This window comes from Corythoichthys intestinalis, chromosome 14, assembly GCF_030265065.1.
Source record: "Corythoichthys intestinalis isolate RoL2023-P3 chromosome 14, ASM3026506v1, whole genome shotgun sequence".
In the NCBI taxonomy this organism is placed as follows: Eukaryota; Metazoa; Chordata; class Actinopteri; order Syngnathiformes; family Syngnathidae; genus Corythoichthys; species Corythoichthys intestinalis.
Window position 1 is genome coordinate 25,665,545 of NC_080408.1, and position 144,179 is coordinate 25,809,723.

General features: G+C 39.4%; 6 protein-coding genes across 7 annotated transcripts; 3 read left to right on the forward strand and 3 right to left on the reverse strand.

The window, feature by feature from the left end:
* Nucleotides 1-39,237: 39,237 nt before the first annotated feature.
* Nucleotides 39,238-46,334, reverse strand: LOC130929755 (serotransferrin-like). 2 transcript variants are annotated; one of them, XM_057857219.1, is made up of 18 exons: nucleotides 46,266-46,334; nucleotides 45,685-45,774; nucleotides 45,207-45,358; nucleotides 44,937-45,039; nucleotides 44,388-44,579; nucleotides 44,190-44,319; nucleotides 44,064-44,119; nucleotides 43,836-43,999; nucleotides 43,604-43,757; nucleotides 43,379-43,539; nucleotides 41,495-41,591; nucleotides 41,400-41,420; nucleotides 41,054-41,218; nucleotides 40,348-40,498; nucleotides 40,096-40,163; nucleotides 39,849-40,033; nucleotides 39,517-39,706; nucleotides 39,238-39,439 (listed from the first exon to the last, which is right to left on the reverse strand). In XM_057857219.1, exons 2-18 carry the CDS (start codon nucleotides 45,719-45,721, stop codon nucleotides 39,402-39,404), a joined length of 2,064 nt encoding a protein of 687 aa, XP_057713202.1. In that variant the 5' UTR covers nucleotides 45,722-45,774; nucleotides 46,266-46,334; the 3' UTR covers nucleotides 39,238-39,401. The 2 variants fall into 2 exon arrangements, with proteins under 2 accessions (XP_057713202.1, XP_057713201.1); XM_057857218.1 differs by having other exon boundaries at nucleotides 46,254-46,316.
* A 2,541-nt stretch (nucleotides 46,335-48,875) lies between these two features.
* tmem53 (transmembrane protein 53) lies at nucleotides 48,876-51,481 on the reverse strand. The gene is made up of 3 exons (XM_057857714.1): nucleotides 51,276-51,481; nucleotides 50,970-51,073; nucleotides 48,876-50,887 (listed from the first exon to the last, which is right to left on the reverse strand). Exons 1-3 carry the CDS (start codon nucleotides 51,328-51,330, stop codon nucleotides 50,186-50,188), a joined length of 861 nt encoding a protein of 286 aa, XP_057713697.1. The 5' UTR covers nucleotides 51,331-51,481; the 3' UTR covers nucleotides 48,876-50,185.
* Nucleotides 51,482-51,743: 262 nt separating this feature from the next.
* On the reverse strand, nucleotides 51,744-58,184 carry toe1 (target of EGR1, exonuclease). The gene is made up of 8 exons (XM_057857631.1): nucleotides 57,811-58,184; nucleotides 57,659-57,699; nucleotides 57,493-57,589; nucleotides 57,174-57,332; nucleotides 56,633-56,746; nucleotides 56,297-56,445; nucleotides 56,029-56,191; nucleotides 51,744-54,527 (listed from the first exon to the last, which is right to left on the reverse strand). The coding sequence occupies exons 1-8, from the start codon at nucleotides 57,922-57,924 to the stop codon at nucleotides 53,886-53,888; spliced, it is 1,479 nt and encodes a 492-aa protein (XP_057713614.1). The 5' UTR covers nucleotides 57,925-58,184; the 3' UTR covers nucleotides 51,744-53,885.
* Nucleotides 58,185-58,913: 729 nt separating this feature from the next.
* si:ch73-382f3.1 (uncharacterized protein LOC100151273 homolog) lies at nucleotides 58,914-67,274 on the forward strand. Its single transcript, XM_057857774.1, has 4 exons — nucleotides 58,914-59,336; nucleotides 59,452-59,611; nucleotides 64,140-64,315; nucleotides 65,761-67,274. The coding sequence occupies exons 1-4, from the start codon at nucleotides 59,187-59,189 to the stop codon at nucleotides 66,139-66,141; spliced, it is 867 nt and encodes a 288-aa protein (XP_057713757.1). The 5' UTR covers nucleotides 58,914-59,186; the 3' UTR covers nucleotides 66,142-67,274.
* Nucleotides 67,275-70,003: 2,729 nt separating this feature from the next.
* Nucleotides 70,004-75,607, forward strand: selenop2 (selenoprotein P2). Its single transcript, XM_057857879.1, has 5 exons — nucleotides 70,004-70,083; nucleotides 70,292-70,548; nucleotides 72,115-72,327; nucleotides 72,747-72,855; nucleotides 74,315-75,607. Exons 2-5 carry the CDS (start codon nucleotides 70,322-70,324, stop codon nucleotides 74,579-74,581), a joined length of 816 nt encoding a protein of 271 aa, XP_057713862.1. The 5' UTR covers nucleotides 70,004-70,083; nucleotides 70,292-70,321; the 3' UTR covers nucleotides 74,582-75,607.
* A 1,864-nt stretch (nucleotides 75,608-77,471) lies between these two features.
* On the forward strand, nucleotides 77,472-93,107 carry elovl8a (ELOVL fatty acid elongase 8a). The gene is made up of 8 exons (XM_057858480.1): nucleotides 77,472-77,826; nucleotides 80,462-80,528; nucleotides 80,618-80,805; nucleotides 85,147-85,227; nucleotides 85,356-85,412; nucleotides 85,519-85,633; nucleotides 85,709-85,836; nucleotides 91,836-93,107. The coding sequence occupies exons 1-8, from the start codon at nucleotides 77,821-77,823 to the stop codon at nucleotides 92,022-92,024; spliced, it is 831 nt and encodes a 276-aa protein (XP_057714463.1). The 5' UTR covers nucleotides 77,472-77,820; the 3' UTR covers nucleotides 92,025-93,107.
* The last annotated feature ends 51,072 nt before the right edge of the window (nucleotides 93,108-144,179 follow it).

A 144,179-nucleotide genomic window follows, 5' to 3' on the forward strand; every position in this document is an offset into this window, starting at 1 on the left:
CTCAATGAGGTTGGATGGAGAGTGTTTGTGAACAGCAGTCTTCAGCTCTTTCCACAGATTCTTAATTGATTCAGGTCTGGACTTTGACTTGGCCACTCTAACACCTGGATACGTTTATTTTTTAACCATTCCATTGTAGATTTGGCTTTATGTTTTGGATCATTGTCCTGTTGGAAGATAAATCTCCGTCCCAGTCTCAGGTCTTGTGCAGATACCAACAGGTTTTCTTCCAGAATGTTCCTGTATTTGGCTGCATCCACCTTCCCGTCAATTTTAAACATCTTCCCTGTCCCTGCTGAAGAAAAGCAGGCCCAAACCATGATGCTGCCACCACCATGTTTGACAGTGGGGATGGTGTGTTCAGGGTGATGAGCTGTGTTGCTTTTACGCCAAACATATCGTTTTGCATTGTGGCCAAAAAGTTCAATTTTGGTTTCATCTGACCAGAGCACCTTCTTCCACATGTTTGGTGTGTCTCCCAGGTGGCTTGTGGCAAACTTTAAACGAGACTTTTTATGGATATCTTTGAGAAATGGCTTTCTTCTTGCCACTCTTCCATAAAGGCCAGATTTGTGCAGTGTACGACTGATTGTTGTCCTATGGACAGACTCTCCCACCTCAGCTGTAGATCTCTGCAGTTCATCCAGAGTAATCATGGGCCTCTTGGCTGCATCTCTGATCAGTTTTCTCCTTGTTTGAGAAGAAAGTTTGGAAGGACGGCCGGGTCTTTGTAGATTTGCAGTGGACTGATGCTCCTTCCATTTCAATATGATGGCTTGCACAGTGCTCCTTGAGATGTTTAAAGCTTGGGAAATCTTTTTGTATCCATATCCGGCTTTAAACTTCTCCACAACAGTATCTCGGACCTGCCTGGTGTGTTCCTTGGTTTTCATAATGCTCTCTGCACTTTAAACAGAACCCTGAGACTATCACAGAGCAAGTCAATTTATACGGAGACTTGATTACACACAGGTGGATTCTATTTATCATCATCGGTCATTTAGGACAACATTGGATCATTCAGAGATCCTCACTGAACTTCTGGAGTGAGTTTGCTGCACTGAAAGTAAAGGGGCTGAATAATATTGCACGCCCCACTTTTCAGTTTTTTATTTGTTAAAAAAGTTTAAATTATCCAATAAATGTTGTTCCACTTCACGATTGTGTCCCACTTGTTGTTGATTCTTGACAAAAAAATTAAATTTCATATCTTTATGTTTGAAGCCTGAAATGTGGCGAAAGGTTGCAAGATTCAAGGGGGCCGAATACTTTTGCAAGGCACTGTACCTTTTGTGAAATTATTCATCGTAGTAGTGATGCACGATAATACATTTTTCAACCGATATCGATAACCGATAATTTCCTGCCCCTTCCACCCGATAACCGATAATGTCACGCCGATAATTCTATTCAAATATGTATGTAAAATTTTAAAGTATACAAAGATCAAATGTTACTGTGCAAAAATGTAATTTAGTGCTATTTTTTTCCCACATCAAATGTGAACAAGTAGTAAATACCAACATCTAAACAATGGCAATGACATTGTGTAATGGTAAGCTTTTGGCAACAATTACTTAGAGAGTAAACACCCAAGTTGCACAAAAATGCCTTTAAAAGTAAGCCATTCCTGACATATATCATATTACTACACTGCAAAACCACCTCCTTAAAACTAGCAGAATTGGGCAAAACTGTTGATTGCGCACATTTGGAGGCTAAATCAAGTATAAACTGTAATTATCAGATTGCATTATCGGTTGAATTTCGTTTTATCTGGATTATCTGTGTAACGTCATAATTGCCATTATCGGCCGATAATTATCGGTGACCGATATTATCGTGCATCTCTACATCGTAGTATAGACATAACCTGAGGAAGAAAGCTCATTTTGGCCAACTGCATCCGGGACCTTGTCCTTTCGGTCATGACACAGATCTCTTGGCCATATACAGTGGGGCAAATAAGTATTTAGTCAACCACTAAAAGCATGATGTTTCCACCCCCATGCTTCACAGTGGGTATGGTGTTCTTCGGATGCAATTCAGGATTCTTTCTCCTCCAAACATAAGAACCTGTGTTTCTACCAAAAAGTTCTATTTTGGTTTCATCTGACCATAACACATTCTCCCAGTCCTCTTCTGGATCATCCTAATGTTCTCTAGCAAACCACAGACGGGCCTGGACGTGTACTGGCTTCAGCAGGGGGATACGTCTGGCAATGCAGGATTTGAGTCCCTGGCGGCGCATTGTGTTACTGATAGTAGCCTTTGTTACTGCGGTCCCAGCTCTCTGTAGGTCATTCACTAGGTCCCCCCGTGTGGTTCTGGGATTTTTGCTCACCGTTCTCGTTATCATTTTGACGCCACGGGGTGAGATCTTGCATGGAGCCCCAGATCGAGGGAGATTATCAGTGGTCTTGTATGTCTTCCATTTTCTAATTGCTCCAACACCAAGCGTTTTAACTATTGCAGATTCAGTCTTCCCAGCCTGGTGTACGTCTACAGTTTTGTCTCTGGTGTCCTTCGACAGCTCTTTGGTTTTGGCCATAGCGGAGTTTGGAGTGTGACTGACTGAGGTTGTGGACAGGTGTCTTTTATAAGGGAGTTTTATGAGTTAAAACAGGTGCCATTGTTACAGGTAACGAGTGGAGCCTTGTTAGACCTCGTTAGAAGAAGTTAGACCTCTTTAACAGCCAGAAATCTTGCTTGTTTGTAGGTGACCAAATACTTATTTTCCACTCTAATTTGGAAATATATTCTTTAAAAATCAAACAATGTGATTTTCTGTTTTTGTTTTCCACATTCTGTCTCTCATGGTTGAGGTTTACCCATGTTGACAATTACAGGCCTCTCTAATCTTTTCAAGTAGGAGAACTTGCACAATTGGTGGTAGACTAAATAGTTATTTGCCCCACTGTAGGTAAGTAAAAAAAGAGCTTTACTTTTGTACTCAGCTCTTTCTTCACCACAATATATGCCGCATCACTGCAGATGCTCAAGTGATGTGTTTGTGGATCTCAGGCTCCCTTTGTCCAAGCACGACAAAGGGGTTCAACATCCTACTCAAGGACACTTCGACATTGACACAGAGCTGGGGGGTCGAAACCGCAACCTCTGAGTTGGGGAACAGGGTGATCTTGGAATAGGGATCCCCTAACTGTGGCGCTTCCCAAAGTTTCCTATGTTCCCCGGTTGGTGGTTTGGGATTTTTCCTCGCTCGTTGGAGGGTTCAGATCAATGGATGTTGTAATTGTTGTTCAACTGTGGGCCTGTTAATCTCTTTGAGACATTTGTTGTTATTAAGGGCGAGATAAATAAAATGTGACTTGACCCAAATCGGATCTCTGGCAGCACCTAGAAATTCTGTCCAGGAAGTTCATAAATACCTTGTATATATATGTATAAATACCTGTCGTCCAGTATGGAGCCATGCCTGGAGGTTGTTGCTTGCCTGCGAGGACCTGGTGGCCAAGTTCAGCCCAAAGGGACAATGTAGGCTCGCCCTCCTGGGAACACAGGGGTCCTGTGCTGAGAAGACTGGGAAGGAGTCAAAGGCAGGTTGAATCTGGAATGCAAAACATGGAATTTCAGCTCGCTAGGAGGGGGAGGAGCCTGAGCTGGTGCGAAAGGATGAGTGGTACTGGCCAGATAGTCGGGCTCACCTCCACTAACAACCAACCTCTTCAAATGAGGCTATTTTGGCGGGTGGATTGGGGTTTGGGAAAGCTAGGCTGCCATGTGTTGTAGTCCACCCAAGCAAACGAGAGGGTCGTGTCCCTATGATTTTGGTTATGGGAGAAGTCACTCACTGTTGTGGCGGCCTAGGAGCTTAACAGCAGTGCAGAGAAGGTCGTCGTCTTAGGATGCAAATGAGGGTTACTAAATAGTGGTCTGAGTGTAGAAGTCTTTGTTCTACTCCCTGCAGGACCAGTAAGTTGGATCAGATCCCAGTGCATCTTGGCCTTCGCTACGGCTTTCCTTTGTCACCAACACAAACAAGGAACAAAAACGACAAAAGTATGAGTCTGAATAGTGTACAGTGGCATGAAAAAGTATCTGAACCTTTTGGAATTTTTCACATTTCTGCATAAAATCACCATCAAATGTAATCTGATCTTTATCAAAATCACACAGATGAAAATACAGTGTCTGCTTTAACTAAAACCACCCAAACATTTATAGGTTTTCATATTTTAATGAGGATAGCATGCAACGAAGGAAGGGGGGAAAATAAGTAAGTGAACCCTCTGCCTAAGGAGACTTAAAGAGCAAATGAAACCAAGTTTTACCAAACAATTTAAGTCAGGTGTGTGGCCAATAACTGATGACTGGTTTAAAGCTACTTTGCCCACTATAAAACACACACCTGGTAAAAAATGTTGTGATGAGAAGCATTGTCTGATGTGCATCATGGCTTGGTGAAAGGAGCTGTCTGAAGACCTGTGATCAAGGATCGTTGATTTGAATATATAGCTAGGAAATGATACAAAACCATCTCTAAAAGTCTGGATGTTCATCAATCGAAAGTCAGAGAAGTTGTCTACAAATGGAGAGAGTTTGGCACTGTTGCTTCTCTCCCAAGGAGTGGCCATCCACCAAACATGATGCCAAGAGTTCAGCGCAGAATACTCAAAGTGGTTAAAAAAAAAAAAAAAAAAAAAAACTCTAGACTGTCTGCTAAAGACTTATAGGAATCATTGGCACAGTTCAATATAAGTGCACACATCAACTGCATGTAAAAATATGACCAAGAATGATGTTCATGGGAGGACTCTACGGAGGAAGCCACTGCTGTTTAAAAAAAAAAACATTGCTGCTCATTTAATGTTTGCAAAGAGGCACGTGGACACTCCACAGAGGCGTTGGCAAAATATTTTGTGGACTGATGAAACCAAAGTTGGTTTGGGAGTAGCACACAACGTTATGTATGGTGGAAAAATGGAACAGCTCACCAACATCAACACCTCATCCCCACCTTGAAGCAAGGTGGAGGGAGCATCATGATTTGAAGCTGTTTTGCTACATCAGGGCCTGGACAACTTGCAATCATTACTGGAAGAATGAATTCAAAAGTTTATCAGGATATTTTGCAGTAAAACCTGAGGCTGTCTGTCAGACAGCTGAAGCTAAAAACAGGATGGATGCTGCAACAAGACAGTGATCCAAAACACAGTGTTAGGTTTTGTGTTTGTTTTCTCCGAGTGTGACTTGTCCCTGTGATTGCCCATTGCTCTCACCTGTGTATGTTCTCCCAGTGTATCCTGCAATCTGCATCCACCTGTGTTACCCAGCTGTTTCTCGTCTCGTTACCCCTTGTCTGCGTGTGTGTATATAATGACCCAGTTTCTTGTCACTCCTTGTTGCGTCATTGTCAAAGTCTGTCTACGTCCATGTCCATGCTCTGGTCAACATTCTTGCGTCTCTCCAAGCCCTCGTGTTCCCCTCAGTAAGTTTTTGATACCCAGCCTTTGTTAGTAACCTGAGTTTTGTTTTCCGCTGTGTTTTTTGGAACCTCGTCATTATTTGTTGGTACTTTGTTTTTCGCTTGCCATAATTAAATCATTTTGCACTGTCAATCTGCCTCGTCTCCCTTCCCTGCATTTGGGTCCACACACAACCTGCCTGCCCGCGTTCCTGACAGAATGACACAACCAATTGTGGACCCAGCGGGAAAAATTCATTTTCGGCAGGCACGCCGACGGCCATCAACCAAAACCCGACCACAGCACATTTTGTTGGACTCTGATTTTTCTGATTTTGAGGAAGACCATAATTTATATGACCTCCTCTATTCTGATTCTGACTCCGACCCCGATTTTGATTCCATGCCCTTTTCTTCACCCTCTCAGTTTTTGTCACACCTCAGTCATTCCACGTCCCCTTCCCAGCCTTTTTCCCTGGACCCTTACCTGGGTTCCCGTTTGGCCATCTACCCGGGACCTCTGCGTGGTGGCCAGCGGGGGCGCCCAGGTAAGGGCCGTAGTTCCTACACCCCTCCTTTGATCCCACCAGGTAATGTGCCACCCAGTCTGCCATTAAACACCGTCCGGAAACCACGGCGTGCTCGTCCACGCCGACGGCATGTGCCCGCGCCGGCTCCCCGTATCCAAGTGCCTCCCACGCCAACTCCCCGCATTCAAGTGGCTCCCGCGCCGACTCCCCGCATTCAAGTGGCTCCCGCGCCGACTCCCCGCATTCAAGTGGCTCCCGCGCCGGCTCCCCGCAGTCAAGTGGCTCCCGCGCCGGCTCCCCGCAGTAGAGTGGCTCCCGCGCCGGCTCCCCGCAGTCGAGTGGCTCCCGCGCCAGCTCCCCGCAGTCAAGTTCCTCCCGCGCCGACTCCCCGCAGTCAAGTTCCTCCCACGCCGACTCCCCGCAGTCCTGTGCCCGCGCAGACTCCCCGCAGTCCTGTGCCCGCGCAGACTCCCCGCAGTCCTGTGCCCGCGCCAACTCCCCCGCAGTCCTGTGCCCGCGCCGACTCCCCGCAGTCAAGTGCTCCCGCCAGGAGACCCCTGCGACTCCGCTGCTGTCCCGCCAGCAGACGACTCCGCTGCTGTCCCGCCAGCAGACTCCTGCGACTCCGCTGCTGTTCCGCCAGCAGACTCCTGCGACTCCGCTGCTGTTCCGCCAGCAGACTCCTGCGACTCCGCTGCTGTTCCGCCAGCAGACTCCTGCGACTCCGCTGCTGTTCCGCCAGCAGACTCCTGCGACTCCGCTGCTGTTCCGCCAGCAGACTCCTGCGACTCCGCTGCTGTCCCGCCAGCAGACGGCTCCGCTGCTGTCCCGCCAGCAGACGACTCCGCTGCTGTCCCGCCAGCAGACTCCTGCGACTCCGCTGCTGTCCCGCCTGCAGACTCCTGCGACTCCGCTGCTGTCCCGCCTGCAGACTCCTGCGACTCCGCTGCTGTTCCGCCTGCAGACTCCTGCGACTCCGCTGCTGTTCCGCCTGCAGACTCCTGCGACTCCGCTGCTGTTCCGCCTGCAGACGACTCCGCTGCTGTCCCGCCAGCAGACGACACCGCTGCTTTCCCGCCAGCAGACGACATCGCTGCTGTCCCGCCAGCAGACGACACCGCTGCTGTCCCTCGCCCCGACGTTGCTGCTCCCCGCTTCTTGCCACGGCTTGGCGGCATGAAAGACCGAGCACTGCCTCGTCTGGGACGCTCGCCTGAACGGCCCGTGCGGTCGCCCAACGTCTGGCGCCCTGGACGCCCTCCAGATCGACCCTTGCGGTCAGCCCATGTCTGGCGTCCTGGACGCCTGCCTGACTGGCCCTGACGGGCTGGTGTTGCTCCCTCCCCTGAGAAACCTTCTGACTTTTTGTTTCTTCGGGACGTCTGGAATCCGTCCCTTGAGGGGGGGGTACTGTTAGGTTTTGTGTTTGTTTTCTCCTAGTGTGACTTGTCCCTGTGATTGCCCATTGCTCTCACCTGTGTGTGTTCTCCCAGTGTATCCTGCAATCTGCATCCACCTGTGTTACCCAGCTGTTCCTCGTCTCGTTACCCCTTGTCTGCGTGTGTGTATATAATGACCCAGTTTCTTGTCACTCCTTGTTGCGTCATTGTCAAAGTCTGTCTACGTCCATGTCCATGCTCTGGTCAACATTCTTGCGTCTCTCCAAGCCCTCGTGTTCCCCTCAGTAAGTTTTTGATACCCAGCCTTTGTTAGTAACCTGAGTTTTGTTTTCCGCTGTTTTTTGGAACCTCGTCATTATTTGTTGGTACTTTGTTTTTCGCTTGCCATAATTAAATCATTTTGCACTGTCAATCTGCCTCGTGTCCCTTCCCTGCATTTGGGTCCACACACAACCTGCCTGCCCGCGTTCCTGACACACAGAAGTAAATCAACTTCAGAATGGTTTCAAGAACAAAATACACGTTCTGGAGTGGTCAAGTCAAAGTCCAGACTTGAACCCCATTGAGATGCTGTGGCATTATCTAAAGACAGCGATTCATGCCAGACATCCCAGGAATCTGACTGAATTACAGCAGTTTTGTAGAGAAGAATGGGCCAAGATTAGTCCTGATCGATGTGCCAGACTGATCTGCAGCTACGGGAAGCGTCTGGTTGAAGTTATTGCTGCCAAAGAGGGGGCCACAAAAGTTTAAATGTGATGGGTCACGTAGTTATTTTCCCCTTTCTGTCACTGTAAAATATGAAAACCTATAAATGCTTGGGTGGTTTTAGTTAAAGCAGACACTGTTTTTCACCTGTGTGATTTTGACAAAGATCAACTCATATCTAATGCTGATTTTATCCAGAAATGTGAGAAATTCCAAAAGGTTCAGATAATTTTTCATACCACTGTAGCAGAATCAGACATCAAATGACAATTGATTTAGAATTTGACCAATCTTTTTGAGAGAAATTGTGTAAATCAGAACACAATGACCTGGATCCTGGAATGTAGGGAGTTTTTATATATTTAAACTGTAAAAGAAAATTTACATACTCCTAACTCAGTTTTTTGTTTTGGTTGTAAAGATGGGCTGAAACAAATTGCTCCACATTGCTTTGATCAGTCTCTTTTTGGCCAAACATTGACTTTCTGCAGTACAGTGCTGGTCTGTGCACTTTTCTTGTTTCACACCACCACTTACACACACAAACTTACATCTCCCTTCTCTATAATCAATACCCTTATTAATCATCCAAAATATAGGTGTGACAAACCAATTATTAATCAGCACCATCACTTCCAATATAGTGATAATGAATGTAGTGGCAATGCTGTGGACTCTGTCAATTCATTAACTGCTGATGACTGCCGTAATGACTGCTCAATGTCACAAAGATATCTTAGTGGTATTAATGATGTATCAGTGGTGTGCACATCATAGCCAGGATGTTAGGTATGAATTTCTCTCCCCATCCTCCGCCCCCCCCCCAACCCCCCTCCCCCGATCATATTGATATCTTTGCTCCTCACTCCAATAAGCATCTAATCAACAGCACAGGAGATCTGATCCAAGCAGGATGATGGATCAAGGAATCATTTACTGGAATCTGGTCTGCTTTGCTAAAGCATACTGTTGGTGCGATGGATGAAGTGTTGCAAAATGATGAGCGCTCTATTTCACGCCTTGAGTCCACAGCTTGCACAAGATAAGAGCCAGATCAACTTTAAGATTGGAATACATCACCGCTTTTGGCACTCAAATTAAAGGATTATTTAACACTAACTAATCAGATGATAGTTACATTATGCAACAACGCGATCAGCCTGACACCTAAGAATTGTTTACATTCCTGCGAGTAGACAGCAGGAATTTAGAGTGGCTGTGAAATTGCTTGAGAAGATTAAAGCTAAACTAAAGCTTAGTATAAGTAAACTATCAATGGCTAGCATATGGCAAAAACAACACCTTATTTAATTATTAGTTGTTGTTTTTTCTTTATTATGACGAGTTTACAGTAAAAGTCGATCTGGCAATGATTTGGGGTGTCGAGCAGGTGACATCACACCTGACATCGGACAGGCTCGCCCGGGCTAGTGAATTTGTTGGTACTAGTCCTTCTCAAAAAATTTGCATATTGTAATAAAGTTCATTTTCTGTAATGTACTGATAAACATTAGAGTTTCATGTATTTTAGATTTATTACACACAACTGAAGTAGTTCAAGCCTTTAATTGTTTTAATATTGATGATTTTGACAAAAAAGTCAAGAAAAAATAAAAATCCCTATCTAAAAAAATTAGCATACCATGAAAAGGTACTCTAAAGAAGCTACTAACCTAATCATTTGAATCAACAAATTAACTCAAAACCCCTGCGAAAGATTCCCGAGGCTTTTAAAAACTCCCAGCCTGGTTCATTACTCAAAACCGCAATGATGGGCAAGACTGCTGACCTGACTGCTGTCCAGAAGGCCATCATTGACACATTCAAGCAAGAGGCTTACACACAGAAAGAAATTTCTGAGCGAATAGGCTGTTCTCAGTGTGCTGTATCAAGGCACATCAGTGGGAAGTCTGTGGGAAGGACAAAGTGTGGCAGGAAACGCTGCACAACCAGAAGAGGTGAGCGCACCCTTAGAAAGATTGTGGAGAAGGGCCGATTCCAGACCTTGGGGGACCTGCAGAAACAGTGGACTGAGTCTGGCGTAGAAACATCCAGAGCCACCGTGCACAGGCGCATGCTGGAAATGGGCTACTGTTGCTGCATTCCCCAGGTCAAGCCACTTTTGAACCTGAAACAGCGGCAGAAGCGACTGACCTGGGCTACAGAGAAGCTGCACTGGACTGTTGCTCAAATTTTGCATGTCATTCGGAAATCAAGGTGCCAGAGTTTGGAGGAAGACTGGGGAGAAGGAAATGCCAAAATGCCTGAAGTCCAGTGTCAAGTACCCACAGTTAGTGATGGTCTGGGGTGCCATGTCAGCTGCTGGTGTTGGTCTACTGTTTTTTATCAAGGGCAGGGTCAATGCAGCTAGCTACCAGGAGATTTTGGAGCACTTAATGCTTCAATCTGCTGAAAAGCTTTATGGAGATGAAGATTTCATTTTTCAGCACGACCTGCCACCTGCTCACAGTGCCAAAACCACTGGTAAATGGTTTACTGACCATGACATTACTGTGCTCAATTAGCCTGCCAACTCTCCTCACCTGAACCCCATAGAGAATCTGTGGGATATTGTGAAGAGGAAGTTGATAGACACCAGACCCAAAACTGTGGATGAGCTTAAGGCCGCTATCGAAGCATCCTGGGCCTCCATAACACCCCAGCAGTGCCACACGCTGATTGCCTCCATGCCACGCCGCATTGAAGCAGTCATTTCTGCAAAAGGATTCCCGACCAAGTATTGAGTGCATAGCTGATATAATTAATTGAAGGTTGACTTTTTTTGTATTAAACACTTTCAGATGAAATATGCTAATTTTTGGACATTCTAATTTTTTGAGATAGTGATTTTTAGTTTTTCTTGACTTTTTTTGCAAAAAATAAATGCAATATTTAAACAATAAAAGGCTTGAACTACTTCAGTTGTGTGTAATGAATCTAAAATGTATGAACGTCTAATGTTTATCAGTACATTACAAAAAATAATGAACTTTATCACAATATGCTAATTTTTTGAGAAGGAGTACTTCCCAACAGTATTGATTCTCTTGCAAATGCCATATTCTTTTATCTAATTTAAAAACTGAAAAGACTCTTGTGCTGTTTTAACTCACGTTGTAAAGTACCGTCTTATCTGATAATGCATGTCCAAGAAATAGTCCACATAGGTCAACATTTCATGAGTATTTTTGTCCTCTGTGTTGTCTGATGCCAATTTCACTCTACTTACTCAACAGTATCCTCATTTGCATACAAATGAACATCTAAACGAGCTCAATGACATAATTGACTCGGAATTAGAAATGTTCTTGCGCTGGTCACTTTACACTGGACGGACCGAGCACATGAAACGCACACACACTCACAAGCAAAGAAAAATAGCGGCTATTTTGCATATTAATGGGAGTCATTAGCTGTCACTTGGCAATCGCTGACAAGGGGACTTATTTATGCCCTGGCCCTTGATGGTCCACTGAGAGAAAATGTCCACTTCAGCAGCCTGCGCTAATTGTTTCTGAGCATGTTGTCCGTTTGGTCATTATCATCATCATCATGGGAAATTAAGTCTGCCTTTAAAAAAAAAAGTTGGCTGATGGTTGGCACGGCCTATTATGATAACTGTGTTAGCTTTTAACTTCAGGTGTTCTACAAGCGCAATTAAATTGAAGCCATCAAGGGCCTTGAATATGTCTTAGTCTTGGAAATGTTTACTTCAAGTTTGTACTTAATGATTGGTTAATGGGGGGTTTCCCCTCATGTAAGACATCTCCTGTCTGTATACTGATCATTATGTTGTCATTTGTTTAGTCTTTTTTCATTAGCCTGACCTGCCTCTCATGTTTCACTGCCAATAGCCTTTTGTCATGCCTTGTGTTGTACTCCGCTGTGTTTTGACACTAATTTATGTATTTGTGTGTTCGTTTTCTATTCAGTGCTTGTTGGTTCCAGATTAATGATGTGCCTCTTCATGTTCTCCTATGTTACTACTATAATATTGGTGTTCTGAGTTGTTCTGTTTATTTATTTACAGTTTTTTTGTTGGTTTGTTTGTTTTAATGATTAAGACCTTTCAAATTTTGCTCGAAATTGGTCATCTTGCACCTAACAGGCCAACCCCAATCATGAGTGTATTGACTAACACATACAGTATGGACGCTGAAGAAAGCACCTGTCTTCAACCAAGCTTCTTTTTTTTTCCAGTTCAGCAACAATTTTCCACCGTACATTATCGTCTCAAAGGGAAGTAGCCTAGCAGTCAGGGTAAAAATACAAAAAATACAATGTAATAAAAGTCTGAAAATGTAAGACAATGTACACTATTATAAAATAGCCATCAGAGTGGTCATTAGACATTGATGAGTTTGCCTGCCACCTTCACAAGGTAAGCTATGAGCATTTTTTTCCTCACTCCGCTTAAGGCATTCCTTTGATACAACCCTCTTATGTTTTTGAGACATCTCTGAATTTCGTCACTATCCTTTTGACCCAAGTGATAAGTGTCTCAGTACACAAGCTCCTCCTTTCTGCCTTGAGTGAGTTCAACATACCTAAGATTACATTTATCCTTTGCTGCTGCTCTGGCAGAGCACAGAAAGTAACATAACTTTGGATGGGGATTCATCCAGCTTTACAAACTAAAATACAAACCTCCCAAATTATTTTATGAATGAATGTATATAAACATAATGCAGAATGAAGAATTTCATGAATATTTTTGTCAGAAATTTTGGAAAATGAATCTTTTGTTTTATATAGATTCAAATGAAACTTGATACAGTTTCATTATACATTAAAATATTTCAAGCTTTTACCAATTTTAGTGATGAGGCTGATGGATGATAAAAACCTAAACTTATCTTGGAAAATTAAAATGTCTGAATAGACCAAGTGAAGAAAGGATGTGTTAAGGGCAAATGTTATGAAAAGTATCTTCATTTCTTTGTACTACATGGGGCCTCATTTTGCATGAATTACTGCACCAGTGCTCTGTGGCATGTAGGTGTAATAGAAAACCCAGGTTGCTTTGATAGCTGCCTTCAACTAATCTAAATGGTTGGGTCTATCATCCTCATCTTGACTAAAATTTAGATTTTTAGGCTTTAGGCGAGGAGAGTTTGCTGGCGGACAATTCAGCACAGTAACACCATCGTCATTAGGCCAGCTTTTGGTACCTTTGGCAATGTGCACAAGTGAAGTCCTGCTGGAAAATCTTGTAAGCATCTCCTTGTCAGCAGAGGAAAGTGTGGCGGTGTCTTGTAGAATTTCCTGATAAATGCTTGCATTAAATGAGCACATCACGTGTGCGTGTCTAAATCAAGTGCAGTACAAGTCTGCACCAAGCTGAGGGATGTTTTATAGCTGGTTATGGTAATTTTGTTGACGGGTGCATGTATGTGCTTTGGAAAGATATGCTATATAAGAGAGTAATCACAGCTGACTGCTGTACACCAAAAAGCAAGTTTCTTTACCGTCCCTTTAAGAGCAGCAAGCTTTTAAACGCAGCTCATCTTCTACCTGATCAAAAGAGAAATTTGTTTTGATCGTCCAATATGCCTCTTTCAAAGCAGATGGGTCCACCAAATTCCCAAACATATATGGTGTTAGGCGCCACTGCCTCCTGATGTACCAACTCCAGGCTCTGTCCACACCTTGGGAAGCTTGATAGTCTTCTAAAAGATGGAATTATCCCCTTTGTTAGTGTACCACACCTTTGTTTATCTGGGGTCCACGGTGACCGATAATGGGGATCTTAAATCAGAGATTCTCCACAGAAGAGCACTGGCAGCCTCTGCCCTGCAGTCTCTCTAGAAACTGGCTCAGAAACATGGCCCTTAAATAAGACACTGGCCGCAAGAATAGACGGCTTTGACTGCAGAGCTCTCAGAACAATCGAGAAGATCAGGTGGCCCCAGCAAATCTCCAACAAAACCCTGCAAACCCGGACAAATCGCCCAGAGCCTCCTGCCTGGCTGCACAGCGCCGCATCCGCTGGCTCGGCCATGTTCTTTGTCTTCCTTCTGACCACCCGACAAGGGCCATCCTGAAGTTTGACCCAAAGGCTGCAGGTTGGAGACGACCACGAGGAAAGCCTGGCTTGACCCCACCGTGGGCGACCTCCAACAGCACAGAGTTACCTTGAAGGATGCAAATCTGCTGGTCAAAGGCCCCCAGTAATGGAGGGGCCTAGCTCACCTGGTCAGTTCTATGCAACGGGACGGGAAACCAGCCCCAACGCAAGATGATGATGAAGGTGTGACCCCATGACCTCTAATATTCTGCTTTTTCCCCAATATACATATTATTTGAGAAATTGAACTTTAGGTTTTCATTGTCAGTTACCTATAATTATCCAAATTGCAAGAAAGAAAGGCTTGAAACATTTTTTTTAATGTGTATTTATTCTATAATTTACAGCATGTGTTTCCCTTTTTGAAATGACTGAGAGAAAAATGTAGTTTTCTCCCCACAATATTCAAAATGTTTTAGATGCACCTGCACACTTCATGGGTCTGTCTTACAGATAGTTAAACAACAAGTACACTTCTCACCCCATTGATCCTCTGTCTCTCTGCTGGATGGCCTGGTTAGCCACACGATGCAACCTGAAGATGATATGTGTGACAACAAAGTGTTGGAGCACAGGCGGTATTAGTGTATGAGCACACACACCCAGTGGCACACAGCAGTATGCGGTAGTTATGTTCTCGACAGGTTTAGCACCTCCATATTGTAAACAGGGGGGTAGTGACCGCCTCCCTGTGCTTGTTACCATCATCTCCTTCATTCAGCAGACACGGCACTGTCAGCACCACACTGCGAGGTGGCACAATCAACATTAAGCATATCTTACACACATACATAAAACACACACACAATTGCAGATACTCTAACAATGTAACATAGGTAGAAAACCTAAGATTACAAGAGTATTTATTTTCCATTGCAGTGACATAGAGTTACCATTAATAAGCATTGTTAAATAAATAACTACCGTAATTTCCCGAATATAAGGCGCACCCGGGTATAACGCGCACCCCAAACTTAATTGTAAAATCTAGGGACAATTATTGTACCCGTTTATAACGCGCACCCTAATTTTAGCACCAATAAATAGAAGAATACAACAAAATGCAGCTCGTGTTCAGATACAGAAATGCCATTTTACTGACTGGTGAAACACAGCACAAACATAGCACATTGGTAGTTCAAAACATTACCGTAAATTGACAATATGTACGATAATAATATGATCTGATAACTTCTTCAACTTGCCAGAATCCAAGAGAAAACAAAACAGATGTGACTTTTCTTTTAAAGGCTGCTGTATAACTTGCTCGTTTCAATCATGATGAATAAATGTTTCCTCAATGGAATGATACGGTAAAATGAAAGTGAGAACGTAACGTAATTTCCCGAACATAAGGCGCACCCGTGTATAATGTGCACCCAAAATTTCCTTGTAAAATCTAGGGGAAATTATTGTACCCGTTTATAACGCGCACCCTAATTTTAGCACCAATAAATAGAAGAATACAAGAAAACAGAGCTCGTGTACAGATACAGAAATTTCATTTTACTGAATGGTGAAACACAGCACAAGCATAGCATATTGGTAGTTCAAAACTACCATAAACTGACAATATTTACGGTAATAATATGATTTGACAACTTCTCCAACTTACCAGAATCTAGGAGAAAACAAAACAGATGTGACTTTTCTTTTAAAGGCTGCTGTATAACTTGCTCGTTTCATCATGATGAATAAATGTTTCTTCCATGGATTGATACGGTAAAATGAAAGTGAGAACGTAAGTCGGAAATCCGTGACAGCTCATTGCTGTCAACATGACAGTATAGGAACTATTGTTATTTAGGTTTGAGTTTCCCGAGGGACAGATATAGTTGACGGACACATGAAGTCTGTGTGCTTACGTTTTTATGGTCCGAGTTGCGGAGTTGCAATAAACGTTGACTCGAATGAGTTCAAGAAACTAAATTCTGTGCTTTATGAAGAGTGAAAAAAGCAGAATTAAACACAGACGAAATCATTCGACCGATCAGAGTGAAGTATTACCGATACAAAATGGTGACGTCACGTACAGTAATGGTCGGCAACGGATCGCCGCATACGCTTCTTCAACACAACATGGCCGTGTCAATAAAAAAAAAAAAAAAAAAATCGGTTTATACATATATATATATATATATGTATATATATGTATATATATATATACATATATATATTAGGGCTGTCAAAATTACCGCGTTAACGCACGGTAATTAATTTTTTAAATTAATCACGTTAAAATATTTGACGCAATTAACGCACATGTCCCACTCAGACAGTGTTCTGCCTTTTGGTAAGTTTTACAGCAAGGCTTTTTGTACTGTCTAACAGCGAACTCTTGTGGTCGCTTTGCGACATGGTTTATTGCTTTCTTGCCAGTTCAATATGGCTGCACGACGTCTCGGGCTGACGCCTACGTTGTAATGTTGTGCTTATATGATCCTTGGACAAGATTTGTCCGTAAGTATGGTTGTTGTAAAGAATGTACATATTATGTTAGTAAGCGAAATGTTATATTTTTTGTATGAGACGCTTTTTGTTTATGTTTAGTGAACCTGTATAGCGTGCTAAGCTAATGTTGTTGCTAATGCAATGCTTGTGTACTTTTTCTTTTGTAGTTTTACGACGGTCTAAAGAGGACAATGGTTTGAGGCCATTTTATTAATAAATCAGATGAAAAAGGAAGAAGTCTGATTATTAAGGCGTCATTCACTAGCTGTCTAGCTTTGGAAAAAGTAGACGCTTCGGAGTTAGGACAGCATAGACAGATTTAAATGACAGTAGAGTGAAATGCCCACTATAGTCCTTATGTACCGTATGTTGAATGTATATATCCATCTTGTGTCTTATCTTTCCATTCCAACAATTTATTTTACAGAATATATATTTATATATAATTTACAGAAAAATATGGCATATTTTATAGATGGTTTGAATTGCGATTAATTGCGATTAATTAATTTTTAAGCTGTAATTAACTCGATTAAAAAATTTAATCGTTTGACAGCCCTTTTATATATATATATATATATATTTCTGTCTCCATCCCTGTACCCGTGTATAATGCGCACCATGATTTTACAAGTTGATTTTGGGGGGGAAAAAGTGTGCGTTATATTCGGGAAATTACGGTATTTGAAAGTACCATTTAATCCTGCTTTTTCTTTTCTAAAGTGTCAGATTGTGTAATCAGTAGTGACATGTATGTTTACCTAAATTTACCACAGGACAAGATCTGAGTTGGTAAACCGAATGTTTTTTATAATTATTTGTGAAGTTGGTTGGTCTGAATTTATAACTCCTCAGACAACCTTAATTTTTTGGTGGAGGGAGAGAGAGAGAGTCTATGGGTTTTCTGTAGCTGAACATAACATTCATTTTCTTATCCGCTTAACCGCACGTGGGTCGCAAGGTGCTGGAGCCTTTCCTCATTAATTGGGCAGGAGGCAGGTCACACGCTGAATTTGTTGCCAGCCAATCACAGGTCCACAAGAAGACAAAAGAACCAATCACGCAGACAGTCATACCAAGGGACAATTTGAAGTGGTCAATCGTGCAGGTTTGTGGGAGAAATCCAGGGTACCCGGAGAAAACTCATGCAGGTATGGGGAGAGCATGCAAACTCCACACATGGAGTCCGGGATTGAACCCATGATCTCAGAACTATGTGGCGGATGAGCTTGATGGCTTGTCTGTAACTAAAGAACAGTGCTTTAAAAATAATCATTCGCAACAGCCACCTTCTGCCAGATAAAAAATTTGAAATACAGGGATGAGATGTCCTGAAAGTGCTAGCAGGTGCAGCTGCAGCCACACCAACCAATATTTGTGTGTCAGCGTGTGTGGTCAGTGGGCCATAAAAAGGGAGCACGCCACCCATGTCAGATATGTTGCCCTTTCTGCTAACGGCTCCAGAGGCCACAGAGGCTAACTGCCGTCAGTACCTCCACCGCTGCCACACACTTGTACAGTACATACACATACCCGGCATGCACAAGGTACTGCACACATCTGTGCCTCTCCAGCCGGCTAGCGGCGACATTCCCACCCCAACTGCTAGTGCGTTTGACCTTTCCTGTCCAGGCCTAATCTGATTTTGCCCCTCTTTATGAAATCAGATGCTAAAGGTCAGATGGCTGTTTAACATGGGGTGGAGGCCCAGAGCTAAGGAATTTGCCACGGTAGTAAATTACCTTTATTATGTTTGGGCCGTGTGATTCTATACCTTGCTGGAGGCCACACTGCAGCCCTCACAAGTACAAATGAAAAAGAATGATGTTATACAATCACCTAACTTGCAACCTTCCTATCACCTCTTCATGACCTCCTGTCATTCCATTGTATAAAAAATGTTCCTCCTCAAGCATTTGTCTTGGTTTGACTTGCAAATCTTAATGAGAAAACCAGTAAGAATTGATTTGTACTCATGAATCTCTTGCAGCAAATCTAAAAAGTACAGTGTAGTTTATAGGGCAAAATAAGAACTTCAACCAGCGTTTGAATCATCATAGGAAATGTGATCATCAGCAACTGATTACTTTCAAAAATCTACAGGTGTATTGTTCGACCAAAGAAAAAGCACATTTTTGCAAAATTGCATTTATATTTTTTTATTATTTTATAAACCATCGTCTCATGGTTCATGTGCTGCTCTGGACAAATTTTTAAAATGTTGAGTTGTAGGGGGGTGCTGTATGCAAACAAAGGTTGATATGTCCTTGAAAAATTTCTCCATTCCCTGTGTGTTTATTGTCAGTGTACTTAAATGCAGTGATCCCCAACCACCGGGCCAGAGACCGGTAACAGTCCGTGGTACATTTGCTGCCAGGCCGCAGAAAAATAATAAATAATTTGTTAACGACCGCAATCTGGCCTGTGCCTGTTGACACATCAATATGCCTGTCTACTCTATTGACTAATCCAGGTAGGTTTGTGTACGTCGCCCTCTCGTCGTTGGTCGCCATTACTGGGGTGTTTGCACACCTATAGCAGCCCAGTCAATGTAAACAGTAATGTTAGCTGCTGTTGCCTGTGTGCTGCAGGCGACGATGTCTATAGACAGGTTTTTTTACGGGGAAAAGGCTACCTGCTGGGCCAGAAGAAGATCCTACAATGCTAAAAGCTTTCAAACGAGGCAACAAAGCGAATGCACTGAGAGCATCATGCCTCATGGCGAACCGTATTGCAAAAGCCAAGAAACCTTTCACAATTAGAGAACAACTCATTATACCTGCGACCAAGGATATTTGACGTCAAGTTTTAGGAGCGGCCACTGTTAAAGAAGGTTGATTCAGCATATGAGTTACATTTTCCGTGCACTTAATGCTCGTTTTTAGCCCCATCATGTTATTTTATAATTACTGTACACACATAAGAGGTTTCTTTGGTTAAAGTAAATTTTAAGTTAGAATTTTGGGGGGGGGGGGGGTCATGGTTGTTGTATATATACGTATATCGTATAGAGTGAGCTGGAAAAATGATAGGTGTCATGTCTTAATTTTATTTATTTATATATATATAAAGACTGCAGCTGTAACTAGTTTATTATTCAGATTATTCAGAATGTTAGAGGTTTAAAAAAAATGTACTAGCAACTAAAGCAAAAATGTGTTATTAGCTTGGTAGTCAGCACACCTGACTGTGACAATGACAGTGTGGCTTCAAACGCCAGTTGGAGAAGGGGGTGAACAAGAGCACTGTGACTTTACCCCTATTAGACCAGTTACACACACACTTTTTACTGTCATTTTCATACAAACCAGCAGTTATATCGTATATGTAAATACATAAAATAATACATCGTTCTTGTAAAAGTGGTCTGTTTTTTGTTCATTTGAAAATGAATATTTTATAGGGGGTTTAAGAGTATAATTCTGGCAACCACATGTGACAGTATTTTACCATAAATTAAAGTTTTTGGGTTTTTTTGTTTTTTTTTCCTGTGCACCCGTTGCGATAACCTAACTCAGGGTGAAAGTGATGAAGATGAAGACACAAACAGACAGGATGTCTTAAGATGAAGCAAACACATCATCCTAGATACTGGACGCTGTCTATTTTGAGGACAGATCTCTTTGGCCGCTGTCCTTTTGAAGAATGTTTCTGTCATGCAGGAAGACCCTCGCCTGGTTGCTATGTAACCTTTTGATCCATCACGAAAGCTACTTCCTGATCCCTCACCCCTTCATAGCAAGTGATCATCGCTCACATGAAATGCTACCGGCATCAGAGTGGCTGTGTGTGTTTGCGTGTGCGTGTATGTTGTGAATGTGATGCTGAATGATTGCCTGTGTCACAAAAGGACAGAAAAGCAGTTGTGTACATATTAACATCCATCAACCTCCTTGAAATGGATGCCAATCAAAATGATAGTCGGACAAGAAGGAAACCTCCTCAAGGACTTAATCACGTCACAAATCGTACATTTCCAAGCAAGAGAATAAATCCCTCCAAAATGAGTACACTCACTCACACAAAAACTATTTATTGTTTTAATTAAATTAAATCAGAGTTTTGTATCACTGAAATTAAATGAAGCTGTTTGAGAACATAATTAATTAATCAAAGTATATATCATTGGGCCAATGGTTATCACTGTTGAGGCTAATTTTGTCAGCCAACAAACCTCTGTGCAGCTTTGAACTTTAGTGTTTCAGTGTCCAGCCACCGGTTGTATGGTTCCCCATACTGTACATCCAACTACCCAGTAAAGGGTGGAAAAGGTTAGCAAGGGGGAGGCATTATGAAAATTAGTTCAGCAGTTGCTTAACAATGGGGTGGAAGTGCATATTGGTTTATGCCACACCTTTTTCTGAATTTGACGGATGTGTAATTTCACACCTCATTTGTGACAAGGCAAGGTGGAGAGAAAATTACTGTATTTGTATACAAGCAATTAAAAACATTAATTTTCCATGAAGGAATTTTTCCACCACTTACCTTACTTACTTGAAAGGTCCATCCATTCATCCATCCATCCTTCAGCACATAGCAAGCTGGAACTGGCTCCAGCACCTTCACAACATTTGTGAGGACAAGCTGTATGGAAGATGTATGAATAAATAAACAAAAAAAAAAGAGTGCTATATTTATTTATTTTTATAATTTTAATACAGTATATGTTTTATCTCAGGTTGATATCAAGTCATGATTATCAGTGCTCATGAGTAATATTGTCTGTATTCTGCACAACAACTAAATGAAATCTCGGTTACCTGGGGGGACATTAGTTATTTGTGGTTGAAAAATAAAAGTGTTAGGTTTTGTGTTTGGTTTCTCCTTGTGTGACTTGTCCCTGTGATTACCCATTGCTCTCACCTGTGTGTGTTTTCCCAGTGTATCCTGCAATCTGCATCCACCTGTGTTACCCAGCTGTTCCTCGTCTCGTTACCCCTTGTCTGCGTATATAATGACCCAGTTTCTTGTCACTCCTTGTTGCGTCATTGTCTATGTCAATGTCTGTCTATGCGAACGTCAATTTCAAGTCCGGTCAACGCCCTCGTGTACCAGTCCCTCTGTTTAAGTAAGTTTTGGTTTGAACCTTGCCCTTTGATCCATAGTCTTTTTGTTTGTACTTTGTGATTTTTGTTAGTTATTATTAAAACGTTTTTTGAGTTCACTGCCACCTGCCTCGCTGCCTTTTTCGTTTTCCCTGCATTTGGGTCCACACAACCTGCCTGCCTGCCCGCGTCCCTGACAGAATGACGCAACCACTAGTGGACCCAGCGGGAAAGATTCATTTTCAGCCGGCACGTCGACACCCTCAACCCACCCACAGACCACAACACATTTTTTTGGACTCTGATTTTTCAGATTTTGAGGAGGATCACAATTTATATGACCTCCTCTATTCTGATTCTGACTCCAACCCAGATTTTTTTCCCATGCCCTTTTCTTCACCCTCTCGGTTTTTTTCAGGCCTCCCTCATTCCATACCACCCAGTCTGTCCAAGAACCCTGTCCAAAAGCCTCGGCGATCTCGTCCACGCCGACGTCGTGGGCACGTCTTGACGGCTCGGCTTCCCGAGGCTCCCCGCAGTCAAGTTCCTCCCGCGCCGGCTCCCCGCAGTCAAGTGCCACCCGCGCCTGCTCCCCGCAGTCAAGTGCCACCCGCGCCGGCTCCCCGCAGTCAAGTGCCACCCGCGCCGGCTCCCCGCAGTCAAGTGCCACCCGCGCCGGCTCCCCGCAGTCAAGTTCCTCCAGCGCCGGCTCCCCGCAGTCAAGTTCCTCCAGCGCCGGCTCCCCGCAGTCAAGTTCCTCCAGCGCCGGCTCCCCGCAGTCAAGTTCCTCCAGCGCCGGCTCCCCGCAGTCAAGTGGCTCCCGCGCCGACTCCCCGCAGTCAAGTGGCTCCCGCGCCGACTCCCCGCAGTCAAGTGGCTCCCGCGCCGACTCCCCGCAGTCAAGTGCCACCCGCGCCGACTCCCCGCAGTCTTGTTCTCCCGCCAGCAGTCTCCTGCGACTCCGCTGCTGTTCCGCCAGCAGTCTCCTGCGACCCCGCTGCTGTTCCGCCAGCAGTCTCCTGCGACCCCGCTGCTGTTCCGCCAGCAGTCTCCTGCGACCCCGCTGCTGTTCCGCCAGCAGTCTCCTGCGACCCCGCTGCTGTTCCGCCAGCAGACTCCTGCGACCCCGCTGCTGTCCCGCCAGCAGTCTCCTGCGACCCCGCTGCTGTCCCGCCAGCAGACTCCGGCGACTCCGCTGCTGTCCCGCCAGCAGACTCCGGCGACTCCGCTGCTGTCCCGCCAGCAGACTCCGGCGACTCCGCTGCTGTCCCGCCAGCAGACTCCGGCGACTCCGCTGCTGTCCCGCCAGCAGACTCCGGCGACCCCGCTGCTGTCCCGCCAGCAGACTCCGGCGACCCCGCTGCTGTCCCGCCAGCAGACTCCGGCGACCCCGCTGCTGTCCCGCCAGCAGACTCCGGCGACCCCGCTGCTGTCCCGCCAGCAGACTCCGGCGACCCCGCTGCTGTCCCGCCAGCAGACTCCGGCGACCCCGCTGCTGTCCCGCCAGCAGACTCCGGCGACCCCGCTGCTGTCCCGCCAGCAGACTCCGGCGACCCCGCTGCTGTCCCGCCAGCAGACTCCGGCGACCCCGCTGCTGTCCCGCCAGCAGACTCCGGCGACCCCGCTGCTGTCCCGCCAGCAGACTCCGGCGACCCCGCTGCTGTCCCGCCAGCAGACTCCGGCGACCCCGCTGCTGTCCCGCCAGCAGACTCCGGCGACCCCGCTGCTGTCCCGCCAGCAGACGACGGCGACCCCGCTGCTGTCCCGCCAGCAGACGACGGCGACCCCGCTGCTGTCCCGCCAGCAGACGACGGCGACCCCGCTGCTGTCCCGCCAGCAGACGACGGCGACTCCGCTGCTGTCCCGCCAGCAGACGACGGCGACTCCGCTGCTGTCACGCCAGCAGACGACGGCGACTCCGCTGCTGTCACGCCAGCAGACGACGGCGACTCCGCTGCTGTCACGCCAGCAGACGACGGCGACTCCGCTGCTGTCACGCCAGCAGACGACGGCGACTCCGCTGCTGTCACGCCAGCAGACGACGGCGACGACTCCGCTGCTGTCACGCCAGCAGACGACGGCGACGACTCCGCTGCTGTCACGCCAGCAGACGACGACGACTCCGACTCTGTTCCTGGTCCGCACGACGACGACTCCGACTCTGTTCCTGGTCCGCACGACGACTCCGACTCCGACTCTGTTCCTGGTCCGCACGACGACTCCGACTCCGTTCCTGGTCCGCACGACGACTCCGACTCCGTTCCTGGTCCGCACGACGACTCCGACTCCGTTCCTGGTCCGCACGACGACTCCGACTCCGTTCCTGGTCCGCACGACGACTCCGACTCTGTTCCTGACCCTCGCCCCGATGATGCTGCTCCCCGTTTCCTGCCACAACGTGGCGGTATGGACGACCGAGCACTACCTCGTCTGGGACGCCCGCCTGATCTGCCCGTGCGGTCACCCAATGTCTGGCGCCCCGGGCGCCCTCCCGATCAACCCGTGCGATCGGCCCACGTCTGGCGTCCTGGACGCCCGCCTGACTGGCCGTGACGGGCTGGTGTTGCTCCCTCCTCTGAGCAACCTTCTGACTTTTTGTTTCCTCGGGACGTCTGGGATCCGTCCCTTGAGGGGGGGGTACTGTTAGGTTTTGTGTTTGGTTTCTCCTTGTGTGACTTGTCCCTGTGATTACCCATTGCTCTCACCTGTGTGTGTTTTCCCAGTGTATCCTGCAATCTGCATCCACCTGTGTTACCCAGCTGTTCCTCGTCTCGTTACCCCTTGTCTGCGTATATAATGACCCAGTTTCTTGTCACTACTTGTTGCGTCATTGTCTATGTCAAAGTCCGGTCAACGCCCTCGTGTACTAGTCCCTCTGTTTAAGTAAGTTTTGGTTTGAACCTTGCCTTTTGATCCATAGTCTTTTTGTTTGTACTTTGTGATTTTTGTTAATTATTATTAAAACGTTTTTTGAGTTCACTGCCACCTGCCTCGCTGCCTTTTTCGTTTTCCCTGCATTTGGGTCCACACAACCTGCCTGCCTGCCCGCGTCCCTGACAAAAGAAAAAAAAATAATTTGCTTTCTATGAAGCTCAACAAAATCCTTTCGGTCGACAAATATTTCAGTTTACAGTATTACAATAAAATACCCATTAGCGTATACCAAGCTATAATGTTCCAATTTGCATTATAAAAAGTTAATTAAATCATTAAACACTCTATACTTGTTAGATTTAAACTATGTAATCGTTACAAAGTCCACCACTTAGGACTGCAACATAAATACAAGTCTTTGGCAGGTTGTACAGTAAAAACACTTGAGCGTGTGCATCTGAGTAGCTTTGGTAATTATGCCATGCTTTGAAATATTTAAGAATGCAAGAGAAGAAAGCTGTTTGGAGAACATCAGGGTTCATCCAAAACAATAACAGAACTGACTGTTTTCTAAATTATCATTCTACAAACACATATCCTTTGACTGTGGTCCTCTTCTCTTTTTTTTTTTACATCTTTCTATTTGTATCTAATTCTCTGTCTGCTAGAGAAAGGGAGGTGAGGGTATAGGATGATTTAAGATAATGAGAGGAGTAAAGCATCATTAGTGCAAATTAACTTTTGTCAGCTGAGGTGATCTTGGTGGGGGTGCCGCTGCCATTGGCGGTAGCTAAGATAATGGCATTTTATACATTAACTTTTGTTAGATTGTGTGCATGTGTCTGTTGTGTATGATTTCATTTGTCCGTGCATGAATATGCCAAGTGAGCACCACCAAGTACTCTCAAAAAGCCACATCAACCTTTTAATATCCAAATTACAATATTCTTTTTCGCTTACTCTGCTGTCTGGTGTCATTTTAAATGTCTTTTTTTAAATGGTTATTTTGTTTTTTAATTCAATCTTTTTCAGTAACACTTTATTTAAATGCTTCATATGACAGTGTAATAATCATGCCATGACGCCTGTCATGAACATGAATGAATGCTTATAAAAGACGACATAACACTTAACCCAAAGACATTTGAGGCAATGTCAACTTTTCATCAAATATGACAATTTACTGAATAATACTTAATGGCATCTGTCAGAAGCATTCATTGGTATTAATGACAGGTGTTATGTAACAATTTTGACAGTGTTATGGCACCGTCAGAAGAAGCATTCAATTAAAGTGTAATCGCGTTTTCTAATGTCCAACTCACTTCTGCAGTCACAAGCCATTTTGTGGTGTTCCCTTTGTAAATTGTATTACCAAGTAGCCCTAAAATCTATACGTTTAGACATTCAAAGTGCGCGAAAAGGGTATGCTTTATTGTGATTAAGAACCAGGCTAAGGAGGCCAACAAATGCCATGACCTCCGCTCAATTACATGCTGATTGATTGAACCAACTTACGTGAACAATCATATTTTCCACTTTTTAACATGCGTGTTCTTTTCAACGCTCCCCATGTTCTTTTTCTCATTTTTGTTTGTCTCCTTCATCTTTTATTCTTCATGTCTTTGAAAGCACTGGGCAGAATATGGTCATTGTTTAAATCATATAGTTTGTGTTCCACTCAGTGTGACAAAATAGGCTTCAGTCTATTAATTAGTAACAAATGGTCATTGGGAATAAGACAGGCCTAGGACAGGTCAACCCACTCCGTGTGGCGTAATGAGGATGCAGGGTGCTACCCTAGACAGCGCATACAACGACGTACTGTACCTTTTTTTTCCCCACACTAAGCAGCAACTTATCTCTTTCCCATAGGGCTCTTTCTTTTTAATAACAGGTTGCTTGTTCATGGATTTTTACAGGCTAACAAGCCTACTCACTTGTTGAAAGGCAAACATTGCCGTCATTCATTTTGCCTAGAAGCAGTGCGTGCAGACTAGAGTATCTGCTTACCAGTTAGGGTGTTCCATTATCCAAAAGCATGAGTACCGAGTTCAGTAGAGCATGCTAATAGTGAAAAGTTCAACTACCTTTGTTTCCTAATTCCCGAGGTTATGTTCATGAGAAGGCGAGTTATACAGTGCCTTGCAAAAGTATTCGGCCCCCTTGAATCTTGCAACCTTTCGCCACATTTCAGGCTTCAAACATAAAGATATGAAATTAAAAAATTTTGTCAAGAATCAACAACAAGTGGGACACAATCGTGAAGTGGAATAACATTTATTGGATAATTTAAACTTTTTTAACAAATAAAAAACTGAAAAGTGGGGCGTGCAATATTATTCGGCCCCTTTACTTTCAGTGCAGCAAACTCACTCCAGAAGTTCAGTGAGGATCTCTGAATGATCCAATGTTGTCCTAAATGACCGATGATGATAAACAGAATCCACCTGTGTGTAATCAAGTCTCCGTATAAATGTACCTGCTCTGTGATAGTCTCAGGGTTCTGTTTAAAGTGCAGAGAGCATTATGAAAACCAAGGAACACACCAGGCAGGTCCGAGATACTGTTGTGGAGAAGTTTAAAGCCGGATTTGGATACAAAAAGATTTCCCAAGCTTTAAACATCTCAAGGAGCACTGTGCAAGCCATCATATTGAAATGGAAGGAGCATCAGACCACTGCAAATCTACCAAGACCCGGCCGTCCTTCCAAACTTTCTTCTCAAACAAGGAAAAAACTGATCAGAGATGCAGCCAAGAGGCCCATGATCACTCTGGATGAACTGCAGAGATCTACAGCTGAGGTGGGAGAGTCTGTCCATAGGACAACAATCAGTCGTATACTGCACAAATCTGGCCTTTATGGAAGAGTGGCAAGAAGAAAGCCATTTCTCAAAGATATCCATAAAAAGTCTCGTTTAAAGTTTGCCACAAGCCACCTGGGAGACACACCAAACATGTGGAAGAAGGTGCGCTGGTCAGATGAAACCAAAATTGAACTTTTTGGCCACAATGCAAAACGATATGTTTGGCGTAAAAGCAACACAGCTCATCACCCTGAACACACCATCCCCACTGTCAAACATGGTGGTGGCGGCATCATGGTTTCGGCCTGCTTTTCTTCAGCAGGGACAGGGAAGATGGTTAAAATTGACAGGAAGATGGATGCAGCCAAATACAGGAACATTCTGGAAGAAAACCTGGTGGTATCTGCACAAGACCTGAGACTGGGACGGAGATTTATCTTCCAACAGGACAATGATCCAAAACATAAAGCCAAATCTACAATGGAATGGTTCAAAAATAAAGGTATCCAGGTGTTAGAATGGCCAAGTCAAAGTCCAGACCTGAATCCAATCGAGAATCTGTGGAAAGAGCTGAAGACTGCTGTTCACAAACACTCTCCATCCAACCTCACTGAGCTCGAGCTGTTTTGCAAGGAAGAATGGGCAAGAATGTCAGTCTCTCGATGTGCAAAACTGATAGAAACATACCCCAAGCGACTTGTAGCTGTAATTGGAGCAAAAGGTGGCGCTACAAAGTATTAACGCAAGGGGGCCGAATAATATTGCACGCCCCACTTTTCAGTTTTTTATTTGTTAAAAAAGTTTAAATTATCCAATAAATTTTGTTCCACTTCACGATTGTGTCCCACTTGTTGTTGATTCTTGACAAAAAATTAAAATTTTATATCTTTATGTTTGAAGCCTGAAATGTGGCGAAAGGTTGCAAGGTTCAAAGGGGCCGAATACTTTTGCAAGGCACTGTATGCAGGTACATGCCAACATGTTGTTGAGAGAAAATGTTGGTGTCTGTTTTGCGTGAACTCACATACAGTACGGAGCAGCAGAGCAATGAACAGCTCTGCTGTCAGTCTACAAGCTGGAGGTTTTGTCTAATTCAGTGCCACAAAGTACAGTGGGGCAAATAAGTATTTAGTCAACCACTAATTGTGCAAGTTCTCCCACTTGAAAATATTCGAGAGGCCTGTAATTGTCAGCATGGGTAAACCTCAACCATGAGAGACAGAATGTGGGGGAAAAAAAAACAACAAATCACATCGATTTGTTTTTAAAGAATATATTTGCAAATCATGGTAGAAAATAAGTATTTGGTCAATACCAAAAGTTAATCTCAATACTTTGTTATGTACCCTTTGTTGGCAATAACGGAGGCCAAACATTTTCTGTAACTCTTCACAAGCTTTTCACACACTGTTGCTGGTATTTTGGCCCATTCCTCCATGCAGATCTCCTCTAGAGCTAGAGATGTTTTGGGGCTGTCGTTGGGCAACACGGACTTTCAACTCCCTCCGCAGATTTTCTATGGGGTTGAGATCTGGAGACTGGCTAGGCCACTCCAGGACCTTGAAATGCTTCTTATGAAGCCACTCCTTTGTTTCCCTTGCTGTGTGTTTGGGATCATTGTCGTGCTGAAAGACCCAGCCGCGTTCCATCTTCAATGCCATTGCTGATGGAAGGATATTTTCACTCATAATCTCTTGATATATGGCCCCATTCATTTTTCCCTTTACACAGATCAGTCGTTCTGGTCCCTTTGCAGAAAAACAGCCCCAAAGCATGATGTTTCCACCGTCATGCTTCACGGTGTGTATGGTGTTCTTCGGATGCACTTCAGTATTCTTTCTCCCCCAAACACGAGAACCTGTGTTTCTACCAAAAAGTTCTATTTTGGTTTCATCTGACCATAACACATTCTCCCAGTCCTCTTCTGGATCAACCAAATGCTCTCTAGCGAACCGCAGACGCCTGGACGTGTACTGGCTTCAGCAGGGGGACACGTCTGGCAGTGCAGGATTTGAGTCCCTGGCGGCGCATTGTGTTACCGATAGTAGCGTTTGTTACAGTGGTCCCAGCTCTCTGTCGGTCATTCACTAGGTTCCCCCGTGTGGTTCTGGGATTTTTGCTCACCGTTCTTGTTATCATTTTGACGCCACGGGGTGAAATCTTGCATGGAGCCCCACATCGAGGGAGATTATCAGTGGTCTTGTATGTCTTCCATTTTCCAATAATTGTTCCCACAATTGATTTCTTTACACCAAGCGAAGAGTGAAGAGTTACAGAAAAAGTTTGGCCTCTGTTATTGCCAACAAAGGGTACATAACAAAGTATTGAGATGAACTTTTGGTATTGACCAAATACTTATTTTCCACCATGATTTGCAAACAGATTCTTTAAAAATCAAACAATGTGATTTTCTGTTTTTTTTTTTCACTTTCTGTCTCTCATGGTTGAGGTTTACCCATGTTGACAATGACAGGCCTCTCTAATCTTTTCAAGTAGGAGAACTTGCACAGTTGGTGGTTGACTAAATACTTATTTGCCCCACTGTATGTTCTTGGGTTTGGCATTATCCATTCATTATCATTATCTAATCGTTCTCAGTGTTTACATATTTTCAGTACATATCCAAAAACATTACAATCACTGACTTTTTACAAGGTCTTCAAAAATTAGCAACACAATAAAGAAAAATGTAGAGTCAGAGCGAAAGGACTAAACGAGCAATACGGTGTTCAGGCCCTTACAGAGACATGGCAACTGTGGACCAACAGTATGTCTTGTGTTGTGCATCCACTCTTCTTCGTACACACACGAAATTGAAACATCTACTGTCACAAAAACACTATATGCATATGGAGTATGCTTCTGTTTGCGCAACAAAATAAAGACTGTTTATTGTAAAAGCTGTGTGCCTCGTCTCCTGCTCATGGTTAACTGGAATAGGTTCCAGCATTCCTGTGGCCCTCGTGAAGAGAACTGTTATGGTAAATGAATGAATGAATAAATGTAAAAGGAAAGAAACCCTAATTGCAAACCTTAGTGCTGGCAACCAATGGGAAAAGAAAAAGTATTGAGAGAGACGGAAACAATATTTCAAACACACTGCAAAATTTTGGGCCCTCATCAATCTGGTGTCCACAGCTATTTTCAAACATGCAACATTTTTGGCCTTACTCATTCTTTGATGCCAATACTTTATGAGCCTTGCTACCACATTTAAAGATGACACAAAAATGCAGGCATGCTTTTCAAGGTATGACGACATGTGCAGCCAATGTTTATCCTAAAGATGTATGTTAGCATGCTTGAATGCGCTGTAAGCATTGAGGAAACAGAAGAAAAAATAATAATAAACCAGATTTTTCCATTTTTGACTCAACAGGGATAGACAGAGTCTGGTTTCAGTGGAACTGTTCACAAATAAACAGATGGAGTACCGTATTGGCCCGAATATAAGACGGCCCTGATTATAAGACGACCCCCTCTTTTTCAAGACTCAAGTTTGAAAAAAGACTTTTTGAACACCAAATTAATTTTTATACAGAAAATAATTACAGTACATCATTATTATAACAAAATATTTGATAGAAAAAGCATGTTATTTTTCCTCATTCAAATCTTAATATCTGAACATATAAATATGTAAACTAAAGTGCAATCAAATTCGTAAATGAATGGCTTCTGGTTTTTGAAATGCAAATAAACAATCTATTGTGATAAAACAACAAAATTGAAATAACTGCATTAACCATCAAAGTGAAGTCTAACTGTAACTGTAGTCTTGAAACCAATCTGAATAAGGAAAAACATTGCAATAAAATAATGCAAACTGGTTAAACTTGAGAGTAGCTGAGGTCTGTCATGACAGAACATCACTTCAATCATATCTGGCGCCATCTAGCGTCGTGAATGAGTGTAACGTCTAGACTGCGAATATAAGACGACCCCCACTTTTTCAGTCTTATTTCAATGCAAAAAACACCGCCTTTTGTTCGGGCCAATACGGTAATTCCCAATGTCTAGGATTGCTTGCGTTACTTTCACTTAATGATGATATGCTATGCTATAATATACAGTAAGTGTTGCACCCCTTGGATCAGATTATCTTGTAATTTACCAGCTGGACCTTGGTGACATTTTCCTATCACGGCAGTTTATTTAAAACTATGTTTTTAACGATTAAGTGCATACTACATCTGTATAATCTTAAAAATAAAAAATATAGTGTCAAGTTATAAAATAAATGGTATTTCTCATTCATTTTGTTATGGACGGTACCGTATATTGTACCCATTTTTTCCCCCAATAAGAAGGCTTCCTTCCTCATGGTCCCTTGGTTCTTATGGTGGGATCAGGATTAAACTGGAGGTCCGTGTATGTCCATTAGCGTGAGTGAAGCAGCTGCGGTGCATGATTCTGTTTCGACCTCTAGGTTTATTCCCCCTTAGCTTTTCCTTTGTTGCATTAGTTCACAGCGGAGGCACCAGCTGGCGCAGTCACTAGTGTTTCAGATGATAACATTAGAGTCGGTCCAAAATGTCAATATTGTGATTAGTTTGCATGCTGCATGACTGATCGTCACAGATATTGCATAGCCATGGATGGCATACAAACAGCCTAATGCTTAACATGCATGAAACAAAATCTGTCGTTGATCTCAAAGCGGAAGAATTTATAACGTGGGAAATGGCAATTTAAAGGAGATGCCCTCTATTTAGAAAAACATAACTTAAAAAATTATTCTTACAACAGAAGTGTTGTAGTGCGTCCGTGTTAAAAAAATATGAGACAATTAACCACTAGGAATAAATTATTTGTAATTATCACCACATGACCGAAAGCACAGCGAGAACAAGAGGGAGGATGAGCTTGTATGTTAATCAACGTATGATGAATTGCCCGTGTTCACACAAACATGGCCTCTTCATGAGTCCCCTGTGCATCCCACTCTTTCTCTCACGCACATAAACACACGTACACAATAAACAGCAAATAAAGAGTGGGTGGAGAGTGGAGAATTAAATCTATAAAGCGTGCTGGCAAGGCACAGTATGTAGATTAGTGATGGGGTATGGAAGGTGTGTTGTATACCAATGTTGCATGAATGTGCGTTTTTGGGGGGATTGTCAAACCGATAAAAAGTCTAAATGCATGTGCGGATGTTCAAGGAGCTATTGTGTGGGCATGTGTGTTTGTTTCATAGGATTGAATTAGTGTACAGTGTCAACCCAGTGGCACTAGCAATGACATATCTTAATCTTCTTAGTTAGCAGCCAGGGGTCTTTAGCTAACGGATTATCAGCCAGATTTGAGTAATAGACTCCTCATTTAGCTTTAATGCATTTTGCATAGAGAGCAACCTCCCCTCATCACTCTTTAAGATGAATCGGCCTCCTAGCTACAAGATAAGAGGGCAAAAACTTCACAAGATATTAGTCACCCGGCAACTGCATAAATCATTTTTTCTTAATCAAAGCAATATTACATCAACCTTATGCATAAGGTATGAAAATAAAAGGGCCATTGCAAAATAAGTTTTCCAAATTTGATAAGTGTGGTTCAGTGTATGTACAGTAAATTTCATTTCTTTATACACAATTGTTATTATTTCACAGTTCCAAGGCACTGTTTCCACATGTCATTAAAATGCATGATAGTTTAATTACAGAATTGGCCAGAGGTGTGAAGTATTTTATTTTATTGTTTGTCTGTATACGTTTTTCAAATGACTGCTGAGCTGTCCAGTGTATTCTGTACTTGTTGAACAAAATCTGGTATTATTGGGTCCAGTTCAACAGTGAACCTAAAAAGCATAAGGAGTATAGAAAACGGATGGGTGGGCAGAACTTTTAAAGTATGTTAAACCGTATAACCTGCAATAAAGTGTTATGTACTGTATATCATACTATACCATTACAATTATCCTAATTTAGAACAGATAACATACAATTGCATTTTCTGATGTTTATGTACAGTACCATTTTTGCATGTACACAGTGTCGGACTAATAATATACAGGGCTTCAGGCTGCACCTAAATGAGGTTAATTTGCCCCTAAAATTTTACACAGTGCAACTTTTTTTCATCTACCTTTGCCTTTGCAATGAGTAAATTTGCAGAATTTATTTTAACTGTTACAGGTAGTCCCCGGGTTACGAACGAGTTATGTTTCTACGCTGATGACGTAACTCGAATTTCCGTGTAAATCGGAATTAACCCTTTAAGTACCCCTAAATTTCAAAATAATCCAAAAACATATATATTATGGGTCATGTTAATGAAATAAAGCAAAATAATATACTGTACTTACCATTATTGCTGAGAGGTGGACGACTGGAGACAAAAATGGCACACGAGACTCCAGCATCGTAAAATCAAAATCACGTAAATTTGGTACCTCGTAAACCGAGGACTACCTGTATTATTCCTAGAAAAAAAAAAATAGTTGCTGAGAAACTTCTACTCTACACTTGAGCCTAGTTATGACAATGCACTAATGATCTTTTAAAGCATTCATCAATAATAAGATGAAATTTATTGTAGAATGTGAGCATTTACTTCACAAGACGATTTGCATTGCTTTTACATTGCTTTTTCTTCCTTCAAATTCCTGGTTTGGGATATTTGTATTCCTAGTGGTGTTGTTGTTTTTTTCTGGACTAGAGCCTTGTCATATGACATTTAAACCTCCTGATGTTTCCTTTCTCTGACCAACTAGACCAACTTTGCAAATGTTGCATTCTGCAATTTTCATTTATTCATTTGGGGATTGTATTTTGTTCTTTCATTACTGTATGTGGAAATTTGAGATGATTTTACAATAAATTCCTTGAATCCAAAGGCTCAGCAGGTTTTCTCATACTGTAATAATGTAGTTTTACCACTTCAAATATTCCTTTTTATTGTCTTTATTATTTTCTGCCTTGTTATGGAAGTGCTGCTTTATAGTTAGGTATGTGGAGTTACAGAAACAAACAAGCATGTGTTGTAAGTGTAAATAGTATGTGTCTAAATGTAATCCATATACCCTCTCAATTACGTGATTTTCAAATTAAGCACACATGCACATGCTGTGTACTCAAAGGAGCCATTTTTTGTTTTTGTTTTTTTTTGATCTTCTGTTATACTTTTTCAGCTATCTGAAATAATGTAATGATTTCAACTAAAAAGAGCTATTTCTCAAATAAATTGTATTTTTTTAACATTACAATCCCAGCCAAACAATTCCGTTTTTTAACAGATGTGTGTTTGTGTGTTAGACTGTGTGTTCTTCCAGCATATTTTTGTATACTAAAACCATGAAAGAGGGATGAAAAAAAAAACGCATGTTACACATACCTTCACCTGCAAACAAATAGACAAAGAAGTGTAAAGCTCACCAGCAGCCGCATACACGGGTCGTCTATGTGACATGCACATTTTGTTTGGTACTTTTAATTTGACAGTGCTCTGTGTAAAGCCTAAAAAAAACACCCTCGTACACGCATTTACTACCACACACACACACACACTGCAAATACACACACACCTCTAATTTGACAGCGCTCTAACAAGAGCCTGCTGCTTGTCAAATGTTCTCTAGTGGCAGCAGGGATCCGCACAGCCGAGGGGGTTCTGTTCAAGGACATCTGTGAAGGAACACACACACGTGCGCACACTGACTTTGACTAGGCTAAGAGAGGCAGCCTGCTGCACACATGCTGAGGGCTGCTACACTGCTGCTCCTCGCACTCTCCATCTTCGTCTCTCTCCAGGCCTCCGTGTCTTTTCTCGCTCTCTTTATCTCTCATTCCATCGCCTCGCTTCCCTCTTTTGGTATTAAGTAGAGGGCTGAGGGGATGAGATAGACCAGGGTAGATTGTGAGGACACCTCCCAGTTTGCTCCAAAAACAGATTCCCTTCTCAGACTACACACATCAATTTCCTCTTCTTTCTTCAATCCAAAACACCAGGAGACCTTTTAAAGTTACTCAAAGGCGGTGATACTTTGGTCTTCTGGATTTCGACCTACTGAAGGGTGTGTGCGCTCATGAAGCCTAAGCTCTTTTTTGAGTGTTTCCATGTGTCCATGCCCCCATGCTGCCTCAAACCTGGCATCCATGGGGTACTTTGCTCATTAGGTGTTGACTTGAGTTACTTGTCAACTGTTGCCCACTCAACCTGATCACAGAGACAGTCCTGTGGCGCACACCTATATGAAGAAAAGGCGAGGCAGTCAAAAACTGTGTGTATCGCACAGTAAACCCAATATGACACACTGAGTGTGAGCTACCGTGTGGTTTGTGAATAGAAAGAGAGATAAGTATGTAATGGACTAAAGAGAAGGTGAATATAATGGTGGCATGAAAAAAGTATATTTTTGAACTGTGGCTAGAAAAAGTGGACAGTTCATTCCGCATCTCAGTAATGCTATCAAAAACAGCAAAACATTAAAATAATCAATAAAAATATCTTTTGGCATGAAAATGTCTCTTTTCTTTACTGGGAACACATATACAATATTGGGGATATGGTCCAGGGATAGGGCTCTCTTTACGCCACCCCATAGATTTTCCATTGGTTTCAGGTCAAAATCTTGGTTTAGACCACCATGCCAGAAATTTTCAGTTAATTGCAACCTCAAAGGTTAATGTGTCTCGTGGTACTGGTCGATCTACAGCTTGTTTGGATATGTCAATTTCCCTTTTGGAAAGAGCAAAGTCGAGTCAGCTTCACATTTGGCATTAAAATACTTTTTTAAAATGCCTACTTACATAGCCACCTACCTACCCAACTACCTACCTATATAGATATTGTACATACCGTAAATATATGATGGTAAATTAGTAATTCTAATGACATCATTAAAAAGAATTTTAAAAATTGCACAATTGGTTCATGAGTTACAGTACACCATTGCAACAATAAAACATTTATTAACTACAACTTAACCACAACTCATGTGTAAAATAGCAATCACTGTGAGTATTTGGATAGAAAAAAAGGTAATATTCCTGCATTTCTTGTTTCAGGTATGGTGACTGTTTTGATAATTTCATATTTTCTCCACTTGTTAACCATGTTGACGATCTGGACTTTAGTAAAGACAAACTGCATTATTTCTAGTCTTCTCTAAGCTGATACCTTTCGAAATTATTTCACCTCCTTGTTAGCAATTGTATGACTATGTGTTATTTGTTTAGTGATTTATTTTTTAAGACCTGTCAAGCCATCACTCATGTTGTTTTTGGTGGGTGGGTGTACACTCTTTTCGGATCAATTCCTCCGTTACTTGTAGTAGGTTAACATTTCAAATTTGTCAGGTATATTGTAAGGAATCTAGGGATGTATACACATCGATCCTCAAAACCAGATTGATTAATTGCAAACTTATTAGTTAGCCAGTAGAGAGCAGGCGCGAATCCTCAGGTCACAGCCTTCAGTCTGTAGTAGCACATTAATGCTGTTTTTTTAGGATACAATAAAGATAATATATGTATGAGTTGGTATGGACTTATAACATATAGCAGCCAACAATCTATAGCACAGGTATTTGCATTTAATCCATTTTTCTGTGACATTATTAGGAGCCACAGTAATACTGTAGAAAGAACATATGGATATTGTTTTATTTTTTTTTTTAATCATTTCCCCAAAAGTCATAGCAAGTCAGATTTAAACCCAAAATGTCAATCTTGGTTGAAATTTATTACAAATACCCAGACAAGGTAAAAGATCAGAGTTTTGCCATCTGATATTATTTGATAGTGTGTGTGTGTGCAGCTGTCAGATAAAATAGTGCACATCTGATCCAATGATCTGAAAAAGAAGGGTTCACAGCGCAGAATCCCAAATGTCACCATGTGCATAAATACAAACATTTCTTATTGGGAATGACATTAAACTAAAAAGACATTTTAAAAGCTCTGCAGGGCTTGGTGGGATTGCCATTCAACCCAATTGGAAATTAAGGAGGCTTTAAAGCACTCAATCAATATTTAACATTTTATATGAAAATAACAGCCTGAAATTCTAATCTTGTAAATGTTGATAAAAGTCAATGAACAAAAGCAATGTATATTGCATGGATTGTCAAGATGGAAAATAGAATATTGGGACTGTGTTGCTGAGTGGTACCACTTAATACTATTAATCTTGGTGCACCCCCCTTATAACCCACACTCACAACTCCATTGCCTCGTGTGTTGAAGTGCTCTGTGTCCTCTAAAAAGTATGGTTCTTGACTGTAGCCATTTTCTGTAAAAGAGGTAAAGGCGAAAGAGAAAGTACTGACCCCTCCCTCGCAGCAATTTTCTCCTCATCAGCTTGTGATACTTCATTAACTTTGTGGGGTAATTTCCTCAATCAAAGCAGGCTTTTTTAAGACTCGTTTTTCAACCATCCATCCAACCTGTGCTCCTTTCGGGCCTCTTGTGAAGACTAGTTTCAAAAGACCCTTTAGAAGATTTGGTGGTATATTAAGTTTGAAGCAGTAGCCTACAATTACTATTCTAACTCAAAGCCTTGCAAACATTAAAGACCTGGAGTGCGGTATACTGATGCTGCAGAGCCATGCAGAAGCCAAGGAATTAATAACCACTGCTGTTAATGCAGTTGCTGCTTAAGCATGTGAAGTGTGAGCCAATGCTGCCCTCCTCAGCAAAAGCGTTGACACTGTAAGGATGACTCACGGTTGGTATGCTACATTGTAGTAAAATTTTGACTCATGCCGTTTTATAGAATCCGAATTCCTGTCAACGGCAACACAAAATAGAAAGCTCTCGTAATGCAAAAAAAAAAAAAAAAAAAAATACAGGGATATGGAGTTACCTAGGCCTACATATATATTTGTGAGTGCGGTTTATAAGGGGGTGCACCATATATGTGCATATAATTTTAATGGTTTACTTCTCACCAGAATTTAAATGTGCCACAATTGTAAATGTTCCCAATCTTGGTACATGGTATGACCCAAATTCAATATTAGTCATGTGAATGGATCGGAAGGATGGGCAATGCCCCAATTTGAACACACAAAAGCTGAAATTTCTCCAGCCCTACCCCTTAGTCTAATATAAATTGAAAGATGTACAAGTCCATTCAGGTAATCTTAACATTTGTGTTCAATACTTGTTCAAGTGACCCCTAAAATATGTTTTAGTCCAGCATCTATTCATGGACAAGTGGCACTCTTTAATCATTTATGAAAAGTCAAATTTAAATGGATAGGATAACTCGTGATTGAGGTGTGCAGATTTTTGCCAACTGGGGACTGTCCAACAATTGGCAGAAGCACAGGCATGCATATAATTTTTTTAGCGTTGAATAAGCCATTTTACATTCCATTGGCGTGACATCTAAAGTTATGCATTATTAAAAAAATAAAAGTACCGGTGTTCGGCCATTCCTTACTACGCGGCGAAACGTCCTACACAATCCTCAGGGCGCTTGCGCATGCATCCACACGCATGCGCACATCGGTTAGAAGCGGCGAGTACTCACCATTTTTGTTTAGTTATTTAGGACCTTTTCACTGCCTCAAAGACTTTTTGCATGTATTACCCTCTCATACTTTTAACCATTGTGTTTGTGTTAGCTTTGAACCAGTTGACCACATTAGTCACGTAGCGTATTTAAACTGTCATTATTTTATATAACTACATTTAAGTATTTTCTGCAGGCATTTTTTTAGTACGTTATTCCTATATGCATCTAAACAAAACAAGTTTAGAGCGCACGGTAGTACTTTAGGTGTCAAATTCGACCAATGTAGGACGTTTCGCCGATGTAGGATATTTTGGCAGAACACCGGTACATGACATACCCCTTCAAAAGTCATCGCTTACTATACATTGAGTCTTTGCAGAGTTATGAGGATGGGATCAGAACCCCGCACGTTATACAATCATAGTACCCCCGCCCCAAATAAAATCAGCATACGGCATTTGGTTGAAATAATTTATTTGGAAAGAAGCACATGTTATACCAATGGTAGCGAAACACTGAGCAGTACCGTTACTTTGTAAATTACTGCCAAGACTTGAGAAGATAAGCCACTGGGTGGCGTCAGTATACATTGTGGGGAAATGAGACGCTTGGAGCAGCCCAGGTTCTTTACTGACAGGTGTTGAATGTGCAAAGTTTCTCCAGATCTGTTAGGAAAAAAATAAAGCATGTTTTTAAAATCTAGCAAAAAGATTCAGTCTATGTTCAGCCCAATTTAAAGCACCTGGAGTGCTGTCGGTGCACTGCCTTAGTGAGGTCATGGTATCCATATAATCTTGTCCCAAGAAGTCTTTATAGTCAAATCCACTTGGCACCTCTTGGAGACATTTGGTGGAGTCTTTAAAAAGGAGGTTGTTTGACTGGGACTGAAACATCGCAAAACTGGCATCGCTGCCCCCTCTGCCGAACCTGACCTAGAAACCAAAAGGGAGCGTTGTCATGCTCATAAAAATCAGAATTTTGAGAAGCCTCATTTTCCCTTAATTTGCACCATTTCCAAAGAGTTAAACTTCAGCAAATAGTGCAAGGCCAAGTACAGCCAAGAGTCATTCTTACCTGCTGTGTCCGAAGATTTCTGACAACATAATCACGAGTCTCTGGACGGGTCACCACAGCATGTGCTGGCGTGGCAGCCAGGTGGCAAGACTCAAAATCTGTGATCGGCACAGGACTACTCCGTTTGGGGCAAATCAGTTTGTAGTCACTGCTTAAGATGTTTGTGGCCCATGCAGGACCCTTTCCTACAACAGAAAGCACATATAACACCATCTTGCGCGTGCATGGGGGCGGGGTAAGTAGTTACCATTGCTGTTTTCTTCAACAGTTGTGTGTTTAATGAAGGCAACATCACCAGCACCCTCAACAAGACATCTGAAAAGAGGTAAAGAGCTCAATCTAGCCCTTCTAAACCATTATGCCATGTTTTTGCAAAAGATTTTACAAAAGTAGTCTTTGACAGTTATTAGATTTTGGCTATACAATTTTCTCAAACTGAATTTGACTAATGGAGCACGGGTTAATATGCTCAAAAAATTTTTAGTTGATCAGACTGTACCTAAAGGCCCCAGCATAGCCGTAATATTTCTCTTCTGAATTGGGTTGGCACTTTGCCTCGTCGTTCACAGTTCCATCACTCCCTGCACACTGGAAACAGAACGGCGAGTTGGCTGGAGCTCCAGGGGCGCAGCCACTGCTGAAGAATTTGGCTGTGTAAAAGGGAACAAGGCATAATGATTGACAAGTAAATGCCATTTGTACAGTGAGTTTAAAAAAAAAAAAAAAAAACTACCCATTAAACAGGGCATTTTAGCATAAATGTAGTGATGTAAAGATTTCCATTCACATCATTTCAAAGGCTTGACAAATCCACATGAAGGCCTTTATTGGGCAAAGGATCCATATTTGCATCCAACAAAAAAATCTGCAAAATTCTTGGCAAGCACTTGTGTGAAGACATTCAAATGCTTCCATTTTGTTCTTGTGGTGAAATCTTTGGAACATTATCGTTTACAACTTAATTTCTAAAAAGCCGTCTGTGTAAATGTTGAACATATTATAAATGGATAGTGAAACACCCTGCACATGTAGCGATCACACTTATCGTTCTTACTCTGCACAAAACATTTTTACCAAATTTTCTATGGTGTGGCAGACCTAGGTTCTACCCAAAGCAGAAAAGAGCATGGGATGCTATCTGTATTAACTGTCCAACACAACCTTGCCCAAAAACTAAATTGATACAGTACCCATTGAGTACTTACTGAAGTTGCAGTCACCAGTCTGTTTATAGATTTTACCCATGGGGACATTCCAGCCTGCATTTCTGCCATAGCCTGTGTGGCAGGACCTCCTCCCTCTCAGGTTTGCCCAGGAAATGCCAGAATCCTTCTTGACCACCGCCACAGCATAGTAGGAAGATGCTAAAGCTACACAGATTTTTCATTGAAAAATCAGCAATTAACACCCGATAAAAACAGTTTCTGAAATGAACACAATTGCATGTGCCCAGTGAATGAAGCTGTACTGTAGTTTACCTCGAGTCAGAGAGCCTGATGGACAAATAGTACACAAAAAAAAAAAAAAAATAAAAAATAACTCACAACTTACCTCCAGACGTGTTGCACTTTGCTGTTGAGGGAAAATTGAGAACAATGTAACCCAGGTATACTAATCATTAAATTGTTCCTCAATAAAATTAGTACCTTCATCATACTGCTCCACCATTGCTGGAACAAGACCGCACTGCCCGGCAATGTAGATCTCTCCTCCATCCACTGCCATTGCATCCGCTTCCTTACTCTGAAGTAGTTGGGGGGGGGGGGGGGGGTGGAATAATCTGAATGCCTGTACAACTTTGGATTTGTATCATACACTTAGAAAATCACCCATTTGTCAGGAACAGTTACTTTAACCCTTTAACACCTAAGCCTATTTTGGCCAAATTTGCATGCCTTTGATGTTGCCTTTATATTTCAAAAGAAAAAAAAAAAAAAAAAAACCTTCACAATGGCCAAGTTGGGTCCCTTTTTTTTCAGGACACCTTGAACTTAATGTCCAAACTTGTTTTCACTGACCAATTTTAATCCACATTTTGGACCCCAAAAGAAAAAAAAAAAAAAAAATGTTTTTCTTCTTCAAAATTTGTAATGTTGATGTCCCACTGACAACCAAACATGCTTGACCAGCCGTTTTGAAGATTGATAATATTTATTTAACTTGTTAAAATAAACATTCAATAAAAAAAATAAAATAAAATAATAATAATAATAATAAGATTGAATATTATGTTTGACAATTTAACACAAACAGCAGGTATGGTCATGGGCGTTTTTGGCCTTTACACATACTATGGTCAAAACTGGTTTTATAAAGGTGCAAAATCGTGGGGGGAAAAGTATATATATCATCCAACACAAAAAAGGGTTGGGAGGATATCTCTGAAGTTAGGTATTGTACCCATCACCGTAAAAGGTATATAGTATGTACATTCAATTAAGCTTCTCGAACACACATCTATACAAAAATTGAAAATATTCAGTTAAAATATAACATTGAAAAAAAGTTTTCAAAAATATTGACAAGTAGTTCAATATTTTCAGGCATGCGACAATAGCTTTTTTTGCGCACTCAATAAAGTTTGTTTTTGAACAGGTCACTGAGCTGAGTCACATACGTCACACAGCCTACTCTGCCGTTTGCGCGCTGCTGTCACTTCTACTCGCCGAGACGCCGACTAACCCGAGGAAAACAATGAAAAATACAGCTCATCCTATTCCTTGAGTTAATGAAACTATGCATTAGCTTGCGCTAAATTTAGTTTGATTCATTCTGCACATTTCAAAGTCGCTCGCTAAATCCAACCGGCCGTTGCTTGCTTTGCGTGTCCTTTTCCTTAGTTGGCGCCTTGCTCGTCAATTTATTAAAAATGTTCACATTAAGTTAGTCATTCTTGACATCACAACGGCTCTTGGGATTTGTTGTCTTTTGTGCTTTCGGTTTTGAAAAAAAAAAGAATGGAAATATGGAGATAGACGCATGGTCCATGCAGCGTTTTAATGCATATGTATGAGAGCAACTAAAACTCAAATGACATCATCTCCCGTTTTACTTTGTTGATTGACTTCAAATAAAAACTGGTGTGGACATCCACTTCCGTACTTTCAAATGAGAGCAACCAGGGGCACGTGGGTGACGTAATTACAGCGTTACGATGCTTCAAAGATTATATGCGTAAACGTGTCGCATCCGACAAGTTCGGTGTTAAAGAGTTAAATACTTGATCAACTCCTATTTTTGGCGATTTGTACAGAAACATGATTGGCACTATACGTTTCTGATTGGCTCTTGTACACTTCCATGTGTGAGCCTTGGAATTTAACCATTGAAGATCTGAAAAGTTGGATTCCTAAAAAAGCTTCACATTAGCCAGCCAAATGGAAGCATGGAAATACTGGTTCAAGCAGTGAGCCAATACAAATTAATTTCTTAGAAATTTTCAGCCAATTGTTTCAGTAAAGCAAGCTTCTCTCAACCAAGCTTTTCTCAAAGTGTCAACAGACAGCCCTAAATCAGTTTATAAATCTCACCATGATCTTCTTCATGCACTCTTCCACAGTAGATGCATTCTGGCACATAATTTTGTTTTCACCAGCCATCATACTTCTGATTCTCCACATGTCACATTTCTTCATCTCACTTGGGCCCACGGCACACCATGTAATGGCGTTTGATCCGGCTGCAGTGATCTCTGAGTTGAAGTCAAGCAAAATTGTTCCAGTGTTCACCTGGGTTGTGAAGATAGTACTTGTTACCTTTGTTCAAGGAGCGTATGACACTCATATAGCCAGCACCCAAATACAAGAAGGAGTTCATGTTTGAAGGCAGTTTAACCAGCTTTTCAGTAGTGTCTGTGAACATTAGATTTTTTGCAGGTGCGTATGCTTTGGAGGAAAAAAGGTCAAAGTCCTAGGTTCAGGGAAAAAAAAATAGCTTAAAAGTTGTATACAATTACAAACATTCCACATTCAGTTAGTGTGCACTCACATGTACTGCCGAGAGACTTTTCCTGATTAATTTGGCCAGTTCAGGTTCTTTGCGGGTGACCACTGCATGAGCAGGTACCCTGGCCAGATGGCATTCTTTGTAGTCCTCAATACGCGCTCTTGTGTTGTCAGGGCACAGAAGCTCATACTTCACCTTCTCTTTGTCTGAAAGTTTTTAAATTTAAACAAATTAAATAGTAATTGCTATATCGACGTGAAAGTATATCACCTGGTACAGTAAGATGATTGACAAAAGCTACATCACCAGCATCTTCTACCAGGCACCTTAAAGGGGGAGAATAATATCCACATCAAGATGGTAGGCTAGGTGGAAAGGTAGACAGTTACTACTTACTGAAAGGCACCATCATAGCCATAGAATGGTTCATTGTGGGACCGTGAACAGTCACCCTTGCAGCTTTTACACAGTTGAGAGTCCTTTTCTGCCCCGGGGGCGCAGCTCGATGAGAAAAAGTCACCTACCACTGCAAAAATGGACAATTCTTTGTAGATACCAGCTCAAATTAGATTTAAAAACTTAAAACTCACGCACCTTTCTCAATAGTTCGCTTATCACTGCCACCCCACTTCAATATACCCAATTTTAGGAGGGTTCCAATTGGCATATTCCAGCCAGCGGATTTTCCCAGGCCAGTGTGACAGGATCTCTTCCCAGCTAGGTCTCTGATGCCGAAGCCAGAGCCCTTCTTAACCACAGCGACTGCGTAGTAGCAGCCTTCCGATGCTGAGCAGATTACAATGATTTTTGCAATAGCAAAGATTGACATTTTGCTCTACGTGCAGATTTAAAAACCTATTAGTGCAGATTTTGAGCCAGGTACCATCCACTGACAAATCTGAAAAGGTCCCATGCTCAGGTGCCTTCAAGATTCATCGCACAGTGAGAACCACTCAAATTATTCAATTGTGAAATTTTTCCTACTCAAAACAGCTCATGAGCAGTTTTTGACCCCCCCCACAGATTTTGCATTGAGAAGGCTCAAAATGTGTAGCTGTAATAGGGTTTTGTGACAATCTGCTAATTTCATTCAACGATCATAAAAATTAAGAATTTTATCAGTTGACAATTTAAGTTTCTTACAGTTGCCATAGTGCTCTGCAATTATGGGTTGCAATTTTTTGTTCTCCAGTCCAGCAGTGTAGAGGTCTCCTCCATCCAATGTGATTGCATCTGCTGTACCATTCTGTTGGAAGAACAGGAAAAAGTTAGACAATAAGGAGATTAAATTTGACCACTGTTCAGCCAACAAATCAACTTCCTTGCAAAGTTGAGTTTCCCCAGCCCTGAAATGACTATTTTAAGCCAAAGGCAACTAGTGTAAAAGCAGGGATCATTTACAGAAATACCTACTTGAATGGCATCGATGCACTCCATCGAGCTATATTTCATCACACAGGAAAAGACCGGCGCCTTGGAAGCCAGGTCTGAGCACTTCTTGAACTCTTTATCAGACTTTGTACACCACCTCACAAATCCCATGGGGGCCGACAACACCGCAGCAGCTATCGCAAAAAGAATTGAGCATTCAAGTGTGGCAAGCCATGAGATTTTATTCCAATTCACACTTTTAGGCTCTGTCCTCACTTATGATTGAAAAGAAAATATTTGAAACTCACTAGTAACGGGCCAATATTAAAGCAGTTGAGAACTTGTAAAAGCCTATATTAAAATTGTTAATGTGAATAAATTCGCACAAAAGTTGTCAGCAGCAACCTTGAACAACGAATACTTATATACAAACAAGGCCGTTTTTATCGGGCAGACAAGGCATATAAACGGAGGAGACTACTGTAAACTGGCTTTCCATTTGTTATCTATTGCGGTTTACCCAGGTGGCCGAGCAGCAGCAGCAACAGATGCTTCATCGTGAACAGCCCTTGGTTCAGCAGATTGCTCAGATGACGATTGTGATGCTAGACTGGGAATGATACAGGTAGATGTCCATTTGACCAGGTTTAACTGGGCATATGCATGTCTTTGCACAGCCATTTAATGACAGAATAAAACAAGCTACCATAGTTTTGTAATCATGAATACTTATCCCAAAATTGACAGCATAACCGCATACATTTAGTGAATGCAAATGTGAAAAAGATTTTTGTATAGTGATGAAAGCATAAGTAACTTTACAAACAACAGCATGCCAATTGCCAAACCACATTTTCTGGTACTGTTATCTACATAACAAGGACTAAATTAACATTAATGGACTTTTTTTCCCAGTTGAGGAGAGACACTGTAGCCAACTAGAAAGCCTCTTGCCTCGGTATCAATGAGGGGGGGGGGGACAAAGTCAAACAAATACCAACGAAGGTCTAGCATGTTTGTCTGGCAATGATGAATGAGCTTTGGGCAAAATAAGTCAAATTTTGGTAAAGAATCATAAAATTAACTCACCTAACTACCTACCTTTACACCAGGTTGACAAGGAGAGAAGAGAGGAATTCACGTTATAAAGAAATTCTTTATATTTTGTCTCCACCTGAGTGCTAATTGGCCTCAGGTGCTGCAAGAAGTGGGTTTGATGAGGAAAATGGCGCTCCTAGTGGCGGTCAGTGGAACAGAATGTGTTCCATCGAGGTTGCATATCACAGAGGGTGAGTTGAGAAATATCTGAATTCCTATTTTTCAACAGCCCAAAATATAAATGTTAAATTTCTTAAACATTTAAATTTAATTCATTTAGGCAACAGCCCATTTTGTATCTGCATTACCTTGCTGACATGATCGATTACATGGCGAATGTTTGTATTTTGCATTTTTTATGCAGTCAGTTGTAACATTTTTTGTTAAATATTGCATACAGCCATACTATATAGCTATATTGTATCATTGGTATTAATTTACTGGATAATTCAATACAGTTTTTTTTTTCTTTCGAATTTGATCGATTCGATAAATTGACTGCATGCAATGTTAAAAAAATACAGGAAAAAAATTCTGTATTCCTTTGTCTCCAAACAGCTTTTAACTTGTCATCTTACTAATAGATTACTATGGTAGATTACTGTATTTTATTGTAAAAGTGTATCCAAATTGGGCGGGGTAGTTGGAGTGGGTAAAGGACCTGATTACGCAGGACCCAAACCAACCCTTATATATATTATATATATATATAATGTATGGCGGAAAACACTCAGGTGACTTGAAGTTCCGCTCTGAGACCCGCAATTTGGCCCAATTTCAAATTGTCCTATATGCATGTGTGATACATCATACATCACTGGAAAGCTTAAAATCTCAATTTTCTGGGGGAAGAAAAATTTTGACCAGGAGGGCATTTTTAAAGAATTTTTGTTAAAACAGCAAAACCCTAACTGGAGGTGAGAGCACGCAAGAGCATAATTAAAGACGCCATGATTTTAACGAGATATAATCGCATACTTACATCTTCTCGATCCAAAAACTCCATGTAGCATGTATCATTGAGTGTCCAGACACAGCTGTGAAAGGCAACAGCTGGATTTTTGGGGGGATTTTATGGGTGAAACATGGTAATATAACAAGGGTCGCGATGCAGAAATCGCAGACGTCAAGGAGTGGTCAAGATTTTCATTTTCATATATTTAAACTAATAAGAGGTTGTTGTTTTTTTTTTATGTTTCTTTGTTTAGATAGATTATTTATCATCTAAAATATAGGGGAAATGCGACACTGACGAAAAAAATACAATCAAGCGATAGTTATGAGGTAGATATCCGTGACTTTTTTACAGATGCCAATTTTGTCATTGTGACGTAATTTCTTTAAAAGTTCAAAGGATGCAAGTGTAAAACGGACAAATTAAAAATAGTTCGGAGACTTATTCCGCCATGAATCTGCTATTGCAGCATAGGCCTATAGACCTATTGTTCTATCACACACAGCAGTTTATTTTAAAGAGGGGTGCAAGAGCAGAAACTGCTTTTTCAGCCCTGTGTTTTCCAACATATATATACTGGACTGTCTCAGGAAATTAGAATACACAATATTCTAATTTTTTGAGACAGTCCTGTGTATATATACAGGACTGTCTCAGGAAATTAGAATACACAATATTCTAATTTCCTGAGACAGTCACAATACACAATATTCTAATTTCCTGAGACAGTCAGGAAATTAGAATATTGTGTATTCTAATTTCCTGAGACAGTCCTGTATATATACACAGGACTGTCTCAAAAAATTAGAATATTGTGTATTCTAATTTCCTGAGACAGTCCAGTATACTGTATATAATTGTTATAGATTCAATGTGGATTTGAAATCACTGTTGTAATCATTGTCTTATACACGTGATTAGATTTAGAGTATCTTCCTCAGGAGAAATGTTTAAATCTCTTTTAAGATTACCTTTACACTCTGGCCTTTAGTTGAAATTGCATGTTCACTGTCACTTTCCTTTTTGCCCAATCGTGGTTAGGAGTAGACTTCGGCGACCAAAGTACTGTCTTGACTCTGCGCCCACTGGCCAAGCCAAGATTGCAAATATAATTCCTTGGCATCATTGTTGTGGTGAATCCTTCATAAGATCGTGAGGAAGGGCCACTCACCTGAGAATTTACCTGTGGCACATCATCTCTTCTGATGGACTCTCATGTAGTTTAGATACGGTGCTATTGAACCATTCATAGTGCAAAACGTTGCCATTTCGGCACACATTGCAACCTGGTCCATGCCTGGTCATGCTGAGAGGCATCCAAAATCTGTTATCTCTTCTCATGGTTATTATAAATTGTTCGTATTTGGAGTTTTTCTCCCCCAATCCTTTTGGGGGTTTAGATCAGGGGATGTTATTTCTTGTCTTGGGTGGGCAAGTAATCCCTTTGAGATATTGGTATGACTAAGGGATATACAAATAAATGACTGAATTACTTTAAAAGTAAATAAATGAAACACATGATTCAGTATATCAGTATGTGTGCAGTGTATCTATTCATTTTACTCTTGGAATTCAACCGCAAATGATTGACAAGAAAATAAGTAAATGGCAGACTGAAATTATTTGGTACAAACTACAGCACAAGTATGGTTGAGATGTTTAATTAGCAATTGGATTCATTGAAGGCACATTAGTTAAGGACAAGACATTTGTGGAAAACACAGTGGATATAAAAAATCACTTAAATTGTGTACATAATCTTGTTTTACCTTTGCAGTATATCCATCTTAAATCACATAAATATCTTCTAGAAGGAACAAATCAATAGGCTTTGAATTTCCAATTTGACAAAGACGTCTGCATGTATGTGTTGTTTGTATTCTGTTCTTACTCTAAAGTTCAATTTACAACTCTTTAGTAAAAGGTTTTTTGAACAAACGAATGTAAATTCTAATTACATTACATATATTCTAATCTTCATTAGTTAGGTTTGACAAAAAAACTAACTTATGCATCACATATTAAACAAATGTTAAATACAATTTGTTAATTTTATTCCATTTTATCCAGTGTGAATCGACAACCTAGTTTGCGTTATTTAAAAGTATATGTCTATAATTTAAAAAAAAAAAAAAAAAAAAAAAAAAAAAAAGGTCGAAATGGGTTGAAAATTACTGCAAGTCGATACATCAATTGAATAGTGACACATGTACATGTCTGATTAACTCGAACACAAATTCTGGATAATTTTGCTGGGCGCTCAGTCTCCAGCTTAAAAAGGACGACTTTCATCAAGAAATGAAAATACCTAGCTTTCCTTCAATTTTTAAAACGTATCCCCCTGGGCCCTGACATGATAAATACGATATCAACCTATTGTCCGATATACAGTATAGAATGGCCGAAGATTTTGTTTTTCACAACACAATAAATTACGCCTCATTAACATTCATTTTTGCTGTCTTGTTCGCACTGCCTCAGCATGCGAGCTAGCTCTCAGGGAGGTGGGACTCAAGCACATACACAGAAAGTGAAGAGAATAAAGGTATAAGTTCATATTTTTGCATTTATCTGGTCCAAATGACTGCAGGACCAATATTGATTGATACCATTTAATTAATACATTAAATGATGAAGGTTATTATCAGTCTAATTTCTCATGACATTCAAGTGTTTGTGATGATTAGTTTATACAATTTAATATTATGCCAGCAGGCTAAAAAAAATGTTTTTTTGCAGTAGTTCCTAGTAAAATCTATCGACATTTTTTATTTATTTATTTTTTAAAATCGTGACAGCTCACTGTTGCACAGAAAAACCATCCCGGCATAAACCATACATTCAGATCCTCCTTTCAGGAGGGTCCTGAAGGAGGATTACTCTCTTAGCAGCCGAATAGGTCAGCTTGAAAAAAAAAAAAAATTTAAAAACATGGCCACAACTCAGTTATTATTCATTTTTACATGCTTCACTGATCCTGAACCCGGTGCCTAGTTTTTGCGTGTGCTCCTTTTGTGTCCTTCATACAAGTAATAAGGAAATTGCGGCACTTGCGTGGATACTGCTCTGGATATTCCCGTAGATGACTCACATGGCCGCTCGAGACAAAATCGTGACTGTCCACTCGAACTCCTTTAAACTTCAGTGTGTCTGCAAATACTCTTACGTCTCTTGGCCTGATCACCTGATCAGCACTGGAGTACAGGAAGAAGTGAGGCCAGGCAGGTGGCTCCTCTTGCACTGCGTCATAGTGATTCTTATGCACGTACTTTGTCAAGGGGTACAGAACAACTCGCAACAGGAAAACAGTCACCGCAAAGAGTGTAAGAAGGACATACTTCAGAAGAGGACTTATTTTAGGCCCCAAAGTGGCTGCCAGAGCCCTGACTGCTCCAAGTACATTTCCACTACCAGGAGCACTGTCCACAATGGCCCCAATTACACACAGGGAACTGAACTGTTTGTCCTTGTGCAAGAGCTCTACAATATATCTGTACAACATGAAACCACCGTTACTGAATATGTGGAAGAAAATAGGGCTCTGTTCCACCTCATAATCATAGAGGATCTCCAGCAACTTCAGGGCTGTACATCGAAGTTCTTTATATCCAAATGACTCGGAGATGAATACTGTCTTGAGAGGAGCTGTGTAGCGGATAGTGACACATCCCTATATTAGGAATAAGACAGAAAATTAAGGATGTAAATTATTTGTGAAATATACAAATAGATCAAACAAATAAAACTTTAACCTGGTCGGTGTAGATGGAGCTGTACTTGGTGAGGTGTTTGTCTTTGCAGCCTGCCCATCCCAACAATATCACAACAGGCTCTTTTGTACCCTGCCAGTGCGTCTCTGGGAAGGGGGGGGGGGAAGAAAGAAAAAAAAAATACTCCGTGATGGGATCACATCGCTTATCGACACCACGACGATGACGTAGTCAGGCAAATTGTAATTTCAGGCGATTAGGAAAATTAGCAAAACAACTAGGCAATCTCGATGGCATGACTAAGACAGTAAAGCAAGAGTAGGTTACTGTAAAATGAACGACGCTCACCGGTGGTCTCTTCATGTGGAAACACAATGTTGTAGTCGATTCCTTCATTTTCCATTTTAGTGTTCAGATGTCGTTTATTTTATTTGATTGTAATATTTCATTACAAAAAGAACCGTTTATTAAGCTATACGAGTATCACTGTAAACATATGGTAAAATGCAGTCTACGACTCTGATCCGGGGACTGCATTAATGTGCAAGGGATACTCAAACCGGAAGTTTTCTTCTTCTTTAGTGCGTCTAAGGGCAAACCTAAAAAATATAATGCTGCTCCCTCGTGGACAGAGGGCGTTTTGTTTGATGGACTCGGTTAACGGAAGTCTAATGTATATGGCGGAAAACACAGACAAGACTGAAAAAGCAGATTCTGCTCTTGCACTCCTTTATTTATTTATTTTTTATTTTATTAACAACAACAACAACACAACAAAATAAACAATACAAACACAAAAATCCAGACAATACTAATACAAACCAAAAAACTAAAGAACACAAACACAAATATTCCAGGGGGTATAAACATACCAAACATTGCATATCAGAGAAAAAAAAATGAATAATACTATAATCAACTATTCACAAAAAAGTCGTAGCTGTTCACAAATATCAATTATTTTCTCCGCTTTCCTATTCTTTGATTTTTTTTCAACAGATTTATGTAGCATACCGTTTCATTGTGGAAGTGAGAAAAAGATGGTAACAGCTTGCTGAACTGGATGTACAATTTTGACAACAAAAGTAGATTAACAATAAAAATATCTTCATTCCTGATCTTTTTATAAAAACAAAAAATGACAGTTTCTCATTTTAGCTTGAAGTCCACATGTAGATTCCTGTCAACAAACTTACAAAAATCTTTCCAAAATTTGTTTGAAAAAGAACAAGTCCAAAAAAGGTGCTGAACTGTCTCTGGATGATCTCCACAGAACGAACAGTTCGTGTCAATGTCCCTCTTGAATTTTTTCATGTAGTGATTTGCAGGATAATATCTGAATAATTTTGAAAGAGACTTCTTTGACTTTATTAGTCAACAGGAACATGTTGGGGACAGTCCATACCCTGGACCAAATTATAGCTCTTGCACTCCTCTTTAAAAGAAACTGCTGTATTTTAAGCCAAAACAACTGTTGTGTTTGATAGATCAATTTGTCTATATGCTGCCATAGCAGATTCATGGCGCATTAAGCCCCCGAACTATTTGTTCGTTTTACCCTGAAAATCCCTGTTTACAGACGTCGGGCAACCGCTTTTGTCTCAACCCAGAAATAAAACGAAGGTAATTAATTATATTTATTATTCAAAATGTCTGTCGTTTTTAGCTTAGAATCATTAATCGACGTCTCATATTTCGTTTAAAAAAAAAAAAAAAAAAATTAAAAAAATTATTGTCACATATTTTAAACTTTTAAACAAATTATGTCACATTGAAAAAAAGTGTAAGTCACGAATATCTACCTCATTATTATCGCTTAATTGTATATATATATATATATATATTTTTTTTTTTTGTTATTGTCGCAGTTTCTCCGATATGTTAGATGATAATCAATCCAAACGAAGAAAAACAGAGAAAAAAACGTTTAAAAGGATACATATATGAAAAAGAACATCTGGACCACTCCTTGATGTCTGCGATTTCTGCATCACAACCCTTGTTATATTACCATGTTTTACCCATAAAATCCCCAAACAATCCAGCTGTGGCCATTCACAGCTGTCTTGACACTCAGTGATACATGCTACATGGAGTTTTTGGATTGAAACAAGGTAAGTGCGCGATAATATCTCGTTAAAGTCATGGCGTCTGTAATTCTGCGCTCACGTGCTCTCACCTCCAGATAGGGTTTCGCTGTTTAAGAAACTTTTTTTTTTTTAATGCCCTCCTTTTCAAAATTTTTCTTCCCCCAGAAAATTGAGATTTTAAGCTTTCCAATGATGTATATTACACATGCATATCGGACAATTTTGAAAGTTGGCTAAATTGGGTTTCTCAGAGCAGAACTTCAAGTCACCTAATTGTTTTCCGCCATATATTGTGACGCCTAAGTCAGTTTACATTTCATAACCAATCGAGGCTTTAGGTTACTGTAAAATGTAACTCGTGGCAAGCAGGGTGGGTGCATAAAAAATAAAAAGGAGCAGAGGTCCACTTATGCACTTTTATTGTACAAAAAAAATAATCAGATCCAGCTCAACCACTCGTCACTCGGGAGCACAACGGTACGCGCACAAGCGCTCACCATGAACTCCAACAAAAATGTGAGTAGTAATAAAAGAGGAAAACTATTTAATATAAATAAAGAGGTGCCACTGTGTGATGGATGTCGTTAGGAACAGCAAAGGTGACCGTTACAAAAAGTTTAACATTTTTTTTAAGTTTCTAACACTTAGGTGCATATAGCTCTCGGGATTGGGTTGTCAATACTTACAGAAATAATTTTCACAAAATGTTTTTCATTATAGTAAAAAAAGCTAAATATCTTTATTTTCAGCAGGTTGTTCATGCAATAAAAGGAATTTTTATTTTTAAAAAATTAAAAAATGGTATAGTTAGAAATTATTTCACAAAACTATTTTAATTGCAGTCTTGAAAAACGTATTTAACAATTATTTACTGCTTTCCCCCCCAAACCATTTCCATTTTTTGCACATGTGCTTTAGACGACTTGGAGAAAGTGCTCTTGACAATGTTGAGTGGTGTTGTCTTTCCACTGAGGTAGACCTTATTGAAGGAGGTCAGTGGCCATATCAGTTTCTCTTCACTTGCATCCTCTTCTTCCTTTTTTACCAGGGTGCATGAGTAGGCAAATATGTACCCTGTCATGAAGGCATCGAATCCGGCACGATGTGTGCCCGACTCCGCCTTGTTTTCACTTGTTCCGGTGGTCATCTCTGTGTTTGTGGACTGTAACTTATCCTCGCATATTCTGTCATCGTTGCTATCTCTTTTCAGATTTTCTCCTTCATGCAGTTCTGTGTTTGTATTACCGTCTTCCAAATCTGCACTTTCCAGACACCCTTCAGTCACCACTTGATGGCTCTCATCTGGATTCATTTCCAGGTGAGGTATTTTATTTTGAGGAGCACCTTCCGAAACTGATGAGTCATCATCTAACTCTCCTTCTCTCTTTTTCTTCTTTTGACGCTTCCTCTTTTTTCTCTTGTCATCCTTGGATTTATCATCTTGGAGAATGATAAGGTCAGTGTCATGAGAGAAAGGGCACTTTGTGCCTTTTGAACACCAACCAAACGCCTGCCAGACAAACAGAGAGAAAAGTTCGGGGAAGGAGAGGTTATAACAAAAAAAGATGACCACCTGTTCTCCAACTGACCACAATCAAGTCATAATCTGGATTTATTTAAAATAATACATCAGTTCATTTGAATAGCTTTTATGACAGAGATTACTCGAAAAGTATCTTTAAATAGTATATTAAAAGTATAGCTTACTACCAGTGTTGTTAATCTTACTTCTAAAAAGGAAATAATTACAGTTACAAATTACTTATCCCAAAAAGTAATTGCGTTAGTAACTCAGTTACCTGAATGTAAGAGTAATTCGTTACTTGGAAAAGTAACTGGTGTCACCTTTCTTTTTTTTTTTCATTCAAAAAAAAAGAAAAAAAAAACACAGTATCCTTTGCTGTGTTTTAAAGTCATTTATTGTTGTGAATCAACCGTTACAGCTTTTAAAATTGCTCCCGTTTTTGCATTAGTTCCTTTCTGTCTTCTTTCGACATGTGAACGTTTTAAAACTGTTTTATCATTTAAAGATAGATTCAAGTCAAGATTTTTCAAATTTAGGAGTATTTTAGATAAAAAGCTACTTAGGTTTGCGAGGACGGTTCTCTACAACAGAGCCTTCCTGAGAAGTCTACTGCTTTAAAATGGCGGCTGTTTACTAACACCGCCGTGTCTGTCATTTCGCATCTAGTTTTATATACATGTGATAACTAGCATCATACGGTACCATCATTCGGGCGTAGTTTGTAGGCTATCAGCTACAGTCAGGTAATATTGGAGCCACCTAGCGCATCGCGTTTGCAACGGCGTCACAACTTCCTTCCCTTCTCCCCACTCCTGCTCTGCTCTCTTGTCTCCTTGAGTCCGTGTCTCTGACTTTTCTCGCGTCATTCAACCAACGTAGTAATGCACGCCTTTACATCGACAGTAACCGTAATGGCGTTGCCAAGATGAGAAAAGTAATTAATTAGATTACTCATTACTGAAAAAAATAATGCCGGTAGTTACGCCGTTATACTCTAACGCTGTTATTGACAACACTGCTTACTACTAAGAAAATTGCTGAAATGACTCAAATGTGAACTGAACAATACTGTAATGTACATTGTTAAAACCTGGAGATAGTTTTGAACAAGGATAAATCCAGAAAGAAAAATAAAAGGTTCATTTGTGAGAGCACACGTAAGTGTAAACTTAAAAGATTAGAACAGAGGTTTAGCTCTTTAAAGAACACACATTTCATTGAGACCCATGGGCAGGATGGTTGGACAATAATCTCAGACTATGCTCCAAAATAATTGATATAGTCGAGTTGGGACGGAATTATATCGCGTGATAACATCATACCTAGTGACAACTTAAAAAAGCATTTACAATGAGAATCTTTGGCATGGAAAGACATAAATGAAAGACATCCTACTGGGACGTTCTGCAATATTATAATAAAGCTTGAGTGATGAACTCAACAGAGCCTTTTAAGCTTCATTTATTTAAGTTTATTTGACACTCACCGAGAAAGACTGGCAGATGTCTGCCTGCACTGAATGAGGAGCTCCAGTTGGACAGGATCTGTAGTCCACATAGCTGGACATGGCACCAGCATACTGACAGAATTCCAGGTAGACACGACGACCATTCTCAACAGAAGACTCATTTCGACTGTTATCTAGTTTACTGTAAGGAGCAGAGAAAAATGAGGGGCAATCTAATATAATAAAGACAAAAAAGTAGGACTTCACATTTGCTCTAGCATAAGCATAAAGAAAGAAAAATACACACCATTTTTTATAAGCATATTCTAGATATGAGGCACTGAAGCGAAGGTCGAATTCTGTGACATATTTAGTGTCAAAGAGGCCTGCAGGAAACATCTCTGAAAGGTCGGCTGTGAAGGTGGCTAAATGATCTGGTAGATGTGCATAGAAATTCTAAACAGACACAATAAATAGTAAGAAAAAGGGGGAAAAAAGTCAGTAGTTCTTAATTTCTAATAAAGCAGCCAAATCATTGACAGCCAAACAACAGTTCTGTTTAGAGGTCTCTCAAATAAATGAAGGTAATATCAACACACAAGACAAGAACAAATGAGACTGTGAGCATAAACAAATATACTACCTGGTAGAGGAAAGCAATGTCAATGAGGCCATTGTGGAGCACCAGAGGTTTTTTTGCACGAAGTAACTCGGTAAATAAAGCTCGAATATGAACACCCTGGTTGTCTGACCCACCCTTTCAAAGCAGAGAAAGAAAGCAGAACCAATGAGCACATAAAAGGAAAGTCTAAATTGTAATTATAATGTGAAACACCATCAAAACATGACGTTGTCTCAAAATAAATCATTGTCTTTTAATTTCAGTGTACAATAAAATACTACAGGCAAAATGAACAACAATAGTAATAATCGGGAATTATAAGATAATCGTTTAATTGATTATTGAAATTGTAATTTTCTACTTTTGTAATGCAATATAGTTTAAGGTATGGTAAATCAGGAACACACGTGGCATACACATTCTGATGAGACCGAGCTTCACTACGATTCCAAATGGTATGTTTGGCAACACAGCTTGATTTTGGTTAAATGACAGCAAGATGATGGGAGACAAGTTTGCTTTATAGTGAAGACAATTTGACAGGCTCAAACAGGATAAATACCTTATTATTGCCCTTGTGATATGGGATCCCTTCTGCATACTGCTTGTTGAAGTCAAATCCATGTTGGACAAGGAACTGCACTGATTGAGGCTCGATGATGTACTCCTCTGAACATAGTAAGGTGAGGTTATACACCTGAACAAGGTATGTATCGGCTGCCTGAATAAATAGGAACAAGGGCAGATTTTGAAGTTTTAACATGATCAATGATTCAGTCTGCTAGAGATATGGTAATATACATCCAAAATGTAAGACCAACATATGTATGTCACAGATTAGAATTTCAATACAAAGCAAATGTAAAATACAACATCTACACCTTGTTGCTCAACTTCTTGAAGCAGGCAATTCCCAATGAGAGGATTGAACGAGAGCGAGCTGCATGACAAATGGCTTTATACCTGTCTTCTATTGACCTAAAACAAAATATTTAAGACAATTAAAGAAGGCTACAAAGAATGAGTTCTAGTAAGCTTTTAACTCACGCTGCAAGCAATGACGCTCTATTTCCGAGGCCACTGAGCTCCTGTAACAGTAATTTAAAAATAATTAGGGGTTCATATATGTATGTCTTTTAATATTTACTACCCAAGTAACGACAAACTCAAATTAACAAAGAAAGTTATCGTTCTCGTACCGTATCAACAGCAACGAAGGAAGATGTTTTCAGAGCCACAACCATTGCCGGCCAAAGTTCTTTGAAATTGCCATTGTGTACATCAATAACAGGAACATCGAATGATGATGTCATTTTAATTCTATTGTAGTAAAAAATGCTAAGTGTGAGAAGCCGGCGGGAAAAGAAATGTTGATGTTCATTCACCCTTTACTTGTGGTAGCTGAAAAATTGTGTTGATTCCAAACTGCTCTCTCAGAATATATGATGCGATTACCTATTGTGTAATAATAATTGTCTAAACGTGCAAAAGAACCACTTTAACAAGTGCCAAATATAGGTAAGAATCGGCAGACAAACATGATGACAACGTGCTTCGGAATTTCGGAGGTCCTATGAAATATCACATAAATAGAGAGAGAGAGAGGAAAATCCGAGTCGGCGGCGTAAATCATAGGCGGCCATTTTAACGCAGTGGATTTTGGCATGCGGGCTCTTATGCAGCCAACCTTAGGTCTCTTGACCTTAGGTGATATTCTAGACTAAAATACTATTAACTCGACTAAAAACAAACGGATTTTCAAACGTTTTCGTTTGTGACAAAATGTATTAATGTGGCTATGAATCATAACCTATGATTCAGACAGGCCGTTTAAAAAGTGTATTATTATTTTTACGTGTTATGTTGATTTACTGCATCTCTGAAGTTTAATAAAAAAAACAAATAATTTGATAATCGGTTAAAAATTGAGCCATTTATAGCTATTTCAGTGTACACACTCCATTGACTATAATGTTATTTTATAGCAAACGGCACTGATACAAAATGGCCGACAAGTAATAACAGCCGTTCTTGTTTAACTCACAGCACTCATTAGTTATCTATGTCTATGGCCATACACGTACAAGAGGATACGATTCAGCCTGTTTTGCTGGCACCATTTCCCCCCTGAATATCATCTAGAAGTTAAATATAATTTCTTAATCTGCGCAATACAATATACTACACCTGTATTAAATCAAACCTTATTTAATTCTTATTACTTTTCTGACGTTATTTGTGGCGGTGTTTTTTCTTTTTATTCAGGCGTTCAGTGCGGGCATATACATGACGTCATATTTTATCCATCAAGGTGGCGGATGCCATTTTGGCTCAAACAAAGTCAGAAACATTTAGTTAGATGGAAATATTTTTGTTTTAATTGTCTTAATATCGCATTAATAATTTACCGAATACCCCTGTTAAGTGACTGACCGAATGTTTGACGAATTGAGTTTTTTTTCCCGATTAAAACGTCAACATTTTATTTCCACAAAGTAATGATTACCTCTTTGCAGCGCGTCTGCCAGTGTAACAACCTAATAACATTGACGTTGTCATATTTTTTCTGTGTGCAATGGGCGGATGCTCGGCTCCTAACTGTTCTAATTCAACCAGCATAGGAAAACAGCTATTTAGATTCCCCAAAGACCCTGTCAGGAAGAAGAAATGGGTTGTGAATTGCCGACGTGACTTTGAGCCAACTCCACATTCGAGACTCTGCCAAGTAAGTACTATAACTGACAGTCTTTTGGTGGGGGAAACATACTGTATATAGTTAACGTGGGTAGTACTGTGGTGTGTGTATTTCATAGAAATACGTTTTTCTCTTCATAATCTAGGACCATTTTGAGGAAAGCCAGTTTGAAGAGTTGGCGAAGTCTCCAGCTGGAGGAAAGAAATTGAAGCCTAATGCCATCCCAACTCTCTTCAATGCTGGGGATCCTCCATACCCTGCTGTTACAGCTCCATTCATTTTACTGCCCTTGAAACCTGAGCTTGGTAACTTCTACTGCATATTTACTGAGCTACATTTAAGTAAATATTTTATCTTTGACTAATGACCAGTGGCCTGTACTACGAAGCCGGTTTTCTGGCTCATCAGGGTAACTTCGAGAGTAACTTCATCACGTGCAGCCTAACTTCCCAGCTAACTACAAACGGTGCATATATTGAAACTGGGGAATTTTGCCATGGCAACATACACCACATGTCAAACCTGCTCGTCTCAGAATTAGATCTTGCTTAACCCCAGGTTTCCGATTAACCACGCTCGATTTAAACAGCACTCCTCCGTGGACGGGTCCTCATGACAATGACAGCGTACCTGGACGACCTGTACGACATTGGTGTGTGGATTGTGAGGGGCTCTCTTCGGAGGGCACGAGTATTTAGAGACCGCCAAAATCCGCTGGCGTACCCGGACGATGTTCTCCATGAAAGATATAGACTTTCAGCTGAGGGAATTCGTTACCTGTGCCAGTTGATCGAGGCGGACATCTCTAATGTAACCGGCCGAAGTCAGGCCCTCACAATCGAGCAGAATGTGTGCCTGTCCTTGCGCTATTTCGCCAGCGGACAATATATGTATTCCATTGGTGATGCTGAATATCTGAGTAAGAACACTGAATGCCGTGTGATTCAGAAAGTGGTAGGAGTGGGGTATGGAAAGGCTTCAAATTGATTGTTGAAGATGATATACAGAAACCTGTGTCAGCTTCGCTGAATGTACAGTAAACGAATGTGGCGCTTTGCTCTCATTCGAGAAATATATTTAACGAACTTTTCCAGTGTTATTTCGTTGTGTAAATGCATTTATAATAAACATTGAGAAAACGTACGTTTTTTTCTGCCTATTTCAAGAGATTAAAATCAATGTCAAATCCACTGATAGAACAGACACACAAATATAAAAGATATAAATGTTTATTGAATATGCATCTTACAGTCTTGTTTAACTGTGAGAATTCGTTACAAAAGACGGGCTTTAATTTGTTATCATTATGCACAGGCATCGTCACTAATGTGGTCACACAAAATGCAACCATGTATCGCATTCCCGCATTTCCTTCTTCTCCTGAGTCCTCACAAAAATAACATAAAATTGCGGGGGGTTTCGGGCTCGGGCCTGCAAATCAAGTAAATTGATCGGCTCGAGACAGCTTGGGCTGGATTTTTTTAGGCCCGATCTAACCTCTCCACCGAAGATGTTCAAAGGACATACAGTGGGGCAAATAAGTATTTCGTCAACCACTAATTGTGCAAGTTCTCCCACTTGAAAATATTAGAGAGGCATGTAATTGTTAACATGGGTAAACCTCAACCATGAGAGACAGAATGTGGGGGAAAAAAAAAAAACAGAAAATCACATTGTTTGATTTTTAAAGAATTTATTTGGAAATCATGGCCCATCGACAGCTCCAAAACTTATAATTATTAAGGATGTAACAAAATGTGAATCTTAAGCTCACGATAATGGCAGTTTTAATCACACAGTGCGATAATTATTGTGATATCGTGGGATAGCTCAGGGTATTGAAGATGTACGATATAGATGGGGCGAAGCAACTAAATAAGGTATATGAAACTTTTTTTTTTTTTTTTGCTGGTTAACTGCGTACTTCTCCAATAGTTTAGATGATTTTTGTGCATTTTCCACAGGTTTTTGTGAAAAAGACATGTTCATATCATATAGACTACATTTCTATCCATTCAACCAATCTGTGTTTACTTTCATATACTTCCAAAACAGTTTTTTTTCATGTGCCTATGTATATAGCTGACACTAAAATACTTTTCAGGCAGCAACGACTCATGATTGTAAACAAAGACAAAACATGATATTGAGAAAGTTTTAATATTGTGATGTCATATTATTGTGACTAGGGATGTCCCGATCCAGGTTTTTGCACTTCCGATCCGATACCAATATTGTTTTGCACTTCCGATCCGATACCGATACTGGCCGATACCGATACCGACCTATCTGAGCATGTGTTAAAGGTTAAAGTTATTTAGCCTCCTTACTTAGTTGTCAGACTCATGTTGAAAAAGGTTTTAGTACTCTTGATAACAACTAGCCAGCTGAATTAGGTGAGTTTGAATAACACACAACGGTTGGTAACAAGAAACTGACCTGTTTATTCAGTGACAAACACAAAACATTCTAAATAACAAACAGAAATGGCATAGTCAGTCAGTAAAACGTGCAAATAATATTGTAAACTGTCTTAAAAAAAGCAAAACACACCAACAACCTCAGTGGAAAATCCCCCAAATCCCCCAAGCTATCAGATGCTTTTAATGTTTCATGCATTAGTTACAAAAATTGTATAAAAAGCCTCTCAGGTTTAAATAAACGACTATTTCAGTATCAAGTTAACATTTTAAAACAGTAAATAAAATACTCAAGTCCCCATTCTGTATCAGCAGCTTTAAACTACATTCAATTTATTTAATCTTGCGAATCAACTGTTAAAGTTGTTAAAATTGCTCCCGTTATTCCATAATTTCCCTCTGTCTACTTTCGACATGTGAAAGTTTTAAAACTGTTTTGAAGATAGATTCAAGTCAAGATTTTGCCGATTTAGGAGTATTTTAGATAAAAAGTTAATTAGGTTCGCTTGGAAGGTTCGCAACAGCCTACTAGGGAAGTCTTCTGCTTTAAGATGGCGGCTGTTTACTAACGCATCTGGTTTTCAATACTTCAATGTTGCTAACGCAGTCGAGGCTGTCGTGTAGCATCTGGTTCTATATACATATGATATCTATTATCTCTAGTAAAACGACGTTGATGTAGTTTGTAGCAGCTGTCAGCAGCAGTCAGGTATTCTTGTGTTTTTTACCCAGCGACATGAGTTGAGCTAAAGCCGTGAGTTGAGCATTGGCATTACCCGGGTCTAAGACAAGTTATGTTTACTTTCGGTACGCAATGCCGTCAGGTTCTCATTGTGTCCCGAAGACCGCGCAGTGTATTAGTTCCGCTTTACTTGACATATTTCCATCCATCCATCCATTATCTTCCGCTTAGTCCGTTGACATATTTCAGTAATCGGAATTTGGATGTTTGTGAATCGTTCTCGAATCTTCCACGGCCGAATCGCGTGTTGGATGGTGCGTCTTTACTCACGTGAGATAATGGCTCGTCATCCAGAATGAATTCTTCGGCAATGGCTGTGGGACTGTAGAGTGCCAGTTTGTCACGCACAGCAAAAGTTTCTGCCAGTGTTAGTTGCGTAGGACCTTTCTTTTTGTCTTCGGTTTTCTTAACATTCTCCTCATATTGTTTGTGGTGGTATTTCGCTAAATGCTTGATTAGGTTGGTCGTATTAAAACTTCTTACAGCTTTACCACTACGCTTGACTTTATTGTGGCATATGTTGCTCTCTGTCTCTTCGTCTTTGTCGTCCTTTAAGGGGAAATGATCCCACACAGCTGACATTTTTACCGATAAAGTCTCTCGGCAAATTGAGAGACGGTAATGTAAATGATGTGTGTTGAGGGTGTGCCGTAAAATGCGGATCGGATTTTAGGGAACCGAAGCAAAAACTGGATTATGTAAATCGGTGCGCTGGAAAACCCGGACCAGACTTTCAAAAAAAAAAAACTGGATCGGAATTTTTCCCGTGTTCCGATCCGATACCGATGTGCATTTTTTTGCCCATATCGGCGTCCGATTCAATCCAAATATCGGATCGGGACATCTCTAATTGTGACATCCCTAAAAACTGTGTGTAAGTGTGTATTCTATATATCTGAAACAGTGTTCCTTATATACACAATAATGTGCAAAGCATTTTGCTATATTTTGGCACGCTGAATATTTGTGGCACACAACAATTGAGAACATCTTTGATGATTTGAACTGAATAGAAGCTGTCTCAAAATGCCTTAGTGCAGGGGTGGGCAATTAATTCCACAAAGGGCCGCAGTGGGTGCGGGTTTTTGTTCATACCCATCATGAGGACAGCCTTTCACCAATCTGGTTTCCTACAAGTGCAATCAGTTGATTGCAGTCAGGTGCTCCTTGTTTCCACTGAAACCTCATTGGTTATACTGTGTGTGCTGAATCAGTTGGAACAAAGACCAGGACCCACTGCGGCCCTCGAGGACCGGTTTGCCCACCCCTGCCTTAGTGATTTCTTTTGATGGGCGACCGTCGCGCAGTTGGTAACTTGAGTTGTCCTGGGTCCGAAGGGTCAGCAGTTCAATTCCTGGCTACAACTGCCCACTGTTAAATTGCCCTTGGGCAGGGCACTAAACCTGCCTTGCATGGCAGCAGCATTATTGTGAATGTGTGCGTGAAAGGGTAAATTTGTGCTAATGTAAAGTGCATTGGGCATTGTAACAATGTAAATAAATGCAGTATATAAGTACTCTCCATTTACCTTTGCTTAAAAAAAAAAAGAATTACTTTTGAACGGTCTGCTGTCTTACCTCCCGTCTTCATAGAAAGTTTGTGTAATAGTGTTGTGGGACCATCAGAAAAGGAAGCAAAATACTTGAATGTATGATGTCTATCTGTCTATAGTGGAGAAGGAACTGAATGTTGGTGACCATGGCTATGCTAGACGCACTCCACTGCTTGGCCTTGAAGAGGAAAATGGAAATAGGACAGCTGTGGACCAGCAGTCCTGCACACAATGCCACCTGCTTAAGAAACAACTGGAGAAAGAGATGCAGCACACAGTGAGACTGCAGAAGGAGGTAAGGTCCCATTTTACTGTAATGGTTACTGACTGGCCTTATATGGGAGTGGGAAGATATATCGATTGGTTAGATAGAAGTGGGCCTGTATAATCAGTCTGGCATGAACCTCAGCAGGACTTTTGGCATAATGACAATAAACAGCTACACAAAGCTAGCGTATAGGTTGATGCTTAGTTACTAAGCACAAGAACCTCACCTACCTGGTCTCTTGCGTGACCCATTAGCGCATGTTTGGATGAAATACATGAAGCTCCACCTTCGAGGCTCCAGTTGCTTCTCTCATTGCCGCTTGAACCGTAATCAGCAAAATTTTTCAACTTTAGTGTGCGAAAACCACAGTGACACCTGTGAGGAACACACACACACACACACAAAATCCTGGCTAGCCTAAATTCTGTGTAAATTCCCTGTAAAGCTTAGAGCCTATGAGTATAAAATGAGGTTTATTTATTTGCAAACAGTAGCATACCAATCAGATGCGTCCGGCTGTTCATTTTGCTGAGAAGGAATGTTTGGCTCGACTGTTGCCAATTTACATGAACACTATTACAGTTTATTTTAAGTCGTGTATGAAATATATAACTTTTACAAATCAACTCAAGGTAAAATTGTTGCTTGAATGTGGGTTAGAATGATACCACATGCCTGAAAAATAGGAAATAACCCCCCATTTGAAAAAAAATAAGGTATGTAATGTACAGTATGCACATTTGTCCACCCTTGTGCTAATAGGTGTATTTAAAATTTAAATATATAATCATTTTTGCATTTAATAACAATTTAAAAAGTGATTAATCATGAGGTAACTATCGGCTGTATGCAATTAATGGCGATTGAAAATGTTAAGCGTTTTTACAGCACTAATAACAATACATATTATTTGTATAGTCATTGTAAGTAAAATATAGTGACAAAAATGATTTATTACACAGCTTTCTGACTTAACTATAGTCTACAACATTATCGATTATCAGACTGGTTGGCAACTGATTTATTAATCGGTTTAACTGCAGCCTTATTAAGAAGCTAGTTTAGTCAGTAAGATGTCCAAAAATTGGCAAAATTGTGAATTGTTGTTTTCCAAAGTAAAAGCAGAGTTTTGTTCATGTCCTACTTTGACTTAACAAAAATATAATGAAGAAATTTGATATTTACAATTGAGAAGTTATATATATATGTTATAATTTCAAGACTTTAGACATGTTCAAGGTGAAGAAGGTCCTAAACAATTAATTGGTTATCAAAATAGTTGTCGATTAATTAATTAATTGTTCCGCCTGTAGTATATATATAGTTACTATTATTGTTATAATATCATTGGTCTGGTTAAGTGTTCTTGTTAATTGAGATAACTGTTGATAGAAGAATAACAGATGCATCATAACAGTGACGATGGTTTTCTTCATATCATATCTTTTTTTTTTTTTGTTTGTGCGTGTCAGGCAGAGGAGATGAAGAAACGTCTCTACCGGCTCGACCGTATTGAGAAGGGACTCCAGAACTTTCTATATGAGGACCAGATCCGTGCCCTGTCTCTCACCAAGCGATCTAGACGAGCTGTGTGGTCTCCGGAAACTATCCTTAAGGCCAGAAAGATCCGAAGCGCAGTTGGTACCAAAGGCTACGAATACCTGAGAGAGCTAGGTTATCCGTTACCATCATATCGAACTCTATGTAATCGCCTGGAAACCAAAATAATGGTCACGACGGACATGAGCTGCGAAGAACTAGCAGAGTTGGGCCTGGGACTCATGGCCAACTGTGACAGCCCAACAGGTGTTGGAGACAATGATGAAGAAGACCTTCTAGGTGTCTTGTCCTGATCAGTGCTGCTTGTTTGGCTTTTAAAACAATATAAGTGATCGCTTTAACAGGCTTTGCTTTCCTTAGATATATCGGGGGGGAGGGGGGGGGGGGGTTGTTTTTTAAATTTGCCACACAACTTTGCTGAGCAAACCTTGAATGTACCATACTGAGGTGATGTTGAGGCTTGAAAATTGACAAAATGAGCGGTATGACCAGACAGGCCTTGCATAGAAAACTAAAGGACATCAAATGAAGACAAAATGTCTGTTCCAACTTTATCATATAGCCCGTTCAATTTAGGCATTGCATGAACCATAATAAGGCAGGAATTATTACATAATCCGGTTTTTGTCTCTGTTGTACCCCTAAAATGTTCTACAAGCATGTATAATATTTTTTACACATTAGGGTGAATGTAATTATGATGCTAAATGTAGGCAGCAGCTTTGTTTAGTAAGTAGGTCTTCCCTTTTCCTTTTAGTAAAGAATGAATGTGTAGAAGGACTGCCACTATCACAGGGGCTGACAGGGTTACCAAGAATTTAAGCAATGCGACAAAATAAAACTTATTATCACAAACACATACCGTCCCCACCAAAAGTATTGGAATGGCAAGGTCCTTTGTTTTTATTGTATGCTATAGACATGTAGGTTCCAGATCAAAAGATGAATATGAGACTAAAGTTCCAAATTGTGGCTTTTATTTAATGGTATATACATATAGATGTATTAAACAGCTCATGGCAGTGCTCATGGTCTTTATATACTGTATATGTGGCCTGCAACAAATGAGTTTGACTCCTTAAAATGTAGCATGCCTCCTAAGACCTTCTTACAGAGATAGAAGGGAGAAAAATCCCAGGATACACACAAGCGCAAAAGCATTTCAAATAAAGATTGCAACACAGTCTGGTAAAGTTAATATTTTGCAGGCTTGTTGCAGTTATTGCGAGAAATGTTTTTGCTCACTTCATACGTGGGTAGCTTCAAACAAAAAGTAATCTGTCAATAGATATTCATGTTTATACCATGAAATAAAAGCCGCGCTTCTGAAACTTTGCCTCATATTCCTCTCTTTCCCCACTTTGGTCCGGATTAGTTTTGCCTACCCTGCCCTAACACAGAACATACTTTATAGTTATATATATATATATATATATATATATATATATATATATATATATATATATATATATTCTGGTCCACAGTGAAAAGTTTTCAGTTGAATAAGCCTCCTAAACTGTGTTTCCGCATTCCACCCCATGTTCATTCATTTCAAGTACATACTGTATACTACAGTACTAGTATATGCTATATGAATGGTTTTGTTTTGGAGACTAACTAGCGACCAGACTTCTCTCCTAAGTCAGCTGAGATAGCTCCAGTTTACCTGTGACCCCATAAGGAGTAGAAGCAATTCATAAACTTAAAAAAAAAAATAAAATAAATAAAACAACCTTGTGATGGAAGTGAATAATTCTGGCAGACTTTAATATAACATAAACATCATATTAGGGCTGCAGCTATCGATTATTTTAGTAGTCGATTAATCGATGAACTAGTTATTTCGAATAATCGAGTAATCGGATAAGGAACATGGAAAAATTAAAATACCTGGGATGAGCCTCAAACGTTATTAAAAAAAAAAAAAAAAGGAACTATGTACAGCAAAAAGAACAATTGGCTAGCAAAAGTCAGCTATATGCTTATGCTATAAAATGGTAACGTTTTTTTTTTTTTTTTTTTTTTCCAGTGGTTCAGACTCATCTTCCCACAACAAATGACAAAATATACCTATAAACTAAATTACGAATGCATTAAACATTAGCCCAAACAAAAACGTAGTTTACGTTGGTCTTAACAGGGAGCAGTCGGACTCAGCCATGTGAAATGAGGCAGACCAGAGGGCAGTGTGTCTACCCAAATCAATAAAACTAAATGTAAACACTTTCAAAATAAACCATTACAGCGCCACTCTAATTAAACGAATACTCGAAGCAACAAAATTGAATTCCAATTTTTTTGTCTAATCAAATACTCGAGTTAATCAAATAATCGTTGCAGCACTACATCATATATTTTGGCTTTGTGAACATTTTTTTGGTAACACGTTCATTCGTGTACTTATAAGCAATTTTTGGAACTGAAGTATTTAATTTTGAAATTTGTGACCTGAACTACTTAACATAGAAAATTAACTGTGTGTGCTTCACTGACTGTATAGTAATTATACTGAAGAAAGCGTAACTGATTGCACAGCACTATTTACTGTTAAAAATGCTTTCTGTCTGTGCAGGGTTTTTCACTTTGATCTTCTGGTGCTGATTGCCATTGATTTGGGCCTCTTGCTTTGTTCCAAAGATCAAACTGTGTAGGGTTTGAGTCACGTGGAGTTTGCCTCACTGCCCAATTTTTGTCACTGGGCTTGTAAATAATGTCGAGTTTGTAAAGTCAAAGATAGTACGACACGTGTGTGCTTTTCCTAGAGTTCTTGCCATAAACGGAGTTTAAGTGGGGGCCAAGGGGGCCAGGACCCCTGGTGGCCGAAAAGTGTATTTTATATGATTTTAAAATTAAGAATTTTCCGGTAAAATGTTGTCTATAAAACTTGTAAAGCAATAAAACAAACAACAAAAATGAATGAAATGAGCAAAAAAGCACCTTATACGGTCATTTGCTTTGCTTTGCCAAAACCACCCGAGGACCGAAGAAGCAAGATGGATATACGTAATTTTTTCAAACCCGTAATTTTTTCAAACCCAAGCTTTAAAAGGTGACAACAACTACTGAGCAAGAACCAAGGATTGAAAATGTGGACCATGAAACACTAGGGACCACCATCAAAATGGTGAGCAGAGTTTCAATTTGCCCCACTAAAGACGCCAATTTTTACAACAGAGCCACCACCAGTGTCTTGCCAATGTATTTACCCCTGTCAAAAATTCTCAGGGTGCGCACACACATATTAGTTATGAGTTATGGCGACTTAATAAATTGAAGCCAGAAAAGAACCACAGTTATACATTTTGGACATCAACGTTTATTAAACTGGAGAAACTCCATACAGGACTTGAATTACAGTAATAACAGTTATAGGTCATTATAAGAGTAAAACAGTGAAACGTTCCCTTTTTTTACCTTCAGTACGTATGTTACGTTATACGACAGAAAAAAAAGAGTTTTTTTTATGGATGGGCCATGTTTTAAAACCTCGTAGATAACTACATCATCAAAACACGGAAATCAAGCAAATCAGTGCAGCGCAGCGGCTCCACCCAGGGGACACAATTTTTGACGAGGGTAACTACATTGGCACGACACCGGCGGGCGTACCATATTCAATGGATGATGATCTTGGCGAAAAGTATAGCTGTCCTAAGCAGCCTGATTTAGAATTCCCCTCAAGAATGATGGGAAACATAAAAACACTAATTTTCATCTCATTATTATAAATATTCTTGTAAGTTAATTTTATTGTTGACACTGCATTTTGGGGTCATCAACTTGTTGTGACCTCAAAAGTCAAACTCCACCTATGGAGTTCTTGCGCAAAAGTTCCAAAAACAATGGATACATCTACTAGATTTAGTACATTGAAGCTTGTGGGTGGGTGGGTGGTTGGGGGGGGGCACAAAAGTGCACACCTGATTAAAAAAAAGAAAACTATTGTTTATGCAAAGAGACACACCATATTGACAATCTTTGTGTTCTCATCTAACCAAAGCTAAAAGGCCTGACCACAGTCAGTCGTTTTACCAATTTGCTGTACACAAGCTACTTTTAAACTTGTTTGAATGTTAAAAATGTGGTATGAACTTTGGACTGGGTGTTACATTGGGGATGGTGTTTCTCTCCACCTTCTGTTTGATCTGGAGGAAGAGTCCAGCCCAAAAGCTTTAAAAATCAGCAGAAGTGTAAACATCTCTTAGGGTCAAACAGACAGCAAAGATACAACAGAGGTGAGCTCATCCAGTTGCTATTGTTGGACTTTATCTAGATACATAAAATTATTATTTGTTTAATAGCAATCCAAATGTAAAGTACTTTTCATCAGTTATTTTTTATTTGAAAACTCCGTGTGTGTTTACAGTACACATGTATTACTCCTTGCAAAATGCTGCCACTTAATAAATCTAACATGCCTGGATTAATCATGTGCTCTTTCAGGCAGGTCTGTTTTGACAGACAGAGGGAACAATGTTCTCCCACCTGTTGCTGTGGACATGCATGGCCTTGCCAGGTCTGCTTTTAGCCTCCCATACCAGTCTGTTGGTCGAGGCAGAGGACGCTGGCACCAGGATCTGTAAACCTGCTCCCTATTGGGATATAAAAGGACAAGCACCCATGCAGGAATTACTGGGAAGTGTCGTGGTGGTGGCACTACTGAAAGCGAGCTGACAGTTTTGTCTCACTCAGGCCTCCAAGTACGAAAATAATGATTTTATGTTTATCAGAAAGAAGATGTGCTATGAAAACAGTGTCATAGAGATTATCAGTTCAAAATGCAACAACAACAAAAAAACTTTATCAACGTAACTATTAGCCCTAGCCATCAGACTTATATTTTCACATCAGGAAGTCAGATTTACCTGATCTATGTCATGAACAGGATACAAAAGGTACAAAGAGAATGGAGGATTCACAGAAAGGCAAAGAAATGGACGTAATTTGTAGTTGAAATGAAAAAATAAATCATTTGTGTTATCTTGAAGAGAACAGAAAGTTATATAAAAATACAAAAACGCTAAACAGATGGAAATGTGCAATTGGAAGTTAAGATAAAGTAAAATTCTGTTAATGAAAAGGTCATACTGTATTTTAGCTTGGTACTGCTGATTTCTCTAATTATGGTAATGCTAGCTTTTTTATGAGTAGTGTAATTGAGCCAAAAACAAGGCAAGACAAAACTGTAGCAAACTAATGACGAGTTGAAATACCCCAGATAGCAGACCGACGTTGAAAAGATGTTGGATCAACATTCCGCTGTCGTTCTTATATCGTTGAATCAACGTCACTTTTACACCCTCAATTAAATGTTGTTTCATCGGTGAAATCCTTACAAAACCTGAACGTCATTTCGATTATTAATAATATTGGAACAAAGCTGAATCAATGTTATGTTTTTGACCAAAACGCCCGTTCATACATAATTCAATGACTTTTCAATCATATTTCCTGGTCAATCTTAAATCAACAATTTGTCAACATTAGTTCATCAACTCTAAAACAATGTTAACCCAACCATCGCCTGACATTCCATAGAACAACGTTGTTTCAACGTCACTTGACGTCGAAAATTTCGATATCAACCATACATGATTTTGATGGAAAATCAACGTTTATTCAATGTCGGTCTGTTATCTGGAACATTACCTGAATATTTTCATACAAGGGAAGAGGCAATTCGTGCAAACATGAGAGAGTAAAAATTTAAGTGAAGCTAATAATGAGTTATAAGCAGGAAAAAATAGAATTTTTGTAGAAAAAATATGCAGCAGTGTCAATTATGGTTCTAAAATTACTTAAACAAATCAAAAAATGACGAACATTTGTTTTGTTTTTTTAATTTCTAATGTTGTCATTTCATTACTTTTTAGTGTAACATATTGATTAAACTCTTGATTTTGTTTGATTATAATGGCCAACATTCATAAGAAATATGAACTGAAACAGAATTGTCTTTTCAATTGAAAATATTGACATGAAACATTTTACGACATAATTTTCATATTGTAATTACAGGTAGTCCTGGGTTACGACATACCCGATTTACGTGATTTCGATTATACGACGCCAGAGTCTCATCCGCCATTTTGTCTCCATTTTTTTTATTTTTAGATTTAAGGGGTATTTTCGGGGTACTTAAAAGGTTAGTTCTGATTTACACGAAAATTCGGATTACTTTGCTAGCATAGGAACGGAAATCGTTCGTAACCCGGGGACTACCTGTATTGAAATTTGATTCTTTATTCTTATCTCTCAATCTTTAGAATCAGAGACCTGCGTGACAGGCTGAACCGGAGCAACCTGACAGAGGTGTCTTTCATGATAGTCAATGAGCGGGACTCTCTGTCCAGAGCGATGTACTGGGAGCTGAAGAGAATAGCGCCTCCTGAAGTTCCGGTGTACCAGCAGGCTCCCTTTCAAAACGATGTGTGGGAGGTCCTGGAGGGTGACAAAGATGACTTCCTTGTCTATGACAGGTAACTCAGCCCCCTCCTCACAAGAAACAACCAATATTCTTAGTAAGCTTGGCTTCACTGCATGAGGAAATTCGAAATGTCAAAGGTCATTTTTGTAGTCTAATGTTGGAGTTATTGTGTTTAACCAATTATCACGTTTATGCTATGTCAAGTGTTGTGTTACATCTTGTAAAACAAGGAGCAGACATTTTATGCTGAGTGAAATCTGATACTAGTGGCAGCCTTTTGTCTCATTCCTTGTATGCCAATGTTCCTGCTTTCATGTGTCTTAAAAAAACGTTATTGTTTGAGCCTTTGAGCTCAGAGCCTCTGCTCAGGACTCATTAAAAAGACAATGCCTCTTCTGAGTATTTTTCTATAGTTAGATTAGACATGAATTAATATTTAACCCTAACATCTGATGACGATATTTTGTCCAGGTGTGGTCTCCTCACATTCCACATAGTGCTTCCTTACAGTTTCCTGCAAAAACCTTATGTTGAGGCTGCCATCAGAGCTACCTATCTTAAAAACATCTGCAATTGTACTGTGAGTATAACCTTGCACCAGATTGATTGTTCCAATATATCCGTTATGACTGTATTCCGCATAGCAATCTGGGAAAGATCCGATTGAGACCTGTTCCAGAGCTTTCAAAAAACAAACTTAAAATAAATATAAATGGACAATGGCTTTTCTTGTCACACTCGCGAAAGCATGGTTTCTCAATTAAAAAATAAAAAATAAAAAGCCTTTTTATGACGTTCTTTGCTCCTCTTTTTATGAGGACATTAAGAGTATTTCAGACAAAATTTGGAACATTGACCGATCTACAAAAACCGCTTTGCATTCCGCCATGGTATTCAAGCAGATAGTCGCTTCCTGCTCATGTCTGCAGCTCCCTTTTCTTTCCTCGTATTGGCTCGCCATCAGAAGGCGACCATCCAAATTAAGCCACAGTATGACGTATTGATTTGAGGAAGAGCAAAAACATCGTTTCCCATCAAGAAAAGCTTTTTGTGACGTTCTTTCCTGTTCTTTTAATGAGGAAATTAAGTGTGTTTCCGTCAACACTTCAAGAAAATCTGCATTTACAGTTTTACAATTATAAATTGGGAATAAAGCGAATAAGTGACTAGCAGAGAGTGGTGATGTAGTGGAAATATAACAGTGCGTATATGACAATTTACAGTACTAGTGCAAATGAGAGTTTGTGCATAAATATTGTTGTAACAGTGCTATAATGTAACTGTGTAAATATTGCTTATGTACTACCCAGATTATGCAGTAACCACAGAGAGACATGTCTGAGAGCATATTACTTAGTGAGATGTATGTGACAATGTTATGGAATTAGCAGTGCAATGGCAGTGACAGTGCAAACTTGAGTTGAATATGGTGAAAGCTGACAGCTATGGTAACAGTGATACCCACCGAATGGCAACACTGTAATAAAGGTTAATTAAAAGAAAAATGAACCTGATCAAAAATGAGATATTATATTCGTAGCTCAGTTTTTAAGAGAAGAATAAAATTATGGAGCATTATATATAGGTCCACGGATGATATAAATATTTTTTGTCTTCTAACTTTTTTATTTATTTTTTAAAATTTCGTTCATTTGAGACAAAAAAATACATTAAATTTCTGATTTCAATCTACAACTAATTACCCATTGAATTTGGGCAGAGGGTTTTCGAGCTGACCACTTGAGCCAGTCCATGCTGATTGGCGGGTGCAGCAATTGCAGTCATCAACGCATCAGCCTATCATCCCATTCAAAATGTGTTTTCATTTCATCCCACCTGTCACATTAGATCCTGCAAAATCTAATGAGAATTACTAAAAGAGCTTTACCAAACTTTAGAAGTCAACTAGAATTCCGCTGCATCATGTTACGTGTTTGTTCTAAATTTTTGATCACTTTATTTAACTGAACAGTAACCCATGTGAGGCTGAGAAACCAAATCCAGATCAATAGTAAACTGTATCATTTTATCATCCTCAGGCTAATTTTACAGCAATGAATGGCATCATCACAAAAAATGATAACGTCAACAACACCATGGCTTTACCCAAAAATCAAGTGCCTAAACACCATTATGACCATTCTCATCTACCTCACGGCTACCAGAATCAATCACATCATCACCTTGACCAGAATACAACTCAAAGGCCTCTTCATCATCACCACCATCATCATCATCACCGCTATCATAATCCCAACTCTCATACTCCCTCAAACCACAGTGTCCATGCTGGAAATGATAATTAAGATTGAATTTTAGTTTATATTTGTTTTGTTAGGTTCGTATTTTCTCCCTCTGTGAAGAGGCAGTATCTTCTGTTCCTCCTTGTCTACTCACATTAATGAAGCCTACAGTCTCTAACCTGGCTACAGGAAGCTGTGGATGGATGTGTGTGGAGAGACAAATAGTAGATCTGAAAGTTGCTGTTTCTCAGAACTAGAGAATCCATTGCATTGATGCTAAGCATGTCTCTGTCTCTTTATTGATTAAATATTCTTTCTTTCCTGTTCTTCATAGATTATAATTACCTATCGTAATGATAACATTTATTATAGGCTGAAGGTCTGTCAAGACACCACCGAAGTTGTTCTTCGTTTTGTTGTTCTCATCCAATCTAATTTTGAAGTCCTACTCGTCTGTCACCCATGAACCGATTGTATTGAAACTTTTAAATCAGGCCTGATTAATTCATTTGTGACTCATTGGTGTCTTGTTTCCTGTATAATACAAATTTGCCAGTAGAGGGCATACTCATACTGCCTTTAGCCTGTAGTGTGCAGGAGCACACTAGTGCTTGATTTTACAGCACAGACGTACACAAACACTCAAAATTTAGTATGTTACTCATTTGAGTTCAGTTGTTTCATTGAGGTTGTGATTCCTTTCAAGAACCTGGGAGACAAGATGAACAGGTTTTAGTTTTTCTGATATTATTACTCGTATTAGTTATTACTTGCATGCAGGATAATAATAAATGATCATCATCCAGGTTCTAGATCGTATTTGTCAGACTATAAGGTGAACTAAAATTATTTTATTTTTCCCAAAAATTGACAGTGTGCCTAATAATCCATTGTGTTTTATATATGACTTCTGGTTGTGCCTAATGACCTCCCATTGTTGGAGGATGACTGTATTATATTGCTCTAGTAAAATGCTCAAAAAACACATTTGTCATTCATCAAACCAATAAATAAAACAATAAAATAAATCAAAAAAACAATTACAATTTTAAAAGATGTGACTGGACCTGATTGTCCGAAAAATAGGGTACATTATAGCCAATGTTTATCATTTTTGGTCTTTGTTTTTATCATACAAATACTAGGGCTGTCAAAATTATCGCATTAACGGGCGGTAATTAATTCTTTTATTTAATCACGTTAAAATATGACGCAATTAACGCACATGCCCCGCGCAAACAGATTAAAATGACAGCACAGTGCAATGTCCACTTGTTACTTGTGTTTTTTGGATTTTTGTCGTCCTCTGCTGGCGCTTGGGTGCGACTGATTTTATGGGCTTCAGCACCCATGAGCATTGTGTAATTATTGACATCAACAATGGCGGGCTATTAGTTTATTTTTTAAATGAAAATGTTACTTATTTTATTAAAACGAAAACATTAAGAGGGGTTTTAATATAAAATTTCTATAACTTGTACTAACAGTTATCTTTTAAGAACTACTAGTCTTTCTATCCATGGATCGCTTTAACAGAATGTTAATGTTAATGCCATCTGTTGATTTACAGTTATAATAAACAAATACAGTACTTATGTACCGTATGTTGACTGTATATATCCATCCTGTGTCTTATCTTTCCATTCCAACAATAATTTAAGGAAAAATATGACATATTTTATAGATGGTTTGAATTGCGATTAATTACGATTAATTAATTTTTAAGCTGTAATTAACTTGATTAAACATTTTAACCGTTTGACAGCTCTAATAAATACATCTGAACTTATTATTAATCCCTTGTTTTTGTTGTTCTTCTCAAAGAATGCTAAGGTACATTACGATATTAGATTGATTTCATGGAATTAAAAATCAAATATTACCAAGGTCTAAAATTGTTGTTATACTCAATAAGACAAAGGTTCCCAAAATGTATTCAGCTAAATAGGGTACCATAAAAACGTGTACAGTTTTGTATAAGTGTTGATAAACAAACATTTAATTGTAAGAAACATGACACACAAGCCAATCACATTTTAAATTCCACTTTTATCCTGCCCAGGGTTGTAAGGAGCTGGAGTCTATGCCAGGTGATAAGCAGACAACACGCTGAGCCATTCATGTGTACAATAAGAGGGAAGAATATTAATATAATTTCCATTATTTCTTTGTTAATAATGTTTTATTGAAATATGAATAGATCTAGAGGGGATCCCCCTCACACAGGAGATTGTGCTCCATATACTGTAGAATGTTGCACTGATTTTCGAGGACTCGCAAATTGATTTACACAGTAACATTCTACTAGCTAAAATGCATTACAGTTTTAAAAAAAAAAAAAAAAAAAAAAAAAAAACATCAACAAACAATAACTGTTTAGGTAACTTGCATTAATTTTAAAATAATTTGCAATATTTTAAGTACATTTCAAAAGCTGAGAATTTGAACACTGTTAGCTCATTCAACTGTTATGATGTATGATGTGTGCAACAAGGAGATTCCTGTATAGGCGAGACATTTTTGCATGGGCGGTAAATTCCAGTATGGGCGGTTTGCTCAGCTATTTCAAGTTTTTCCACCTCTGAATCTTGTGCAAAAAGAAACAGGTTGTACAAATGCACTTTGAAGGTTGATTATAGATGTATTCTACTATGGATATTTAAGCAAGCATCTAATGTGAAAGTAGTAGCCTAGAGAAGTTTTCAGTTTGGACTGTGAATGACAGAATGATCCCTTGATTGGCCATGTATGTTAACAAATGAGAAATTTGTCACGTGTAGTTGGTGTTACCACAACAAAATATAATACACACCTGTAATATGCACTGGTGTACCATAGGTCTGCATCACATTATGCTTCTTTTAATTTATTTAGCTACAGTAGGCAACGTGGAGGGTGGGGACTCTTTTGTGTCACGCCTTCTCTATGAATGTGCCTTGCAATGCCACAGGTATGTAAGGTTAGTGCACTATTCAAAACATGTAGAATAGCCTTTTATACTTGGTTTTAACATACTGTGTGAACTGGAATAAATGATCATCACTATTTTTCTATTTCAGTACTTTAAGTATTTATTTCCGTACCTTTAAAAAGGAGTGAACCATCAACTTTTCCAGCATTAAATGGAGTAGTTGAAAGTGTGCTAGCTAACTCAAGTAGTCACTAAGAGGCATCATGTCAAGGTTGAAAAACAGGAAATGCTTCTAGGAGAAGTTGGATCATGACAATTCAGATGAAGACGTTTGCAATGGATTGACTGGTGCTGGAGTTGAATAGGAAATTATAAAACACTCGCCACCTGAATGGAGGTAAGTTCTCTGGCTAAACAATATATATATATATATATATATATATATATATGGGATGATATTTCATGGCTCTACTTGACATGTGCAATGAAAGTAAAAGGCGATTCTATATATTATATGTAGTGTTTAAAAACTTTTATTTGTTAAACCTTTGTTTGAATGCAACTGACAATTTTCATCTGAATACTTATTTTGAAGGCCCAACATTGGGGGGGGGGGGGGGGGGGGGGAATCATCATAATTAGCTCACGATTGGCAATCCTTCAATGAACCACAAGCGGCCACGTGCTGTATTCTGATAAGCGTTACGATAGCAGCAACACAATGCTGTAAAATGTGACAGTGCTGGCAAGTGTTGTCTTACAACTTCTTTCATGAATATATTAGTAACGTCATCACAAATTAGTTGTTTACACCTAATATAATAATCTAATTATCATAAGGGGACAGATCAGCGATATTTGTGAATATCACCCCTCTATCTAGAGAAGCGTATGCCAGTTGCTGTTTTCCCTTGCATCACTACAATATCTTGTTGTGGCCAGGTTATTTTGGTAAATAGCCTTTCAGTCTAAAAGCAATCATGTGCATTTGTCAGAGATTTTTTTTTTTTTTTTTTTTTGTGAAATTTGAACTTGCCCAGTCAGGCCATCATCTGAACGTACAGGAGGTAGTGGACGGAGCCAATTGTGTCCTGGGCACGGCCCACTGTTAATGAAGGACTTTGTATTATTGAATTGGCTATATGCTGCCTTGGTAGTCCTTGTGGCACACAGGTGCAAAATGGAAATTATTTTCACCCCATAAGATAGCAATCACAGCCCAACAGGTTTTGAATCACTGTTCCACAGGTTAACCTGGGTTTCCTGATGATCTACTTTTCCAAAAAAAAGGTAGGATTTTCCTTTTCTATTTTTTTTTTAAACCTTGTATAACAATACATTGTTATAAATTATACAACCACTACTGTATTACGAATAGGCATATTACAAAAATGAGCTGCCAGTCGGAAAGTTAACAATAAATTAAATGGATTTATTGCCTAATGATGGATACCACACTGAAAAAAAATAACTGGTGGATTTATTGATAAAATCATTGCAACAATTTGCACTTACTTTTATTAAATACATTTTACTGCTTGTGAACTGAACTGAGTATTGCAAGCAGTAAAATTTACTCCATAAAAGTAATTTTACTGCTTGTGAACTGAACTTAATATTGCAAGCAGAAAATGTACTTAATAAAAGTAAGTTTTCTAGCTTTGCACTTACTTTTATTAAGTAAATTTTACTGCTTGTGAACAGAACTTAATAGTGCAAGCAGAAAATGTACTTAATAAGAGTCAGTTCACTTACTTTGCATTTACTTTTAGTAAGTAAACTTATCTGCTTTTGAACTGAATTTAAGATTGCAAGCGGTAAAATTTACTTAAGAAAAGTAAGTGCAAATTGTTACAATGATTTTTATCAAGTAAATCCACCAGTTATTTTTTTCAGTGTTCACTGCTTGCAATATTAAGTTCAGTTCACAAGCAGTAAAATTTGCTTAATAAAAAAGTGCAAGTTCTTATAAGGATTTTATCAATAAATACACGTTATTTTTTTTCACTGTGGTATCCATCATGAGGCAATCAATCCATTTAATTCATTGTTTACTTTACCATTGTCAGCTCATTTTTGTAAAATGCCTATTCGTTATGCAGTAGTGCATGTATAATTCATAACAATTTATTCTTTTACAAGGTTAAAAAAATAGAAAAGAAAAATCCTTTTATTAATTAAATTTTACTGCTTGTGATTTGAAGTTAATATTTCTTGCAGTAAAATAATAATAAAAGTGCAAATTGTTACAGTGATTTTATCATGTAAATACACCAGTTGTTTTTTTCAGTGCATAATGATGTTACTACCGTAAATCATGAGTCACCTCACTGAAACCAGAGGTCTAGTGTGATACCAGAGAGCTAGTGAGAGGCAGTGAGGTCGTGTGAGGCAACATGTTGCCACAGGAGATGCAGACTGCCAGAAAATGTGGAGGGCACTAGCTCACTGCTGATCGATCTCGTAAATGTCTAAAATGTTAGAAAAAGAATACACACTTAAATGCTTTATTTCAAACACAAAATGAAAGATAAAAGCATGCAAAAGATAACCAAATAAATAGATGACAGCACAGCTATAAAAAAATCAAGATTTTTATCTTTGTCTGTTGCAAAGAAGCATTTCTGCACTATACGGTGGTATGAAAAAGTATCTCAACCTTTTGGAATTTCACACATTTCTGCTTACAATCACCATCAAATGTGATCTGATCTTTGTCAAAATCACACAGATGAAAAAACAGTGTCTGCCTTAACTAAAACCACCAAAACATTTATAAGTGTTCATATTTTGATGAGGATAGTATGCAAGCAATGACAGAAGGGAGAAAATAAGTAAGTGAACAAGGTTTCAGTGTAACAGTTTTCCTCTTGAGTCTACACAAGGTCTATGACTATATGGAGTAAGGCATGTAGGTTGGGGGTATTCAGATAACATTTTACACCAAGTATTATAATGATTTGCCTACACTTGTTGCTTCCTGTCGTTAAAGTACAGGTTTTTTTTGTGTTTTTGTTTCTGTTTATATACAGGTTTTAGAGGAACCCACTATTTGGCAAAAAGCCTGGGTATATTACCAGAAAGGTCTGGAAAATGGAGGTATGCCTTCACTATCGTTTCCTTTTAGCAAAAAAAACACTGCATTTGTTAGCTATTTTGTTGATTGGCCCCTTCTATGTCTGATTTAGATAAAAGGATAGAAAACTGGCTGCTGGTCTACTCCCCTGTCCCTGTCTGCTGTATCATTATGTGCTACCTGGTCATTGTTTGGGCCGGGCCAAAGTTCATGGCAAAGAAGGAGCCGATCAACCTCAAAATTGTCTTGATTCTTTACAATTTCACAATGGTCTGCCTGTCTGCCTACATGTTTTATGAGGTAACGTATAACTTTAATTATCCATTTATTATTGACTCTCAACAAAAATGGAAGCATCTGCAAATCAAGACTAAAGTCCCCTCTAAAAGTACTGGAAACTATTGTGTCCATTCCTTTATTTTTACTGTAGACTAAAGTTTTGCTTGATATTAAGAAATAAATAACCTTCATTATGCAGGTACGGTATTTATATGTGGGATATAAATTACCTATTAAAAAATATGTTATCTTTGGCCTCCTCTTATACCCCAACCAATCAGAGACACAAAGGTCGTGGGGAAAGTAGTAACTGACAGGCAATGAGACGATTGAGACAGAAGGAGGCGGTAATGCTCCAGTATGTTGGCTGACAAACGCAGCAAAACTCAAGATGTTTTTCAACAGCTGAGGATAGCACTGGCAAACAGAAGGAGAACAAAGAATTAACAAAAGCTCTAAAAAAAAATAAAAAAATGTTGAATTACAAAAAAAGTAATTTGACAGATCCTGAGCCAAAACATGGGTGAACATTCTGTAGTGGCCCTTCCTCTGTTCGTATCCATGTTATTCTGTAGGGATGCAGATCCTGATTATTTAAGTAATCAATAAATCTATTAATTGGTTAATTCGAATAATCGAGAAATCGGATTAGGAACGTTTAATGTGTTGTAGAATAAATGTTAGGAAATGTAAAAAAAAGGCTGGCTTAATAAAATCCCTAAGTGTTTTTTAAAACTATGCAGAATTGCACTTTCATTTTACAAGAGTAATAAATGAATTTTAAAATAAATTAGAAAACTTGAACTTAGCCTCAAACAGAATAAAAACATAAATAAATGAGGATCCAAGTACAACAAAAGAACAGTCGGCTAGCTTTTTTAGCATAAGTCTGCTAGCTTAAATGCTGTAAAATGCTAACATTTTTTTTTTCAATGCTCTTAACAAATCGTAAAACACATATTCCCACAAAAACTGCTAAATATACCGCTAAACTAAATTATGAATGCATAAACAATCATATTAGCTCAAACAAAAATTTACAACCTTATGTTGGTCGTAACAGGGAGCAGCTGATCCAGCCATGTTAGATGAGTTATGTCATATTCACTGTTGTCATTACAGGACAATGTGTCCACCCAAATAAATAAAACTTAATGCAAACTCTTTAAAAACAACCATTACAACATCACTCTAATTAAACGAATCCTCGAAGCAGCAACATTTGATTCAAAGCTTTTTCTAATCCAATTGCTTGAGTTGATCGATTGTTATAGCACTATTATACTGTACATCATATCATACAGCAGGGGTGTCCAAACTGGTCCTCACAAAGATCCAGTTTTGTAAAGATCCAGCACAGACAGATTAAGCAATGAGGTTTCTCCTGAAACAAGCAGCACTTGACTGTTATCAACTGATTACACTGTCACGTGGCATACATATTGTCATTTTACCAGGGTTCCATTTCATCTTATAATGCTCAATATTTTACAAAAACATTTGCTTTAATATTACTTTTTCTCAATTGCTTTAGTACGTTTCTCAGATGAGACTTGAAATTCTCAAAACGACTTGTTAATTCCTCACAACATTGTATCACTAGTGCCCACCATGAAAAAAAAAAACAGTTTCTAATTTCTTTGAACAAGCTGCAGATGTTTTCGTACATCTATGCAAATGATTAGTAAAACTCACTACTATTTACGACATTATCAGCTGCATTTTGATGGTCGAAATGGCTTATTTAGTCATTAGCTCATTGCATCAGTCTTTACATGCAAAATGGGCAAACGTATTGTCAGAATATGTCAACATGTGTGTGCTTATTTCTAAGCATTTTAGTTACAGTGGGGCAAATAAGTATTTAGTCAACCACTAATTGTGCAAGTTCTTCCACTTGAAAATATTAGTAAGGCCTGTAATTGTCAACATGGGTAAACCTCAACCATGAGAGACAGAATGTGTGAAAAAAAAAATCACATTGTTTGATTTTTAAAGAATTTATTTGCAAATCATGGTGGAAAATAAGTATTTGGTCAATACCAAAAGTTCATCTCAATACTTTGTTATGTACCCTTTGTTGGCAATAACGGAGGCCAAATGTTTTCTGTAACTCTTCACAAGCTTTTCACACTCTGTTGCTGGTATTTTGACCCATTCCTCCATGCAGATCTCCTCTAGAGCAGTGATGTTTTGGGGTTGTCTTTGGGCAACACGGACTTTCAACTCCCTCCACAGATTTTCTATGGGGTTGAGATTTGGAGACTGGCCAGACTACTCCAGGACCTTGAAATGCTTCTTACGAAGCCACTTCTTTGTTGCCCTGGCTGTGTGTTTGGGATCATTGTCATGCCGAAAGACCCATTCACGTCTCATCTTCAATGCCCTTGCTGATGGAAGGAGATTTTCACTCAAAATCTCTCCATACATGGCCCCATTCATTCTTCCTTTACACAGATCAGTCGTCTTGGTCCCTTTGCAGAAAAACAGCCCCAAAGCATGATGTTTCCTTGCATCCAAATGCTTCACAGTGGGTATGGTGTTCTTTGGATGCAATTCAGTATTCTTTCTCCTCCAAACACGAGAACCTGTGTTTCTACCAAAAAGTTCTATTTTGGTTTCATCTGACCATAACACATCCTCTTCTGGATCATCCAAATGCTCTCTAGTGAACTGTAGACGGGCCTGGACGTGTGCTTTCTTCAGGAGGGGGACACGTCTGGCAGTGCAGGATTTGAGTCCCTGGCGGCACATTCTGTTACTGATAGTAGCCTTTGTTACTGTGGTCCCAGCTCTCTGTAGGTCATTCACTAGGTCCCCCCGTGTGGTTCTGGGATTTTTGCTCACCGTTCTTGTTATCATTTTGATGCCACGGGGTGAGATCTTGCATGGAGCCCCAGATCAAGGGAGATTATCAGTGGTCTTGTATGTCTTCCATTTTCTAATAATTGCTCCCACAGTTGATTTCTTTACACCAAGCGTTTTACCTATTGCAGACTCAGTCTTCCCAGCCTGGTGTAAGGTCTACAATTTTGTCTCTGGTGTCCTTCGACAACTCTTTGGTCTTGGCCATCGTGGAGTTTGGAGTGTGACTGACTGAGATTGTGGACAGGTGTCTTTTATACCGATAATGAGTTAAAACAGGTGCCATTAATACAGTTAACAAGTGGAGCCTCGTTAGACCTCGTTAGAAGAAGTTAGACCTCTTTGACAGCCAGAAATCTTGCTTGTTTGTAGGTGACCAAAAACTTATTTTCCACTCTAGTTTGGAAATAAATATTAAATTCTTTAAAAATCAAACAATGTGATTTTCAGTTTTTTTTTTCACATTCTGTCTCTCATGGTTGAGGTATACCCATGTTGACAATTACAGGCCTCTAATCTTTTCAAGTAGCAGAACTTGAACAATTGGTGGTTGACTAAATACTTATTTGCCCCACAGTACATATTTTACCTGTCAAAATTTGTAATAGTTTAGGACAATGTGAGGTTCCACCATGCCAAAATTATGAGGGAATGGTTTGCAACCCATAGAATTTTTCTCCACATGGAGATGGTAGGTGTATAATTGCCAGCCTCACACTCAGATGACTCTCCTGGATGCCATGAATGCAGCTTTTAGTGACATCACAGCAGACCCCAGCAGAGGTTGGATAAGACATGCAAGAAGACTCTTTCCTTGCTGTATAGCAAGAGAGGACACACGTTGTATTGTGGATGAAAATTTGTTGCCCAACAGGGAGGAACGTCAAGATGTGTAGAAAGAATGGGGGGGAAATTCCGACAGCACTTGAAGTTTAGTTGTGCCGATTGTCTTATGTTCACGTTTCCGTTTATTTCTTTGTGATACTCAGTGCTTTCTTTTGCTCTCTGTATCGCAGTGACATGGTCTGTCAAGACACTGTACTGTAAAAACGGTAAAAGTGTAAACTGACTCTTGTCCTGTCCCTTGCAATCAATCTCCCACACAAAAAGGTCTAACTTGCAATTTTCATGAAAACTTAGGTAAACCATCTTCAGCATCAGAACTCTTATAAACTGAGAGCATGACAAAGCAATATGACTGTCTTGTCTGCACACAATGAAACAAGTACTTGTCATTCTGATAGCACTGACATGTTCAGTGACACAGAAATTGGCTTTTGAGCGAAAGACTAAAAATATTGCACAAAAAAACTGTCTTTTGTAGGTAAACCGTGTTGTTTTTGTACCTGTGCGACGTGTTTTGAGAAATACACAAACTGTTTTGAGAATTTCAATTCTGATCTGAGAAACGTACTAAAGCAATTGAGAAAAACTGTAATGGTCAGTGTTCTTTCATAATGTGAGATGTGGGTTGTAACGCAAGTTCTGTCTTCGCAGTTTACAGCAGCTTCCTGGTTGGCTAGTTATAGTCTACTGTGCCAGCCAGTCGACTACAGCAACAGTCAACTGGCCATGAGGGTAATACTCTGCTCAAAATAGCGCAAACTTCCCGTTCATCACCCAATTTTATGTGCCTTATTGTTTAAAAAAAAAATTAAAATCGTACAATACTAATTAGGTTACATGTGCCTGATAATGTTTTACAGATGGCTAGTGTGTGCTGGCTGTTTTACATCTCCAAATATGTAGAGTTCAGTGACACAGTGAGTGTGAACCGATAATTCAAATGCATTGACCACAATTAAACGAAAGGAGCCTTTTTGAGCATTTATTTATGCACCTGTCTAATTGTCTATGTTGCTAAATTAGATGTTTTTCATACTGAGGAAAAAGAACAGCCAGCTGACCTTCCTGCATGTCTACCATCACAGTACCATTATTTTGAACTGTTGGCTGGGATTAAAATACACGCCAGGTGGCCAGTGTGAGTAAATGTAAACACAAAGCTGTCATAACATAGTGTGTTTGGTTGTGCTTATCGAGTTATATTTGCTCAAAGCTTTCATGACTGGCCTGCTCAACTCCCTGGTTCATGTGGCAATGTATCTCTACTATGGTCTCGCTGCATTTGGACCACGAATGACCAAATATCTCTGGTGGAAACACTATCTCACAACACTACAGCTGGTAAGCATCCATATCCCCGTCTATTGTATGCTTTATAATTTCTGATTTCTACTTCACTTTTATTTTCATGTTGTCACCCTTGTGTATAACATTGACTTATTCAGGCCAGTTTTAACATTTTGACCTGATAAAAATGTTAAATGGTAAAATTAGATGATTTACATTATGAAGATGACAAAAGTTTTATAATTTGATCTACCATTCATTTTATGCCAAAATGCTTCACCCATCCATCACACATCCATTCAATGATGCAATTTGGAGTTTAGGGTCTTACCCAGGGAGATTTTGACAATGAGCAGTCAGAGCCGGGATCAAACCACTGACTTTATATATTAGAAATAAATTAAAGAGTTACTTCTGAGTAGCGTGTGTATCATTATTTAAAAATGTTATTCAATTTGTAAATAATTACTCAGAATTAATGACAAAGTAAAACTATAAATAGGCTGAACTTTACGGATGTAACTCTTTAAACAAAATATATGATTCAGAAGGGTGCAGATAGTTACCCAGAAAATTGTTACCCAGCTGGTCATTGTTTTAGTTGTCATAGTTGAAGCTCTGTTCCTCCACCAAGTCCTGGACCATCGGTTTTTTTGTTTGTTTCTTTCATTTTTAATGCTGAGATGGTGTTTTTTTCCCTATGCATGGGTATAGGTCAATATTGGAGCTGTTGCCCTTATTTGACAATAATTATCACGACCTCATCTGTGCCACGCAAATAGTTTTCATCGACAATTGGCTGCACACTTTCATGACCTAATGCTGTGCTTGCATGCTTGTGTGTGTTCTTACATGTGGATTGCAGTTTTATTTTTGGCTTTATGGGGCATTTATGAAGTGCATTGGATGGTGCACATGTTTTGGATGTGTCACAGAGGAGCGGCATGGAGGACTCAAATGCAGGGAAACGGGGAGGCGAGGCAGGGTGGCGGTGAACTCAAAATGCTTTACTAATAGTCAAACAAAATAACAAAGTTCAAACAAAAGACTAGGAGATCAAACGAAAATGTATCAAAACTTACTTCTCAGAGATATCTGAAAACAAACAAATGCAAACAAAAACAATAAAAAATTGGACAAGACTCATGGATAGACAAAGACCTAACAAGAACACACAGCATATGGGGAACTTAAATACATACATGGGGTAACGAGACAATGAGACACAGGTGGTTGATATAAGAGACAGCGGATTGGTCAAGACAAAAGGAGCAGGCAACAACAGGTGAAATCAAAGGGTAATCACATGGACAAGAAACACGAGGGCAAAATCATAACAAAACAGCACAAAGCATGAGTGGATGTCTCCAATTTTATCAATCAATTGCTAAAAATGCTTTAAAATTGCTAAAAACAAAACAAAACAAAAAAAGACTGAATTAGTTCTGTTTTTATTATTACAGGTAGTCCCCGGGTTAAGAACGAGTTACCGTGGGGCAAATACGTTTTTAGCCAACCACCAATTGTGCGAGTTCTCCTACATGAAAAGATTAGAGAGCGCTGTAATTGTCAACATGGGTAAACCTCAACCATGAGAGACAGAATGTGGAAAAAAAATAGAAAATCACATTGTTTGATTTTTAAAGAATTTATTTGCAAATCATGATGGAAAATAAGTATTTGGTCAATACCAAAAGTTAATCTCAATACTTTGTTATGTACCCTTTGTTGGCAATAACAGAGGCCAAACATTTTCTGTAACTCTTCACAAGCTTTTCACACACTGTTGCTGGTATTTTGGCCATTCCTCCATGCAGATCTCCTCTAGGGCAGTGATGTTCTGGGGCTGTCGTTGGGCAACACGGACTTTCAACTCCCTCCACAGATTTTCTATGGGGTTGAGATCTGGAGACTGGCTAGGCCACTCCAAGACCTTGAAATGCTTTTTACGAAGCCACTCCTTTGTTGCCCTGGCTGTGTGTTTGGGATCATTGTCATGCTGAAAGACCCATTCACGTCTCATCTTCAATGCCCTTGCTGATGGAAGGAGATTTTCACTGAAAATCTCTCCATACATGGCCCCATTAATTCTTTCCTTTACACAAATCAGTCGTCCTGGTCCCTTTGCAGAAAAACAGCCCCAAAGCATGATGTTTCCACCCCATGCTTCACAGTGGGTATGGTGTTCTTCGGATGCAATTCAGTATTCTTTCTCCTCCAAACGTGAGAACCTGTGTTTCTACGAAAATGTTCTACTTTGGTTTCATCTGACCATAACACATTCTCCCAGTCCTCTTCTGGATCATCCAAATGCTCTCTAGCGAACGGCAGATGGGCTTGGACATGTACTTTCTTCAGCAGGGGGACACGTCTGGCAGTGCAGGATTTGAGTCCCTGGCGGCGCATTGAGTTACTGATAGTAGCCTTTGTTACTGTGGTCCCAGCTCTCTGTAGGCCATTCACTAGGTCCCCACGTGTGGTTCTGGGATTTTTGCTCACCGTTCTTGTTATAATTTTGACGCCATTTTGCTCCCACAGTTGATTTCTTTACACCAAGCGTAATTGCTCCCATAGTTGATTTCTTTACACCAAGCGTTTCACCTGTTGCAGACTCAGTCTTCCCAGCCTGGTGTAAGGTCTAGAATTTTGTCTCTGGTGTCCTTCGACAGCTCTTTGGTCTTGGCCATAGTGGAGTTTGGAGTGTGACTGACTGAGATTGTGGACAGGTGTCTTTTATACCGATAATGAGTTAAAACAGCTGCCATTAATACAGGTAACAAGTGGAGCCGCGTTAGACCTCGTTGGAAGAAGTTAGACCTCTTTGACAGCCACAAATCTTGCTTGTTTGTAGGTGACCAAATACTTATTTTCCACTCTAATTTGGGAAATAAATTCTTTAAAAATCAAACAATGTGATTTTCTGTTTTTTTTTTTTTCCCACATTCTGTCTCTCATGGTTGAGGTTTACCCATGTTGACAATTACAGGCCTCTCTAATCTTTTCAAGTAGGAGAACTTGCATAATTGGTGGTTGACCAAATACTTATTTGCCCCACTGTATATTACTTCTACCTGGTAACAGGAAAGCAACGCTCGAAACTAAGAGAAAATAGTCCTAGTGCAACAAAGGAAAGCCGACCGCACATATACTGAAGTATAAAGAAATACCATCTATGCATAGCAACTGCTGTGGATATGAACCATTTAAATTGATTAGACCCAATAAATTGAGAGTTGGCGAATGAGACACTGTTACGCGACAAAAAAAATAAAAAAATTAAAACGACGAAAAAAACAGACACGCGTCGTAAAGTCAAAATTATGTAAGTAGGGTACGTCGTAACCCGGGGAATACCTGTACTGTACTCTGAAAGCCATATTAGCGCAATGAGTCATAGACCGTAGTCAGCTCATATTTTAACAATGGCAGCTGTGTCTTGATTGTGACTCTCCCCAAAGTTATTTTGGTAGGTGCACTTGGCTCCCATATTATTCAACCCGGCAGCTTCATGTTGGGTTACGTAGGTATAAATTTCTGAAGCAATTTTTTATGTACTAAAGCATTGGTTAAATCTGTGTTATGTTGCAGCATGTTGTACACAGTTCCAGTAACTACGTTTCAAATGTTTAATGATACGTTTGACGTGTTGTCCTAATTGTTGAGTTGTGAGTGTATTTTATTATTTTATTCACTAGTTCATTCCAGTTTATGTTTCATTGATGCACTGAAAGGAAAGTTGTACTCTTCTTGCTCATTTTTGTTTTGCGAATTGCCCCCATGAGCCTCCATACAACTAAAATCACTATTGGATTCAACCAGAAATTTACAACTGCATTCACGCAGGCTCCCTGGATTATGGTTTAAAATGTAATGACTCTCAATTGCCAAATTAAAACAATGATGGAAAAAATGATTTGAATAAATACCAATGCAAATACTGAATGTTTAATTCATTTATTGATTCGAATGAATAACTTACACAAAATTACATTGGCTCGTTAACCAGAGTGCTAATGCAAATCAGCAAACCTACGGTATATCTGATATGACTCACTGTTCCAAACCTCTGCAATTCCATCAGTAGTTAAATGGGTCCTTCAGGAATTGGAAGACATTTTGTTTTCAAAATTCTTGAAGACTAAACCTTCACTTTTATGATTTTCGGCTTCATATCCATCAATAATAGATAACAAAGTATCAAAGGTTTGATTAGTTCGTTTTATGACAGGGTTGCATGAGGTGACACTAAAGTGACATTAAATCAAGGTCAACTACATATGTAATAAAAAAAAAATAGTACAAAGGATGTACACTTGTGGTCAAAAGTTTACATACACTTGTGAAGAACATAATGTCATGGCTCTCTTGAGTTTCCAGTTATTTCTACAACTCTGATTTTTCTCCGATAGAGTGATTGGAACAGATACTTTTTTGTCACAAAAAAACATTCATGAAGTTTGGTTCTTTTATGACTTTATTAAGGGTTAACAGAAAAATTGATCTAATCTGCTGGGTCAAAAATATACATACATGGATCTGAAAAAGCGAATCATTGACTTGAATAAGTCAGGAAAGTCACTTGGAGCCATTTCAAAGCAGCTGCAGGTCCCAAGAGCAACAGTGCAAACAAATTTTTGTAAGTATAATATGCATGGCACTGTTTTGTCACTGCCACGATCAGGGAGAAAACGCAAGCTATCACCTGCTGCTGAGAGAAAATTGGTCAGGAGGGTGAAGATTCAACCTAGAATCACCAAAAAGCAGATCTGCCAAGAATTAGAAGCTGCTGGAACACAGGTGTCAGTGTCCACAGTCAAGCGTGTTTTGCATCTCCATGGACTGAGAGGCTGCCGTGCAAGAAGGAAGCCCTTGCTCCAAAAGCGGCACCTTAAGGCTCGACTGAAGTTTGCTGCTGATCACATGGACAAAGATAGGACCTTCTGGAGGAAGGTTCTGTGGTCAGATGAAACAAAAATTGAGCTGTTTGGCCACAATGCCCAGCAATATGTTTGGAGGAGAAAAGGTGAGGCCTTTAACCCCAAGTACACCATGCCTACCGTCAAGCACGGTGGTGGTAGTATTATGCTGTGGGGCTGTTTTGCTGCCAATGGAACTGGTGCTTTACAGAGAGTAAATGGGATAATGAAGAAGGAGGATCACCTTCAAATTCTTCAAGATAACCTAACGTCATCAGCCCGAAGATTGGGTCTTGGGCGCAGTTGGGTGTTCCAACAGGACAATGACCCCAAACACACATCAAAAGTGGTAATGGAATGGCTAAATCAGGCTCGAATTAAGGTTTTCGAATGGCCTTCCCAAAGTCCTGACTTAAACCCCATTGAGAACTTGTGGACAATGCTGAAGAAACAAGTCCATGTCAGAAAGCCATCAAATTTAACTGAACTGCACCAATTCTGTCAAGAGGAGCGGTCAAAGATTCAATCAGAAGCTTGCCAGAAGCTTGTGGATGGCTACCAAAAGCACCTAATTGAAGTGAAAATGGCCAAGAGACATGTTACCAAATATTAGCGCTGCTGTATGTATATTTTTGACCCAGCAGATTTGATCACTTTTTTCTGTTCACCCATAATAAAGTCATAAAAGAACCAAACTTCATGAATGTTTTTTGTGACAAAGAAGTATCTGTTCCAATCACTCTATCAGAGAAAAATCAGAGTTGTAGAAATAACTGGAAACTCAAGAGAGCCATGACATTATGTTCTTCACAAGTGTATGTAAACTTTTGACCACAACTGTACATTTGACTTGCCCATTCTTTTATAAAACTATTTGATGACGTCAGGTCAATTATACAGTACTATGCGATATGATATGATGAAACAAAACAAAACCGAATACACTTCATGTGAAGGCCACGATTGCACCAACATTACCTAACGAATATTTTCAACCTAACAGTAAGAATTTCCTGTAATTTTTTTTTTTTTTTTTTTTTGTGATTACAAAGAAAACAGCAACAACCTTACTGGATTTTAGTTATGAATTTGTTTGCAATCTCACACACGTCCCCTGTTTTCTCAATCTCTTTACAGCTTCAGTTTTTCCTGATAACCATTCATACAGTTTACAACTTGTTTGCTGACTGTGACTACCCTGACGCCTTGAACTTGATTGTGTCTATCTACGCTCTCAGCCTCATCGCACTCTTCACTCATTTTTACTACCACAGCTACCTCAAGCCAAAGACCTATGAGCAAAAAAAATGTGTGAAAAAGGTGTGAGAAAAGAAATTGTATTCGTATTTGTGCAAAGGACAGCCTTAGGGAGAGGGACTTGTGATTAGTTAAATTTGAAAGCCATGTTAAGGTGTTTTTATGATATGTTGGTTCAAATTATTGGTAACACTTTGTAATAACTATCCGTTTCACTAGTTAATAGATCATTAGTAAAGTGTTGATAAATGATTTATTGTTGATTTGTGTAGTATTTCTTTATTATTGTGTAGTATTTCTATTTCAATATGGTTGACCCCATTCTAAATGCCCATGCTAGTTGATGGATCTTAATAAAACTATATACACTTTATGTTGAAGGTCATAAGTTTTATTGGTTAAATATACAAAGAAAAGTACAAATATTTGTTGGTTCTATGACAGATTTTCATAAATGTGCAACATGAGCGCTACCTGCAAAATGCCTTATCAAAATGCCTTTTCTTTTGAAGTGAACGGCATTTCTTAACCTGAAAAGATAGAAATGTCAAACGTTACACACAAAAACATGAAACGTTTCTACACAAACTGTGTTTCAGGTTAAGAACACCCTGTAAATGCTTAACAAACTGTTAACAAATTCTTCACAAATCAACAATAAATGAGTTATCAGCAGTTTACTTATGATCTATTAACTAGTAAAACGGATAGTTATTATAAAGTGTTACCAAAATATTTTTTGGCATGTCTAAAAAAAATAATCCATACAAAGGACAATACTTTTTATAGTGCATATTATTGTTGCCTCATTCATTGGTGAATCACATAACTCTATATCCAAAATCAACAACTTTATTCAGAAGCTAGAAGCCAAGCTAATAAATATCTGTGCGAAGCATCAACTGAACTTTTTTGTATTATAACTTTGAAAGATACTGTTTAAACCGTGATTAAATTAAAAAATATATATGTATTAACATTTCAAATTACTTCAGTGTTTGGAGTTTGAGGTAATTAGTATCCATCCTCAACATTTTTTTCAACGTTTACAATAATACAAAATGTACTGATGAGAACCTGGCAACTGAGGACGCTCTTGATAACATACCTGAACATTCAGTACATAATTACCGTATTGGCCTGAATATAAGACGGCCCCCTCTTTTTCAAGACTCAAGTTTGAAAAAATACCTTTTGAACACACATGCAATGAAGTAATGACTAAATGTTGTGAGTTGTGAGACAATTCAATAGAGAACCATGATAATCCCATTTTGCCCATCATGGCAGATGCAGCTGATAATGTAGGAAACAGCAGAGTATTTTACAAAATAATTTGCATGGAAGCACAAAAACATCTGCAACTTGCTCATAGAAATTAGAAACTGTTTTTTTAAAAAAAAAATTATGTGCACCAGTGATACGATGTTGCGAGGAATGAACAAGTAGTTTTGATCATTTCAATTCTGATCTGAGAAACGTACCAAAGCAATTGAGAAAAACTGTAAAAGATAACATCCAAACCAATTATGAGTAGTCGCTAAGATCCCGTAGAGAGCCTGTCGACTGGGATTTAATTATACACCCTTGGTAAAAAGTTTTGAGATGCTTTCTGTCTGATGAAGAGTCTCAAAATTTATGACCACAGGTGTAGTCTGTATCCAAAGCTGCAAATGAAATCAAGCAGAACCGGATTTGAGCATTTACTGGCATCAGAGGCCATCAAAATGTTCAAAACCCAGAGCAGAGCTGTTTGTTTAACGTGATTGACAATAACCAGACTGAAATTTATCTAACGTTTGGCTTCTGTTTAACACTGTTATCAATTGTCTCGTGACTTGTTTATAATATACACAGTATTGTCTTGATGGCTTCAGTTTTGTGATTTAGTTGCTCTTTTTGTATTTTCTAATGGTATGTGTTTTAGTGTAGTTACAGAATTTGGAAGCCAGGCTTACAGTACAGTCTCAAAAGCAGTAATAAAAAATTTTCCTGCAGAGACGTACCACATTTTTCGGACTAAAAGTCGCACCTGAGTATAAGTCGCACCAGCCATAAAATGCCAAACGAAGAGAATAAAACATATATAAGTTGCACCGGAGTATAAGTCGCATTTTGGGGGACATTTACTTGATAAAATCCAACACATTGAACAGATCTATCATCATGAAAGGCAATTTAATATAAAAATACAATAGAGAACAACATGTTGAATAAGTGTACAGTGCATGAACAACGAAATGCGAATATACTGTCCTAACCCTTCAGATAACTATAGCATAAAGAACATGCTAACAAGTTTACCAAACCATCAGTGTCACTCAAAAACACCAAAATAACATGTGAAATGATATCATAATATGTTCATCATTTCACACATAAGTCGCTCCTGAGTATAAGTCGCACCCCCCAGCCAAACTATGAAAAAAACTGCGGCTTATAGTCCGAAAATACGGAAGTTTAAAATGCAGAACAGCAATTAAAGGTAACAGACACCCCGTCCCAAAAAATGTCCACTTGTGACAAATGAGAGGCTGCTATTGACCAACAACTTTAATTAATGGTTTTGTGTGTGTGTGTGTGTGTTCATACTTTTTCATCCCATTGGCGTCCATGCTAGTCGTTGATTAATGTATTCTCTTTACTTCTTTGATATTGTTTCGTGTTTCATGGAAAATAACCTGTTTCACCTTTGAATCGATTTTTTTTTCTCTCTCAGATTTGTCTTGCCCTACTGCTATTAATGCCTGTTCTTGTAAAATCTCTTTGTTCCCCATCTAATAGGAAGTGCCAATGCTTCAACAGGTGCAGCCAAAAGCGATATCTCTTGTTATCCCTTCTTTCGACCTCTCTCGCTCTCTCTCCTCTTTTACACTCTAAGGTACCAACCTATTAAGATAGATGGCTATCCAAAGACAGTGTTGATTTTTTAATTATAAAGGAGTGGGTTTTTTTTGTTTGTTTTTTAATGACCTGCATCATGTATGAAGTGCCATGAGAAGAAATCTCTTGTCATAAGCTGTATATGTTCACTATATAAATAAAATTGAACTGAATTGACTTGATTTTTGTTGGATTTATGAAGTTGTTAACAAAGCAGCTGGTAAAGTCAGAAGATACCCCGTCAATCATTTCTTCTTCTGGCGGTTTGTCCTGTTGGGCGGGGCCTGGCCCACAGGAGTCTGCCTCTTACCTCACGTATTCGTCACTTTTCACTGTAAATATATGACACTTTGACCACTTGTTTTCTTATTCGGGGGCTTCGGGGGTGTTGAAACAGGGTTTTATAGTTATGAACCATCCCATGCCCCCTCGATTTTAATGCATCTTACACTGAGGATGTGGGTATTTGGGGTCAGTGTCTCTTCATGCTCTTCCTGAAGGCTGGTTGCTGACGACTCAGATGGGCTAGAGCAGTGGTCCCCAACCATTTTTACACCATGGACCGGTGTGATGTCGGCCTTTTTTCACGGACTGGCAATGTGTAGCAGAAAATTACAGTAAATATAAAATAACACAACGGGGCTAAAAACGAGCATTAAGTGCATGGAAAATGTAACTCGCAATATGTTGAATCAACTTTTTTTAACAACAGCCTCTTCTAAAACTTGACGGCAAATATCATCGGTCGCAGGCATAATGAGTTCTCACCATTGTCGAGGACATTCGCACATAGATAGCTAATCCAAACAAAACGACCGGAAGTACCCTGTCCATTCACAGCACACATCCAACAACAGCTAACGTTACCGTTTACATTGACTGACGCTGAGCTACTATAGGTGTTAAAACACCCCAGTAATGGTGGCCAACCATTAGAGGGTGACATACACAAATTTCTCCTCGGATTAGTCAACAGAGTAGACAGACATTTTAATGTGTCAAGAGGCACAGGCCAGATTGTGGTCATTAACAAATTATTTATTATTTCTCTGGGGCCTGGTAGCAAATGCGCCATGGACCGATACCGGTCCCCGGCCCGGTGGTTGGGGATCCCTGGGCTAGGGGACCACCCTACGTCCTGGGGGTCCTGGGTGTCCCACCCGCTAAGACTGCAGGTGGTGTGCCGTGGTTGAGGTTTTACTTTCTGCCCAACTAACACATGCCACAGTGGATACACGAAACACTAGGTGCAACCAGGCTAATTCAGGTGAATAAAATTATTGGTGCCAGGATTGACGATCAGATAGTTGTCGACTCGTCAATGCTCACAGTTGATTTGTCCAAATAATGGGTCCTCAACTTCACATTCCTGGATTTGTTTGTGCACTCACCTTGCCCTACCACGCCCCTATCTGACCTATCTTCCCTCCTCTTATTTTTGTTTGCTTGGTGCCCTCCCCTAACCTCACATGGTGTCCTCTGGTAAATAGTCAGATCGCAATAGCACTGCTATGTATAAGAAGAAGCACACAGATTTCCGCTGCTTTCTCAGAATAAACGAAACAACCCCAAAAAATGTGCCTTCTAAACAGTGTTGTTAATCTTACTGAAAAAAAGTAATTAATTATAGTTACAAATTACTCCTCCCAAAAAGTAATTGCGTTAGTAACTCAATTACCTGAATGTAAGAGTAATTAGTTACTTGGCAAAGTAATTGGTGATAATTACTTTTTTTTTTCCCTCAAAAAAAAAACAACAAAAAAAAACTTTGGCCACACTATGTGAAGTTTTTTGGTACAATTGGCCCGAGCCCAATTCTTTACCCTAATTTACTCTTTACCCTGAATCAACTGTTAAAAGTTGTTAGAATTGCTCCCATTATTGCATTTGTTCCCTTCTCTCTACTTTCGACATATGAAAGTTTTAAAACTGTTTCATCATTTAAAGATAGATTCAAGTCAAGATTTTGCCGATTTAGAAGTATTTTATATAAAAAGTTACTTAGGTTCGCTAGGAAGGTTCTCTACGACAGAGCCGTCCTAAAAAGTCTACTGCTTCAAGATGGTGGCTGTCTACTAACGCATTTAGTGCCATGTCTGTCATTTTGCATCTAGTTATATCTATATACAGTACATGTGATATCTACCATGTCTACCATATCTACCATAACATGCGGGCGTAGTTTGTAGGATATCGGCTACAACATGTATTATTGGAGCTACCTAGCATCGCGTTTGCTCGGCGTCACAACTTTCTTGCCTCCTCCCAACTCCTGCTCTGCTCTGTCGTCTCGGTGAGTCCGTCTCCCTCAGACTTTTCGACCAATATAGTAACGCATAGTAACGCATGCCTTTCCGTCCTCAGTAACGGTAACGGCGTTGCCACGATGAGAAAAGTAATTAATTAGATAACCCACTCCTGAAAAAAATAACGCTGTTAGTAAAGCCGTTATATTGTAACGCCGTTATTAACAACACTGCTTCTAAATACATACATGCATTATCTGGAGTTAGCCTTGCCACTGCATTCATGCTAACACATTGGATATTGTTTTTAATTGAATCGCTCCCAAATACATCATTTTCATTGAACAAATTGCAACAAGTGTGTAATGAGTATGAAATCCCTAACAATTGTTTATCTTTCTACTGGCTGATGACATTATGTTGTCTAAACGTAAAGCCACTCTACATGATCATAAAATATACAGTACAGTATATTAAGCCCGAGATGCACCCATGCTACACAATGAAAACAATGCTACGCATACTCAGTGGGTGCAAAGGGGCTTCAGGCACAGAGCTGTGGGGTCACCAAGAAGTGCTTGATAGGCCGACATAAAAAAAAAAAATGCTCTTACACAATTTCTAATTAGTTATGAATTCGATCTCACACATTTCTTTTTCTCGCTCTCGTTGCAGCTTCAGTTTTTCCTGCTAACCATTCACACCGTTTACAACTTGTTGGCTGATTGCGACTACCCTGATTCCTTGAACTTGATTGGGTTCATCTACGCTCTCAGCCTCATCGCACTCTTCACTCAGTTTTACTACCACAGCTACCTCACATCAAAGACCAATGACCTCAGAAAGTGTAAGGTGTGAAGGAAAAAGAAAACATTCCTATTTGCATGAAAAAGAGAACGGCTGATATTGAAGTGAAGTGAATTTACCGTGTTCTAACCAACACTTCATTCAACTGAGGTGTTTTACCATATGTTATTTTAAATATATTCTAGCATGTCTAGGAAATAATCCTCACTTTATCGTAAACAACATTGTTGTTTCTTTCAATGGCGATTAAAATGATTGCATGTCCTGAATAAACAAAGACACAGTAATAAGCTAAAGCCAATAAATGCTTGTGCAAAACACGAACACAACTTGTCTGTGTTATAACTTCGAATTACACTATTTAAATCAGGATTCTCCAAAACGGTTCTCAAAGGCCCCTGCAGGCAAGGACGTAGGTTTGCATAGGGACGGTAGGGACAGAACACTACCAACTTTTCAGGATGCTCAAATTGTCCCAACCAACTTTTAAACGACCTTATTTGAATTTTACAATGAGCTCAGCTATAAAGGTAATTTAGATTGTCTTCCCTTGTGTTGTTAGGATAGAATTGACCCTACCATTACTAAGTGAATTATCTTTATTATGTTCAGACTTATGTTCACCCCTTTTCACTTGCTGAATGTGCCGGTCCATTTTTCCCCCTCAAACACACGTTTGATTGGCTGATGACTAGAACCCCCACTTTCAGACAATCCCGACAGAAATACATGTCAACATGCCGCCTCCTCCGTCCCCTTTGAAGAGGAGGGATATTAGAAGGGGTTGGTTTTTTTTCGGCCAGCAGCAGCAGCCACTATAAGTAAGGTAAAAATATGCCAATCTTGTGGAGGTGGGGAACATGCCACTAACTTTTCTACTGAAAGTTCGACCTGCATCAGAGTTAGCATAACATTAAACTGTGTTGACTTGCTAACTTGCGACACTCGAGTAGAAAGCTTCTTAGAAGTGTCTTTCTGTATGTTTTCTACTGTCAACTTTAATTCAACTGTGCATTTTGTGCATTTATTCATTAATTAATATGTATTTATTTTAGGGCTGTCAAACGATTACAATTTTTAATCGAGTTAATTACAGCTGAAAAATTAATTAATCGCAATTCAAACCATCTAGAAAATATGCCATATTCTTCTGTAAATTATTGTTGGAATGAAAAGATAAGACACAAGACGGATACATACATTCAACATACGGTACATAAGTACTGTATTTGTTTATTATAACAATAAATCAACAAGATGCCATTAACATTATTAACATTCTCTTAAAGCGATCCATGGACAGAAAAACTTGTAGTTCTTAAAAGATAAATGTTAGTACGAGTTATAGAAATTTTATATTAAAACCCCTCTTAATGTTTTCGTTTTATTAAAATTTGTAAAATTTTCAATCAAAAAATAAACTAGTAGCTCGCCATTGTTGATGTCATTACACCATGCTCACTCCCAAAACCCATATAATCATTTGGACCCAAGCGCCAGCAGAGGGCGCCAAATAACAAAAAAAGGTAACAAGTAACAGGCGGACATTACACTGCTGTCATTTTAATCTGAGTGGGGCATGTGCGTTAATTGCGTCAAATATTTTAACGTGATTAATTTAAAAAATTAATTACCGCCCGTTAACGCGATAATTTTGACAGCCCTAATTTATTTTTAACTTCATTTTTTTTAAAAAGTATATTTGCAGCCTATTTTTACATTTTTTAATCCCCCCACCCCCAAAGAAAAAAAAACAACCTTTTCCTTGAAATGAAGGAAGCCTTTTGAAAAACGCAGGTTATGCTTTAATAGCGTGCCTACCAATGTTGAGACCAAACCTACGTCCTTGCCTGCAGGTTCTGGTTTTTGTTCCAACCGATTGAGCACAGACAGTTTAACCAATGAAGTTTCTGGTAAAAAACAGCACCTGACTGCAATTAACTGATTAGACTTTAAGGACACCAGGTGCAAAGGTGTCGTCTTGTTTTGCTGGAATCAAATACTGCAGCCATTGCTGGCCTATGTAGAATAATTTGGAGACCACTAATTTGAACTGTGATCAAATTTCAGTTTGTATCATAATCCATCGATCCTCTTTCACTTTATCCGAGGTTGAGTCACAAAGGAAGCAGCTTCAGCAGGGAAGCCAGGCTTCCCTTCTCCCAGCAGCTTTGTCCAGCTCCTGTGAATCAATCCAAAACCCAGCCTAAAAACATAGTCATCACTGGCACCACAAGATTACAACCCCAGCGTTGTTTGGGCACTTCAGCAATGGAGCTATGGAACATTGGCCATTTAAACTCAATGTTCCACGCCTCTCCTGGACATGGGAGAAGTTCTGGAGGTGGAACCTTCTTTTAAAGGGGAGTAGTGTCAAACATTCCCAGCAGAGACTCGCAAAACAGTTGGGCCTGCCAGGCCGGCTTGGCATCTTGTCATGTTTTATTTCGTACTATTCTCTACGCAAGTGGGATTACATATAAACCTGTCGCAATATGCAATAATTCCATTTATCGCATGGTAAATAAAAAGGCGATAATTTTTCCGCGGCGATTTATCGCCTCGCGTGCACCTGCGTGCGCGCGTGCGGCTGACGTGCTGTTAAAAGTTCGGCGTCCTTGTTACCAACTACGCAAAGTGCATTTTAGTTCTGTTTTTAGTTTAGTGCAGTTTAAGTTTAGTGCAGGTGGAGAAAAAAAAGAAAAGGTGACGCTTACCATTGAAATGAAGACGTGAATGATAGCAAAATATAAGCATGGTGTTTGCATCCATGAACTGGGTCGTAGAATGCCGATCTCGGCCAGCGGTCTCTCTCCGTTCGCCAGTCTTCATAAGTTAAGGTGACAGTTTGTATTGTGGTAACATCGCCTAAGAAATCGCCAGCTTCGTCAGGTTTCAAATCATTTATTCCATCAACTCGCCGAGTGTCCACTGCTGTTGATGCCAGGATCAAAACAGAAAGTAAAATAGCGCTCTCCTGCTCACCGTCAGCCCCATGATGCATTCAGGTACAGCAAAAAAAGTCCGCCAAATTAGAAGCCGATTCGTTACATTATTACAGGTACTGTACTGTATTATTGTTATTATTGCTATTATTATATTATTGTTATTCTGATTTTTATTCATATTTTATTTGTTTTGCTCTTTGTAATTGCTATTTGCAATAGTAACAGCAGTATTTCTTAAGGATGTAGTGTGGGTTTTTGGGCTGTGGAACGAATTATTGGAATTATAATGTATTCTTATGGGAAAATCCTGCTCGACATACGACCATTTCGACTTAAACAAGCTCCTGGAACGAATTAACTTCGTATGTAGAGGTACCACTGTATTACACATGGAACGCCGTAGCAGAAGCTATGAGGAGAAACGTTTTCATTTGCCTAGATGCTTAAATTATTAAGTGGAATTTTATTTTTCTTAAAAAACACATTTTATTTCTTCTGTGTTTCTGTGCAGTATTAATATTGTTGTCTTTTACTTAAAAGAGGCATGGTTTATTGTTTTTAGTTGTGATTTCCTAAAAAGTATTTTTGAATTAAGAGTAAACATTTATTGCGTTTAAATGGGTGTACATGATCTATTAATATATACTGTATTCTCACAGTGTTATTGTAATTTTTTTTTTTTTAATTGGGGGGGTGCAATAATCGCATATCGCAATAATTTATGAAATAAATTATCGCACACTAAAATGTGTTATCGCGACAGGCCTAATTACATATAACCTGTCCTTAGAAATAAGACTAACTGGCTCTCACAATAAATTTATAAACTTACAATATTTTTCTGGGGAACCTACAAAGGTGTACAAAGGTACAAAGGAGAGGTGTAAAAATTGTATGAAAGTGACATTCATGGCTGTATACACATTGTAATAGAAATATTTTAATTGAATGCATCTATTTTTCACACAAAATTTGAACATTAACCTTTTCAGTTACAGTGGTCATTACAGTGAACAGCTATTCAAAAGTTGTCATTGATTATGTTTTGGAACAGCTAGTTCGAAGCTTTCTAATCTTGAAAAATGTCTTGTTGAGGATGCTGGTGATGTTGCATTCATTAAACTCACAAATGAGGACCCAAGTGGTAGGAAACCGAGGTGAGGCAGACGGGCGCGGGATGTTGCCCGCCGGAGGAGGAGCGGCGCTGGAGCCGGGACGGGGACTTGACGGCGAGGAGCCAGGAGAGGTACACGACATAGTTTCCCTGTTCATAAAAAAATGACTCCTCGGCTGTCAAAGGACGACAGTTAGGGTCTGGTGGCGGCCGGCAACCAGACCATTGTCGATGAACATCCTGGGGCTTATGGATGGTGGTCTCAGGAAGTACAGGTGTCATGTAACACGGTTGAATAGATAGAGGGGTGAAGCCTATGCGGCCGTTACCTGAGCGCAACTGCAGGCCACCACGCGGGTCTCCAGTGTAGATAGCCAACCGGAAACCCAGGTAAGGGTCCAGGGGGAAAGCCCGGGAAGGGGACGCGGAATGAAAAAAATTGACGAGGCAAAAAAGAAATAAAAAATGAAATCAAAATTGGGGTCTGAGTAGGTGCCAGGGAGGTGGCTATATAAATTGTGGTCTTCTTCAAGGTCTGAAAAATCTGAGTCCAACAGAATTAGCCGTGGCCGTCGGCGAGGATGCTAATGCCGGATGTTTCTCGCCTGGGTCCACAAGTGGTTACGTGATTATGTCAAAGCTCGTAAAGAATGAGCCGGTGAGGAACAAGAGGACTAAAGTGCAAGGAAACAAAGGCAAAGCACTGGCATTGGTGTGAAAAGGTTTAATAACGAAAAGATTTTTGAACAAAATTTTTTAAAAAGTACAAACAGGGAACAGGGAACAGGACGTAGGGCACCTCCCTGACAAACTGTGGGATTCCATACTCTCATCAATACATAAGGCATCAATCTGTGCTAGGCACTGCCTCCTCCAGTTTAAAGTAGTGCACAGAGCTCATATATCAAAAGCTAAGCTGTCCAGTTTTTACCCGAACATATCCTCCACCTGCGATAAATGCAAATTAGGGGATGCTACATTGATTCATATGTACTGGCTGTGCCCCAAATTGCAGAAATTCTGGCACGACGTTTTCCAAACTCTGTCCACGGTACTAAACAAGAATATTGGCATCAACCCTATCCTCGCGCTGTTTGGTATTTTTGGTGAAGATAATGGTCACTTGTCTACTACAGAACACTGTTTGGTCAGTTTTGCCCTGCTCTTAGCTAGACGTGCAATTTTACTAAAATGGAAGGGGACCGCCCTTCCCACTCTTGACCAGTGGCTTCGAGATCTAATGTCCTGTCTCAAATTAGAAATGTTGCGCCTCTCTATGAATAAGTCAAGGGGAAAGTTTCATAAGATGTGGGACCCTTTTTTGACTTATTTCCACAACTCTCAAACAAAGCCATGAGAAAAACATATACAGTATGAATATAAATACGACAGCCTTGACTCTGTGATGCACTGCTAATACCTCATCATTGTTATATAGGGTTTGCCTATATAATAAAACCATTCAGGACAGTTGGGGTTGTGGGTGGGTGGGTGGGCTGTTTTGTGTTTTTTTTTGTTTTGTTTTGTTTTGTTTTGTTTGTTTGTTTTTTTTGTTTTTTTTGTTTTCCTTTTAGCCCTCTGTTCACTTTCATGATTATTTTGTGATCTTTCATTTGTATATGTACATTAAAAAATTGAATAAAACATATCTGAAAGTAAAGTAAAAAGTACAAACAAAAGCACAGAAGATCAAACAAAAGACTGGGAAGAAAAACATCTTGCTATAAGAACCAATTTACTTGAACTAAAGCAGGACAAGGGCACAAAAACACATAGATGACACGGATGCTGACGTTGAGAGAATCACGCAACAAGAAAAGATAGCGCAAAGGGGGCTACAATACACAGTCAAGGGGTAACGTGACAATCAGGTACAGGTGGGTGATGCGACAGGAAGCCAATTGGTGGATACGCAAGGGGCAAGCCACAACAGGTGAAAACATTGGGAAATCACAAGGACAAGACACATAAGGGCACAAACTTGATAGAACCTCCGGCCATGTTCATGCCTAGCAGGGCTTTTTAAAACAAGTATTTTGCTCTATCCGTCAAGAAAAAACATAATGTCCACACCACTTCGTTTGTAGGAAAAATATCATCCACACCCAACCGCATAACTGCGTTTTAAAAAAAATATTTATTGATGTGCATCCAAGCACAGACTGAATGACAAAAAGTAAATAAATGGTTCAACTATCATATTTTATCTGTTTAGCCCTTTCTTTGTAAGATGTTCATGTTAACACGGGTTGCTATCGCGCACGGTCACTTATGTGTTTACATATGTGCATTATATCTGTCGTTAATACATTCCCGATGTATATTTGATTGTCAGTGCAGTCCCTAATTGTAAACACATATGCACATATGAGCACATATGACGTTGGAACATTTTTTGTCACAGGCAGTGGTGTTTCGACTGTGGAAAAAAAACACAAACATCCAGTTAATGTACAAATGACATAATTCGCAAATCTTTACTTTGGTCGGAGTTTTTAAAAACCCTCATTTTTAATGCCCAAAATGTGCGTCTGCGTGTGGATGATATGCCAAACCGGCCAAACCGCTGAAAAAGTTTTTTTCCTTTTCCGAGATACCCTGCTACGTGTGGACATGGCCTAACTCAAGCTTCAAAAGTTTCAGGCCATGTCTACACGTGGCAGGGTAATTGGCAAATAGAAGAACTTTTTCTACAGTTTGGCCTATCATCCAGATGCACATGCATATTTAAACGAGGGTTCTTAAAAACTCCATCCAAAGTGAAGATGTGCGAATTCTGCGTTTGTAGTGCCATCATGTGGACACTGATAACCGAAGATTTAACTGTGGAAATATCACTGACTGCGACAAGTTATATCCCTACATCACACATGAGACCAATGTTTACATTTGGAGTAAATTAGACAGGTGCTTTTTGCTTCCATTTATTTACAAACTCTTGCAGTGCCTCATACTGAAGAACACATGCAAAGGATATGGGTATTAAGGACATTTATTTTTCGAGGATTTTTATGAATGTACTTAAAAATGAATGAATGCAGTTGGCTGTGGAGGTGTTTTTTTTCCCTCTACAAACGTGCTGGTGTAGACGTAATTATTTTTTCCAGACCTATTAGTGCAGGATGCTCGGTTAAAAAAAAAAAAAAAACTGCTAGGTATAGACATGGCCTCATGACAAGAACCTGTCTCCAAGAGTTGCCAAGCGGATCAAACTATAAGGCCTTCTTGGGGACCAGATTACATTGGATACTATATACCTCACTGAGGCAGTGCAGCAATACTACTTCAGGTTTGTGGGTTCTTTTATTTGGCTTAACCTAGCCTGAAAATTTGGACTTGATACTATCATTTGCTAGATGAATAGCATTCACACAGATCTGGAAAAACATTCTGTCAGTAAAGGAACTGGCATACAGATATCAACAATCATTACTACTCAAGAGGTTTTACTCCTATTGATCTAACATGCACCTAATCAAATAAAGACTTTTAAAGGCCAAATGTGAAGTAAGGTTGGCCAACCATGTTTTTTAATAATATCAATGGCTAAACAATTATAAGCATATTTTCATTATTTTTTTTTTTTAACGCAACCCTTCCAGATTCTTTGTTTAACCCATAGCAACGCCCTTGACAACAAAAATGCTTTTCTTCGACAATCTTCGGAAATCTTCGGAATTAACATCACACCGAGAACTGCAAGGGAAGTCCGCCATACACACAGTATTGTTGCATTGCTTCTCGGAAAGATGCCATGGTGGTGTGTGGCAATGTATTGTTCTCAATCTAAAGAAAAGTTGTATGAGTGGCTGCAGGAAAGCAGGGCACGTAAATGGACATCTTTTGTTCGCACTAAGCAAATGAATTTCACGCCATCATCGAGTCGTGTTCTCTGCTAAAAGGACTTCGAAGATACCTGCTTCCTCAACCGGTCTACTCATGATCAAGGGTTTGCAAAAAAGTAAGTGTGATTTTTGGAAAGATGACTGATGACTTTGTCAAAGCAGAGCTGCCAACTATTGTGGAACAGTGCTTAATTTGTAAACCATAAGGTGCCAGAACGCAAAGTACATACAGTATGACAGCGCAGGGGTGACGGCACGTGGACAGGTCCCGGAACATATTGTAATAGCCCGAATAGGGAAATAGAAAGGAGAGGAGTGAATGATGGCTTCCTTCACTTTATTGTGGCAAAAGTTAAATAACAAATAACAAAAATTACAGCGGACTGCTGCAACATGCGACTGCCAGCTTCACTCTCACGCCGCACTCTTCTCCTCGCTTCCCGCTACGTCACCACTCCGCTGTCCGATGGTCCGTTCACGGGCCTGCACACAGTTACGGACATTACATTATGCAGAAAATGGTGCTGAAAACAAAACGCAAATGCCCACTTGCCATGTTGTGGGACTTTCCTTTTTTTCTTTCTTTTCTATGTGCTTTTCTGACTCGTTTTGAACCATCTTCCTTCTTTTTGAAAAAAGAGTAAATACAACAGTCTTTTTGGCATATTGAAATAGCATTTGATCCTTGCTGATTGCTCCCAAGATGCCGCAAATTTTAAGTTTTTTTTTTTTTTTTTTTTAATGTCAGCAGTGTGATTTGTTGGTCCAGTTTCTCAGTGCACCAACAAATCTCCGACTCTTTCATATGTGTATGTATAAAGTGGATAAAGCCATCAACGACTCATCTCCTTCTTTCCCCCCAACATTTTTATATTATTATTTTATATGCACGAGAGCTGCCGGATCTGCCAAAATGAACATGAAGTCTGATTATTATTTTTTTTAAACAATGTCATCAGATAGACAAAAAAAAACAAATTATGTGCAAATGCCTGCATCTTCAAATCATGAAAATAATAACAGCCTATATCTTCCCAATCTTGTACTCTCGATGGGTCTTGTCTCCATTCCATGTCAGGTAGTCTTGGCACATTGTTTGCATCCTGATTAGCGTCTGGCTAATACATGTTAGGTCCAACATAAAATTCCAACCTCCTCTTCTTCCTCCAACTCTTCAAAATCTTGGATCTCCTCCCTTGAGCTCGATCTATCGCTTATATAGCTGTTTGAATCATTGTTTGAAGGGCTTTGTATGGCAGCCATATGGAGCGCTGCCATCGTTGTTCTCGGTGTGACGTATCACTTCCGGGTTCGTCCCTTTCAGGCTTGAACTTCGGAAACGCGATTATTTTGTCAAATATACAACATATAAATCATTTTTTCATGCTTTATTTGTTGGAAAATGTTTAATTACTTTAATTGTGACCATATTTGGCACGTTATGAAATTACTTTACATTTGGTCTTTGAATGCCCTTGCTCTGAATCGTTCAACAAAATGTGCTGTGGTCAAAATTAGCAGGGTAAGATCCCATCACCTTGAAGACTTGCTCCAAGGCAATGAGTACTACAGAATGGCATTTTTGAAAGACCAGGTTGTGATATTTAAAGATGTTATTAAGGTTGAATAGCAATTTTCAATACTAAGAGTAATTTAAGATCTAGACCTTCCTGTAAATTGCCTGCTTCTGACCGGCGTTCGACACTGCCCCCAAGTGGCCATATCATTGTACCTGAGGAGCAATGTTAAATGCACTGAACAAAGTTATATTTCCTTGTGTATTATCTACTGTATTTGTCATGCCATAAAGCACAAAGGATGGTAGCCAAACTTGTCTTATGGGGTGCGCTGGAATGCAATAATGGCATCCTGCAATCATGTCAAAGATAATTTGGTATGTACAAGCGTGGATGTGAAATGTGTTCAACCCATTTTTGGATTTGATTTTTAGAGGGTTAGATTTAGGTATGTATATAATGGTAGGATTTTAGTACACCTCTACACTGGATACTTTTATTTGGATGCACTTAAGTAGAGTGTACATGAATCAATTTAGTCGTATAGTGCCATTATATATCAATTTTTACATATAATTTGAACACTCAAGTGTGTATTTGACTTACTGGCGGTTCAAAGTGATCTTTTTCAAACCTTTAATGCCAAAATGTGTCAGTCACATACAAAGTGGGAGAAGCAATAATTTATAGTTTAAAATTGTGCTTCTTTTAAACAAAGGGATCCGATATCAATTCTAGTCCTTACGCGAAACCCGAGTGTACCGTTTGTCGAAGAGGTTTTGTGTGTGTGACCCCTCCCAATTAGTTGGTCATTGTTCTGGTGAGTGTAGTAGCAACACGGCTCCTCCACTAACTACTGGACCATCTGTTTTCTTTTCATAAATGCGAGTGCTTTTGTTTTGCCGTTTGGTACAATTATGTTGGTCAGGATGGTGGCTGACTGTCCTTGAACATAAATAGCTTTATATCATTAGCTGACCTTGTTTTCTTTAGCGTTCATTTTTAATACAAGGCACTTCTAAGACTGCGTGGTGTGACTCAAAGGAAGAAAAAGAATAAAATTATTATTTTTTTATTAAAATTAAAAAATAAAACAATTTGGGGATTATAATGCAATAGCTTTTGAGTTAAGAACTTGCTGTTTATTTGGGGGAAAAAAAGGATTAAAAATGATAGAAAGAAATTTAACTCCCAACTTTTTTGTTTGTTTGCTCTTTCCAAAGAAATGGGAAAACCACAAATTAAAAAAATACTTTGCTGTAATTAAATACAATTTCACTGTCAACGGTGCTACACTGTAGGATGGAGGGCAAGAAGAGGAAAATACATCTTTACATCAGTTGGCATGACATAGCCATGTTGCATTGCATGCCTACCATGACACTAAGCTAGTTGGAGCAAAGGTGTCTGGTCATTTAATGTGGACGGGTAGAAAACCTCAAGAGCGAGGATGCTGGCACAATGTGCTACATACGGCTGCACACACACCATACAATAACAATGCCACTTGGAAAGCAAACTACTCGACCATCTGTTTTCTCTTCTGTTTGTCACCATCCTGTAAGCCAATATGGTGCAGAGCTGACTGCCATTATGTAACAATAATTATTGTGCCCTTAGTGATGACCCACAAAACTTCTTCATTGTCAATAGGTCGCACAATTTTGTGACCTGAAGCTGTCCCTGCCTGTATGTGTGTCCATGTTCATATGTATGCTCATAGCCAAGTGATTAAGTGTTTGTATTAGAAGAATAAGAAGGTGTGTTTATTGAATATGGTCTTTCATGCATTAGTAAATGTTACAAACTAAGTTCATGCAATTTTTTATTCAGATCGAATCAAGAGAGAGAGAGAGAGAGAGAGAGAGAGAGAGAGAGAGAGAGAGAGAGAGAGAGAGAGAGAGAGAAAGAGAGAAAAAGAGAGAAAAAGAGAGACAGATAGATCTATTAAGGACAAATCAGAAGATGTTAATCCAATCTCCTCTCTGGGTTGTCACCTTATCCTTTTGGAGGGGTTTGTGTATCCAAATGTTCCAATGGAAGTTGTCTGTGGTATTATGGTCATCCGGGGACCAGACAAAGAACAACTCAAATAATCCCCTATGACCAGGACAAAAAAAGGACATCATTTTCCCGCGCCTCGACCTGGTTCTCCGGTGCACCCCTCTGGAGCCGTGCCTGAAGATGTTACATGATGGCGAGCCCCTGAAGGCCAAGCTTGGACCCAAGGGCCCTGAAGAGGCAATTTCCCAGATAGCAGACAGACATTGAAAAGATTTTGAATCAACATTCCGCTGTCAATCTTATATCGTTGAATAAACGTTGACACACGACGTTGATTTGTCATCACTTTTGCACCCTCGATTAATGTTGTTCCAACGTTGAAATCCTCACAAAACCTAAACGTCATATTGATTATTAATAATGTCCGAACAACGCTGAATCAATGTTATGTTTTTCCTCATTTTCAACCATGATGCCATTAATGCTTTCAAATACACCCATATTTAAAAGGTGCTGCTTTATTTACAGACAGAAGAAACAGTTAGACTAATAAAATATTATACATGAACGATTTAAAAAATACAAAAAAGTATATATATTTTAGAGCTGAAACGAATACTCGAGCAACTCAAGTAACTCGAGTTTAAAAACTGATCCGAGTAATTTTATTCACCTCAAGGAATCGTTTAATTTTGCCAGCTCTAAGCATCACGTTTTGCCTGGAGTACTTTTAATGCGGGACAACACGCTGACGTAACCTGCGTAGAGGACGAAGCAATAATAATAATTAAAAAAAAAAACTTACCGCAGCCGACAGCCGCTACAAACTACGCCGACGTTGCTAAAAACTACACCCGCATGATGCTAGTGTGGTAGCAGGTAGTGTCCGATGCTTCTCATAGATATCGCATGTATTTAGGACTAGATGCGAAATGACAGACTCGGCCGCGTCTGGGCAGCGTTAGTAACAGCCGCCATCTTTAAGCAGTAGACTTCTCATCGCTAATAAATGTAACGTTACTGTCACTCGCTCACGTAATATTAACCCTTCGGAGGGCTTAGGTTTCTATTGATAATGACCACTGTCAATGCGTGGCTAACGTGTCTTACTTACAGGCTTTATTTAATCTGTAAAAACACAGCGCTGTAGAGTGATGAGGATGTAAAATTAAAACATAATAAAGCTAACTGTCAGTTTAGCTCAGTAGTCATTGCTGAATAAAACACCAAGTAGCACTGGTCCCTAATGTGCTCCAATACAGCAGGTATCATACATTTATTTTGAACACTGCAAAAACTCAAAATCCTATCAGTACTTACAGTTTAGACTAACTTAAAACTTAACTAGAAGTTAAAAATAGCTTGACACAAATGGAAATGAAATTGAAACACGCGGGAAAAACACGTAGCTTTCAAGTGATGTGTGTTATTAAGCGTAATTACATTTTTAGCTAAGAAATATAGATCTTATTAAAAAAAATTTTTTTTCATTAACTTTTTTGAGTGAAAGCAGTGATTTTTTTTTTTCTAGTCACATGTTAGATGCGATTGTTGGCTGTTTTCAACAATGTACATCAAAAACTGAAGACGTTGATTGACTGAAAATGGTTCAATATTGGATTAAATGTCTTTTTTTCTCATGTATATTTTAGGGCTGTCAAAATTATCGCGTTAACGGGCGTTAATTAATTTTTTAAAAAATTAATCACGTTAAAATATTTGACGCAATTAACGCAGATGCCCCGCTCAGAGAGATTTAAATGATAATACAGTGAAACGCTCACTTGTTGTGTTTTATGGAGTTTTGCCGCCCTCTGCTGGCGCTTGGGTGCGACTGATTTTATAGGCTTCAGCACCCATGAGCATTGTGTAAGTATATTGACATCAACAACGGCGGGCTACTAGTTTATTTTTTGATTGAAAATTTTACAAATTTTATTAATACGAAAACATTAAGAGGGGTTTTAATATAAAATTTCTATAATTTGTACTAACATTTTTCTTTTAAGAACTACAAGTCTTTCAACCCATGGATCGCTTTAACAGAATGTTAATAATGTTAATGCCATCTTTTTGATTTATTGTTATAATAAACAAATACAGTCCTTATGTACCGTATGTTGAATGTATATCTTGTGTCATATCTTTCCATTCCAACAATAATTTACAGAAAAATATGGCATATTTTATAGATGGTTTGAATTGCGATTAATTACGATTAATTAATTTTTAAGCTGTAATTAACTCGATTAAAAATTTTAATCGTTTGACAGCCCTAGTATATTTATAAATGCTCTTTACCTAAAAAAAAAAAGTTTTATCCGATTACTCAATAGAATTTTCAGTCGATTACTCGATTACTAAAATATTCGATAGCTGCAGCCCTAACATATTTATACACAGTGGGCATAATGAAGAATCCCATATGATACACTACGGTTCAAAACTTTTCAACGTGGTAGAGTATATATTGGAAAGCTTAAAATCTCTATTTCCTGGGGGAAGAAAATTTTTGAACAGGAGGGCATTAAATTTTTTTCTTTTTTTTTTTAAACAGCAAAACCCTAGGCCCATCTTCTAATGGGCTCACCACATCTGAGAGAAGCAAATAGGGTCTTGTGCAGAAAAAGCTGGCCTGACCGGTTAACTGATCACCACCTGTTGGTGAGTTAGGTACGCTGGTGTAGCAAGATCCAGGCTGGTCCAGCCCGGCCGATCAAAATATGTTGTGAAGATCTGCTAAGAACGTCCGGCAGTCTCCTGTTAAAAGGAGCATAAACTCTGGCAGAACTTTGCCCACCTCCAGGGAAAGGCTGGAGCCAATGTTTCCAAGTGGGTCGTGTTCCGGAACTACATTGCTGAGGTGGCAGACTTAAGCTATGGTTTTCTAGTGGTCAGAGCATGTCATGGTGGCAATACCTAAACCTGCTTGTGTCCGGATACTGTCATGCTGAAAATTGAGTCCTATTATAGGCCTTTTTAGCCTTTGAGGATCTGGAGGATGCCAGAAGACGCTAGCTGTTCAAACGGAACGCAACTTTTGTGGCCAGTGAGGCAAAAAAAGAACGCAATGATGCCTTGGAAAAAACTTCCAGACTGATTCCGTTGTCTCAGGAGGGGAAATCAGTGCATCATCAACACTGGGTATAGTGGATATGTTGTACTCCTGACCTTGACTCAGGATTTTGCGAGTCAGTGGGTCGAAAACTTTGAAGATCTCTTCAACTCAACCTGGGGTCTCTCCTATCTCTGCATTGGAAGTTACTGAGGTGGTTAAAATATTCCTCAGTGGCATGGTCTCATAAATGGATGAGATCTGCCCTGTGTTTCTAGAAAATCTGTATATTGTGGGGATTGTATTGATTGAGACACCTCTGCAACAACAAGTAGACATAAAAAGTCTCTGGATTTGTAGACCAAGGTAGTTTTCCCACTTTTTAAGAAGGGGTATGCATACGTGGAGTTTAAGGGGGGGGGGGGGGGGGAGCCAGGCCCCCGTGATAGCCGAAAAGTGCCATTGCACGTAATTGACTTTCCTAAACATGATTTTAAAATTAGATTTTTTCTGTAAAATATTGTCTATAAAAGTCGTAAAGCAATAAATCAAACAACAATAATGAACGAAATGAACAAAAAAAAAAAAAAAAAGATTTTTATAATGGGTCAAAATTATTTTTCGAACAGATCATGCGATTATCACCTTAGCTGGTCATCTGCTTCGCTTAGCCAAAACCACCCGAAGACCAGAGAGGCAAGATGGATATACCGTACGTAATTTTTTCAGACCTAAGCTTTCAAAAGCGACAACAACTACCGAGCAAGAACTAAGGATTGAAAATGTGGACCATGAAACACCAGAGAGCACCGCCAAAATGGTGAGCAGAGTTTCAATTTGTCCCACTAAAGATGCTAATTGTACAACAGAGTCGCTACCCGTGTCTTGCCAATTGTATCCCCTGGCCAAGGGAGCGTACACACACACATTAGTTATGAGTTATTTCGACTTAAACCAGGGGTCCCCAAACTACGGCCCGCCTCCACATTTGGTCCGGCCCCCTGAACAATACCAGAGAGCATTTTGAATTTATTATTATTACTTTTTTTTTCCCTCAATAGCGTTATTTATTTCCTGGCCTGTTTCTGTGAAGAACTCAGAGGGGGTTATTTGGTTATTATCTATTTAATTAATAGTGTTATTATAATTTATTATTATTATATTATATTATATTATATTATATTATATTATATTATATTATATTATATTATATTATATTATATTATATTATATTATATTATTATTTTTATCTTATTTACTTTTGTTCCGTGAAGAATCCAGAAAAGGTTATTTGATTGTGGCTTTCTGAAAAACAATTATTTTTTACATTTAGGGACTCCTGCAATCGTCACACTTTTTCTGTTACAAACTGACCCCGGCCCCTCATCAGAGAAGGGAAAAGTTATGTGGCCCTCACAGGAAAAAGTTTGGGGACACCTGACTTAAACAATTAATTGAAGACAGAAAAGAACCGCAGTTATATATTTTGTACATTGACGTTTAATAAACTGGAGAAAGCCCATACAGGACATGAATTAAAGTAACAACAGCTATAGGTCATCCTACAAGTAAAACAGTAAAGCATTGCCTTTTTTTACGTTCAGTGCGTATGTTACGTTATAGACAGAAAAAAAAAGTTTTTGTTTTTTTTGATGGATGGGGCATGTTTTAAAACCTTGTAGATAACTACTGTGCATCACCACAACACAGAAATCAAGCAAATCAGTGCAGTGCAGAGGGTCCGCCAAGGGATACAAATTTTGAAAGGGGTAACTACATTAGCATGACACCGACGGGCGTACCATATTCAATGCATGACGATCTTGGCGAAAAGTATAGCTGTCCTAAGCAGCCTGATTTAGAATTACCCTCAGGAATGATGGAAAACAAAAAACGCTGATTTTCAATTTATCCTTATGAATATTCTTGGAAGTTAATTTTATTGCTGACAGTGCGTTTCGGGGTCATCAACATGTCCGCCTATGGGTGTACGGAAGAATGGGTTCCAATCATACAGAGATACATTCCTTTTGTCCCTGGTAAGATCTATTTAGGGATACTGGAGCTACTCAGATGATCAGTTGGGAGGTCAAATCTCAGATTTAGGAGGACCAGTGTGTTTTCCGTCCTGGCCATGAAATAGTGGTCCAGCTCCACAATTGGGGTGTAAATCACCAATTTCATGACAATATGAGGTTATATTGATGTTTTTTGTCAACCAACAATCCATCCATCCGTACAATTAATGAAAGAGATTTGGTTACTGAATAATTTTAATGTGGTGAATGATATCATAGGGTACACATGAGAAGCATTACAATGTACAGTATATTTTGGGTGGAAAATGTAGCGTATGCTCTTCATTTGAGTACAATTGTCTTTAAAAAGTTGCCTTGCTTTTCAGCAAACGCACACCCTCAGACACTCACACACACAAACGAAGGGGGGGCATTTAAAGTGAGCCCTGCTCTAGGCACTGCTCCAGGCTGATCACTTCTGAGTGCCTCTGTGCAATTCAGGCATGACTGACTTTCTGACATTCCTTACTTTGATCATGTTATGCTTTTGAAGCCAGATGTTGGGGTTTGACAGCAAGCAGGTGCTTGCTTTCTGGTTTCTGTCCAGTGGAAACCCTGCATCCAAATATGGTCAATTCAATATTTTTTAACAAATCTTTACTGTTTGTTAGTCTCCACTCCAAATGGTGTTTTTACGCATCTATAAGCGATTTAAGGTCATTAACACGCTTGAATCCTGAGATAGTCTGCAGTGATTTTCACCTTTACTGTTTTTTTTCTCCCAGACAATAGCAAGTAAGAATATTCAAGTTAGATACAGATAAGCTTTGTTCTGATCAATCACTCTTCGCTTCAGAAGGACGGTGTACTAAATTAGCAATCTAACATGAATCTTGCCTTGTATGGATGTTTTATATATACATACACACACACACATATATATATATATATTAGGGCTGTCAAACGATTAAAATTTTTAATCGAGTTAATTACAGCTTAAAAATTAATTAATCGTAATTAATCGCAATTAATCGCAATTCAAACCATCTATAAAATATGCCATATTTTTCTGTAAATTATATATATATTCTGTAAAATAAATTGTTGGAATGGAAAGATAAGACACAAGATGGATATATACATTCAACATACGGTACATAAGGACTGTAGTGGGCATTTCACTCTACTGTCATTTAAATCTGTCTATCCTGTCCTCACTCCGAAGCGTCTACTTTTTCCAAAGCTAGACAGCTAGTGAACGACGCTTAATAATCAGACTTCTTCCTTTTTCATCTGATTTATTAATAAAATAGCCTCAAACCATTGTCCTCTTTAGACCGTCGTAAAACTACAAAAAAAAAAAGTACACAAGCATTGCATTAGCAACAACGTTAGCTTAGCACGCTATACAGGTTCACTAAACATAAACAAAAAGCGTCTCATACAAAAAATAGAACATTTCGCTTACTAACATAATATGTACATTCTTTACAACAACCATACTTACGGACAAATCTTGTCCAAGGATCATATAAGCACAACATTACAACATAGGCGTCAGCCCGAGACGTCGTGCAGCCATACTGAACTGGCAAGAAAAAAATAAACCATGTCGCAAAGCGACCACAAGAGTTCGCTGTTAGACAGCACAAAAAGCCTTGCTGTAAAACTTACCAAAAGGCAGAATACTGTCTGAGCGGGACATGTGCGTTAATTGCGTCAAATATTTTAACGTGATTAATTTAAAAAATTAATTACCGCGCATTAACGCGATAATTTTGACAGCCCTAATATATATATAATTTATATATACACAGTATATGGCGGAAAAACACTCAGGTGACTTGAAGGTCCGCTCTGAGACCCCCAATTGGGCGAAATTTCAAAATTGTCCGATATGCATGTGTGATACATCCTTGGAAAGCTTAAAATCTAAATTTTCTGGGGGAAGAAACATTTTGAACAGGAGGGCATTTAAAAAAATAAATAAATAAACAGAAAAACCCTAACTGGAGGCGAGAGCACGCGAGAGTAGAATTAAAGACGCCATGATTTTAACGAGATATTATCGCTATCCCAAAACTCCATGTCGCATGTATCATCGAGTGCGAAGACACAGATGTGAATGGCCACAGCCAGATTTTTGGGGGATTTTATGGGTGAAACACGGTAATATAACAAGGGTCGTGATGCAGAAATCGCAGACATCAAGGAGTGGTCGAGATGTTCTTTTTCATATATTTAACCTTTTAAACGTTTTTCTTTTCACATTTTTCTTCGTTTATCGATTATTTATCATCTAACATATTGGGGAAAATGTGACAGTAACAAAAAAATACAATTAATTGATAGTTGTGAGGTAGATATCCGTGACTTTTATACAGACGCCATTTTTTTTCATTGTGATGTAATTTGTTTAAAAGTTTAAAATATGCGAGTGAATATTTTTTTAAAGCCGTTTTATTTTTTAAATGAAATATTAGACATCAATTAATGATTGTAAGATAAAAATGACAGACATTTGGATTTATAAATACAATTACTTACCTTCTTTTTATGGCTGGGTTGAAACAAAAGCGGTTGCATGACGTCTGTAAACAGTGGTTTCCAGGGTAAAAGGGAAAAATTAAATATAGTTCGGGGGGCTTATATATTTATATGCAATATAAGGTATCCCCAATAGCAGGCGACTGCATGCCGAATCCGGCCTCAGCTCACCAGTTCCGCATAGCAATCACACCCACTTTACGTCAGTGTGCCAGATGTGACCTGAATCAGCACTATGACAGTCCGAATGATAGGTTACTCAAGGTCCGAGGCGGGCCATGCACACTGGACGTGCTCAAACTCCTGCTTAACGTCAGTGCGCCAGATGCGGCCCGGATCAGAACTAGGACAATTTTGCCTTAACCATCGCCTTGATTGCACAGATGGGTGAGACTGTGACCAGGTCCCGCTGATCATCGTCAGCAGTTAACTTAAACCTGTCCTTGGCCTCACATCATCGCCAGATCAACAAGTCACCTACAGGTATGTGACTTTCAGCTAACAAAGAATCTTGTAATCCTGATACTGAGCTCATTTTTGTGTTTTTCTTCCCGAGATCTTGCACAGTTTGTCTGGCAAAACATCTGCCTGCTCCTTCACCTGTTCTATCACCAAAATGCCCACCTGATTTTTGGACACTATCTACCACTCCCTCTCATCGTCAATGAATTAGGTCCCCCGTTATCCCAGCACCTTAACAAATACAATATGTTGTTTACAGTCTAAAAATGGGTCATCTTTAATGTTGAGTTGCTTGTTCCAATTAAAATATTTTGTGAAAAAAAAACAATGTTATATTATGTTGTATGTTGCATTCATATGCTATCATTAATAAATGACATGAAAGAGAAGTGCTTTCATTATTGCTTTTAGTAGACATATTTTAATTTGCATGTAAACACATTACAGTATGATACATTGAACAAAATGGACTCCAAATTTAATACTGAAAATGGTTTTGATACAAATCTGGCCCAGATTGGGTAACGTGTGCCATATCCGGGACATACATTGATGTCGTGTCTGCTACTTTGGACCCATTCTGGCCCAAAAGTGGTTGCTGATCCGGCAAGTGACTCCTGAGTTTGGGCCATTGTTCAAAAAAGACACTGGGACGGATCAGTTTTACGAAATTTGTAGTACATCTGGCCCATGTCCGTTCCAGTTATATTTTGCTATCTGGGATACTAGAAACTTGATTATTGTTTAGTAACTCAAGAAATTTGGCTTTTTTATTTATTTTATTTACTCTAATAGTTATTTTGGACCTGCTAAGAGTTAGCTCGGATAGACTGCAGCAACCCTGCAACCCTCATGAGAATTTGTGTGAAAAAAAAAATATTTTGGAGGTACATTGGGGCAAATAAGTAGTTAGTCAACCACTAATTGTGCAAGTTCTCCCACTTGAAAATATTAGAGAGGCCTGTAATTGTCAACATGGGTAAACCTCAACCATGAGAGACAGAATGTGGGAAAGAAAAAAAAAACAGAAAATCACGTTGTTTGATTTTTAAAACATTTATTGGCAAATCATGGTGGAAAATTAGTATTTGGTCAATACCAAAAGTTCATCTCAATACCTTGTTATGTACCCTTTGTTGGCAATAACGGAGCCCAAACGTTTTCTGTAACTCTTCACAAGCTTTTCACACACTGTTGCTGGTATTTTGGCCCATTCCATCTTCTCTAGAGCAGTGATGTTTTTGGGCTGTTGTTGGGGAACACCTGACTTTCAACTCCTTCCACAGATTTTCTATGGGGTTGAGCTCTGGAGACTGGCTAGGCCACTCCAGGACCTTGAAATGCTTCTGACGAAGCCACTCCTTTGTTGCCCTGGCTGTGTGTTTGGGATCATTGTCATGCTGAAAGACCCAGCCACGTCTCATCTTCAATGCCCTTGCTAATGGAAGGAGATTTTCACTCAAAATCTCTTGATACATGGCCCCATTCATTCTTTCCTTTATACAGATCAGTCGCCCTGGTCCCTATGCAGAAAAAACAGCCCCAAAGCATGACGTTTCCACACCCGTGCTTCACAGTGGGAATGGTGCAATTCAGTATTCTTTTTCCTCCAAACACGAGAACCTGTGTTTCTCCCAAAAAGTTCTTTTTTTGTTTCATCTGACCATTACACATTCTCCCAGTCCTCTTCTGGATCATCTAAATGCTCACTAGCAAAACGCAGACGGGCCTGGATGTGTACTTTCTTCAGCAGGAGGACACGTCTGGCAGTGCAGGATTTGAGTCCCTGGCGGCGCATTGTGTTACTGATAGTAGCCTTTGCCACTGTGGTCCCAGCTCTCTGTAGGTCATTCACTAGGTCCCCCCGTGTGGTTCTGGGATTTTTGCTCACCGTTCTTGTTATCATTTTGACCCCACGGGGTGAGGAAAGGGTTTAAAGTCCATGTTGCCCAACGACAGCCCCAAAACGTCACTGCTCTAGAGGAGATCTGCATGGAGGAATGGGCCAAAATACCAGCAACAGTGTGTGAAAAGCTTGTGGAGAGTTACAGAAAACGTTTGGGCTCCGTTATTACCAACAAAGGGTACATAACATAGTATTGAGATGAACTTTTGGTATTGACCAAATACTTATTTTCCACCATGATTTGCAAATTAATTCTTTAAAAATCAAACAATGTGATTTTCTGGATTTTTTTTCCCACATTCTGTCTTTCATGGTTGAGGTTTACCCATGTTGACAATTACAGGCCTCGCTAACATTTTCAAATGGAAGAACTTGCACAATTAGTGGTTGATTAAATACTTACTTACCCCACTGTATGAGGATACTGCCCGACAGCAATGCTTATGTAAGACCACATGAACTGATGACGATGCCAAATGAAATCCTACTGACAAGTACAGAGAAAAAGATACAAGACTACATTGTATCTGCTTTCTTGGATGGTGCTAATGAATGGTGTGTCTGTCTCCTTGGCAACAGTGTTTGGTCAGAAACAGACAGCATAATTGATAATCAGGTTTGAGTGAGATGACACAAGTGTTTGGGAGCTGCCACTACCGACAGAAGAGCCAGAGAGAGGGACAGAGGTACACACATTTCCACGAGAACATACACACATGCATGCAGACATAATTGCTGATAGTGAGAGGGGTTTGGCAATAAGAGGCTGACAAGTGTGCTCAAAGGTGAGCCACTGTGTTGTTTCGTACAATGAGGGTGAACAAGAGGCTGCGGCAATCTCAGTGGCGTCAGGGGCGCACTCGACCACACACAAGCTAGTGTTAATCAGTCAGACAACCTGCTAGTTGCTCCCTTTCAAGTGGGGCTGCGTGTCTGGGATTAACACTCAAAACGCTCTTGGAGCTCTATTTTCGTAGATGGCGCATGCGGAAATTCTGGCCTAACCCGATTTTTGTGCAGGTCTTTGCCTTTTTTTGAACATCACTCTGCGGGATTCTAGGTATTTTGGCATGTTAAGGGTGGGTCCTCCAAAATAAATGTGATCAAGTAACAATCTGGTGCCAAAAAGTCAGGTTAAAGGAACGCCTGCTCGTAAATTTTATCATCAGCATGAATTTATTTATGACACAGCTGTAGATATTCTGATCTCAGCAGACTTGCATTTGACTATCAGATGCATTTCATTGATAAATATGATGAGATTCAGCGCAAAACACTATGAATCACTGAAGAAACTAATTCATTGAATGCATTTGTGTCTATGCATTTTATCTGACAGCCAACATGAAGTTATAGGGAGGGAGGGATTTAAGTCGCTAGCAGTAATCACCTGCTCATTCTGGATTTAATGAAAAATCCTGCATATGCTTTTTACCACACTGTTTACAAGCATTGAAAATACCATACAGGTCACTGCATCCAGTTCACCAGCAATGTCTCCATGTGAGATGTGAATGAAACATTTCAAGCGACTGAGAGGAGCCAGCTTGATTCACGTCCACAATGACACCAACAGCCCTCGCTCAAAAACATTGCCTGGATGCAACCAAGAATTGACTGATCTATCCTTTCCATTGAAATTAAAGTGCATGTGACACGAAAAAGCATGTTTATTTCATAATACACGCGGTATTTTATGCCCCTGAATAATATGGACCGCTTGGATGTGTGTGGAAGCGATCGCTATATTTATTTAGTTTTTTTAATCCCGCGCCATGAAAATGAGTGACTTCCTGCTTCGGTCTTGCATTGAAGAGGAGGGCGCTGTGACGTGTACGGGTGAAGGCGTCCTCTTCACTAAACAGCCGTACTGTTGTGTATGAGGACTAAGGATTCAGCTGATTTTGCGGATTAATACGTTTATTTTTCGCATCACGCCAGCCAAACGGCTGCAGAAAAATCTTGCTTTATGAGGGAGAGGCGTTTGTGCCTTTTTGGAGTTTCAAAAGGTTCCCATTCACCGTGGATATTGGCCAAGCCCTACTACTGTGGGACCATTGGACTTACGAGGAAGTGAGTAAACATGTTGTTTTGTATTATGTCAAATATTAATACAGCGATTACAAAGTAAACACTACAAACTTTCTTTAAATAAAGGACTACTTACGTTTGATCATTGATAGGCATATAAAAAGCTCTCCTCAAGCACATTAGCTGCACAACAACTGCAGCCGCCATCCTCCAGGGAAGGAACTGTAACTTGCTCTCCACCGGGCGGGTTGCCGATCCGCGAAGACTATCGACAACCCAGTCATCATGTCAAATAATCCGGGCTAGTTATGTGTGATTTTCCGCTTCGAAGACTTTGAAACATCATTCGGTTCGGGATAGCATGTCAGCTAGCTGTCACGCCTCTTGGTTTGTTTACATTCTCCGAAGCCGGGGAAGGGAAATGACATATGTCCGATTTAGGTGTCATAAAATATCGTTCGGGAGGTGCGACAGTAAAGGTGAAGTCGACAGTTTTGACCATTATGGAGTAATTTTGCCATGTCGTCCTGAATAAGTGCATTTTTATTATTTCATATTCCATTTAGCACAAGACTGTTATTTGTCATGACCATGCCATTTATTTAGCAGTTGGGGAAAATACTTGGATAAAAAGAATATCCTGTAAAAATATTGAAGTAAAGAGACCAAAACAATGACATTTTGCAGCTCTCTTCGTCACGTTTTCCTCGTTGTGAATAGTTCCCCCTTGACGGGCTGACTGGTCCTTCTCAAGCCAGTTATTTAGCTATTGGGGAAAATACTTGGATAAAAAGAATATCCTGTAAAAATATTGGAGTAGAGAGACTGAAACAATGACATTTTGCGGCTCTCATCGTCGCGTTTCCCTTGTTCTGAATAATTCCCCCTCAATGGGCTAAAAAGTAAAACCGATGAGCCCAGTCTCCCACTGACGTCATCCACCTCTTGGGGACGCTCGAGCCCTATAATGGTAGGCGTGGCTAAGATTAAAAGACTAATTTCTCATCATCTGCGCTTTGCTAAATTGTTGTATATAGTTGAATCGTCTCAAAATATGATTCTAATTCACATAGTAATGCTGTTTAAGACTTTTTTTCTCTTGTCGTATGCTCTTTAAAGATGTTGTCTTGGCATGTTGTGTGCAATATGCTGTGTTTTTGTTTGTTGCTGAAACAGTTTGGACTCCTAGCTAAAGAGGGATTATATTACATTTATAACTCCTTTGAAAGTCTAGCACTATCAATTATAGACGCTAACTGGAAGAACCAAAAACCAGTTCTGTTCATAGTGGTTTACCGTCCCCCTGGTCCCTACTCACAGTTTTTGTTAGATTTCTCTGACTTTTTATCTAGTATTTTGCTAAGCTGGGATAGAATTATAATTGTAGGGGATTTTAATATACATGTTGACGATGAAGGTGACTCCCTTGGTAAGGCCTTTAATGACCTACTAGATGGGACTGGCTTCATTCAAAATGTAAATAAACCAACTCATAGTCACAAGCACACCCTGGACTTGATTTTAACCTACGGTACTGAGATTAGTGATCTTAGTGTCCATCCCCACAACCCTGTACTGTCTGATCATTTTCTAATTACCTTTCGGTTTGTGCTTCAAGATAATCCACCACCAGTGATTAGAACTCAGATGAAAAGGACATTAGGTGATCACTCTGTTTCAGAGTATAAACAGATAATTCAGCCTATATTTGCCTCCATGTCATCTAATTATGAAGGAGTGATGTCCGGCCTTGCTGTTAATGACGAGTTTGTTGATCGTGTTCTGTTTACGTTTCGTACCACCCTAGATGTCGTTGCTCCCTCCAAATTAAAGTTTGTCAAGCCGAGACGAGCATCTCCCTGGTATAATGCTGAAACACGCTCTCTTAAACAATCGACACGTAAATTAGAAAGACTTTGGCGCCGTTCCAACACAGAGCACACCCTCTCTGCTTGGAAACACAGCTTAGTGACATATAAGCAGGCCTTGCGCACGGCTAAAACCAGATATTACTCATCCTTAATAGAGGAAAACAAAAATAATCCTAGGTTTCTGTTCAGCACTGTAGCAAGGCTGACAAACAGTCACACCTCAATAGAACCTTATATCCCAACCACCCTTAGCTGTGATGACTTCCTAAAATTTTTTAACAATAAAATCGCAACTATTAGAAATAAAATAAATGAATCACTTCCAATTATTAGGTCTGATAAAGTGCAGACAAAGAATTCGGAATCTCCTATAAACCCCTCTAAAATATTAAATAACTTTACCACTGTAGACCAAATTGATGTAACTTCAATTATAATGTCCTCCAAACCATCAACGTGCCTCCTTGACCCAATCCCAACCAAACTTTTTAAAGAGACCCTGCCTCTAACTATTGACACTATCTTAAATATAATAAATACCTCATTAGTTACTGGCTACGTGCCGCAGTCCTTTAAATATGCAGTTATTAAACCGCTCTTGAAAAAACCTACTCTTGATCCTGATATTCTGGCCAATTATAGACCTATTTCTAACTTACCATTTCTCTCCAAAGTCCTTGAAAGAGTGGTAATTAAACAGCTCTGTCAGCACCTACAGGACAATAGTTTATTTGAACAGTTCCAGTCTGGCTTTCGAGCTCATCATAGCACTGAAACCGCATTAGTTAAAGTAACTAATGACTTGTTACTTGCCGCTGACGTTGGATTAGTCTCGATCCTGGTTCTGCTGGACCTGAGCGCAGCCTTTGACACAATCGACCATAATATCTTATTGCAGAGATTAGAATGTGACATAGGCATTAGAGGAGCAGCCCTCTGCTGGTTTAAATCATATTTATCTAATAGGTACCAGTTTGTCAATGTAAACCAGCAATCATCATCGTACTCTAGAGTTAGTTATGGTGTGCCGCAAGGATCTGTCCTCGGGCCCATCTTGTTTACGCTGTATATGCTTCCTCTAGGTAACATCATCAGAAAACATAGCATTAACTTTCATTGTTACGCTGACGACACACAACTGTATTTATCAATTAAACCTGAGCAGGTCAGGCAAGTAGAAAAACTAAGCGCCTGCGTCCGAGATATAAATACCTGGATGAGCACTAACTATCTTCTACTTAACCCTGAAAGGACAGAAGTCCTTATAATAGGCTCGAAAAGTGTTAGAGACTCTTTATCTGCCCAGATAGTCACTCTGGACAATGTAAGTGTAGCCTCCAGCGCCACAGTTAAAAACCTAGGAATTTTATTTGACCCTGACTTATCGTTTAAAGCACACATTAAACAAACCTGTAGAACGGCTTTCTTTCACCTGCGCAACATCGCCAAAATTAGAAATATTTTATCTAAAAGCGATGCAGAAAAATTAATTCACGCGTTCGTTACATCGAGATTGGATTACTGTAACTCCCTACTTGCAGCTTGTCCTAAAAGCTCTCTAAAAGGTCTTCAGCTAGTCCAAAACGCAGCAGCAAGACTTTTAACAGGAACCAATAGAAGAGAGCACATCACCCCTGTGCTCCAGGCACTTCACTGGCTTCCAGTCGAGTTTAGAATTAAATTTAAAATACTCCTTCTTACATTTAAGACCATTAATGGGTTGGGGCCATCTTATCTCACCGATGCTCTGGTTCCATACCGCCCCAACAGAACACTCCGATCTCAGAATGCAGGTCTACTGGTAGTTCCCAGGGTTCATAAAAGTACTGTCGGAGCTAGAGCCTTTAGCCACCAAGCCCCTGTTTTATGGAATCAGCTTCCAGCTAGTATTAAAGAAGCCGAGACAGTTTGCACATTTAAGATTAGATTAAAAACGTTCCTATTCGACAAAGCTTATAGTTAGGCTAGTTGAAGTCGGAATAGACTCACAGTTTAAGTTGCACTAGAAGCTATAATGCTGGGGGGCAGTACAGCCGCTGAGTTCTATCTCCTTTTCTTACTCTACCTACCACTTGTCTTACTTTATTTCTATTTTCCAATGTTAATATCTAGTTGTCTAGTCTCTTCATCACTAGTCACCCGGTGTCCCCTTTCCCCCCTCCCCTCTGGGGAGGGGCTATTTTTCAGCTGCAGCCTCCTGACTGTCCGGACCCCTGGCTGGATAGACGTCCTCGCTGCTACCCCCGTCTCATCTGACTAGAGGGACCTCTTCTTGCTCCTTTACTCCACTGTATTTTTACGGACTATAATTTCGCTTGCTAATTTCCATTAGCCGTTCTGGGGTTCCTGTCTATCCGTCCTGGGAGTGGATCTCTCCTGACTGTGGTACTCCCCAAGGTTTCTCATTTTTCTCCCAATTGACTCTGGAGTTTTTGGAGTTTTTCCTTGCCGGCATGGAGGGTCTTAAGGATAGGGGATACCCAGGACTTGAACTGTATCTATTCATCTTTGTTGCTTCATTTCTAATTGTGTATCATATTGCCTCTGTAAAGTCCTTTGAGACCTCTGTTGTGATTGAGGGCTATACAAATAAAATTGAATTGAATTGAATTGAATATTCATCTTTATTCATTGATAAAATAATTACAAGCCAAGGTGCAAAATATAGTCGAATTTATGGTCTCCAAGGTCAAGTTGTTATAGGCTCTCATTTTCTTGGCAGAACAAGAACTTTGTTCAGGTCGGTCTTTGTTATTGACCCTCAATCCATGATGTCTGAATAAGCACACTGTCAAACATTGACATTTATAACAATTCCCTTGTTGACTTTCTAAATTACAACTTCCTGGGTTTGTCCAATCATGGGTTGTTTCAGAATGTCGCACACATTTTTTCCTTTTTGTTTTTTTTTCCACACTGCATGCCCTTCATTAAACAACTAACCCATTTTTTCAAAACTGGGTGTCAGGGATTTGGCCATGACAGACCGATACAGAATCCTTATCATTGCACTGAGCCACTTGTCAAGCTCTAGTTCCATTTTTCAGTCACTCGTGAGGAAAACCAAAAGACATTTAAAATCACATTTGGGAAGAACCTCACCCATGACCTAGAGAGGACAGTCTACCTTTTTATGACTAAGGACCATAGTATCAGATTTGGAGGTGCTGATTCTCATCACAATTGATTCAAACTCGACTGTGAATCACTACAGTGTACTCAGCCATATACTTCATAATGTATTGACGGGAGATGGGGTGCGGGGCCTATTCATAGAGGACCCATCTCCATCAAAGCTGACCGAGTGGAAACACAGAACAAGAGCTTTTTCCGTTGAAAATTCTTGTGAATAAATGCTTAAATCCCTGAATTATTTATAGATATAGACATAAAAGAGTCTCGATTCTTGGTTAAAAGCACAAATACATGCAGGTAGCATTTACTTTACGTAAAAATTGTTAAGTAATGCCAATGCTGTAGCGGCTAATTTCTCCCATTGATTTTTTTCACAACGTTTCAAAATGCATGCATGGTACGAAAAATATAAGTATTACCTTAAATCCTCGAACAAATCACCCCAGAGACAATCCTTCCTGTTTGTATGCAGTACAGCTTTCGTACTCTTTCAACCTAAATCCGGCGTTAGATCGCTGCATGTGACCAACTGCAAATAAATGAAGCAGAGTGTTGGACGGACTCCTTCGGGAAGGTGTGAGGGGGAATGTGTGAATGGGGAATGTGTCATGTCAATGCATTATGAAGTCTGACTCAGCCAAATTGTTTAGCTCTATCATAGTGATAACTTCGGTTGGAATCCTACTTTAATCTTTTTTTTTTTTCAACTCAATCATTTTACAAATATATTTTTTAACAGTGTACTGAGCATCCGATCATCTTTTTCTGATACCCTTAAAATTATGGGCACACTTTTCATTTACCCTAATTCAGCATGTTTTTGTTATCTTGAATACAGATCAGTGATTCAATTGTGAGACTAACACTATATACAAAGTATGAATAAAATACTTTCATTTTCTAATTTCCTTGTGTGGGTCTGGTTTACTGCATATGCTTGGACCTTTTTTTTTTTCATCGACTTTGTGGGGCAGTTACACTTGAGCCAGGTAGAATCTACCTGGCAACAGTATACAACAGAAACTTTTGACCAGGAAAAATAATTACTAATATTCTGCTTTATTGCATGAGTTTTTGTAAAGTTTTCCAATAAAAAGTGAAAAATGCGCTTCAATTAAAGAAAGTTCTGGAAACCTGATTCAGTTGTGGGTGCACCAACACTGTATGCGTTATCCTATTCTCATACAAAATGTATTATAATATAATAACGATGACAGCAATAAATATAATGAAGATGATGATGGTTAATATAGCTACGCAGATAAGATATGGTTATGCACTATTTTGCCACAAGATGGCCCAGATGTAAAATAGGACATATGACTGTTCCTTCGATTTTATGCTACTGTATATTGTACAGATTATCAATTGCTCTCCCCTTGTCTCCTTTTTTTCACTTATTCCTGTTCTCATCTGATGATCCATTACTTTACCCCTTAAGTCCCTACTTATCTTCAGGCAGCCTTCTCCTCCTCCTCCATCCTTGCATCCTTCCCTCAAGCCTCCAGCCTTTCACCCTCATCCCCCGCCCCCCCTGCTGTCACCCCCTCCTCGCGTTGGCTCATGCTCAACCTCTGATGATTGCCGAGCATATTTCATTTGACATGAAGACAAAGGGCTGATACACATGTGGCTCCTCTGTGAGTCTTGTGTAATATGCAATATTAATGTTGGCATAATTTGGCTCGCTGGATGAAGGGTGGAGGCGGGTCTTAAAGGGGGAGGGCTTCATGCTCACAAGTGACTGCTGCTTTCTTCCTCAAAGGAGAGGAGGGCTGTCAGGATGGATTGAGAAACGGTAGCGATAACAACACCAGAATGCTCACTGTTGGCAGCTTCTGTGGCCTATTTCTGTCTCGACCTTTAATGGATATACGGGCTTGTTGCCTGTAACTGAGGCAGCTCTCCAGTCACCCTTTCAAAGAGAAAGATGCTGCCATGTGCAGTATTTTCAGCCATCAGTAGTCACGGTCAAATGAGATGCGATGGACTGGTATAGTAGCATGTAATGTACATATGATTGGTGGCTTGCCCATGAGTTAAACTGGTGGTTATAAACAAATCACATTTAATTGGTATATCAGAGTCTGCTAAAACCTGGACAAACTTTTTTCTTTTTTGGGCAGATTTCAGAAATTACTCCATACAGTACGTAACCGATGAATGGCATCAGTGCAGTCAAAAGAGCTGGCAGCTTTCCTCCCAAACGATTACCACACAACGCTAAGACAGAGGGAAGTTTTTATGAGGTCGTGAAGTATGTTTGAAATGTCGATGATCAGTGTGGCGTTACGTTTTGTCAATGCCAATAGACAAGTTTCTGAGGTACTTCAACTTTACTTCCGCATGTATGCTCGTGACTTCCGTTTTAGAATTTCTCCATCCAAAACCCATCAAAATCCCTTAAAAACGACAATGTGGAAATACCGGATCCATCTGCCATCATCATGACAGGGGAGGACAACATGTTCATGAAGGCTGTTGGAATTTAGTCCCCCCGGCCAAAGCTGCATGGAAACGGCAGCAGCCGAACGGAAACAGTGCTCCGCTGCTTACCACCCCCGCGAGCCAAACCGGGAGGAAGCAAAACTCCGCGCGTTCTTGTGTTAACCCTTTGTACTGACTCCATGTAACAAAAGTTTGAAGAAGACTCACCGAAAGCAGGTTGACAATTTATTCGTCGACAATGGTCAAAAAACAAGGGAGAATTCTGGATCCAAAACAAGGCTACATAGAAAATGTTTCCGAGCAGCATATCTGTCTTATCTCAGTGCCCAGTGTTTTTTAAGTCCGTGGTGCAGGAGGCCGGGCCGAAGGTGTGTCCGGGCATTGCTTTCGGGACCTTACCTCTGTGGCCGTTTTAGGTTCGTGCGTGGATGGGACGTGGTTGCCACAGCGACCGACGCTGGTCTTGACGTCACAAGCGCCCGCTGTCAACTTTGTTATCCGGGCTGCTGCTACTTGTTTTAGGACAAAGCGTGCTGGTCTTTGTCGTTGTTCGTTGTCGGGAGAACTGATTACCAGAGTTGGTGCGTCAATCTTGCTCGTGACGCACACGTTGGGCTTCTGTGATAAGATGGCGTTGTGTATCTATTCTGTTTCTTTAAACTATGGTGTGCTATTTATTTTACATAGGTGTGTTACAGTAGTGCAGTCCTACAGTAAATATGAGAAATGATACTATTCCCTGATTAATTATATTACGTGTGTTCGAGTAATGCAAACAGTTAGACGGTGTGTACGAGAAACGGTACCATTTTTCCTTTTCCCCCTCATGAGCACCGATAAGGTGATTCACTTTACTGTGTTCAAGGACACAGAGTGAAGTCTGCCTAAACTATAGTTAGATGAATGTGTTATACTAATGCAAACAATTATATGGTGTGTGTGAGAACGGTACCTATTCCCTTCAAGGCAGATGTGGAACCAAGCTCGTGACACCACAAAGACCGGGTGTTTTTTTAGCCATGTTGCCGCTGTTACAGAAGGTATGTTCTTCCTATCCCTGCATTTTCATGTGTCCAGTGCTCAAAAAATACTCAAGCTAAAATATTGTGCATGAAACGACTTGTGGCCTTTGATATTGTTATTACGATGATGAATGTAATTATGATGATCTTCAATATTATTTACTACAACTACTGTACTGCTGTGGCTGCTCTAGCCTGTTGCTAATCAGTACATGTAGTATGAGAGAATTTTATTCATGCTTAAAACAAAAACATTATACATCATATTTTGTATGCTTTTGTTATGCTTGCATGAGAACATTGTAGCATAGAGCATCATTGTTATATTAACCTGTTTGAGTGTGCCTTCCCATAGCCTTGACTATTGTAGACTGTATCACAATATGCCCAAATATGGACTGTTATGTTCCTGTGTTTCCATTATGTCCTGAATGAATACAATGGGCGACTGTGGGTTATCAGATTAAGCTCACCATTGTTCTAGCCAGAGCAGGTGTTCAAGGTCATAACTTGAGGTGTTTTTTCCCCTACTGGAGATGTTTTTCTGTGGAAAACAACCAGAGTTGATACTTAAGTTTCACTTTCGTTTTCATAGGTATCGTTTCACAGTAAGCATCCTTGGGTAACACCCTTTCAACAGTATAAATGTCCAGCCTCTATTGTACTTCTTTGTACTTCTGGGTGAACACAGCTCCTGGCTTAATCACATTATTTTGTACCCTTGATACAGTACAGGCAATCTTTGGTCGTATTCATTTCTCTAGTCGAGCTATCGAGGTAACGCTTGTCTTGGAGTTCAAACTTGAATTTACCTGACATGTAGATGGCAGAATAATGTCAAAGCATAAATGCAAGTGTAACATGTTTTTTGTTCATTTGTTTACAGGTGGAAAACGCTGTTAGGCAAGGAAAGATAAGTTGATGTGCCTCACGGCAGACCGTCAGCTCGATCCCTAGATCCAACTACGAGCTTTTTAATCTCAGCAACTTTATTGGAGATGGAATTGCCAAGGACGGTGGGAGAAAGTCTTGTCCAGAGGCCGCCGAGGGTCTTTATAATGTCGGGCAAAAATTTGGCGAGGCTCCCTTAAGCTCTGCTGTCTGATAACACATTCCTCATATGCTCATTCCACATTCCTCGTATCTAATACTATTTTTGTTTACAGTATATGTACATACCTTGTAGTATTTATTTGTAACAACAAAATCTGTGTCAGCCCTTCTGCATTCCGCAAATTTAATATTATTTGTAATTTCACCTCATTTTGGTCACTCAAGTAGCCGGCGTATCGATCTACACCTCCCGTCAACACAGGCTGACATGTTGTTATAATTTTGTCCACAAATGATCAACGAAGTGATAAGAACAATCATACAATCTTTTAGGAATATCCATGGGTTTAAATCACATCCTTAACTTCTTGTCTGCAGCTGTTTTGGATTTAAGGCATATGGCGAGGTAGATCCAACTGGGTAGATGAAACTGGAGGCTGTTCAAAACATTCCACTTCAAACCATATATATAGGCGCTTCCAAGAGTTGACGCACAGCACAGAAAGTCTCAAGAGTGTCATCTACGTCGTGCTGAATCCATTTTTGGAGATTCCGTTGGTTCCTCTGTTTTGATTTTGCATTTTTCACTTTGTCAACACACTGCCTACTTCAACTGAAATTCATGTTGTTCTTTCTACACCAGAAGTTCGGAGCAGACATTTTCCAAAATGGTGCCGCCCATATTTCCCTCAGGAAACTTCTATCCCAGGTGACTTGAGGTGAATGGTGGATTATAGACACTGGGAACCTACACCCCGGTCTTCCCCCCACAATTTTTTTTTAAAAAAAAAACCTTGCTGGGCATTGGCGACTGGGTCTGGCTCCAGGTGGCTCAGATACAGAACAGTTTACATTGAAGCTCCATTCTATACCGCACGATCAAAATAAATCGGCTTAAAGTCTGGTACAAACTTTGAGTTTGGAGTGTATGACAACATGAATGTTTCATGACAACTGCATGTGGAGTGGTTTATTTTTGTATGAGGTGGTAGCGGCCACTTGCAGTTCCAGGATCACTCAGATTCTTTCGGTGTGAGATTTGTCCAGTTATTTTTTACATTCGATGGGCACATAAAGAGAGACACACAACCATACGCTCCAAGAGGAAATTGATCCCGTACTGCCTTAGCTGAAGTTAGGCTCATTTTCAGTTTTGAATCCACCCAAATTACTGCAAAGTACACTCAAGACCCTGTAAGACAGTACAGTTTCTTTTTGACTCACCAAACTAGAAATACATAGCTGTCAGTTTACATCTCAAAATTGAATATTTGTAATTAACATACAAATGTTGAGGGAAATGACAAACAACATTAGATAAATGTTGAGGGAAATTACAAACAACATTAGATACAAAACAACAATTGAAAAAATAGCCAGGTTTGTGTTCAAACCATCAAGATACAAGAGCTATCGCAGATACACTGAAAAAAAATAAGTATTTGAACTGCTATTTTACAAGTTCTACCACTTCGACATCATGGAGGAGTCTGAAAATTTCATGGTAGGTGCATGTCCACTGTGACAGTGATAATCTTAAAAGAAAAATCCAGTAATAATAATGCATGATTTTTTTTTAACAATTTATTTGTGTGATACAGCTGCAAATAAGTATTTGAACACCTGTCTATCTGCTGAAATTCTATTAAACACCTGTTAGTCCGCCTGTTAAAAGTCCACTTCCACCTCATGTATTATCCTAGTGAATCAGATGCACTTGTTTGAGGTCGATAGCAGCATAAAGACACCTGTCCATCCTATACAATCAATAAGACTCAAACTTGTAACATGGTTAAGACCAAAGAGCTGTCCAAAGATACCAGATACAAAATTTTCACCTCCACAGGCCTGGAAAGGGCTACAGAGCAATTACCAAGCAGCTTTGTAAAAATAATAATAATAAATAAATAAATAAATAAATAAATAAAAAGATATCGCCTTGTGGGGTCTCAATAATCCTAAGAAAGGTGAGGAATCAGCCCAGAACTACACGACAGGAATTCGTCAATGACCTGAAAAGAGCTGGGACCACCATTTCCAAGGTTACTGTTGGTAATACACTAAGACGTCATGGTTTGAAATAATGCATAGCACGGAAGTTTCCCCTGCTTAAACCAGCACATGTCAAGGCCTGTCTTAAGTTTGCCTATGACACTTTGGATGATGCAGAGGAGTCATGACTCATGGGAGCAGGTTTTGTGGTCAGATGAGAGTAAAATAGAACTTTTTGGTCATAATTCCACAAACCGTGTTTGGAGGAAAAGGAATGATGAGTACTCTCTCGAGAACACCATCCCTACTGTGAAGCATCATGCTTTGGGAGTGTTTTTCTGCGCATAGGACAGGAAGAGTGCACTGTATTAAAGAGAGGATGACTGGGGCCCTGTATTGTAAGATTTTGGGGAACAACATCCTTCCTTCAATCAGGGCGTTGAAGATAGGTCATGCCTGGGTCTTCCAACATGACAATGACCCACACAGGCAGGAAAACCAAGGAGTGGCTTCGTAAGAAGCATAACAAGCTTGTAGCATGGCCCAGCCGGTCTCCAGACCTAAACCCAATAGAAAACCTTTGGGGGTAGCTCAAACTCCGTGTTTCTCAGCGACAGCCCAGAAACCTGACTGATGGGTGGACGAAGATCCCTCCTGCAGTGTGTGCAAACCTGGTGAAAATCTACAGTAAAGGTTTGACCTATGTAATTATGAATAAATTGTAAGAAAAAAATCATATACCGTATTGGCCCGAATATAAGACGGCCCTGATTATAAGACGATCCCTTCTTTTTCAAGACTCAAGTTTAAAAAAAGACTTTTTGATGACCAAATTATTTTTTATACAGAAAATAATTACAGTACATCTGAAACAAATGTTTATAACAATATATTTGAGAGAAAAAGCATGTTATTTTGCCTCATTCAAATCTTAATATCTGAACATTTAAATATGTAAACTAAAGTGCAATCACATTCGTAAATGAATGGCTTCTGGTTTTTGAAATGTAAATAAACCAATCTATTCTGATAAAACAACAACATTGCAATAACTGCATTAACCATCAAAGTGAAGTCTAACTGTAACTGTAGTCTTGAAACATATCTGTATAAGGAAAAACATTCCAATAAAATAATGCAAACTGGTTAAACTTGAGAGTAGCTGAGATCTATCATGACAGAACATCGCATCAATGATATCTGGCGCCATCTAGCGTCGTGAATGGGTATAACGTCTAGAACGCGAATATAAGACGACCCCCACTTTTTCAGTCTTACTTCAATGCATAAAACACCGTCTTATATTCGGGCCAATACGGTATTGTGATTTCTGGATCTTCTTTTTAGATTATCTCTCTCACAGTGGACATGCACTTCCAATGACAATTTCAGACCCCTCCTTGATTTTCAGGTGAATTGGAGATGGATGAAGACTAGGGTTGTTCAGATCATGTTTTTTTGCTCCCGATCCGATCGTTTTAGTTTGAGTATCTGCCGATCCCGATATTTCCCGATCCGATTGTTTTTTTTCCCTCCCGATTCAATTCCAATCATTCCCGATAATTTTTCCCAATCATATACATTTTGGCAATGCCTTAAGAAAAAAATGAATACAACTCGGATGAATATATACATTCAACATACAGTACATAAGTACTGTATTTGTTTATTATGACAATAAATCCTCAAGATGGCATTTACATTATTAACATTCTTTCTGTGAGAGGGATCCACGGATAGAAAGACTTGTAATTCTTAAAGGATAAATGTGACTTTGTTTATTGTGAATAAATATTGCCATCTAGTGTATTGGTTGAGCTTTCAGTAAATGATGCTGTAGCCATTTAACTTCTGCCCAAATGCATGATGGGAAGTGCAACCATGACTGTGCTTAGTGGTACCAATTGATATATCTTCTCTGCGTTGGAAAATAACAGGGTGTTAAGAAAAAGATCAACTACTACCTTCCTTCTCCACATTGCTTCCTAAAATATTTCAAATTGTTGAGAGAGGGATTGTAAGGTTTTAGCCAATTAAAAAAAGGCTTCAAAGGCGGTCATATTTCTCTCGACTCATTTTACGTTGCCTTTTAATTCTATGTATACGTAAGACGGTGCCATTATAGATTGAACGCGACAAAGTGGAGTGGGTAGTGCAGCGCATGCGTTAATTGCGCTAAATACTATAATGTTATTACCGCCATTAACGCGATAAATTTGATAGCCCTACTTTAAGCCAAATCTAAAGACTCTGGATGAGTGTAAGACATTTTGTCTGTAACGTCAAATACAATTAGAAAACGATTTAACTAAACTTAACTAAAAAAGTCTTTTTCGTTGTCTGTCATTTTGACTGACAGGGTCATAAAAATCCGGTCATAATCTATTTTTACCCGTCACTTAAATTTTTAAAATGATGATAATGACATTGTGGTGACCCTTTGTTTGGCATAATTCACCTTCCTTGTGTGTCCATTTGGCCGAGCGCGTTACAGGTGTAGGTTCAAGCGCCTACACCGGCTACGACAGTCACGTGACAGAGACACTTAAGAGCTGCGAGTCGAAATGCTCTCCCGTGAAATGCCTGTTTAAAAATGTTCCCGTTCTTACTTCTTGCGTTCGCTTATAAGTGCCCATTTAAAAAGGAAAAGCGATGGATGATACTACACACAGAGCGTATTATTAACAAATGTTAAAGTTGTATAATCATATAGCGAGAATAAGAAACGTCACTGAGGCCCCAGTAGGTAGGTAGCCTACCATATGTAGCATATGGAACAATGAAATTAACAGTTCACCTGCTGTGGCCTGAACGTAGTCTCACACTTTCCTCCTGGTGCGCATGGACTTGAATTGCGTGCCCGCTTGTGCAGTCCCTGTTTTTTCACCTCTTTTATCAACACCATCGTTGTTTTGGGGCTTTTTGAAGAAACTTCGGACACTCAGTTGCCTTGACATTTTTTCAGAGTAAGGCCAACGACGTCATGTATCAAAAGAGACAATAGCTAATTAATATGCTCACTCGCCACCCTGTGGTCTGGGGTGTGAATTGCAACCGGTCAAAATGACGGATGGACTTCAGTTTTTTCCGTCACCGTTTTAAAAAAATCGGTCAACGACGGAAAATATTCGGTTAATGCGACCCCTGATATATGTATGTATATATATATATATCAATAAAGGCATGTCGAATATTTTTTTGCCAATTCCGATACTTTAAAAATGACTCGATCGATCAGGACATCTTTAATGAAGACTCAAAGGGCACATAAATACTAACATCTGTTGTTGTTGTTTTTTTTTCAACCTTTGAGAGAGGAGTGGAATTGTGGTTAATAAACTCATTAGTATCAAATAAACACTATTCACATCTCCATGTATTTTAGCCTAGCACAAAACTTTAACAAAGTCAAACCCGCACTAAGCCGCACGGGATGCACAGTTGCAAACGCGGACACAATTTGTAGAGTTTTATCTTTTGTCTCTACTTTTTGCATAAAAACATTTACACGCAAGTCTTCCTCCCTAACACATACACACACTCATGCGCACGCACTCTAAGGGGCTCTCGTTGCATCACTGGTGAATTACCATGCCGTTCCACGTTATTAAACATGACATTCGGCCTAGATAATGGAGCCTTTCTTCTCAATTTGGAAGGCTAATCTTATTGCTTTGATTAGCAGCAGAATCATTTGCATTTCAAGGCATCCCTTCTTTTAATTCCTCCATCACAATCCACCCCTTTAGAGCTGTAGATAAAAGGAATCTATATGTATCTTTCTTGAGAATCTTTTCCTCTCTCTCTCTCTTGTCCCATCTTTTGTTCTTCTCAAACTCCTTGTTAATTTTGTTCACATTCTTGTCTTCTTCTCATCTCTTTGTCACCTTCGTTTTCTCCTCCACTTTATGCAAAGCTGTCGAACATCAAAGAGGAAAGTGAGAGTGAAGAGTACAGCATGACTTCATCAGTATGTGATTGGACATTTTGTAACAGCCTAGACATTTAAGTTACTGATTGCCTAGTGAGTAAAAAGTTTCAACTGTGAAGTACTTTTAAAGAGTAACTAAAGGGCCATAATGCTCACAAATGGTCTTTGTTCACTATTCAAGTGTAATATATGATTTGGTTTGACCTTGAAAGGATTAAGAGTATGATACAGCATAAGCCTTTTCAGTTACTGTTACTGTTCCACCGATGTTCTTGACTAGTTGCAGAATTATACGCTATTACTAAGTTTCAAAAATTACAAAATGGAAATAAAGTGAAGCGGAGCCTCTGAATCCTGCTGAAATGATAATGAATTCAAATGACATCATGAAAAACTGCTGTCAAGCATTCTGAAATAAACGCCCTGTGCCTGCACAACGAGGAACCTTAACAAGAAGTGAAATGATGAGAGATTTAATCATCTTCCCGGAGATTTTTTTGCAAATACCAACTTCACTATCATCACATTACCAGAGTTAATGTACATTATCTTATTGTGTTTAATAGGGCTGTCAAACGATTCAAATTTTTAATCCAGTTAATCACGGCTTAAAAATTAATTAATTGTAATTAATTGCAATTATAACCATCTCTAAAATATGCCATATTTTTCTGTAAATTATTGTTGGAATGGAAAGAGACACAAGACGGATATCTACATTGAACATACTGTACATTAGTTATGTATTTGTTTATTATAACAATAAATCCACAAGATGGCATTAACATTATTAACATTCTTTCTGTTAAAGAGATCCACGGATAGAAAGACTTGTAGCTCTTGAAAGATAAATGTTAGTACAAGTTATAGTAATTTTATATTAAAACCCCTGCCAGTGTATTCGTTGAGCTAAACGAAATGTTTGAATAGCGTTTGACCAAAGTCTGAGTAAGTTTAATGTGTATTTTGCGTAGCTATTTTAATTGGGAATGTCAGTTCTCTTTGCATTGAGCGCTTTTCTTTTTGTGATTTTTTTTTTTTTTTTTTGAGAGATAGGAATATTATTTTTGTTGTGCTTTCATAAATGATACTTATCTTTGTTGTGAAGGAGTTGCCGAAGCTTATGCCAATAAACGGCGCAGTCCAATGAACGCCTGTGTCCACTCGCCTTTCTCAGCCTCTTAGCTGTCAATGTGCAAAAAACGACGTCATTGTAATCTGTTTGAGGCAATGCATGAGCAGGTCATTCCGCACATGCGTTAAATGCGTAAAATATTGTAACTTGATTAATTGAAAAAACTAACACACGTTAACGTGATAAATTTAACAGCACTAGTGTTTATGTGTATAAATTGTTGACTACAGTTATCCACAGCCCTTTGACGTCATTTTAATGACTTTTTTAAAAATTATTATTAAAATCACATTTGTATGAATTATTTGAGTTAATGTTTTGTGACTTTCATTTTGCTTTCTTTTTCGGTGTCTTCAAAGTCTTTCCTAGTGCGCCTCATCAAGTCTCTTTATATTTACTTCTAATTCTGCTCTATAAAGCGCACTTGACCATACAGTGATGGCCAAAAGTATTGGCACCCCTGCAATTCTGTCAGATAATGCTCAGTTTCTCCCAGAAAATAACTGCATTTACAAATGCTTTGGTAGTAATATCTTCATTTATTTTGCTCGCAATGAGAAAAGACAAAGGATGATTTTTTTTTTTTTAAATCATTATCATTTTATACAAAACTCCATAAATGGGCCGGACAAAAGTATTGGCACCCTCAGCCTAATACTTAGTAGCACAACCTTTAGACAAAATAACTGCGAACAACCGCTTCCGGTATCCATCAATGAGTTTCTTACAATGCTCTGCTGGAATTTTAGACCATTCTTCTTTGGCCACCTTCTCCAGGTCTCTGAAATTTGAAGGGTGCCTTCTCCAAACTGCCATTTTCAGATCTCTCCACTGGTGTTCTATGGCAGTGTTTTTCAACCGGTGTGCCGCGGCCCACTAGTGTGCCGTGAGAGATTGTCAGGTGTGCCGCGAGAAATTATATCCAATATCGCTTTTTTTTTTTCTTTTTTTTTTTCAGGCGGAGTTGCAGAGGGAAGGAAGGACTAGGTAGAAGATTTCGGTTGTGTGTAAATGAGGGAGGTATTGCTCAAGTGGCGTTCAAGAACTGCTTGGATTTCTAGCCACCTTGAAGTCCGCGACAATGTGGAGCCCAGCACGTCTACTTTACGTCATTGGATTAGACTCGTCAAGTGTCGATATACACGAAAGTGTTCTTTCTATTTATCCATATGTGACGACTGTAAATCCTCCCCTGTGTTTTTATTCCAACACATTGTCGAGGACAGCAAGGTGGCCTATGGCTAGATAACAGAGCAGTTCTTGAATGTGACACGAGCAGCTATCCAACAGCGCCATGGTGCCAAACAAGCTTAAACGTCATCTCCAAATGAAACACCCGTCGAATCAAAACAAGGTGATGGACTCTTTTGTTCGCCTTTGTGAAAACACAGAGAAACAGGCAACTTTTTTGAGAAAAACTACAAAGGTAAATGAGAAAGCCCTCAGAGCCAGTTACCTTGTTGCTGAACTTGTTGCTAAATTCAAAAAGTCCCACACTGTGGCAGAGAAATTAATACTACCTTCTTGCAAAGTAGTTGTCAGCGAGATATTCGGCCTCTCCCTGGTGCAGCAAAAATGTTCTGCAGCCGTTTGACTGGCGTGATGCGAAAAATAAATGAATTAATCCGCAAAATCAGCTGAATCCTTAGTCCTTCTTGTACAACAGTACGGCTGGATAGTGAAGAGGACTCCTTTTACCGTACATGTCACAGCGCCCTCTTTTTTACCTCGAGACTGGAGCCGGAGACTGGAGCCGGAAGTCACTCATTTTCATGGCGCGAGATTCAAAAATTGAATATACTGGACTGTCTCAGAAAATTAGAATACACAATATTCTAATTTTTTGAGACAGTCCTGTGTATATATACAGGACTGTCTCAGGAAATTAGAATACACAATATTCTAATTTCCTGACTGTCTCAGGAAATTAGAATATTGTGTATTCTAATTTCCTGAGACAGTCCGCTATATATACACAGGACTGTCTCAAAAAATTTGAATATTGTGTATTCTAATTTTCTGAGACAGTCCAGTATAAAACGATCGCTTCCTAACACATCCATATCATTCAGGAGCATAAAACACTGCGTGAAATATGATATAAACATGCTTTTTGGTGTCATACGCACTTTAAGTATTTTCTGAATGCATTTTTAGTACGTTCTTCCTGTAGGCCTTTAAAGAACAAACAAGCTGATGGTAGTACTTAGGGTGTCAAATTCTCCATTGGTATAATGTTTCGCAGGTGTAGATATTTTGGCAGAACACTGGTTTGTTCTGCAGTTTTGCGAATGCGGCGTTGTGTGACCAAGGAAGATGCTCGGGGCTGGCGCGTGCAGGCTGTAAGCATTTCATTGTGAACTCACTGGGGCCACCTGATGTTCTCGAAGGTTCTGAGACCCTGCTATCAAAACCATCGATTTTTGCGGGGGGAGTGTTGTTCAGAGGCTATGTTTCTGAGCCATAAAGCAGGATGGAGACGAAGAACAACGGAGTTGTAAATCCAGAGATACGTGAGATGGTCTGGTGCTGCCAGAGTTGTTTCCAGAGAGACTCCTGAGTGAATGCTGCCATGACTAGTCTGTGAATAATCTTTGGTTTTAGGTCCCCATTATCTGTCACTATGGATCCCAGATACACAAATTTCTTGACAGGCTCTACGATGTCACTACCAACGAATGGGAGGTGGATCTGGTCCATCACGGACGTATATGAACTTGGTTTTAGTCCAGCTCAGTTGGAAGCCGAGCTGTGCTGTCTCCTCACTGTAAATTCCCATAGGATGTGTTTTTATTCTTATCAGGATTTCAATCAAAATACCTGTGTTTGTAGCCAATGTGATTTTTACATATGGCGGAAAACACAGACAAGACAGGAAAAGCAGTTTCTGCTCTTGCACTCCTAATTGAAAGAAACTGCTGTATTTTAAGCCAAAACAACTGTTGTGTTTGATAGAACAACATTTTTATATGCTGCCATAGCAGATTCATGGCGTATTAAGCCCCTGAACTATTTTAAATTTTTCCATTTTACCCTGAAAACCCCCGTTTACAGACGTCGCGCAACCGCTTTTGTTTCAACCCAGTCATAAAACGAAGGTAGTTAATTATATTTATTGTTCAAAATGTCTGTCGTTTTTAGCTTAGAATCATTAATTGATGTCTCATATTTTGTTTTTTGTTTTTTTTAAATCGCCTTTAAAAAATGTTTCACTCACATTTTAAACTTTTAAACAAATTATGTCACAATGAAAAAAATGGCGTCTGTAAAAAAGTCACGGATATCTACCTCACAACTATCGCTTAATTGTATTTTTTTGTGTTACTGTCATGTTTTCTCTGATATGTGAGATGATAAATAATCGATCCAAACAAAAAAAATTTGAGAAAATTTTTTTTAAAGGGTAAATATATGAAAAAGAAACTCTCGACCACTCCTTCATGTCTACGATTTCTGCATCACGACCCTTGTTATATTACCATGTTTCACCCATAAAATCCCCCCAAAATCCGGCTGTGGCCATTCATAGATGTGTCTTGACACTCAGTGATTTTTGGATTGAAACAAAGTACGTACGCAATTAAAGATGGGTCCGATCACGTCATTTTCAAAGTATCAGAATCGGCAAAAAAATATTGGACATGCCTTTTTTTAATATATATACTGTATATATTTTATTTAAATCGTTTTCTAATTGTATTTAACATTACAGACAAAATGTCTTACACTCATCCAGAGTAGTTTTGGCTTAAAGTAGGGCTATCAAATTTATTGCGTTAACGGCGGTAATTTATTTTTCTTAATTAATCACGTTAAATAATTATTGCATGCGCTGCACGACCCACTCACGCGTTGTCGCGTTCAATCTATAAAGGTGCCGTTTTACCTATATATAGATCAAAAAGGAAGTTTATAATGGGTAGAGAGAAGTTTGACAGCCTTTGGAGTCTATTTTTATTTGGCCAAAGCCTTACAACCCCCCTCTCATCAGTTAGAAATAACGTGAGAGGCAATGTAGGGAAGAAAGGTTGTAGTTGATCATTTTCTTAACACCCTGCATTATTTCCCAACGCAGAGAAGATATATCAATTGGTGCCACTACGCTGAGTCATGGTTGCACTTCCCATCACGCATTTGGGCAGATCAGTTAAATGGCTACAGTATCATTTACTGAAAGCTCAACAAATACACTATATGGCAATATTTAGTCACAATATACAAAGTCACATTTATCCTTTAAGAATTACAAGTCTTTCTATCAGTGGATCCCTCTCACAGAAAGAATGTTAATAATGTAAATGCCATCTTGAGGATTTATTGTCATAATAAACAAATACAGTACTTATGTACTGTACGTTGAATGTATATATTCGTCCGAGTTTTATTCATTTTTTTCTTAATGCATTGCCAAAATATATATGATCGGGAAAAATTATCGGGAATGATTGGAATTGAATCGGGAGCAAAAAAGCAATCGTATCGGGAAATACCGGGATCGGCAGATACTCAAACTAAAACGATCGGGATCGGATCGGGAACAAAAAAACATGATCGGAGCAACCCTATACGCAATAATATATCGTTAAAGTCATGGCGTCTGTAATTCTGCTCTCGCATGGGGTTTTGTTGTTTAAAAAACTTTTTTTTTTTTATAAAATGCCCTCCTGTTCAAAAATTTTCTTCCCCCAGAAAATAGAAATTTGAAGCTTTCCAATGATGTATCACACATTTATATCGGACAATTTTGTAAGTTGGCTAAATTGGGGGTCTCGGAGCGGAACTTCAAGTCACCTGAGTGTTTTCCGCCATATATAAATAAAGATTTCTAATGTGGAAAGCTGCAGACATTCCCAGATGTTTTTCTGTGAAAGCCTGACCAGACCCTGAACTGTCCCATCAGTCAGATAGGACATATACAGTCCAAACCATTGTAACTCACATTCGTATACCGTTGCAGTGTTATTGCTAAGTCCTCCGAGTATATGACTACATTTTCCGCTCTGAGACCCCCGATTTTGCCAAATTTCAAAATTGTCCGATATGCATGTGTGATACATCATTGGAAAGCATAAAATCTCAATTTTCTGGGGGAATTTTTTTTTTCAACAGCAGGGCATTTGAGAAAAAAAATCTTTTTTTAAACAGCAAAACCCTAACTGGAGGTGACAGCACGCGAGAACAGAATCAAAGAGGCCATGATTTTAACGCGATATTATCATGTACTTACCTTGTTTCGATCCAAAAACTCCATGTAGCATGTATCACCGAGTGTCAAGACACAGCTGTGAATGGCCACAGCTGGATTTTGGGGGGATTTTATGGGTGAAACATGGTAATATAACAAGGTTCGCGATGCAGAAATCGCAGACATCAAGGAGTGGTCAAGATTTTGATTCTCATTTATTTACCCTTTTAAATGTTTTTTTTTCTTCAATTTTTCTTTGTTTGTATCGATTATTTATCATCTAAAATATTGGGGGAAATGCGAAAGTAACAAAAAAAATACAATTAAGCGATAGTTATGAGGTAGATATCTGTGACTTTTTTCCCGCACCAATTTTTTCATTGTGACGTAATTTGTTTAAAAGTTTAAAATATGGGAGTGAATAGTTTTTTAAAGTCATTTTTTAAACTAAATATTACAAATCAATTTATGATTCTAAGCTAAAAATGACAGACATTTCGAATAATAAATACGATTACTTACCTTCTTTTTATGGCTAGGTTGGAACAAAAGGGGTTGCGCGACGTCTGTGAACGGGGGTTTCCAGGGTAAAACGGATAAATTAAAAATAGTTTGGGGGCTTATTGCGCCATGAATCTGCTATGGCAGCATATAGACATTGTTTTAACAAACACAACAGTTATTTTGGCTTAACGTAATCGTTATAAAACCTTAAACCATCACCATCAATAAACAACTACATTCTTCACAGTCAGGTGCAAGAAGGTCATTGGTCTAAAAGACCACTGTCATGACCTAAAGAGCACCAGAACATTCTTCTCTTCTTGGAAAAATTCAGTTGGATGGTCTTTTTTGTGTATAAATCTGCTTGTGTGCACTTTAGCGCGCTCACTTCCTGCGTGAGTATGTGAGATCAGAAAAGCCAGAGAAATAAAGATAGTGGGTGTCTTTTATAGGATGTTACCCAACGTGATGTTTTATGTATCAATAAAGAGTGCTTCAAGGCCACACTGACTTTTCATGCTTTAGAAACACTCTCGTTGGTCTTTGAAATGGCTGCATTGTGAGA

Bases quoted from the DNA above. Each gene is read 5' to 3' on its own strand.
- LOC130929755 (XM_057857219.1), bottom strand. From the start codon at position 45,721: ATGAAGCATCTGTTGCTGCTGCTGCTCGGCCACCTGG. The intron at 44,580-44,936 runs GTAAGAAACTTA...TAATCTGCTCAG, and splicing joins TGCAGAGCACTATGGCAACT to CATCGGAAGGCTGCTACTAC. The intron at 40,034-40,095 runs GTAACTACTTAC...TTTCTGTTGTAG, and splicing joins TGTTGAAGAAAACAGCAATG to GAAAGGGTCCTGCATGGGCC.
- elovl8a (XM_057858480.1), top strand. The intron at 85,413-85,518 runs GTGAGTGTGAAC...TTGCTAAATTAG, and splicing joins ATGTAGAGTTCAGTGACACA to ATGTTTTTCATACTGAGGAA. The intron at 85,634-85,708 runs GTGAGTAAATGT...ATTTGCTCAAAG, and splicing joins ATACACGCCAGGTGGCCAGT to CTTTCATGACTGGCCTGCTC.
- tmem53 (XM_057857714.1), bottom strand. From the start codon at position 51,330: ATGGAAAATGAAGGAATCGACTACAACATTGTGTTTCCACATGAAGAG. The intron at 51,074-51,275 runs GTGAGCGTCGTT...CCCCCTTCCCAG, and splicing joins TCCACATGAAGAGACCACCG to AGACGCACTGGCAGGGTACA. The intron at 50,888-50,969 runs GTTAAAGTTTTA...TTCCTAATATAG, and splicing joins GCTCCATCTACACCGACCAG to GGATGTGTCACTATCCGCTA.
- si:ch73-382f3.1 (XM_057857774.1), top strand. From the start codon at position 59,187: ATGGGCGGATGCTCGGCTCCTAACTGTTCTAATTCAACCAGCATAGGA. The intron at 59,337-59,451 runs GTAAGTACTATA...TTCATAATCTAG, and splicing joins CACATTCGAGACTCTGCCAA to GACCATTTTGAGGAAAGCCA. The intron at 59,612-64,139 runs GTAACTTCTACT...ATCTGTCTATAG, and splicing joins GCCCTTGAAACCTGAGCTTG to TGGAGAAGGAACTGAATGTT.
- toe1 (XM_057857631.1), bottom strand. From the start codon at position 57,924: ATGACATCATCATTCGATGTTCCTGTTATTGATGTACACAATGGCAAT. The intron at 56,747-57,173 runs GTATTTATCCTG...CTGCTTTGAAAG, and splicing joins ATCACAAGGGCAATAATAAG to GGTGGGTCAGACAACCAGGG. The intron at 56,192-56,296 runs GTGTGTATTTTT...TGCTCCTTACAG, and splicing joins GAATATGCTTATAAAAAATG to TAAACTAGATAACAGTCGAA.